We start from the raw sequence: 144,179 nt of genomic DNA, 5'->3' as shown, positions 1-144,179 counted from the left end.
AAGAAAATCATACAGTTGTGTGTAACCACGCACTCGATTAATTTCGGGTTTTATTTATTATTCAGCGCGTGCAATCAATAGAGTCGTTACTGTTTCCGGTTCTTTTGTCAGGCAGCCAGCGTACTGTTTTACGTCGGTTTGTAACCTTGCCTCTGTGGAAAGGGTGTTCAGTCTAATGAACAATCTTTGCACGAACAATCGGAACCGTCTATCACACGACACATTGACAGCACTAATGATGCTGTGCAGAGGGGGATGCCAGCAACTGATAGATGATCAAAGATTGTTTAAATTTTTAAAAAAATGAAAGACAGAAACATTGCTTTACAAGAGATTAAAACAACTTGTAATTGATTTTGTGTGTTCTTTATAATATTTTGTTATTTATTTCAACTTTATTACTTAATGGTCATTAAGGCATGCCTGCAAATGATTATTTTAATGGGTATGTTCAATTAATATGAACTGTATGATGTATTCAATAAGACCCAAACTTCACGACGCGATTTTCACAATTTAAGGATTTCACGACTCGATTTTTCCCAATTTTGAGGTTTTCACGACTCAATTTTTCCCAATTGGACCGGTACGGGTACTTTTCCCAATTGGACAAGGAAAATCACTGACTCTAAAGTGCATTCAATGCACGGAAATTCTGACATTATTTTGTAAGCTCTCTTGAACAGACAAATTCAATTATCAATATCAAGTGGTGAAGACATGTTAAAATATGGGTATATACATATATTGCGTACTCAATAGGGTCTGGCCCCATACTCAGGCACCGACCAGATGTGAACCTGTTGACACGTTTTTGCTGCAATAATTGGGGGAACTTGTGCGTTACACGCTGACACATTGTTTTTGCTGCAATCTGCGAGAAAAGGTCACCATAGCACGGCAACCATGTGCGTTTTTGTGGTGCCAGGTCCCATGTTGACACGTTTTTTTCATTGCATTAATACGGGGAGGATGGTCATACGAGAAGCAATGCTGACACGTTGTTTTTTGCAAAAATTAATTCAGGTGGGTTGGGGAGGGGAAATATACAGGTTTCACATTGACACGTTGTTTTTTCTGCACTTATTGGGGGAGTTATTGAATTTTAAGTGTACATGTTGATTTTTTGTATTTTCAATAATCCATTGTACTTGATTTAACGCACACACACATTTTAAAATTTGTGTTTGAGTTGTAAAATAATAGTCATAATTAAATGCATGTTAAGGTACCAGCGTACACTTGATGCTCGCGCAATAAATGGTTTTAATGGAACGATTAAAATCGCAATTATTAATACAAAGCAAATTAACTAAAAATCAGCCTGCAATTTCTATTTTAGAGTTTCAAGTCAATTAGAAATACTTTAAACATAATTACATATACATCAATATACGTATAAGATGATAAACACCATGAAGTGCTTTTCAGTTGGTTTATTGCCGATATATATTTATAACTAATTAAATCCGTTTACACACAATATAAACGCAATGTTTCATAGAGAGAGAGAGAGAGAGAGAGAGAGAGAGAGAGAGAGAGAGAGAGAGAGAGAGAGAGAGAGAGAGAGAGAGAGAGAGAGAGAGAGAGAGAGAGAGAGAGAGAGAGAGAGAGAAGAGAGAGAGAGCAGAGAGAGAGATCGCTTCCTCTCTCTATCTTCTCTTCTCTCCTCTCTCTCTCTCTCTCTCTCTGCTCTCTCTCTCTCTTCTCTCTCTCTCTCTCTCTCTCTCGCTCTTCTCTATCTCTCTATCTCTCCTCTCGAGCTAGAGACAGAGAAAGAGAACAATTGAGTGCTTTTCGGTCTTCACATGAAGTGCTTTTCGGTTGGTATATTGCCGATGGGCATTAATACCTCATAATAAACAAAAGGTAGTATAGATATGCATTAATTACTAATTAAATCCATTTACACACAATAGAAACGCAATGTTTCATTTATAGAAAGAGAAATTTAGTGCTTTTCGGTCTTCACATGAAGTGCTTTTTGGTTGGTATATTGCCGATATATATCCAATTTTGGGCATTAATACCTCATAATAAACAAAAGATAGTATAAATATGCATTAAATATAGCCATTTACAATTAATTAAATCCGTTTACACACAATAGAAACGTAATGATTCAGGGGGTTTTTTTTACTAAGAAAGTGACGCCGATATTCGGTGTCTTCCCCTACCAGAACTTTTCCCCTAAAAATACCATTTCCCCTCCAAAAATATAATTTTTCACCAAAATATAATATTTTACCCTCAAAGAAATGTTTTTTTTCTTTTGGGAAGTCGACAATTATCCAATTTGTACCATGTACAACGATCTTGCGCTCTCTCTCTCCCGACCAACACTCAAATCTGGGAATCCCAGTGAACTATATATAGCTCTTAAATTACGTCATGGAAACCGGGCAACTAATCGTATTAATCATGTGACTATTGTACTGGATTCCGGTCTTGCGCGATGGGTGTTTCGTCAATTAATTACCGGAAACCAGTCGAATTTTCATCCGGGTTATGTGAAAGCCAAGATATAAACGTTAAAACAGAAAAAAAGTCTCACAGTTGGCGTTCATACACGAACAAATTAAAACGTTCGGACTCGGAAAATATAAATTGCGTTGACGCATTTTTTAAGAATGAATCATCAAAAACCGTTGAAACCCAGCAGGATTCGGAGGTACATGTAATCAACATCGATTAATACTGTCGGATTATTGTGAAAGTGAAAGTAGACAATCGGCAGCTGCCACACCTTTCCCTTCCAATACTGTAGCAGATCTAGATCGTCAACCCATTCATCATGAAATTAAAATCATAATATTGACATCGTTCCCCGGCCCCAGTTGAAAACATTTCCCATTATTAGATCTACACCTGCAACTTTATTTAGGACTTTGACTTTAATATCATACTTGTTCATGTGTTTAAGAACAAAAAGGTCAGAGACATGCCTCTTTTTCTAAAAAAAAACCTGAAGTCTGTAGGTGAGTTATAGACATTGAAATGAACAGTTTTTATTTTTTCCCCAAATATGTCTCTTTCGCGCTCGATTTTCCCCTTTTACCCAGCGTCCAGCGTCTTCCCCTTTTTCTAAAAAAAACCCCTGTGATTCATATACAGTAGAATTGCAATAACTCGAGCTGGCGATTTATCGAAAACTGGCGATAACTCGAGCATTTAAGGAAGTCCCTAACATTTTCCTTTAATTTCTATATAAAAATACCCGCAATAACTCAAACATGCCATTTTCAATAACTCGATGATGTGTGCTGGTCGCTGAAAGGAATTTCACACCTAATTAACTGGCAATTATTCGAAGTAACTTTCTGGACTGGTCGGTGATAAAAATATTTGAGTTGTGAAAACAGCGCAATCAAGCAGACAAAAAAAGCTTGATTAGGTGTGAACATAGTCGCAGTTTGAGAAACACTGCAAATTGTCATACTTTGAGATGCAGATAAAAGCTACACAGTTTTAATGATAATTAAATAATTACCAGCAATTGCTTAATATGATAAAACGTATGGTATAAAAGACAGCGTAGCAAATAATATATCGGAATCTCTTAGCTGAATTCCTTGTCATTTGCGCTGCATCATGGAAACACAGAAAGAAAATAGTCTTACAAATTGTCCATCTCTTGAGCAATCTAGTGAAAGACCACATGTGGGCAGAAAGCTAGATCAGGAAAGCTCATGTATATTAAAAACAAACTGTGTAGTGATCATATTGTTTTTCGTGTTGTTTTTTTCATACGCATGTAAGTACCTTGTGTGCTATTTTAAATATGCTACATGTACATTGAATATTGTTTAAATATTTTTTATTATAAATGTGTTATAAGCAGGGATCATATTTTCCCGCAACATCAATCGGTCCTGATATAAATGGGGAAAAAGTATCCGAAAATTGATGTCCGAAAGCATGACAAATTACATTAAAATAAATAACATTGATTTTGCCATTCATGAAGGTGGTATAATAAATGTAAAAGTAAAATTCCGTTGAGCATTTTTTTTTAACGGAACAAGTTTTCTCAACTGGTTTTATCATTTGCAATTTCATTGTTGTTTCATGTGCTGTTTTATCAGACTTTTTCATCGTTGTCAGTATTATAAATCTGTGTCAGTCTATACCGATGTTTTAAATTGTTGTCGACTCGATAATAGCTTACAAACATGCACTGAACCAAACAAATGTCTGTGCGTAGGTTGGCTAATGACAATAGCACACCAAATAATTAAGAAAAAATTTGTGTACATTACTGTAAAGTTTGTTGTCAAATAACCCACGGCCGAAAGTTTAGATGCGTAGGGATTTAATCACGAGAGCGAAACATTTAAAACCACGCACATAATTTTCCGGTTGTGAGTTATTCAACAACAAAGTATAAAGTACATGAATTATTTCGATTCTAACACGGTTTTACTAAAGATTTATACAATGTATATTATTTTTATTGTGTACTATTTTATGTGCAGTTCCACCCATAAAAATATCTTTCGTCTTTTCTGTCGATCAGATCCGCGACTTTCATTCATAATTATATTACCGGATTATTACTCTGTAGGAAAATTTATCGGCATGTTTTTTTTAGTTACAGCGCGTGCTTTCAGATGCGTCTTTTCGAATGCGTCTTTAATCCGCTGTTCACAAGTTTTTTATTTGTTTGTCTGACGTGCAATTAACTGGTCCTGACCAGTTTAGAGACTGCAGCAAATGGTTTATCACACCAAATCGAGATAAGAATGTCATTTGGGTATGTTAGCATATACACTGTGTAATCGATTTCATGACATAGGAATTTTAGTTAACAGATTTTCAATCGGTTTTTCATGTCCCCAATCAGTCTAGGACGACAAAACCGAAAAAAATATGATCCCTGGTTATGTGTGTATGTATATTAAATTAAATGAATGAACTATCATTATTATTGTTTAGTTTAGCATACTGTAACCTTAAAAGATTTTTACAAAGCCTTTTCTTTTCCAAGCACCGTCTTGCATGTTAATAAAGCGTTTGCGGTCAGAACTTAAGCATCACCAACCGAAACAATGAAAACAAGGGCTGTTTGTAAAACATGCATGCCCCCCACATGGGCTGTCTGTTGTAGTGGCAGCAATTGTGTGAATACGATTTTTGTCACTGTGACCTTGACCTTTGACCTGAAAATCAATAGGGGTCATCTGCGGGTCACGATCAATGTACCAATGAAGTGTCATGATCCTAGGCAAAAGCGTTCTTGAGTTATCATCCGAAAATCATTTTACTATTTCGGGTCACCGTGACCTTGACCTTTGACCTTGTGACCTCAAAATCAATAGGGGTCATCTGCAAGTCATGATCAATCTACCTATGAAGTTTCATGATCCTAGGCGTATGCGTTCTTGAGTTATCATCCAAAAACCATTTTACTATTTCAGTTCACCTTGACCTTGACCTTTGACCTAGTGACCTCAAAATCAATAGGTGTCATCTGCAAGTCATGATCAATGTACCTATGAAGTTTCATGATCCTAGGCCCAAGCGTTCTTGAGTTATCGTCTGACAACCACCTGGTCGACGGACCGACAGACCGACCGACCGACATGAGCAAAGCAATATACCCCCTCTTCTTCGAAGGGGGGCATAACAAATAATACCATGGATTACTCAAAACCTGCGATTACTCGAGCATCGAGGTCAGTCCCGTGCTACCTCAAGTTATCGCAGTTTTACTGTATATAGAGAGAAATTAAGTGCTTTTGGGTCTTCACATGAAGTGCTTTTTGGTTGGTATATTGCCAATATATATCCAATTTAGGGCATTAATACCTCATAATATACAAAAGGTAGAATAGATATGCATGAAATATAACCATTTATAAATAATTAAATCCGTTTACACAAAATAGAAATGCAATGTTTCATATATCAGGGGGTTTTCAGCACTGTCTGCACCTCCGGAAAACGGAGGCAGTCCCAAAGCAAACAGACCCGATCCCAAACCGAAATTCTTTAAAAAAAAATCCCTATTTTCCACAAAAAAAAATATTTTTTTGTTAAAGAATTGTCTTATGACATGACTATTAGATTATTATTAACCTGATGTGCTCCTCATTACCACACAAACCAAACTTACTCATCTGATGCTTACACTTAATTTGTACCTGCATCGAAGGTCATAGACTTGAATGACAAAACACTGGAGGAGCTGTGTTGATGCTTTCAAAAACAGAAAGCAGAGAAAAAATATGCTGTACCTTGTGTGACTAACCAGTGTTTGAAAATTGTTTTGGTCAAGATTATCTGCTATAAGTTTTTGACTGTACAGTTCTTATCTCAGAGTGTAACTGAAACTGAAAGACAAAATTGCAGTCATACATGCCAGAATTTTTCAGACCTAAGATTGTATAATACACAGGATAATAGAATCGTTGGACTTGATTGGGCCATAAAATACAGGTGGCGTTAATTTCTGTATGAGACATGTGTCGATAGCCAGGGCCCTCAATCTATCAAATCTGCCGCCGAATTTCGGCGGCAGTCCCCCACCTGAAAAGTATACTTTTTTCCCCTTTTGGGGGGAAAAATTCCCCCTAAAAAAAAAAAAAAAAAATTTTTCATAGAAAGATGAGTCTCATGATTATTATATCTCAATTCTATTTCAATTTAATCTTTTCAAACATACTAAATTATGAAAAATGCAATGAATTTATTGCAAACATGTACAAATGAAATAATGAGAGAGTAAGTAAAAATTCCCCCAAAAAGGGAAACGCCGCGAAAATTCCCCCTCCTAAGGGCTGCGGACCCCTTCCCCCAAAGTAGTGTAAGGGCCCTGATAGCAATTAGCGACCCCTCTCATAAAAACACCATGGTGTGAATGCTGATTAAATCAATAAGTTGCCAATAAATCCTATGTTAGCGTTTCCGATCGCCAAAATCGCCAAAGGCGATTGAATCTTGCAGCTGGCGATTAAAGTTTAAAATATCAATGAAAATGGCGATTGCAAAAAACCCTGATATTTCTCTATAAGTATATAATATTCCCTACTTTTAAAGAGAACTCGGTACCGATTTCCAAATGTAATCGCCATAAAAGCTCCAGGTGGTCATAGATAGTCCATTGATAAGAGACAACCGGATGCCCGTATCGTATATTCAAGCCACATAACACAGTCATGTATGCTGACAGATGTATCACGGGAAATTTTCGGGTAACTTTCCAGTCGCCAAACTGTGATATTCACAATCCAACGTCCAATCGGTTACGAGAATGTTTATGGAGGCGGAGTTATATAGCGATTATTATTTTTGATTGACGTGTGTCACAGAGTAAGCGTTTATCGCAGGTTTATTAACAATGAATCACAGTTGTAGAATCAATACGTGATATAAAACCGGTAAATAAAGCTTTACATTAAAGGCGGTTTCGGGCATCATCATCACAATTATTTACCGTACTGTTTAAAACAATCATTAATTATGAGAAGTTAATTGCAATTGGTGAGCAGAGTAAAATTACTTACGACGAGTAAGTTGTGAAAAACAAAACCCGTTAATAATTTGATGCGGTAACAAATTAAATCCAGTTCATGTATATTTTATCATGTCGATTTGTAAAACTGATTTACACAGTTTTTCTACAGCCAAATGAAAATAACTGTTCACTATGCACTAATACCGGTATGCCATGTAAAACCCGTGTTATAAGAAAGAGCGCGAAATTATTGCTGTCGTCTGCAATGCCAAGTTCTACGCATGCAAAGCATGCTTTTTTAATAACAGACGATGTGTAACTAAATATAGCCTAGCCGCTCAGTACATGCAGTATTTAAGACTTACAAATTTACCGGTACGTTTGAATAAATTATATATTGCAACTTTGGAAAAATATGTCAATTCAACAATACATTGCAGTAAATGTATTTTTCAAGAATCAAGAAGCACCAGACTGTAACGGCAAAAATTATTGGGAGAAGGGGGGGGCGAATAGGAGTTACGCAAGACCCACGCAATCAAAGACCGGGGCATATCTGAAAGTTCTAACATTGTATACCGTTTATGCCAGTGCATGAAAATAAATATAAATGAAAAATAAAAAAAAAATGAAATTATTTGATTTCTGGTAACAAATGATTTATTTAAATGTGACTTCATTGATAATTTAAAACAGTCATTGTTGATACCTTTAGATTCATGATAATGATTATGTCGTTCATTGAGCAAATAAGGTTATAATGTGGGTCGTTATCGTAGTGATGAAATTTGGCTACTAATTTTTTTTCCTTAGCGCCAACCTAGAAATCGCTGATAAGGTGTCAAAAACAACACTGGTGCACTCGAGTAGTAGAAGTGGGTTGTTAATTCGGGGCAATAAAGGGATAAGCGATGATAAATTTTAGCCAGAAAGAGCTCAAAAAGCGAATTCCATTGGGAACTTAGACCTTAAATTGCTTTTAACGAATGTAGGGACAAATGGTCTCATATCAGGATGCCAGGACAAAGAGCCCGAAAGCTGGACTGTCCCACTGAGATCATGACGTCTGGCATGTATGTTGCAGTTCTTGAATTTTAAACGTTAAACATGTCCAATATTGCATATGTTTATATAAAAAGACAAAATAACAAATAAAAACAAATTTATTTGTTAAACCACTGACTTTTTTAAGCATGATAAATTCCCAATGTTTTTCCCAAAATGAGCTGTTTCATCGAAGCAAAAATTCCCAAAATGGACAATTTTGTCGATAAAAAATTCCGAATTTGGTCAGACTCCTTTTCCCAAAATAGGCAGATAAAACCTGTATCCCCCCTGTATATATAGGGAGAAATTGGGTGCTTTTCGGTTGGTATATTGCCGATATATATCCAATTTTGAGCATTAATACCTCATAATAAACAAAAGGTAGTATAAATATGCATGAAATATAACCATTAATAACCAATTAAACCTGTTTACACAAACTAGAAACGATTTATTATATATACATATATGTATTGAAATTGAGTGCTTTTCGGTGCTATTCAAAGTTTTTCTGTGATTCTATGGACCGCTCAAATGGCATGCATTTATATATTCCCTTTTTTGTCTGCAAAAATGTAAAAACAAGGTGACCTACGAGCATTCTTTCAAACGAGTGCAAAAAATGCTGAATAAGCCAAACAAGTGCAAGGTTCCTGTGGGACTGAAACAATGCCCCTTGCCACTAATATTTATCTTTATCTTTATGTGAAACATGCATATCTGCGAAGGTTACATCAAACCCATTTACAGATGGATGTTAGAATTTTCAAAATTCAACACTCATGAGACACCAAGAGTTGAAAGTTCTATACTACTAATATATCACAAAGTAATGTTGGGCACATATTGTGCTATATACATTAAAGATAGGACCCTAGTCGGTATAAATTGCCGCCATAATCTTTTGATGATTTTTGCTTTGGCAGACTCTTGACTCAGATTTATTCTGAACGCCAAATATTTCAACAGGACCCCTGAAAATTTATTAACTAGTCCTTGGGACCCCTAAAATTTGACATGATGATGAATGTAAAACCCTGGCAATATTTTAATAAGAACACAGGCGATGAGGCAAATTTTTGCAATTACTACACTGAACTGAACTGACTGACCTGAATCTGAAACCGTATGCTGTCTGCAAAGAAACCAAATGAATTGTCATTTTGAAAAGTTTGTCCGTTTTCATTCGTTTCGACTACATGCGTCCGTCCTCGTCGGATTTTGCCGCGAAAAAGTCACGTCTAGCACGTTTCGGTTATAATACACTAATTATTGGCAGTTGACGTCGCAGAGATTTTACTGGTTCCGCGCATTGTCATTTATTAAGATTCAACCACGAATTAACAGTTTTAATGTACCTATCAGTTTCGAGCCTTTGTGTCATATTGCGTATAAACATACCAAATGGAAAATTCAATTATCAATACGAGTGTGAGGGAAATAGTTTGAAACAAAACTGGTTATTCCTTTAAGTTTGTTTTAACTTATGATCATATCGAGGGAGCTATCAGACTTTTGTTGATTGCTATACTTGTCCAAATCCTCCGGGCCCGGGTGATACTCTTTCATTCAGGTGTTATCCTATCTAGAACAGGTGATTACTTCTTCTTCCATGGGTGATATTCCCATTCATTCATTCATATTTGACGAATTGCACATGGACAAGACGATGTATTACTACTCAGTAGACAAAAGTAGTTCGTCTAACTGCGATTTACCTAAATCTACGTTATGACTCACCAGACTTTTGTTGATTGCTGTGTTTAGGGACTGATTTCCAAACAAACTATGTGCACGTGATTTCTTCACAGTGTTTATTAGCAAATAATACCTATAAACATGAAAACTTGTTATAACAGTAAACTGGTAACTTGACATTTAATTCACAATTGCATTTGAACACTTTCTCTTGTACGACCCTATTTTAGAAGGCGAGCGCTATAATATTTTGACCCACTTTCTGGAGGATTTGACTTATAATTGTGTCTTTGTGTCGTATGCACAAATCTGCATGAAAACTACATTTAGACACACATCTTACATCAAATCATTTCTGTCGTCAGTTGTCAAAACACCTATATACTGTTTGATTCCAATAAAGTCGCTTTAATGGAATTACTATTTTTTATACATTTGATTCTTAAAATTAAATCACCTAAACTTGTTTTATTAGTAGTTTAATTTTGCAGTACCGCCCTATTCATATTTTTATTTTAACTTTACAGTACTGCCCCTTGGATTTTGTTCATGTCATTGAGTTTTCGCGCGTCAATTACTTCACTATAGTTATACATGACAGCGCAGCTGATATAGCATAGGGACAAATGTTCTCACCAAGTTGCTGGAAAATTGGAAAACACATTTTGACATAGCGTATGGCCTTACGTGTCCCAGTTTAAAACTCAATCTTGATTTTATTGGGTAAATTGTTTTTTGCCAAGTTGCAAAAGATTGGAAATAAATGTGGAAAATAGAGCATTAACATGTTTTCACTTTAGCAAAAAAGAAAAACCGCCTCGCTCCCTGGCGGCCATGTTTTTAAAGATTTGGCAAACATTGAATTCTAAAGTGTTTACAAGGTGTCCTTATAGCCGTTTAAGGAAAACTCTCCCGCTCAGAGGCAGCCATGTTTTTCGACGAACCACGACCATTTACAAACTCGTCCAGCTATCATTAAACAAATGTTCTGATCCAGTTTCATGACGTTGAGACAAAAATGTAACGTCTAGAGTGTTCACAAGGTTTCATTTTATCCGAGGCCCATATAAGAAAAGCTGCCCGCCCCCCTAACGATCATGCTTTTTGACGAACCACTACTATTTTCAAAGTTGAAAAAGAATATGGCCTGCAGAGTGTTTATAAGACGAGCGACGACGGACAAAATTCAATTAGAAAATCTCACCATGAGCACGATGAGTTAAGGTGAGCTCACAACACACACGGAACTTAAAATAAATTTCACTATGGACCACATTGCCACCCAAATAGGCATCATGAATGAACTATTTATTATTACAATGAAAATTATGTAATTACTTATTAATATAAGATGTAAACAATATCATTATGTATTAAAACTATGCCTAGTCTATAGTGATCATCTTCAAAAATGGATGATGGAAATACTTATGAATATAATCATCGTTTTGATATAAACGATGTTTGTTTATTTCGTTGGTAAAATGTTTAGTCCGAATTTTAGTCAGCTTGCGATTAGTCATGATGTTTTACATTATACTCCTTTTAGTGACTGTTTATCTTTTGTGTCATTTAAAAAAAGTTTTAATGAACCAGCTTTGTTACACATTTTTTGTGAGACCAGGGATAAAAAATTGAAACATACAGAAAGTGTGATTACAAGGAGTCGGGAAGTGTTCCAGAAAAGGTGGATTGATTGTCCTTCGTTTAACTACGATTCTGACTTGCATATAATCATTATACGGCAATACTTTCTGTGATCTGTGATAACCTGCTCAGACCTATAGCTTTCCTCGGGCTATTAGGTGCCATGGACATATGCTCTAAAAATATTATTTTGCCGACTGCTTCATAGAACTTCTAAGGCACAATTTTTTGTTTAAAAATGTATATGTCTTAACCATATATGGCTTTTAAACTAATTTTATTATGTATACTCGTGAAAACTTACGTTTTTCTTTCAGAAGGAAGAGACGTTCAAATTTATGTTTGAACAAGCTAACGGACAAGAAAAGGAGACTTTTCCTCCCGTTGCTGAAGATGATACCATCGCATTTCCAGGTGACCGTCAACCGGCATGTACCAGTTCGACGACTGTCATAGAGACACCAAATGATCAGTGCAGCCCAGCCTTTCATGACTATCTTGTAAATGCTCCACAGAAACGAAAAACCAAAAATGCAAGGTCATGAGGACAGAAATTGATATGAGTAGTCGAGAGCATCTTTGGTATATATCTTTGGTTTTGGGAACATATCCTAAATTCATATTTCAGTAAATTTAACCAATGCAACATCACTATACATAACTAAATTATTATTGCCTTCGGTTAGTTTTACACCAACATTTGCTTATACCTTTCCATAATCGTAACTGGACATCTTTCTTATAATATTGATACATATTATGAATCTGAAATCAATAAATAATAATTATCAATAATAATTATTAATAATTATTGTATTTTACCAGGGAGTATCGTAAATAAATTCAGCTCACGATGGCTCGTTCTAACACATCATTAAGAACCATGTGCAGAAGTTAGCGGTGCCACGAATTCCAGTGACACGGAATATAAATACGGTGTTTATAATCAGTGTTGCGCGATATTTATGTAAGTGATGTGTGTTTTCACCAAAAAATAAGGCTTTTAACAGCTATTGAAACAAACAGGTTCGTATGGCATGTTGTTTTCTTATATACAATGATTTAAGTTTGTCACATCAGGTCTTACACATCGACAATCATCTAATTATTACATTTTTGTCACAAGTTCGAATAGTGTCGAGCGCGACACGACTTTTTATAAACACTATTTCAAAGCCATGCTAAGTATTTCACGACTGGTAAACTTTTAAATAGAAAACATATTGGTTCAGAAATTCGATGGAGTGTTTCGCAAGTGGCACTCATTTTGCAGTGTCTTATAATAAAATATTTTGTCGCCCGGTTACCCGATATTGCTTTGTCCGCCATGTTGTTGTTTTTTTCGTCAGAAGGATACGGAGCTTTTGTCAGAAGTATAAAATTTCGACGGTGAGCGGTATGTTGTGGTAATCGCGCTATCTAGTCCAGTCAATCTACACTTTGACCTCAAACAAATTGCAACAGAATTTCTGAGTGCGTAAATATGTTGATTAAAGCATTTTATTGATCATATTAAAATTCTAGAAAAATCCAAGTGGGGGAAAGTTGTAAAATTGATGATTTTATTTTAATAATTTTAAAAGATATTTTGTGAACCGTCTCGACTACCGTAGATCTACACGCAAATAACATCGTCTGCATTTGATCGATACGCCGTGGGTTTCGATAATTTCTTAAAAGCCGGAAAATTGTATATAATGGACTTATTCGAATGAGAAAGGTAAGACAATCAATATATTTTATTAAATAATTTATATTTTAGCGCATACAGTTTTAAACGGTTCCGAATGTCCGTATTTTGTGGCGATAACTTTGCCAGTGTGCCAGACAATGTGATGCCGGCGTGGTGAATTATTCATTTGCAGCAAATAAAGCAACAAATATTGTTGAAAGCTTACTCTAATTGTATCCAACTAACATTAGTTTGCACCGTAATGGGTAAATGTGCCCAAAAAAACTTTTTGTTTTCTCAGATTACACGGAATTGAGCGACCGGGCCAGACTGACACTTTTCGAAGCCTGTACGAGACGGAACTCGAGCCGAGGAATCATAGGTCCAGGTGTGACAAAAGACTTAAAGCTCATGTCTGACAATGACTTTTTTATAAGTCAGGAAGTCAAGTGTGTTGATTTTTCATGCAAGCAAGCCCTTTTGTTTTAAAAGTTTGTTCGAATCAGGTTCAAATCCTGCTTTGATGCACAAATATTGCCATTGATGATTTTTTTCACTTATTTAGTCATATGTTACATCAGCTTTGCCTATTAGAATCAAAAGTGATGCCTTGTATGGAGGCTAAGTGCTGCATGTATGATATAACCAAGTTTGGCTTTTCTACCTTAATTCTTGACGCGAAACGCTGTTACGCATGGCGCTTTCAATGGCAACTTTTATGAATAAATCTGTGTGTAATTGTACCGAAACTTTGTGATCTTTCTCCAAACAGATACCACCTGTGGGAAAAGTGCCTTTAATTCAAATTTGAAAGGGTTGGGTTCTCTTAAAGGTCACATAACCCCAAACAGGAACTCCTGTTTTTAGGGTTACATGCAGTCAGTTTGATACTTAGCACACATTGTTGAGTGCATAATGCCTAGGAATTGTAAAATACATTGCAAATGGTTAGTTTTGGTATCAACTTGAAGGTATATTTGTAAGCAATAAGAAAAAAGGCCATTGTTTTGCTCTACTTTTTCTGTTGATGTTTCCCGGCTTTGAAAGTAGGTCATACTATTTGATCCCAAAATGGTCGCCTGCACAGCTGTCAAAACCGGTTTGCCTATTCTCAGGTGAATATTTTGAGTTACAACGTATTGAATTTAATGACATCCATTTTTTCAAAAGATTATGCATTTATCTTTCCAATGATGTATGATGATATAGTGGGTTATTGCTTGATCATGGTAAAAATTGATATCAAACTTCAACTATTTTATATGTAATATAGAAGAAAATTAATTGCGCATGCGTATCCTAAATGAAAAATATAATGTGTTTTCGAGTTTTCACAATGATGACAATCTAAACAAAATATTAAAAAGAATGTATCGTTTCAAAAAAGAAGCTTCAATCATTCATTTTGTGTCATATTTCTTCTTCACGTGTCATTATATTATGTTTTTGATTGATAAAGCTATTTTCCTCTATTGAAAAATCGATTTATAGCGGTGGCGAGAAAAACAAAAAAGTACGGGAGCCTAATAATGCCATAGAATCTTTTGTTATTTAACTTTCTTTAGAACAAAATTGACTAAACTGGCTCTAAATTATTATACTAAAAAGTTTGAAGGTTTTTGTATTATATGTATACACGTTTTGTCTCATTTCAGAATGTCCATTAACAAGGAACTGTGCATAATTTGCAAGATCTGTATAGGCGATGCAAAAAAGCAGCAAGCAGAGAAATGGTGCAGTTCGATAAACGGAGCAAGAAAAAAAACACAAAGTAATACCATGTTTAACAGATTCGGTCAGTTCGTTCATGTGCAATGTAGAAAATAGTATTGTGATCAAAGAATAATTTCACAGGAACCAAAAATCTGAATGTAGGGCATCAAGATCCAAACTTGATTGATTTAAATTTTTTTAAACACTGCTTGTTTTGTTAAGCCGGCAAAATGTATTAAGAAAAAAAGTGGTCATGCTGTTTTGGCTGTTCGGACTCTGGACTTTCAGAGGACATTTAAAATACACCGTGAAACAAACACAAATGATTGGTCTGCTGCCTTTCGTTAACGTTTGGAAATTGTCTCCGACTTGCCAGCAGCAGCTTTAGATGCCGTGTACCGTCAAACGTGCCATATCAATTTCAGAACCAATAAGGCAATTCCTATCTACTTCCAACAAGAACACCTGAAAAAAAAGCAAGACATCCTCAGGAAGACCAAGAGACGCTGATGCAGGAGACGCATGAAAACAGTTGACTTTTTACATGGAAACGGGGCTAAACAAATCACTATTTATGACTTTAAAGACAAAATTAAGAAAATGTGTGGTGATAAAGCTTATAGAGCTCAATACAATAACATAGATTGGACGAATATTTTGAGGAATCTGCGATTATAACAGAGATAAATGGCAAACATAAGATCGAAAAATACTGCAGCATTATACTTCATGATTTGTATTGTGCAAAGAGATATGACGATCTTTATAAAGAAAAAAAAAGAAACTTTTAAAGCAGCAGTTAAGCTTTTCAGTAATGATTTAAAGACTGTTTATACAGACAAAACTATTTTGTGTATCCAAATCCAGATGTGATTTAATCTGTTTGTATGAATACACAGTGTATGCCACAAAGAATTGTGCAATTTTTACAAGATTTATTTAGTGCAAAGGAGTGTTATATAAAAGTATGTTCAATTGGTCAAGCAGGCAGCCGTCAACGGTCGGTTCTTTGCCTTTTGCATTTAGGACTAAGTGTTCAGTTGCTCTATCACTATGCTTCAAAGAATAGTGTGTGCATCTGTTTTTCTTACTCAGAAGTCTTTTAACAAGTGCTGCAAATGCCTATAACACAGATATAAACAGTCTCCTAACGGACGTGTATATACAGTATGTAGCAGACAATGTATATCATAGTCTTAGAGCACTTGATGGTCATAATACCTTTCATGGTATGGGTCTGGTAGCATGCGTTACCCTGGGAAAACTTTGGTTATACACCTGTCAAACAGATTGCAGTCTCAGCTGAGGAACCTATTGCTGCCGGATAATTGATGTTTATTTTTACAGACAGCCAGAAGGTCAAAAATCACCTGTTACATTCGCAGATTTGACAATATTAAAGGTGACTGACACTGGTTCTAAGATTATGTTTCGTTCACAAATACCGCTACATGGCCGCTGTTAGTAGCAGGTTTAATGCAAATGGTGAGAAAGGGATATTTTCCTGAAAAATCCTCTGTTGTATTTTTACCTACGGTAGACATGGACTCAGGTGATATGTTATGTATTTACACTACATTATCCTTTGTCAGCAAGCATACATGCGATAATGAACAACCTGCTATCGTTACCTTTGATCAGCGATTGTATTGAAAAGCGGTCCAACTAATATGCAATACAAACGACACAAGTCTCCTCAAAGGTGTTCTCGTGTGATTTGGTGGTTTTTATTGTATTATGACTGACCTTGGTTGTATCGGTCAGCTTATGTCAGGTTCAGATTGAATTAGTTATTGGAGACAGTATTCTGCTTGTTATTAACTTGTTGATGTGTACGAGAAGCTTGTTTCTGGGCAATTTGACTTTATAATTCGAGTACAGCAATAGGTTTTTAGATGAAATGTACACATCCGTCCAAAAATATAAACTAGCAATTCCAAAAGAAACACACACTTAGCACAGCTGATGTAGGAGTGGATTCGTAAGGAATCAACACTTGACCCAGCATATTTGGGTTGGGCAAAAGTACAGGACAAACTCGTACCTATAAAGACCGACATCCAGGTTGCTCCTGAAAACTTTTCAACATAATCTGGTGTGAATGTGTGCAGAATTATGACTCGAAAAAATTGGGTCATTTTCTAGAATGACCCGAAAGGCATATACAATGTCTCCGACGACTATTAGTTTGGATCTATGGTGTTCAAAGTCTTATTTATACTGTTGATCAGATATTCTTGTTCTGAATCTCAATCTGAATGGATACGTTGCAGGGCCTTGTAAGGCGTAGGTCGCAACAAGAGAGAGACTAGTCCAACTGTGGATTAAGCAGCGCAGTCCTAAAACTGTTGAAGGAAGCCGCGCACACAACACTGTCACTAAGTTTGTTCCAGTCTAATACAGTTATGGGAAAGAAGGAGTTTTTTAAATTGTTCGGTTTTACACACAAAAGTTATAAAGCACTTTGTATTATGTGTTACTTGGTTTTCTTGAATGTTTGTAGCTTGATAGTCATTAAATGGTTTAGGTTTAACGTTTCGTTTATTTCTTGCTGGTGTTAATATGTCATGACGAGGTAAGGCTGGCACCTTCCCCCCGACAACTTTGTACAGGAAGGTAAGTCGATTGGTCTTTCGTCTGTCCTGTAGGCTTTGGAGTTCCAGTGTTTTCAACATTGACGATACACAGCCTTCGTCCCGCGAGCGGTAATCCCCTGTGATGAATCTAGCCGCTTATCTCTGGATGCGCTCGATCTTGTCAATATGCTTTGCTAGATGTGGATCCCATACCACAGAGCTGTACTCAAGTGTTGATCTGACTAACGCTAAGTAAGCTGTTTTTCTACAGGTGATCGGGCAGTGTTTGAGGTTTCTACGTATGGATCCTAGGGTACAGTTAGCTTTCTTGACTATTTTATTGATGTGGGTGTCCCAGTTTAAGTTTGAGGATATTGTGACGCATAGGTATGGATTTTCTTCGACCTGTTGAAGGATGTGTTTATCTAAGTCATATAAGTGAGATCATCTGTTGTTAATGCTCAGAATGTAACATTGTTTGGCATTGAAATGCATTCCCCATGAAGATGCCCAGATTTCCAACGCTTTCAGGTCGTCTTGAAGGGCTATGTGGTCTTGTATGGATCGTATGGGCCTGTACAAGAGGCAATCGTCTGCGAACAGTCGTACTTGTGACTTAACTGTGTCAGGAAGGTCATTTATGTGGCACAAAACAAGAGGGGGCCGAGGACGGTTCCTTGAGGTACTCTCGAGTCAACATGGGCGGTTGTGGATTTCTCCCCGTCTAGGACAACTTGCATGTTGCGATTGGTGAGGAAGTCTCTTAGCCATGTATTCAGTGGGCCATCGATGCCATAACCGGAAAGTTTATTCAGGAGCTTTTCGTGTGGGACGGTGTCAAACGCTTTCGAGAAATCGAGTATGGCCATGTCTATTTGGCTTCCCGTGTCGTAGTAAATTAGGAGGTCATGGATGGTTGTAATAAGTTGCGTTTCGCAGGAATAGCCAGATCTAAAGCCGTGGTTGAGTGAAGTAAGCATTTTGTTCTGTTCTAGGTGGTTAAGTATATGTTAGCAGATTATGTGTTCGAGAAGTTTACATGATATTGAAGTTAGAGATACAGGTCTATAATTCTCTGCCAGGTGAACATCTCCTTTCTTGAAGACAGGGGCGATGTTTGCATTCCGCCAGTCACTTGGTAGCGTCCCTGGGTCCAGTGATTTCTGGAAGATATATTGCATGGCTGGGCCTAGTTCAGCTGCACAGTTCTTGAGAACAATGGTTGTGATACTGTCTGGGCCTCTACCTTTGGAAATGTTCAAATCAGCAAGTATTTTCTTTACGCCTTCCTCTGTTTTGTGGGGGTATTGATCTTGTTGTCTTGTTAAGGTTGGGTAACACCCCATCTTTGATAAGGTTGGGAAACACCCCATCTTTGTTAAGGTTGGATAACACCCCATCTTTATCTTCTTTAGTGAAAACTGAGCTGAATTGGTCTAATAGTATCTGTGCCTTTGTTTTGCTATCATTCATAAGTTGACCCAATTTTTTAAGCGATGCTACGCCTGTGTTGTCTTGGCGGTGTGACTTAACATATCTGATAGTTCCTTTGTGGCTTCAGATATGGTATTTAGAGTATTGATATATTTTTCGAGGATGTTGCTTGATCACATGGGGAATAATATTAAATTCTGTGACAATCATAGCATGGTCACTTATACCTGGTACTGATGTGGATGGTTAAACCAGGGAGGGGTTATTTGTAAACACGAGGTCTAGGATGTTATCGTTTCGTGTTGGTTGATCGTGTATCTGTGAGAGACCATGTTCGATGGCGTAGTCAATGAGTGCTTGTTGGATTTCTCTGTCTGGTGCGCCTTTGGTTACAGTTTGGTGTGGCCAATTCGTGTCAGGGCAATTAAAGTCTCCGGCAAGTATGATGGTTTTGTCTTTTTGGTTATGGGATAGTCTATTAAATGAAATGTCTAGTTCTTTGATGTCATTCATGTTTCTATGGGGCATAAAGAAGGAGCATATAGGAGAATATCCCTGGTGTCTCTTACTTTGACCTTGGACCACACAATTTCACATTCACTTGTTAGGTCAGGGAGTGCGCCCAGTACAATGCCTTCACGCGATGCTGTAAATACACCTCCACCTGTTTGTATATTCCGGTCATTTCTGTGGACGGTTAAAGTTTCTGGAAATACCTCGCCGTTCTTGATAGCATTTGGCTCCGGATCTTTTCCTGGTTGTTTACGCTTTTGTGCTGTGTTCTTGTAAATAATGTATTATGTGCATGTTGCAATGTGTTCTTGTAGATATATTATGTTTGGTTATTTAATATTAAGAGTTGTACACTATAAAATAGTATGATACCTTTCAAACGGATAATACATCCAGGAATGTAACAATATTCCAAGTAAGATTGCATGAACTGCACTGACTTGTAAGTTAAACAGACTGAGGTTTTATTTTATGTAATTGGGTATCTCATTTCTATCCACCCCCATATGGGGTAAACTTGAAAACGAATGATCTTAAATTACAAAGTCTTGCTTTTATACATTTTTTACAAATATTTTTGTCACTGGATTTATCTTATACGTCCATGACAACAATAATGACTAAAAGCAGATAATTAAAGTATTGTTATCAAATGAGCAATTACTTATAATAAAGTCAATAATCCTTTTGTAACAATGTTTTCGGGTGCTATATGGACAATATACTTTAAGTTTATGCCCACAAAGGCAGATATTTGCTTTTTTAATTAAATAAAACGTCTGCCAAAATTTGCAGCAGGTAATAACGAGTTAAAGCAATGATTTAATATATATTTATACAAGTGTTCCGCGGCCGGAGACATATGCCCCCCAAAACGTGGCCTTGACCTTTGACCTAGTGACCTGAAAATCAATAGTGGTCATCTGATAGTCATGATCAATGTACCTATAAAGTTTCATGATCCTAGGACTAAGCTTTCTTGAGTTATCATCCGGAAACCATTTGGTGGACGGACCGACAGACCGACCAACATGTGCAAAACAATATACCCCCTTTTCTTCGAAGGGGTCATAATAAGCAAAATATATTAAAAGCAAACGATTACTTGTCCACACCATAGATATGCATTTGGATAAATAAAACTTATTTAATAAAAAAGACATTTCTGTTTACGTTCACCGGGCATTGTCTAATTTGTAGATACTGAAATACCCCCCCCCCCACTTTTTAACTTTTATTTGGTCAATAACTAATAATTTTACAAGTTTAAGTTTGCTTAATAAACTTAAAAATTAATAATTATTGTTTAGTTAATTAATTCAAAACATAGGACACCTACAATTGCAGATTGGAAAACAAATAAACAGACCAAGCACAATCATCAACTTTGTGATTGAGTATATTTTTTTTGTAATTTTCTCCCGACACTAAATACAACAGATCTTTTTTAAGTTTTCCCCTCATTAGATTTTTCTAGACTTTTGATATGTTTAAGAGTGAGGGTTGAAGTACCAAAATCAGTCATCATAATCAGTCATCATACTTTCTGTTGCAATTTGTTTAAGGTTAAGCCTATTTTTGGGCTAGATGACTTGACTAATCACCGTGTTGCCGTCAATATAGTTTAAGTGACGAAAATGACATTGATGTCCAAATGTGTGACGTCATAGACATAGCTGTCTGTATATTATTGTGTACACACTGGTCTTACTGACAATAACGTAGTGACGTCACCATCTATGTACAGAATGGTCTATATATATGAAGTAAGGGACATTGATCAATGTTTAGACTCTCAATGTGGTTAATTGACATTTTTGTTCAGATGTCTAATATATTTAGCATATGTGTATGTTCCGATGCGTAATTTGGCTGATATTACAGTTCAGGTGTTCTACATGTACATATGCGAAATATCTGTACGGATATATATGTGATTGACATTGTTGATAGATGTGATAAAAGTGGATTGAGAAGGTTTACAGTTGAGTTTTTTAACTCTTACACATTTTGCAACATTTTTACCAATTTTAATTGTTTTATATACATTGTAATTGCAATATAAACTTAATGAACCCATTTTTATCTGAGTTTAGAAAGCATTGATGGTGCTTATCGTTAAACGGTCCTTATCCACGGTGTAGAAGCATATCGGTCGCCTTTCTGTCAAAATGCTGCCTATCTGTTCATTCTTCGCTGCCTCTCTGTCATAAACAAGAAAAATGGATGCTCGTAATTCACAAAACAGGTAAGAAAATCTAAAATTAAAAACCGTAAATACACTTGTGCATAAAAAGAGGTGGTCCATGAGTTGAAGCATATATCCAGCTACAGGTTCACAGTATTCCGCAGGTCCAAACACTTATCACAAACTCTATCGAACATGGAAAGATTAATTATAAATAATGATCCATTCTAAATATGCGTCCAAATAACACCCAAAATGCACTCGTATGTATAAATCATTGACAACCACATGTCAGAATAATGCCAATTTATGTATACAGTAATTAAAAAAGATACGACCCCTCGAGTTACATAACAAGCATAAATTATATAACATAAGTTAAACTTCGTCAGTTGCATACGTACTAAATATGGTTTTGCGAAGTTCATGTAAAAAAGCAAATAGTGGCATTTAATAGCTCTTCGATACTGCATAGCGCTGCAATGCGTTTTGGGAAATGTGATATAATTCGCAAAAATGGCATAGGCCAAAGAGTCGGACGGGTTAACGGTATAAGTTTATAATACAAAGCTTTGTGGTCAAAGCCGGGGCTCAGCTTGTGCAGGCTTTAACTATAATATCATAGGAGTCTAGTATACAAAAATTATTTGATTCCCAGCTTATTTTCATTGAAAAATGGTTGAATAACAATGCCCACTGAATTCGCCCATGAGTCGGACACATTCGCCCTTAACACGGACACAGATTTGTATTAAGCATTTATTTGGTTATCCATTCCCTATAATTATTAAAATGTAAATTGCACAGTTACAGTCCTGTGTTAATTTTTTTTAAACTTTATTCTTTTGTCAACATGTTGACGAAAATAAGTCATAAAAAGAGGAAAAAATGTCATGGTCACTTGCAGAGTCGGTCCGACCTTTACAACAACGGAACCATTTGTAGCACTGGGGGTTACAAAGAAATGTACATAAATATAAAGATAAAACATTATGCGATCCTTGTTGTTTGTGAGCTATGGGATTCTTTATAGATTGAGTCATGTTAATTTTAATGAATTTGTTGTTAATCTCTCATCCGTATGCCTCTGCCAGTACATAAACGCATGTTCGCCATAAGGGCGAATTGCGTTCGCCCCAAGGACTAATTGAGTTGTAATTCATGGTTTACTATAAAACCTATACAACTGAGCGAACAACTGAAAAATACCTTTCATTTTTATAGAATAAGGTTATGTTTTCAATATACGGTCATTTTTGAATGATGCGAAGCGTATCTTACCAAAATGCCGATGGTATAAAGATAATCGATAATTGAAAATTCTGAATTTTCCATCACCAGAAGTTATTAATACTGTAACGAATCCAAATTCATCGTGAGATAATATTTGATAACATTTTATTTCGAAATTGTATTTATTTTTAGTATGAAGGGTGAAGTATTCGTTTTAAAGTCACAAATCATGCTAAACAAAACTGATCTTTGAAAATTACATAGATAAAAATGTCCGACTCAAGGGCGAAATGAACTTAAGGGCGAGTTACCCTATTTGAATTACTAGTAGTTAAGAACTTGCCAGTCACATCAATCTCCTCCACGACGGTTACATTAGTCTACATTCATGTGAGAGAATGGAACGACAACTCTGCATGGGGATTGGTAGTCTACATTCATGTGAGAGAATGGAACGACAACTCTGCATGGAGATTGGTAGTCTACATTCATGTGAGAGAATGGAACGACAACTCTGCATGGAGATTGGTAGTCTACATTCATGTGAGAGAATGGAAAGACAACTCTGCATGGAGATTGGTAGTCTACATTCATGTGAGAGAATGGAAAGACAACTATGCATGGAGATTGGTAGTCTACATTCTTGTGAGAGAAAGGAACGACAACTCTGCATGGAGATTGGTAGTCTACATTCATGTGAGAGAATGGAACGACAACTCTGCATGGAGATTGGTAGTCTACATTCATGTGAGAGAATGGAAAGACAACTATGCATGGAGATTGGTAGTCTACATTCATTTGAGAGAATGGAACGACAACTCTGCTCGGAGATTGGTGGTCTACATTCATGTTAGAGAATGGAACGACAACTCTGCATGGGGATTGCTCGTCAATCTACCGTAATAGGAGGTGTTTTGAATCCACCGAAGTTGAAAATCTTTAAACAGATTTGACTACAGAAGACCGCATTTCGTGTGGTTTTGCAATACTGTAATATAATGTTCTGTAAAGCAACGACCGGAAATATGCATTAGTCAGTGAAATCAAACAGTACACACCATTCATACATGAATCAGTTATAAAAAAAAGTCGACTTTACGGTCATTTATGTTAGTTATTTTTTCGGTACAAATCTTGTGTTACGCTCATGTTATAAAATATTACATTCTCTGGTTCGCAATTCAACAGACAAACATTAAAATATGATGATTGTAAAAATCCAATATTGTAGACCTACATGTGATGTATTTTTAATCTTAACATAGCTACAAAACGTTGACATTTGAGATGAATTATATTCCGAAATTTCCTGTAGAACCTTCTTGAGTTACATTAGTTATGTTATAGTTTATCAGCAGATTGCGTAATCCGCTTTAAAAGATTTTGAGCTAACCGGATAAGCCATTAGCTTATCGGGGATCGAACCAATAAATGCTGATGAAAATGACATTCTTATACAAAATATTTTATTACTTAGAAATCAAGCAACTTTTTTTATTTTTTAAACCAAGTTCTTTATTGTTTTTTTGGTTTTTGTTTTTTTAATATTTGGAATTAAATTTGGTTGAAGCAATAGTATAAAATTTAAAAAATTTGTATGAAGGGAAGTAATTCGCTATAAAAAAGACTTTAATTTAAAAGGGAGACGATATAACGTGCATTAGATTTTTAAAATATTGGGTGCCTATCGGATTTAAGAGTACACGGGCGATATTAATAAAACAAATCTTCACTTAGATCTACCATAGTTTCCTAAAAAAAAAAAGTTATATGAATTAAGCACTGCGTCTTGTTTGTTGTTCTGCATATTATCGGTGTATGAATTGTCGGAAAAATTTAGTCTATTTTAAATAACGCCGTCTGAGAGTAGATTTATCTTAACAATATTTGTAATGTCTCAGACATTTCATACACGGATGATATTCAAAGATACTATTACAACAGCAACAACAACATTTATTCAGCAGTAAAGCTTACACACGCTCATTGCATACATTATAATGTACAGTATATATGTATTATAGGATTTATAACTTAATGGTAGATCTACACGATAGATGTTTGACAATAGTGTTATGAACTGGTAGATCTAAACATGGTCAGTTTTTTTTTATAAACAACTGCCATTCCGGTATGTAGTGAGTTATGTAAGTGGGCGGGTCGGGGTTGTTGCGTGTACAACAATAACACTATCTTACTTGTTTTTTTAAGAACTTACATTACGCTAGTTCAAACTAATGCATTTTATTTAGTTGTTGACATTTCGTGTAAAAAGAAATTGTATACATATAATTGTTCCGACTTAGTCTTTTGAATCTGTAGCTTACGTGTGAAAGGAAACTAAATAAAATGGACCGTGCTCTGTAAAAGGGTGTTTAATGCACGTGCGTAAAGTGTCGTCCCAGATAAGCCTGTGCAGTCCGCACAGTGTAATCAAGGACAACACTTTCCGCCTTTACTTGATTTTTGCTAAGAAACGACTTTCTTGAAACGAAAAATATCATAAAAGCGGAAAGTGTTGTCCCTGATTGGCCTATGCGGACTGCATAGGCTAATCTGGGACGACACTTTATGCAAATGAATTAAACTCTCTTTTCACAAAGCATTGCTCAAAAATATAATTCAGGCCAAATTGTACTAACAGGTGGCGCAATAGTAACTCAACAGCATTTTCCTACCGCGATCCAGGACTCGAAAACGGCATTTTGTGTTCATTGTTTATCTTTTATAATAAGTTTTGTCTATTTAAAACAAAATAGGACTTTGTGAGTTAGTATATTACATTTTTTTTTATTCGAAAAGGTGTGAACAAGTCCCATTAAATAAGTACACTGCGTTCAAAATTTCATCCTAATATTTTGATCATGTAATACATGTAACTTGCAAGAAAATAATATTGGTTGTTAAGACTTTGATTATCTAGCTTACATTTCTTGCGAAAATAACCTAAATAAAATACATTAATGCCGACCAAGTGTTTTGATTATGTAGCCGGCATTTCGCGCGAAAAGAACCTAAGTAAAATACATTCATTCTTACCAAGGCCTTTTATTCGGTCAACAGGAAGTGCTTCTTAATGGTCAATATGAAGATCTATGTTTGCTGGCGCACGTGCAGAACTGTCCAACTAACGTTTTAAGGATGTGGAACATTCGTCGATATTTTACGGCCTTTTGATAAACTACCCACATTTTCTTTGGCAAGTTTAACCGACCTAAGCGCGAAGCGGTTAACCCGAATGAAATGTGCATACATAGGCCAGTGACTGAGCACAGACCTGTTTGAATCAAATGAAGGAGGCAGGAATCAGATTTGTATTATACCATACCCAATACAATGGGGCCTAGTTTTGATTAACCCATTTATGCCTAGCGTCCTGAAAAAAAGGACATTGCAAACAGCGTAGACCCTGATGAGACGCCGCATAATGCGGCGTCTCATCTGGGTCTGCGCTGTTTGCTTAAAGAAATTTCTGTAAGAAATATTCTAAATATAGAAATAAATATACCAGACACCCCTACTTTTGGAAATAAATTGATCCAATTTAGAAGGATGGGAGAGTCCACTGGGCATTAATGGGTTAAAATTTGCTGAATGCATTCGCGTTAAGTGTCGTCCCAGATAAGAATGTGCAGTGTGAAGATGATTCCTTTAAGAAGATATCTTAAAACGGAAAATTCAATACAAATATGCACATGCGTTAATCCCAGTGTTTCCCAGAATAAGAATGACGTGTTGTCGGTTTTTGATTCGAACTCGCTATCGAACTCGGGATGAGAGTCAATCGCTCAACCTTCGCACCTAACTGGCCGGACCGACAAGCCCTCGGGTGGTATTCACCAACCAATTCTACGCCATTAGTTTTGAGTGCTGGTGCACACTCTGGGTCCTAACTATGTTCCAAACAAACATAATCAACAACACTGTTATGCGATTTACGCGAGACGCATATAGAACTTAAGCCTTGATCCGAGCATGGTCGTAACATAAAGCAGCCTAAGTATCAACTACGTATTACAAATTTTTCAGAAATATGCCTTCTTAATTGGATAATTTTCCTACTACTGAAATGATTCTTATATTGATCTAACTTAGTAAAATTTGAATTAGATCTAACTTCGATAAACCTTAATTAAATTTGTTATTGACTTGATTACTATCAGAAAGATGCTACAATCGTAATGTATTAGATCTATCTTTGAGTAAACCGTATTTTAATTTTGATATTACTAGTATTATTTAATTTACAACTAAAATAGTCCTATGGAACTGGTTGTTATATTAAATTTTAAAATCAATGAAACCTCATAATATTATGTATGTTTAATAGTCATATATTATTTTGCTAAATTTTAAACTTTAAAAGTTTTATGTCAAGTTAAATTGTTTGCCTGTGTATACATGCTGATAATATTCTATTCAGTGATGCAATAATTATGATAATCGTGTACATATCATGTATGTTTGATGTATTTAAACTTCTGTATGATTGCCGTAGTTCTTTTGATGGCGCACAGAATCGCAGAGCTTTTAAAGGCCGCCGGACATGAATGGGCGTGTATGTAGGGATCGACCCAGTCAAATGAAGTTCGTGTTCCGGTGTGCCGTAATTGTTTTGTGGTTTTGTGCGAAATCAAAAGAACGTGTATCATAAGCTGTTATTTATTCGCAAAAAAGTACGGTCTGCATACGGTTTATTATTATTTTATAATTGAGTCATGTTCTGAAAAAACTGGGCATAATGCATGTGCGCAACGTGTCGTCCCAGATTAGCCTGTGCAGTCCGCAGTCCGCACAGGCTAATCAGAGACGACACTTTCCGCAGTAATTGTATTTTTTCCTAAAAAGAGACTTCATTTTAATTTAAAAATGTCATAAAAGCGGAAAGTGTCGTCCCTGATTAGCCTGTGCGGATGACACAGTCTAATCTTCCGGATTAGCCTGTGAGGACTGCACAGGCTTATCTTGGACGACACTTTAAGCACATGCATTATGCCCAGTTTTCTCAGAACAAGACTCGTATTGTATCCAACAACAACATAAATTTGATGTTGCCACGAAGACGATCCCGCTAGAATTGATTTCGAACGCCGGTTTTTATCATGTGCGTCAAGAGAAAAGTACTCCGCTATACGATGTGGCACGGATTACTAATGTGTCTTGTTCTGTGAAAATTGGGCAAAATGCATGTGCGTAAAGTGTCGTCCCAGATTAGCATGTGCAGTCCGCACAGGCTAATCAGGGACGACACTTTCGGCTGTAATGGTATTTTTCGTTCAAAGGAAGTCCCTTTAACCGAAAATCTAGTTTAAGCGGAAAGTGTCGTCCCTGATTAGCCTGTGCGGACTTCATAGGCTAATCTGGGACGACACTTTACGCACATGCATTAAGCCCAATTTTCTCAGAACGCAGCTGAAATAAGTCCTTACAGTCTCGGGTGCGGAAGGACCGTATAAAACACCCTTCAAAATACACCAACACACAAAATGCTATTCTTATAATCCTCTGCGTTGATGCGCAAATTTGGTGTAATTTAGAAGGCACTCAATAAAGAACCATGTAATGTTGTATTTTATGTAAGCTGGTTTATTGATAATGTGAAATACACGCATTTAACTAAACATTGTAAAGAATAAATAACAAATAAACAAATTTCAACTTTAACAGTTCAAGTTCATTTCTATTGATACAATCAACTATAACTGATGAGAATAGAGCCACAATGTATAATGCAACTAAACAATTCCCGTTCTAAAGCGGAAAGCATAACACACACATCTAGAATTAAGGTTAAGAAAGTATGGGTACATATTTGATTTGATTTGATTACGGTTCTAAGAAAAGAAAGTGTCTATAATATTGCAAAATCATTATGTTTTAATTGGTCTAAAAACAGATTATGCACCAATATCAGATCATTACTTCAGATGATGAGTTCCGATATATTTATTTTCAGATTAATATATTATATAGAATATTAAGTGCATTACATGTAATTAAGTACAGATCTACAGTTAATATGTGTGTGTTTACATTCATAGTGCATTTTACCCAGAATGGGCAGATACAATTTTACGTTACAATCTTCAAATATTTAGGTAACATACGAACCAATTTAACCGGACAACAATTTAAATTACATAGTCACTAAATATAGTTTAACGCCTTTTCGGTTTGACATGTAACATAACAAGTTATTTAACTATTTTATGATTAATATACAAATTCAAAGTTCATTGATGCTAAAATATTAGTAAGAAACAAAATAAAACATGCGATGTGTTTGTGAAACACTATGTCCCCATATATATGAGATACACATGCATGCCAAATATCAAATTGCTTGCTTCAATACTGCAAAAGTGAACATTAAATGAGCGATATTGACCCATATATTTGACCTTTGACCTTGAACGATGACCTTGACCTTTCACTACTCAAAATGTGCAGCTCCATGAGATACACATGCATGCCAAATATGAAGTTGCTATCTTCAATATTGCAAAAGTTATGGCAAATGTTCAAGTTTGACCAAACCAACAGACCAACTTACAGACCAACAGACAGGGCAAAAACAATACGTCCCCCACTATAGTGGTGGGGGACATAAAAAGGTGTTTCATACGTTCATTACCTAAGACCAGAACAGAATCAGTTCAATATTTCTAGATAATATATTCTAATTAAAGCGCTACAGTCGAGTAAATGTGCAAAAATAAAATAAAAACTCTCCCCGCTATATGTAACTAAATGATGGCAAAAAGTACATGTACTACACCATATATATACATGATTTTTACTCAAGTACCGGTAATGCATAGACGCAATAGGACTATAATTGCAACGCAAGCGCTACATTCATGACTGGCAATCAATCAACAGTCACAGGTTTCTAAAACACACATAAGCTGGTGATTACAACTGTGCAAAGCACATTTCAAGTTTTCTTCGAGGTATTGACAATTTTTGTTAAATATTGTAGTTTTTCACATTTTCAACTACTACAGTTCTGGCATTCTCATTACCCATACACTTTTTGCACAGAATCTATTGCACAGAATAAAGGTACATGCATAGTTATTCAATACAGTCAAACAATTTGAGTAGACTAATTAACACTGACATACCGTCTAAAAGTGAATACTTTTTTAAAATTATTGGTATTTATACAACATGAATAGCACTTTTTGTTTACTTCCGACCATTTTTTCCCAATTAAAATTATAATTTCGATCCGGAGGCATAAAAATATACACGAGTTCACTGTTTGTATCGGTGTACCGGATTAGATCTATTTTCGTTGTCATGTAACCAATACTGCCATTGTTAAGTACATAAAAAGTGTCATGTAGACATGTGCATAACATACGGACTACGACAATATATAACAAGTAAATAACATAACATATTACTATTACAACCTTATTTTAAACCCTGTTCTTGGAAACTGGACTTAATGCGTGTACGGAAAGTGTCGTCCCAATTTAGCCTGTGCAGTCCCCGAAGTCAAATCAGGATGACAATTTTTGATTGGATGTAATTTTTCTTTAAAAGAATATCTTTTTTAAAACAAAATCTCTAGCCGAAAAGTGTCGTCTATGCTTAAAATGTGCGGAAAGCAAGGGCAAATCTGGTACGTCACTCATGCATATGCATTTGATACAGTTTCTTGAACCCGATGCTCAAATTATGCAGTCAATAAACGGATTCCAAATCCGCTTTCAAAGATTTCATGCTAACCGGTTAAGCCATTGGCTTAAACGGGGATTGAACCGACTAAATAGTGCATCATGTTTGATTTATACAGTTTTTTTTATAAGATAATTTTCTGAAGATTCTTGTAAAAAATAATACCATACAAGGGATAAATAGTTATTCTTAAATAAAAAATATGCCAAAGAGCAGAATAGAAAGCGGAACTCTTAAAACGGTATACATTTATGAATTTAAGGGACGTAATAAATCTAATAAAGGGACACAATAAATAAGAGTAGCAGTTACTTCCCTTAAGTGCCGAAATAATGAGTTAAATTGCATTTTTTTCAACTTTTAAATATGATTTGACATCATTTACGTTGAATACAGGTGAGTAGTTGTCTTTCACTTAAAAACCCTACTGATTATAAGATTAAATAACCTGATTATAATTTTTAATAACCTCACTGATTATAATTTTCTTGCAAGGGAACCTGAAGTTCTTTTTGTTATTCTTTTTTTCATTTAATAATTGTATTCTTGTTTCCAAATGGTAAAGCCACATAAAAAACTGACAGAAAAATGGCAACATTAAATTTGCGAGTTTAGAATCTGAAAGCAAATATAAGAAAATATAAGAAAAAATATATAAACAAATATACCATTTATTTGTTTTGGTTAGACAATTATGGGATTTTCATGTTAATGTTTCCATTTTGAATCAATGAATGCCTAGTTTTAAATCACTGATATTCCACATTAAACAACGGAAATCATGAAATAAAATAATTCACACCACTTTTTGCAGGAATATTATCTAACATATTTAATCATTCAAACAGTACCATGGAGGAAAATGTAACCAAGAATAAACAAATAATTTTTGGGTAGTATCAAACATGAATAACAAAATAAACTATAATTCAAAGTAAATATAAATAACTTAGTAAAAATAAAACAAGAGGGCCATCATAGCCCTGAAACGCTCACCTGAGTTTGAGGATATTGACCTGGTCACTTAGTTTGAGCATGACCAATTGTCAATACTTGACCTGGTAACTTAGTTTGAGGATGACCAATTGTCAATACTCGACCTGGTCACTTAGTTTGAGGATGACCAATTGTCAATACTCGACCTGGTCACTTAGTTTGAGGATGACCAATTGTCAATACTCGACCTGGTCACTTAGTTTGAGGATGACCAATTGTCAATACTCGACCTGGTCACTTAGTTTGAGGATGACCAATTGTCAATACTTTACCTGGTCACTTAGTTATAGGATGCCCAATGGTCAATACTTGACCTGGTCACTTAGTTTGTGGATGACCAATGGTCAATACTTGACCTGGTCACTTAGTTTGAGGATGACCAAATATCAATACTTGATCTGGTCACTTAGCTTGTAGATGACCAAAGGTCAATACTTGACCTGGTCATTTAGTTTGAGGATGACCAATCGTCAATACTTGACATGGTCACTTAGTTTGAGGATGACCAATTGTCAATACTTGACCTGGTCACTTGGTTTAAGGATGACTAATTGTCAATACTTTATCTGGTCACTTAGTTTGAGGATGACCAATTGTCAATACTTGACCTGGTCACTTAGTTTGTGGATGACCAATCGTCAATACTTGACCTGGTCACTTAGTTTGAGGATGACCAAATGTCAATACTTGATCTGGTCACTTAGCTTGTAGATGACCAAAGGTCAATACTTGACCTGGTCACTTAGTTTGTGGATGACCAATGGTCAACACCTGACCTGGTCATTTAGTTTGTGGATGACTAAAGGTCAATACTTGACCTGGTCACTTAGTTTGAGGATGACCAATTGTCAATACATGACCTGGTCACTTAGTTTGAGGATGACCAATGGTGAATACTTGACCTGGTGTTTAGTTTGAGGATGACAAATTTGTCAATATTCGACCTGGTCACTTAGTTTCTTGATGCATGTGGCCAAGATTTATACCAGGTCAAAAAATGGTCAAGATAGACATTCTGACCAAGTTTCAATAAGAATGAGTCATACATCTAGCTTTTAAAGGGACAACAGTGTTTTTCTAATATTTGACCACATGACCTAAGTTTAGAATGCATGTCGTCCAGATTTGAACTTGATATTGTATAGATAAACATTTTGACCATGTTTCATCCAGATTGAATCATAAATGCAGTCTCTATGAAGTTATTACAGGTTTTTTGTATATGAAATATGACATGGTGACCTTGTTAATTGTCACACCTGACCAAGATTTGACCTCGTCCTTGATATTTTTAAGATAAACAGTCTGAGGAAGTTTTATCAAGACTGGATAAAAAATGTGGCCCCTTGTGCAATAACAAGTTAAAACTTGATAACGCGAACAACGCCGGACATAGGGCGATAATAATAGCTCAAATTAAGTAATTTGTGCTCAGGTTAGCAAAAATTAGTATGCAAATCACACATGCCTAAATCGGTTATTAGACTCCTGTAAGTTAAAGGGACTGTTATCAAATGAAATTCCGAAATTCCAATCAATCTTCAACATGTAATATTCACACATTGAGGAACAAACAACACAGACATTTCATGTAACACCATAGATAATGCCATTGTAAAAGCACATGTAATGTCAACATTGGTGATATGTTGAGCTTGCCATTGATGGTGACAAAATATAAACTTAACATTTGTGACAATACCTCTTGTAGTTAAACAAAAAAGACAATGAACACGCGAAACATTCATTGAAATAAACAAACACTTAAGAAATCTGTAAACATTACATGCATTTAATTATCACAACATTATATTATTTACGTTATAACTTGATTTTACATAATTTATAAATTATACATCAATAAAATTACTTATTTTAATTGTTGGAAATTTTATTATTTACATTCAAACTGTATTATTGCCATGTTCCTGAAAATCAAGATGTACAGGAAATGCCAAAGTAATGAATAAAGTTACTGAAACTACTGAAACAAGCAAATTCGTTGAGTTGATATCCCCAGCCAATATGCTTCTGGACACAAAAGTGTTATATTTGACACTCAAAAAAGCATTTTTTCAAGATACAAAGGGCAATAACTCTGTTATTAACGGATGGTGTACAATGCCATTTGGCTTGCATCTTCCTCTTATTGATATACATACCCATACCAAGTTTCAATGAAATACACCAAAGCACTTCCAAGATATGGCTCAGGACACAAACAAAAAGCATTTTTTCAAGATACAAAGGGCCATAACTCCTTTATTAACAGATGGTGTACAATGCCATTTGGCGTGCATCATTCTCTTATCCATATATACACTCATACCAAGTTTCAATGAAATCCGCCAGAGCACTTCCAAGATATGGCTCCGGACAGACTGACGGAAAGACGGATGGAAGGACGGACGGACAACGCCAAAACAATATCCCTCCGCCTATGGCGGGGGATAATTAGTTAGCACACATGTTTATGCTAACAATATATGCTTCATTAAAATTTATTCAAATATGCCTAATGACCTAACATCACCATGGTGAAGCCCAGACTTTTGTTAGATCAACAGTTTTCTTGTAACCTAATTACCGTAGGTTTTTCATGTATAGCGCACAGTGTTTTACCTCCAAAATTCAAATTAAAAAGCTGGTGCTCGCTATACATTGATACAACGCTATCCTGGCTGCTAAATTGGTAAAAAAATATGTTGTGTAATTGTAAATAATCAAAATGCATACATGCCATACGTCCCGATCTCGGCGGAACAGTCCCGCTTTTGGGCCCTTTGTCCCGCCGTCCCGCCATGAGACGATTTGTCCCGACATTCCTAAAAAACGATGTAAGGTGTATCGGTTCCCAATAAAATTCGCTATTCAAGCTCTGTTTCGCTAACACTTAACACCTCTAATCCCTTTATTGCCCTCCAATTAACAATTCGATTCTACTTATCGTGTGTACCAGTGTTGTTTATGACACCTTATCAGCGATTTATCGGCTAATTATTGATTTCATCAGGCATTCACACCATGGTGGTCTTCAAGATAGTGGTCGCTTATTGCTATCGATTGTTTTATTATAATGAAATAAATGTTGAAAATGTGTTTATTTTGTATTTGTTTGAAACGGTTTACAAAACAATTGTTTTGTAAAATTAACGCTACGTCATAAATGAGTCTTTTACATTCAATGTTTAGTTCCAATATAGCGGGATATTCCGAATGTGCAATATACCAAAATCGCAACAAACAGTCCAATAAGTGATACCCATCCTGTCTAGTGTAATTGTAATAAAAACAACGAGGTGCTATGCATGACAGTCTGACCCTACTCCAATTAAGCTAAAAACAACGAGGTGCTATGCATGACAGTTTGACCCTACTCCAATTAAGCCGCGGCAATTGACAAGTAACAAACTGCGCATGGACACATGCTTAAAAAAACATCGCAACAAACAGTAAAAGAGTTACCCATCTTGTCTTGTGTTATTGTAATAAAAACAACGTGTTGTTATTCATGACAGTTTGACACTACCCCAATACAGCGCCTGACAATTCACAATTCAGTTTAATCTGTGTATATAGGAAGAAAACAAAATACGGAAATGTGTACGGCCGCGCATTCCGTGTGTAACTGATGTAACTGTTCGGTAGATAGTGTACTGTAACCCGTACTTTCAGTCAACTGGATAGCCTCCCCTGCGTTAATGTTTGCCATTGAAATTAATATAATGAGTATTGTTGTCGTAATGTTCTAGATTTTGTACTCTTAAACAGATGAATATTATCTTCGTTGTTTGCTATTGTCTTATTTAATAAAACTGTTATTGTTATGTTTAAGATTTCATGCTTCATATCAGATGTTTTATGTCTTGAATAAAAGTATCAAGAGTTTTTGTTAGTACTATACTGACTATAGTAAACGTGGAATGATAGATCGTTTTAGGTGTCCTGCTTTTTGGTCAAATGTCCCGACAATTTTTTATGGAATGTCCCGCTTTGGACCTAAAAAATTATGGCATGTATGCAAAATGGCCCCCATGTTTTTTTCCAGAAAACTACCACCCTATAACCGTACAGAATGAGGGGCCATTTTCGAAACAACAAGTCGCTACTGGTAGATATGAACGCGGTAGAAGAAGTTTTGGTCAAAAATAAATTTGTTTGAATAAACTTGCGGACATTTCTTTGTTTGTGTTTTTACACTTCTTTATTGATGAATTCCGATGGGGATTGTTGTCGACATTCCGGAGAGCAAGCAAGGGTCGGTGCGAACGAGGTCTTTTTTGCGGGTAACAGTAGGTGTGAAAGGAGGTCATTTTGTACTTCGTAATTGGCAGATGTTATTGAGTAATATGTGCCACGACTTGTTAAGACGCTAATTGATATTTGAGACACTAATTGACACTTGTTAACGTGAAGATATGCAATTGCATTTTGTGTGTATAAATATCGAACGTTCAACAGTGGTGTACCTCAACAACTGTATCCCTGTCTACCATGCGACATTCAAATTTACCGGTAATGCCCATGCTTTCCCCCAGAAAAATCACACGATGTACACTTATTCTTATTTTCTCACGTTTTTCACAGTGCACGTGGACTGCAAGAAAATTACAAAATTGTCAGAAAAGTATAGTGCTGTGCAACCCCTGCTCCTAATCATAATTACGCTTCTTTATTTGAATGCTTAATTAAGCTTTCCAATGCCCCTGATTATTGGATTGTGCAATAGTAAAATGGCGGCCATTTTCGGTCCGATTTGGTGGTTTTATTGTCTTTAAATATTTTTTTCTCCATTTTTGCATTAAAAAAACAGCCTGCACGCTATACACGGGAGCGCGCTATACGTAGAAACCTACGGTAATCACAGTCCCAGCTGTTGCTACCAAAGTTTAGGAATGGCCATTTTCTCGAACGCGTGCTCTTTACGGGTCTCCCAGTATTTGTTGTCATAGTTGTATGCATCTTTACCACCGAGAACCTCGTGCCTGAAACATAAATCATGGCAGTACTGACTCAGTGCATATTGCAAGGATTCCCATCTCCAAAATACATAACCCTTTTCCTCTCAAAAGCAAAGTGAAAATGGATATGCGCAAACAGCATCAAACCAGAACAGCCTGCGAGTAAATTCGCAGTCTATTCCAGTATCTAAGGGTTGGAAATGAAGCCTTTAAAACTTGTTTCTAGTAAAAAGGTCTTTAATTAAATTTAACTTTCTAAGCGACCATCAAAGCGTCAAAATACCTAAGTGGTGAAGGGATAATGTTAATCATCGTTGTAGAAAATTGGTTCATCTGACGATAGCCCCTCCATGAAAACATGCAAAAGGGGAATTTAGCCTCTTACAGGGAGGTCGTTAACCACTTAGATGAATACAAACTAAGAATCAAGTAACATATTTCATAACAAGAAATACATTGTAAAAAAGATATACCGCATTTATTGTGGTTGGTGTTGATGAAAGATCAAAAGTTATATCAATGAGATCAAAGATAGCGAATGCATTTTTCTGCACAGTTCATAGCTGCATCATCAAATGCAAATCAATTCCTGGGGTGTTGCGCCAGATTTTATAGCTTATTTCGTATTATTAAATATTATTAATCATATATCTATAGAAAAATAATAAACAAACACAAGAACAATACAAATAAATGAAAATATATAAGTCAACCAGCCACACACAAATCATCTGTACAAATTCGAAATATTTATATGTGTGTTCTTCAAAAAGACCGACCTGTTTTAGTGGATTGTCCGGCATTGTTATTCGATTTGATTTTTAATAGTATCCTTAATCATCACGCCCATGATTAATTAATTGGTCTCTATGGTGGAATTTTTCTAATTAAATTAATCAAAACTGGTACTTATAAATCATGGATTGTTCAAAACACATAAAGAATTTATGATTGGTATACTATAATAATATCGCAGGTGAACTTGATTGTTATTCTATCAGAAATATCTTAAATGAAGATATTCTGTGATATTATTATGGTATGTCAATCATGGATTACGATCTTCATTGAACCACAATACAATCTATCTGCAGTGAACCAATTGCTAAGTGAAAAGAGTTTATTGCATACAAATTGGAGGTTACCAAGAGTTGCTAATTTGTTCTTCAATAAATCTACCTCTACCTGCCATAGAGATTGAGCTGTCGTAGTGGACCTGGTGTCTGCCTAGTGACAGGGAGTTCATGGGTTCGATCCCCACTGTGGGAGAGTTCTATACATCATTCCCTAAGACACCAAGAACTGGTTCTGCTGTGGAGAAGCACTCATTTCAATAAGCCTTATAGGCTTTCAATGCAATCCAGCTAAAATAAATAGCTTTCAAACTAACTCTACCTGAACCAGACTGGCCTGTACTCCAGTCTCTGAGATTCCCGCTGTTTCCTGCGATCTCTCTGCAGGCCCTCAATACGAGACTTCTCTTTCTCTGCCTCTGGAATGCATCCTTCCTCCAGTAACCTGAAATATACAGGTGAACATTTGAGACTTGTTCTGAGAAAACTGAGCTTAATGCATATGTGAAAAAAAATGTCCCAGATTAGCCTGTGAAGTCTGCCCAGGCTTATCACATATTGTACTTTTCGGTTCAATGGAATTTTGTTGGTTTAAATGATGTTTTTCCTTAACTGAATTTCAAGTTTAGGTGGAAAGTGTCATCCCTGATTAGCCTGTATGGACTGCACAGGCTATCTAGGGATGACACATTACGCACATGCATAAAGCTTAGTTTTTTTCCAGAATCAGGCTTATTTGATTAGATTAGTTTGGCTTTTTGTTCATGGTCTTATTGGGCTGTTTCAACGAACATCAGTCAAATCATGGCCGTATACAGTTAATAGTATGCTCAAACTTTTCCTGAATTAACACTTTTCCACTCAAAAGCAAAGTGAAAATGGCTATGTGTAAACAGCATAAAACCAGAACAGCCTGCAAGTAACTCGCAGTCTGTTCAGGTTTTATGCTGTTTGCTGCACATCAGCATCTTAGGGTTGGAAATGAAGCCTTAAAAAGTTTGATCTGGTAAGAAATGTCTTAAATTAAAGGTAACTTTCTCAGGGACTACAAATGTGTGAAAAACGTATGTATGTGGTAAAGGGTTAACTGCTTTACCCGTACTGTGTGCACAAATATTTGTCAGTAAGCGAAAACTGCCCTACTCGACTTAGAGGCTAGTGGAGAATAGCCCTTGAAAGAATATTACAGTATTATTGGTTTCAGTGCAATAAATACGGAATACTCAATGACCCTGGTGTTCCAGTTCATGGCAGAATTAGAGTCCCAGCATACGAATCTTATCATTAACAATTAAGAGTCATTCACCTCTGGTCCGGCCTGAAGCGGGAATCTGTATGAGGTAGAAACGACTCCTCGTCCGGTAGAATTTCGTTGAGCTCCATAGCAAACCGGGAGAAACCATAGTAAAGCTCATAATCTTCAGGCATCGTCCCTTTAACATGTAAGCATAAGCTTCAGGCATCGTATCTTTAACATGTAAGCATAAGCTTCAGGCATCGTATCTTTAACATGTAAACATAAGCTTCAGGCATTGTATCTTTAACATGTAAGCATAAGCTTCAGGCATCGTATCTTTAACATGTAAACATAAGCTTCAGGCAGCGTATCTTTAACATGTAAACATAAGCTTCAGGCATCGTATCTTTAACATGTAAACATAAGCTTCAGGCATTGTATCTTTAACATGTAAGCATAAGCTTCAGGCATCGTATCTTTAACATGTAAGCATAAGCTTCAGGCATCGTATCTTTAACATGTAAACATAAGCTTCAGGCATTGTATCTTTAACATGTAAGCATAAGCTTCAGGCATCGTATCTTTAACATGTAAACATAAGCTTCAGGCAGCGTATCTTTAACATGTAAACATAAGCTTCAGGTATCGTATCTTTAACATGTAAACATAAGCTTCAGGTATCGTATCTTTAACATGTAAACATAATCTTCAGGCATCGTCCCTTTAACATGTTAACATAAGCTTCAGGTATCGTAATGTTTGAAGAAATAAATATGCCTGTATCATAGGCAACACATTATCCATACTGTCTCCAGGCTTCTCCAAAACAGAACCTCCAAATCAAACAATTTTGAATGCATGAATTAAATATTGACCAGGTATCTTTAAAAATAAAATGAAAAAGAGTTCTCTAAAAAATAATTCAAGCAATCTTGAGTGTATGATTAACATATTAAACCTGGCAAATTAAGAGAAGAAAATAAGAAAAAGCACAGAGAAAATAACAACAACAGAGATGATACTAGAAACAATGTTTGCTTTTAAAACAATATACAAGTCTATCAAACTTGAATTCAAACACATACTTTACATAATTATAAAACCAGGCCAATTTGAGAATAAAAATGCCAAGAGCAAATAACCCTTTCCCCAATAAGAAGCAAAGTTAAAATGGCTTTTGCACCAGCAGAAAACAGAACAGCCTGCAAGTTAAACCCTGTTTGCTGCTCGTCAGTAACTAAGGGTTGGAAATGAAGCTTTTAAAACTTGAATTTAGTAAGAAAGGTATTTAATTGAGTGTAACTTTCTAAAGGACTAAAAATGCGTGAAAATACATATCTAAGCTCTAAAGGAGTAGATACGTATCTAAGTGGTAAAGGGTTAAATACGTATCTAAGTGGTAAAGGGTTAAATACGTATCTAAGTGGTAAAGAGTTAAATAGGTAACTTAGTCATTAGTCATAAAGAGTTTAATATGTATCTAAGTAGTAAAGAGTTAAATACATATCTAAAAGGTAAAGGATTAAATACGTATCTAAGTGGTAAAGGGTTAAATACATATCTAAGTGGTAAAGGGTTAAATACGTATCTAAGTGGTGAAGGGTTAAGCTGCTAACCTGGTCTCCATATGCAACGAGCAGAGGGGGCGTGTCCACAGTACAGAGCCTCGTTCCAGCGCCCAAACAGGTTGTGTACCACCTTGCCCTCGCCATTCTCTATCGTACCATACACCTCATGGCGCTTGTCTGACTGGTAGTAGTGGCTCGCCTATAAAGCACAAAGTATTTAACCCTTTCCCACTCAGAAGCAGAGTGAAAATTGCTTTTGCAACCAGCATAAAACCAGAAGAGCCTGTGAGTAACTCGCAGTCTGTTCAGGTTTTATGCTGTTCGCTGCTCATTAGTATCTTATTATTGGAAATGAAGCCTTTAAAGTTTGAAACTAGTAAGAAAGGTTTTTTATTAAATTTAACTTTCTGAGAGACTACAAATGCGTAAAAATACCTATCTCAGTGGTAAAGGTTTATTTGTGCCTTGTTCTGTAATGGGAAAACTGGGCTAAATGCTTGTGCGTAAAGTGTTAAAGTGACATCTCAGATTAGCCTGTGCAGTCAACACAGGCTAATCAGGGACACCAATATGGGCTTTGATGGTATTTTTTTATTACAGTCTCTCTCGGCTTAGCGGAAAATCTAGCTCCAGCAGAAAGTGTCCAAAAGAGAGCAGAGGATTAAAGAAATTAGACACAACTAACTGCCATATATCAGCCTTCTCCGTTTTTCAAAGTGCAGGCCTCTCAAGCTGTTGTATTCATGCCTGACACAGCGTTATGTATGAGACATTTTTTAATCATTTTTAATTGTACTGCACAATTTTTCATAACATAATTATACTTTCAAAAGTCTATTCTTTTTAACAAACTACACAAAATATACCAAATTGCCATGGAATTACTGTCATTCTACTTCCAAATCTTACCATACACATATAATACTGTGAAACCATTATTAATCGTCAGGCATTAATTTTCCTGTATATCGTCAATCGACCAATTGACGAATTCAAGATCCTAACGAACAATTATGTCCCATAATTGAACAACTTAAGACTAAATTACCAAAGGCATGAGGCACTTTAATCCAACGTAATCCATGCATACATACTCCGTCTGTTTCGTAATCAAGATAAATCCGTATTTGACACAAAAGGGAGTAGATTACACAGTGTACTTAACTGACACGTGACATTGCTCTAAAATGCGAGTGCAGTACAGCTGTATCGACTGCGTTGACTTCGTTTAGGTAGAATTGTAATGATTAGCGCTAATTGTTTACAACTTTATTACCCATTGTGTGTATTGTGTTTTTCAGTGTTGTTGCAGAAGATTATACAGCCTCCACGCAGCAGATTAGATCCGGATCAAAGACAAACAAATTTAAAATATGATGATGTATATACTTATATACATTCTTCGCATTGATTACAAATAAATACAGAACATTTTGACTTGTGTTTGGTTGTTTGCGTTTAACTACAATACAGGTGTTAAAATAGCTTGTGCTTCGTTTTATGAGATTTCGATCTTTTTAATCATTTACAGCTTTTATAAGTTTTATGATACATGTTTCAAATCATTGTTACTTGTAGCAATCGAAAACGTAACAGGTAAAGAGAAATCAGCAATCATGACGATTAGTTCCATCCAAACGTAGGGAAATTGTTTTCAGAAATTCACTTTTATTTTAGCGCGATTTTCAGGAAATCCCCGGAAAGCAAGTTTTTCGAATTTCTGAGTATGATGCAATAAAACATTGTCTTGTATCCTATTGCATTCAATCAAATTTAAACTCACCCGTCCATTGGTTGTTACAATTAAATCTGAACTGTGCTCTATGAAACCGCTTTCCCATAATGCACTGTTAAGTTTACACTTCCAAAAATCATTGCACTTAAAGTGATTAAATATTTACGATGCAAAACTCTTGAAACTTTATTGAAAACTGACAAATAGTTTGCTAACACTAATTTTAACCAATAATCTTCGCACCTTCTCTAATTTGTGCAGATAAAGGTAAGATTGTTATTAGTTTGGCCATGATAATAAATGAATAAGACCAATTGGCAACTGGCTTCACTGTTTCAAACCCGGGTTTCAAACACTTGTTAACGGTTGTTCGGTCACACTAATCCGCTAATCATAATAATGATACACTAATGGGGGCAAATTACTGATCACCTGATAACAAAAGACTAGTATATTGAAATGTGCAAACAGGCCCAACCTTCTGCAAGTGACTTTCAAATGTCCTCCATCTTTCTCCACTACGGACATGTTTTACGAACAAATCAGATATTGACTGAAGCATTTTTATTTTTTTTCAAAGTAAGGAATTGGCGAATTTATGTGCTGACGAAAAACGTCATTTTTGTACAAATGATGAAATTTCATGCTGGTGAAAAAAATGGTTTCACAGTAATTATTAAAAAGATTATTTCTTCACAAAGTTAAATTAGAGGGGGAGTTCTCTTACTTTAAAGAAATTAAAAGCCTATACTCGGGGAGGCTGTGTTATTTCTGCTGTAAAAATGACCCATTTTCCAGAACAATTCCAAGTATCTTTACAATAAGACATTACCCCAGAATGTTGGAGAACCTACATAGCCCTGACCTTGTTTGAGGTTAAATAATAGTAGAAAGGTATTTGATGTAATGAATTATATAAAGAGGCTTACAAGAAATTCACTGGAATGAATAATGGGAAACAAACATTACAATACAGTCGGGATTGCTTTATTTGTTAAAGGGTCAACTAATTTGAGGATTGTTGCAATATTAATTCAAAATAAATAACAAATGACAGTAAATTCAGTTAAAACAAGAGCTGTGTTTGTGAAACATAATGCCCCCTACTGCGCCGCTTTGAAGCCATACATTTGACCTTTGACATTGAAGGATGACCTTGACATTTCACCTTTCAAAATGGGCTGCTCCATGAGATACCCATGCATGCCAAACATTGAGTTGCTATCTTCAATATTGCAAAATTTGACCTTTGACCTTAACCTTTGACCTTGAAGGATGACCTTGATCTTTCACCACTCAAAATGTGCAGCTTTATGAGATATGCAAATTTAGTTGCTATCTTCAATATAATTGCAAAATTTGAACTTTGACCTTGACCTTGAAGGATGACCTTGACCTTCACCTTTCATCACTCAAAATGTGCAGCTCTAATAGATGCACATGCATGCCAAATATCAAGTTGCTATCTTAAATATTGAAAAAGTTATGGAAAATGTTAAAGTTTTCGGACGGACAGATGCCATTTATTTGACATTTGACCTTGAAGGATTACCTTGACCTTCACCTTTCACCATTCAAAATGTTCAGCTTCATGAGATACACTTGCATGTCAAATATCAAGTTGCTATCTTCAATATTGCAAAATTTGACCATTGACCTTGACCTTGAAGGATGACCTTCACCTTCACCTTTCACCACTCAAAAAGTGCAGCTAATGAGATGCACGTGCATGCCAAATATCAAGTTGTTATCTTCAATTTTGAAAAAGTTATGGCAAATGTTTAAGTTTTCGGACGGACAGACGCCATATATTTGACATTTGACCTTGAAGGATGACTTTGACCATCACCTTTCACCACTCAAAATGTTCAGCTCCATGAGATACACATGCATGCCAAATATCAAGTTGCTATCTTCAATAGTGAAAAAGTTATGGCCAATTTCAAAGTTTTTGGACGGACGGACAGACGCCATATATTAGACGTTTGACCTTGAAGGATGACCTTGACCTTCACCTTTCACCACTCAAAATGTGCAGCTCCGTGAGATGCACATGCATGCCAAATGTCAATTTGGTATCTTCAATATTGAACAAGTTATGGCCATTAAAGTTTTAGGACAGACTGACATACTGACAGACAGTTCGACTGCTATATGCCACCCTACCGGGGGCATAAAAATAACAACCCTGACCTTGGTGAAGGTCAATTTGCAGACAATTTTCCCGTTGGTGATGGTCATCTCCCCAAACTGGTCCACCCAGCGCTGACCACCCAGAATGTTGTGAACACATGTGGTGACCTTGTTCCAGCGGTAGTGATCCTTAGACCTGCAACATAGCAACAGCCAATCAGAACAAACGGATTGGATAATATGACTGCAACATAGCAACCAATCAAAACAGTCGGATTACATCATGCCAGCCGACAGGATGTTGTGACCTTGTTCGATCGGTAGTCATACTTGAACCTGCAACAATTTAGACACCAGTAAATAGTAAAATCTAATTAATTTAGCATGAAGGACATGCTATATGCCTCGCATTTCAAAATGTTGGTACATAAAACAGTTAAAATCAGTTAACCTGTTTTATCCTAGTTTGAAATAGCCAATCGGCTGTTGTAACCATTAGGTTGACAAAAAGAAGACACAGCAATGTCTTGCAAAATTATGAAGATTGTACTTACTTTGGCAAGGTTACATTCACAATGCCTATTGGTTGGATCTCCATTGATTTACCCCAGAATTTGGACTTGATCTGCACATCTGTAACAATGAAGCATGTGTAACTTCCCTCCATACTTAACCCTTTACGCCATAAGAAGCAAAGTGAAAATGGCTTTTGCAACCAGCATATAACCAGAACAGCCTGTGAGTATACTGATTGCTGCTCATTGGTAACTAAGGGTTGGAATTGAAACCTTTAAAACTTGAATTTAGTAAGAAAAGTACATGTATTTAATTAAATGTAACTTTCTAAGGAACTACAAATGCGTCAAAATACATATCTTAAAGAAAACGGGTTAAGCAAACAGTCAATATAAAAAAGAAAATACGGCTTAGACTAGAAAAAAAAGTTACAGGAAAACTTACACATTACACAAAATGTCAGGAGAGATATGACTTCTCTTCATCCCAAAGTGTATTATGGGTTTTAACACGGTTAAAGGCATGCAAAACATGAATCAGGAGCATTGGCCTTAACTGCTTTATTCAGCAGTGTTGAAATGAAGTCAAGTTCATCCAAATCATTGGTATTTTAGATCAGACACAAAATGTTACTTTAAGAATGTTTTCAAGGTTTTAATTAAGGCTTACAAGAACAAGAGATGTGTTTGTCAGAATTACAATGCCCCCTACTGCGCTGCTTTGATTTATTTATTTTTGTTTTTGATTATATCCCTTTACAAAATATTACTTCCCTTGTAAAAATGATCTGTACCTGCCAAATGATAAATAGAAATTATCTCCCTTTAAAGCTTGTTACTTCCCTTGGATTTGTTTTTTTGACCTTTGACCTTGAAGGATGACCTTGACCTTCACCTTTCACCATTCAAAATGTTCAGCTCCATGAGATACACATGCATGCCAAATATCAAGTTACTATCTTCAATATTGCAAAAGTTATGGCCAATGTTAAAGTTTTCGGAGGGACGGACTGACAGTTCAAATGGTATAAGCCACGCTACCAGGGGCATAAAAACATCCATGCCCCCCAACTCCCTGAAGTTCATGCTTTTTGAACTTGGCCAAAACATCATTAGAACAAATGTTCTGAGCTAGGTTCAAGAAGAGTTGTCATATAATGTGACTTCTACGAAGTTCACAATGTTTCACTATAGACATATAGAGAAATCTGCCTCACCCAATGGCCGTCATATTTACCAACTGGGGTACATTAAATGCACAGCACTAGTGGTTCAAACCAGTTTGGCGGTGTCAAAGAATAGTGAAGTTTATTCAATGCTGTGTTATTTTGTTAACCCTTTCCCACTCAGAGGCAAAGTGAAATGGCTATGTGCAAACAGTATAAAACCAGAACAGCCTGTTCAGGTTTTATGCTGTATACTGCTCATAAGTATCTAAGGGTTGGAAATCTAGCAAGAAAGGTCTTTATTAAAATTTAACTTTCTAAGGGACTACAAACGCGTCAAAATACGTATCTACAGTCCACTCTCGTTATCTCGACATCGGATATCTCGATATTCTCGATATGTCGAAGTAAGCTCAATGTCCCATTTTTTTCCTTCTTTATCTATATAAATAAACATCGCTTATCTTGATTTTCGTTAAGTCGAATAATTCGATATGTCGATATAAAATTGTGTCCCTAGTCCCGATTTTACATGTATTTACTGTGGTTTATCTCGAAATGCGAATAACTGTCCCAGTGTCGGCAAAAGGTGAGACATTTTTTCTTTGATACTTCGCCGTCCCGTTTCGCCCGGCTGCTCCCGATACTGTGCGGTAGGAAATTGATCCGTTGATTGCATCAATGATCACACGTGTGTAATGTCGTTAGCCATTAACACTTGAGTAAGGCCTGTCACTTTAACATCAATTAACTGCAATTAATACACAGCCTGCCGAAAGGCTGAAAGACTAATTGTTTTAACAAACAACATTCCAAAATGCATTGAGTTATATTTTTATGTTTATAAACCGTCGCAAATTTACAGAATGCTGTTCTATCATTGAAACAACAGTAATTGTCATGGGTAACTTGAAAGAATATGATTTACGCATGTTCAGATGGAAAACCCTCGTTTTGATTGGACGTCAGTTGCATCATAAATTTAAATAGCAATATTACCTGATGTTTACTCGACAGTTTAGAAAAATTATAACCGCATGTGTTCATGCAATACTGTAATACTTAAAACGTCATTTTAAGCATTTAAATAGCAAAATTAATCGTGCCTCGTAAAAACGCGTATATATCAGGTAGAGAGTATTATGCCACACGGTGACGGCTTTAGTTAGACCACTTAGCAGGTATTTAGATGTTAAAAACAAGGTAAATTTTCAGCTCATTTTTTTCTTTGAAAACGCCTAATTGGATATCTCGAACTCTCGTTATCTCGACATTTTTTCTTGTTCCCGCCGACTTCGAGATAACGAGAGTGGACTGTATATGGTTAAGGTTTAATGTATGCATGTGCTGGTGTAAAAGTCTATACCTTGCCATAGAGTGAAGTTCTTGGACTCACAGTAGCAGGCTGATATTGGCGGATGGTGGCTCACCTAACAAATCAATTTTCAAAGTTATATTAACAAAACTGCAAACAAATGGTTTTAACTATATGTTAAACAAGAGCATCGCATGGCGGGTGCTAACACTTGGCTGTGGGTGAAGTTTTGAATAAATGAAAGCTTGTCACATTGACCTTGACCTTTGAACTAATGACCCAAAAATGGGTGTGGCATGTAGAACTCATCAAGGTGCAGCTACATATGAAGTTTCAAAGTTGTAGGTGGAAGCACTTTGAATTTAGAGCCAATGTAAAGGTGTTAGCATGATGCGGACCGTGGACGGCAGACGCCGGACGACGAGCTGGCTATGACAATACCTTGGCTTTTCTCCGAAAACAGCCCAGCTAATAAAAAATGCAAACACTCAATTCAATTCCATCTAAAACTTTTTTTTAAATACTCTTAATAATTGTACTTCTTTTATATGAAAGAACTTTACTGATATTTAAGTTATGACCGATAACATGTACTTCTTAAGCATGGTATTACAGAGTAAATTATGGGTATTATTAACAAATGCCATTTATACATTTTGTATAAAAAAAACAACAAATTTGTATTATTTTGTGGAAGCATACAGAAAATACAAACAAATTACAAACATACCATGTGTTGCTATTTTTTTTTATCTATTGGCATTACATAATCCCTTGTCTACTCAAATCGATTTTTTCTTTGTTAATCCATGACCACCATTAAACAAAAATATTTAAAAAAAATTACTGATTAGATTTTATTTCTAAACTGAATTTCATAAATTATAACATCAGCATGTAAAATGGGTGTGACTCTTTGGAAACTCTTCCTATGAGGTAAAATAAAAAAAACTCTTCCATCTTACAGATTTTCTCAAAACTTTTTTAACTAGATACAGTAAAGTAAAAAAAATATTTGTTGAGCATTTTTGGCACTGAAAAGAACGTAATCATCTGAAAGAAGGAAAAACTCCCGCCATTCCCAAAGATGTTCCTAAGTCAAGTGGAAAAGACATGCACTGCACAAGGGGTTAGCTTTTATAGATTGTTTGTGTCTTATATAAATGTTGGTACAACAAGCATACAAACATAAATATAAACAAGAGCACCGCATAATGGGTGCCACACTCGGCTGCGGGTGCAGTTTTGAATAAATGAAAGCTTGTCAGATTATTTTTTTTAAGAGGTCACAGTGACCTTAACATTTGACCTAGTGACCCAAAAATGGGTGTGGCATGTAGAACTCATCAAGGTGCAGCTACATATGAAGTTTCTTAGTTGTAGGTGGAAGCACTTTGATTTTAGAGCCAATGTACAAAACCTTGACAAAATGTTAAGGTTTTAGCACGTTGTGGACGACACGACACAACGAGCTGGCTATGACAATACCTCGGGTTTTCTCAGAAAACAGCCGAGTTAAAAACAAACATTTAGGCCAAGAGCTTCCCACGTAATTTAGAAATTTAGGCACAAGGGTACCCTTGATCTTAGCTTAAAGGAAACAAACCCAACTATATCTCTTGTTCAGAACTGAACCTCCAGCCCATATCCTCTTGTATACTTTTGTAGGTTACCTGTTCAGAGATGAACTTCCAGCCCCTATCCTCCCGTATACTCTCGTAGGTTTCTCCCAGCAGGGGGTTGAAAGGTTTATGGCCCACACGGTAACATGAGCTGGCATAGCTGCTCACAGCAAAGGCTGCCACATACATCTGTAGTGTAAATGTAACAAGATGCTCGTATAAGCCCAAATAAGTTTTTTTAGTTAACACTATTCATTTAAGCTTGATTGCATCGAAAGCCTATGGCTAAAAAAAAGCATATTTGAGACCATTTCCTGGGAAGAACCAGTACTAAAAGTCTTTTTGGAAGATTAAAAGAACACTTAGGATCGAGTCCATGACCTCCCAGGCACTAGGATGAAACCATATCCACTTCACTTCTGCAACATTTCATGCCCAAATAAAACTGCAACAATCAAAGCTAAATTTGAGACCTTTCTTACCCAAATCAAGTAAAGCTGTCATTTCCAACCCTTAGATACTGATGAGCAGCAAACAGCATAAAACCTGAACAGACTGCAAGTCACTCGCAGACTGTTCTTGTTTCATGCTGGTTGCATATAGCCATTTTCAACTTTGCTTCTGACGGGGAAGAGGTGAATGGCAACACTCAAAGATCAAAACACATAGTGAGTTTACTGGTTCACACCAAAATATTGTACTCCATTTGCTGGTTAATCACTAATAATATATATTGGTTCCAACCACTATGTCTTCTTTGTTGAAATAGTTTTAACACTTATTAAAATACCATATGATGAAATTTATTCAAACAATAACCAAATAATTGTAATGATGCAAGAACCATTGAGACTTGGTTTGTTCGACAAGAATACATACAGACATAAATAAACGCAATTGATAGAGCACAAGACTGTTAATTCAAGGTCAGTGATTTCAATATTTGGCAGGGCAAATTAACTATTTACCAAACAAGTGGCAAAAACAAGTCCATAAAGTATAAGATTACAGCTTGGGTCGACTTAGATTAAGCTTAAGCTTAAAAGACTCACCTCCGTTAATTGACTGAAATTTCATTCAATAAATCTAGCTAGTTTTGATGAATACTATTTGATACCACAAGTCTATATATGATGCAGGTTGTAAATAAATGTTGAAAAGGGCATAAATGTAGTAAATTTAGCATTAAATAATACAATTTACACAAGTTCAACTTCATTACATAAACAAGAAAAACATGGAAGTTTAACATTAGTATACTGACAAGTTGAAGGAGTACTTTATCTGACAAAATCGTGTCTACAGACAGAATGACGTCCATGGTAAAACCAGTACACCCCCCTCTACTATATTGTGAGTGAGGGTTGTGGGTGGTTCTGGAGGGTAGTATCTATCTCCAAAAAACGTTCATGTACCTATCATTCCATGGAAGGAATGGTCACAAAGGTTTGTCTTGTCCAGTATAGCCATTGTGGATGGTGGTGTTTAGGGGATAGGTAGGTATGTTAAGCCAACACACTTGTTCATGTTTGTACCAATCCACACTATCCAATGGGATGATAAAAAACATTGGCATTATCCAGTAAAGCAATTGAGAATGATTGGGTGGGCCTGGATTTTTATATTTGAGGGGATTTCAGAATGGCAGGGTGGGTGGAGCACATAACAAGAGCACCGCATAACAGGTGCCACACTCGGCTGCAAAAGCTTGTCAGATTTTTTTTTTTTTTAGAAGTCACAGTGACCTTGACCTCTGACCTAGTGACCCAAAAATGGGTGTGGCATGTAGAACTCATCAAGGTACACCTACATGTGAAGTTTCAAAGTTGTAGGTGGAAGCACTTTGATTTTAGAGCCAATGTTAAGGTTTAAGCACGACACCGGCAGACGACACGACACGACGATCTGGCTATGACAACAGCTCGGGTTTTCTCCGAAAACAGCCTCGCTAAAAACAAACACATGTGTTCATGTACGTACCATTCTATCAAAGGAATCATAAAATGTTCATGTATGCACCATTCTATGGAAGGGGTCATCACAGGTTCACGTACATACCATTCTATCAAAGGGATCATCACATATTCATGTACGTACATTTCTATTGAAGGGATCATCAAATGTTCATGTACGTACATTTCTAGCAAAACAATCATCACAAAAGTCATGTTCATGTACTTACCATTCTATCAAAGAGTCATAACACAGGTTAGCCTTATCCAGCAGATATAAATACCATTCTATCAAAGGGATCATCACAAAGGTTAGCCTTATCCAGCAGATATACGTACCATTCTATCAAAGGGATCATCACACAGGTTAGCCTTATCCAGCAGATATACGTACCATTCTATCAAAGGGATCATCACACAGGTTAGCCTTATCCAGTAGATATACGTACCATTCTATCAAAGTGATCATCACACAGGTTAGCCTTATCCAGCAGATATACGTACCATTCTATCAAAGGGATCATCACACAGGTTAGCCTTATCCAGCAGATATACGTATCATTCTATCAAAGGGATCATCACACAGGTTAGCCTTATCCAGCAGATATACGTACCATTCTATCAAAGGTCTCATCACACAGGTTAGCCTTATCCAGCAGATATACTTACCATTCTATCAAAGGGATCTTCACACAGGTTAGCCTTATCAAGCAGATATACCTACCATTCTATCAAAGGGATCATCACACAGGTTAGCCTTATCCAGCAGATATACGTACCATTCTATCGAAGGTCTCATCACACAGGTTAGCCTTATCCAGCAGATATACGTACCATTCTATCAAAGGGATCATCACACAGGTTAGCCTTATCAAGCAGATATACGTACCATTCTATCAATGGATCATCACACAGGTAAGCCTTATCAAGCAGATATACGTACCATTCTATCGAAGGGATCATCACACAGGTTAGCCTTATCAAGCAGATATACGTATCATTCTATCAAAGGGATCATCACACAGGTAAGCCTTATCAAGCAGATATACGTACCATTCTATCAAAGGGATCATCACACAGGTTAGCCTTATCCAGCAGATATACGTACCATTCTATCAAAGGGATCATCACACAGGTTAGCCTTATCCAGCAGATATACGTACCATTCTATCAAAGGGATCATCACACAGGTTAGCCTTATCAAGCAGATATACGTACCATTCTATCGAAGGGATCATCACACAGGTTAGCCTTATCCAGCAGATATTTGTACCATTCTATCGAAGGGATCATCACACAGGTTAGCCTTATCCAGCAGATATACGTACCATTCTATCGAAGGGATCATCACACGTTAGCCTTATCCAGCAGATATACGTACCATTCTATCGAAGGTCTCATCACACAGGTTAGCCTTATCCAGCAGATATACGTACCATTCTATCGAAGGGATCATCACACAGGTTAGCCTTATCCAGCAGATATATGTACAATTCTATCAAAGGGATCATCACACAGGTTAGCCTTATCCAGCAGATATACGTACCATTCTATCGAAGGGATCATCACACAGGTTAGCCTTATCCAGCAGATATATGTACCATTCTATCAAAGGGATCATCACACAGGTTAGCCTTATCCAGCAGATATACGTACCATTCTATCGAAGGAATAATCACACATGTTAGCCTTATCAAGCAGATATACGTACCATTCTATCGAAGGTCTCATCACACAGGTTAGCCTTATCAAGCAGATATACGTACCATTCTATCAAAGGGATCATCACACAGGTTAGCCTTATCCAGCAGATATACGTACCATTCTATCGAAGGGATCATCACATGTTCACGTACTTACCATTCTATCGAAGGGATCATCACACGTTCACGTACGTACCATTCTATCGAAGGGATCATCACACGTTCACGTATGTACCATTCTATCGAAGGGATCATCACACAGGTTAGCCTTATCCAGCAGATATACGTACCATTCTATCAAAGTGATCTTCACACAGGTTAGCCTTATCCAGCAGATATACGTACCATTCTATCAAAGGGATCATCACACAGGTTAGCCTTATCCAGCAGATATACGTACCATTCTATCAAAGGGATCATCACACGTTAGCCTTATCCAGCAGATATACGTACCATTCTATCGAAGGTCTCATCACACAGGTTAGCCTTATCCAGCAGATATACATACCATTCTATCAAAGGGATCATCACACAGGTTAGCCTTATCCAGCAGATATACGTACCATTCTATCAAAGGGATCATCACACAGGTTAGCCTTATCAAGCAGATATACGTACCATTCTATCGAAGGGATCATCACACAGGTTAGCCTTATCCAGCAGATATACGTACCATTCTATCGAAGGGATCATCACACAGGTTAGCCTTATCCAGCAGATATACTTACCATTCTATCAAAGGGATCTTCACACAGGTTAGCCTTATCAAGCAGATATACGTACCATTCTATCAAAGGGATCATCACACAGGTTAGCCTTATCCAGCAGATATACGTACCATTCTATCAAAGTGATCATCACACAGGTAAGCCTTATCCAGCAGATATACGTATCATTCTATCAAAGGGATCTTCACACAGGTTAGCCTTATCCAGCAGATATACGTATCATTCTATCAAAGGGATCTTCACACAGGTTAGCCTTATCCAGCAGATATACGTACCATTCTATCGAAGGGATCATCACACAGGTTAGCCTTATCAAGCAGATATACCTACCATTCTATCAAAGGGATCATCACACAGGTTAGCCTTATCTAGCAGATATACTTACCATTCTATCAAAGGGATCATCACACAGGTTAGCCTTATCAAGCAGATATACGTACCATTCTATCGAAGGGATCATCACACAGGTTGGCCTTATCCAGCAGATATACGTACCATTCTATCAAAGGGATCATCACACAGGTTAGCCTTATCAAGCAGATATACGTACCATTCTATCGAAGGGATCATCACACAGGTTGGCCTTATCCAGCTGATATACGTACCATTCTATCAAAGGGATCATCACACAGGTTAGCCTTATCAAGCAGATATACGTACCATTCTATCAAAGGGATCATCACACAGGTTAGCCTTATCCAGCAGATATACGTACCATTCTATCAAAGGGATCATCACACAGGTTAGCCTTATCAAGCAGATATACGTACCATTCTATCAAAGGGATCATCACACAGGTTAGCCTTATCCAGCAGATATACGTACCATTCTATCAAAGGGATCATCACACAGGTTAGCCTTATCAAGCAGATATACGTACCATTCTATCGAAGGGATCATCACACAGGTTGGCCTTATCCAGCAGATATACGTACCATTCTATCAAAGGGATCATCACACAGGTTAGCCTTATCAAGCAGATATACGTACCATTCTATCGAAGGGATCATCACACAGGTTGGCCTTATCCAGCTGATATATGTACCATTCTATCAAAGGGATCATCACACAGGTTAGCCTTATCAAGCAGATATACGTACCATTCTATCAAAGGGATCATCACACAGGTTAGCCTTATCCAGCAGATATACGTACCATTCTATCAAAGGGATCATCACACAGGTTAGCCTTATCAAGCAGATATACGTACCATTCTATCAAAGGGATCATCACACAGGTTAGCCTTATCCAGCAGATATACGTACCATTCTATCAAAGGGATCATCACACAGGTTAGCCTTATCAAGCAGATATACGTACCATTCTATCAAAGGGATCTTCACACAGGTAAGCCTTATCCAGCAGATATACGTACCATTCTATCAAAGGGATCATCACACAGGTTAGCCTTATCCAGCAGATATACGTACCATTCTATCAAAGGGATCATCACACAGGTTAGCCTTATCCAGCAGATATACGTACCATTCTATCAAAGGGATCATCACACAGGTTAGCCTTATCAAGCAGATATACGTATCATTCTATCAAAGGGATCATCACACAGGTAAGCCTTATCCAGCAGATATACGTATCATTCTATCAAAGGGATCATCACACAGGTTAGCCTTATCAAGCTGATATACGTACCATTCTATCAAAGGGATCATCACACAGGTAAGCCTTATCAAGCAGATATACTTACCATTCTATCGAAGGGATCATCACATGTTCACGTACATACCATTCTATCGAAGGTCTCATCACACAGGTTAGCCTTATCCAGCAGAAATACATACCATTCTATCAAAGGGATCATAACACAGGTTAGCCTTATCAAGCAGATATACGTACCATTCTATCAAAGGGATCATCACACAGGTTAGCCTTATCCAGCAGATATACGTCCATTCTATCGAAGGGATCATCACACAGGTTAGCCTTATCTAGCAGATATACGTACCATTCTATCAAAGGGATCATCAAACAGGTTAGCCTTATCCAGCAGATATACGTACCATTCTATCAAAGGGATCATCACACAGGTTAGCCTTATCCAGCAGATATACGTACCATTCTATCAAAGGGATCATCACACAGGTAAGCCTTATCAAGCAGATATACTTACCATTCTATCAAAGGGATCATCACACAGGTTAGACTTATCCAGCAGATATACGTACCATTCTATCGAAGGTCTCATCACACAGGTTAGCCTTATCCAGCAGATATACGTACCATTCTATCAAAGTGATCATCACACAGGTTAGCCTTATCCAGCAGATATACTTACCATTCTATCAAAGTGATCATCACACAGGTTAGACTTATCCAGCAGATATACGTACCATTCTATCGAAGGTCTCATCACACAGGTTAGCCTTATCCAGCAGATATACGTACCATTCTATCAAAGGGATCATCACACAGGTTAGCCTTATCCAGCAGATATTTGTACCATTCTATCGAAGGGATCATCACACAGGTTAGCCTTATCCAGCAGATATACTTACCATTCTATCAAAGGGATCATCACACAGGTAAGCCTTATCAAGCAGATATACTTACCATTCTATCAAAGGGATCATCACACAGGTTAGACTTATCCAGCAGATATACGTACCATTCTATCGAAGGTCTCATCACACAGGTTAGCCTTATCCAGCAGATATACGTACCATTCTATCAAAGGGATCATCACACAGGTTAGCCTTATCCAGTAGATATACGTACCATTCTATCGAAGGGATCATCACACAGGTTAGCCTTATCCAGCAGATATACGTACCATTCTATCGAAGGGATCATCACACAGGTTAGCCTTATCAAGCAGATATACGTACCATTCTATCGAAGGGATCATCACACAGGTTAGCCTTATCCAGCAGATATACGTACCATTCTATCGAAGGGATCATCACACAGGTTAGCCTTATCAAGCAGATATACCTACCATTCTATCGAAGGTCTCATCACACAAGTTAGCCTTATCCAGCAGAAATACGTACCATTCTATCAAAGGGATCATCACACAGGTTAGCCTTATCAAGCAGATATACGTACCATTCTATCAAAGGGATCTTCACACAGGTAAGCCTTATCCAGCAGATATACGTACCATTCTATCAAAGGGATCATCACACAGGTTAGCCTTATCAAGCAGATATACGTACCATTCTATCAAAGGGATCATCACACAGGTTAGCCTTATCAAGCAGATATACGTACCATTCTATCGAAGGGATCATCACACAGGTTAGCCTTATCAAGCAGATATACGTACCATTCTATCGAAGGGATCATCACACGTTAGCCTTATCCAGCAGATATACAAACCATTCTATCAAAGGGATCATCACACAGGTTAGCCTTATCCAGCAGATATACGTACCATTCTATCAAAGGGATCATCACACAGGTTAGCCTTATCAAGCAGATATACGTACCATTCTATCAAAGGGATCTTCACACAGGTAAGCCTTATCCAGCAGATATACGTACCATTCTATCAAAGGGATCATCACACAGGTTAGCCTTATCAAGCAGATATACGTACCATTCTATCGAAGGGATCTTCACACAGGTTAGCCTTATCCAGCAGATATACGTACCATTCTATCAAAGGGATCATCACACAGGTTAGCCTTATCAAGCAGATATACGTACCATTCTATCAAAGGGATCTTCACACAGGTAAGCCTTATCAAGCAGATATACGTACCATTCTATCAAAGGGATCATCACACAGGTTAGCCTTATCCAGCAGATATACGTACCATTCTATCAAAGGGATCATCACACAGGTTAGCCTTATCCAGCAGATATACGTACCATTCTATCAAAGGGATCATCACACAGGTTAGCCTTATCAAGCAGATATATGTACCATTCTATCAAAGGGATCATCACACAGGTTAGCCTTATCCAGCAGATATACGTACCATTCTATCAAAGGGATCTTCACACAGGTAAGCCTTATCAAGCAGATATACGTACCATTCTATCAAAGGGATCTTCACACAGGTTAGCCTTATCCAGCAGATCACTGTATTCCAGCTCCTCACACAGTCTCTGAAGGAAATACGTTTGTTATACATTTGAGTCTCGCTCTTCGAAAAGGGAGCTTAAAGCATGTGCGTAAAGTGTCATCCCAGTCAGCACAGACTAATCACGATCAACACTTTCTGCCTAAACTTGATTTTTGTCATGTATTCTTCTTTTAAACAAGAGGGCCTGAAAGGCCCAAAGTGACTCCCCTGAGATAAGATATTATTGGGACAAATCTTCGGACTAAGTTTCACGAAGATTGGAAAATAAATGTTGCCTCTAGAGTGTTACCAAGGTTTTACTTCAGCCATATAAGGGAAAATGCCCCGCCCCCTGGCAGCCATGTTTTTCAACCAACCGGCATCATTTTCGAACTCGTCCAAGATATTATTGGGATAGCCATGTTTTTCAACCAACTGGCATCATTTTTTAACTCGTCCAAGATATTATCGGGATGAATCTTCTGACCAATTTTCATGAGGATCGGACAGTAAATGTGGCCTCTAGAGTGTTAACCAGATTTTATTATAGCAATATAAGGAAAAATGCCCAGCCTCTTGGAAGCCATATTTTTTCAAGCAAACAATTATTTTCGAACTCATCCAAGATATCATTGAGACCAATCTTCTGACCAAATTTCATGAAGATTGGACAATAAATGTGGCCTCTAGAGTGTTAACAAGGTTTTACTATAGCCATATATAGCCATATAAGGAAAAATGCCCCGCCCCTGGTGGCCATGGTTTTAAAGCAACCAAAACCATTTTCGAACTCATCCAAGATATCATTGGGACAAATCTTCTGACCAAGTTTCATGATGATCGGAAAATAAATGTGACCTCTAGAGTGTTAACAAGGTTTTACTATAGCCATATAAGGAAAATAGCCCCGCCCCCGTGGTGGCCATATTTTTCAACCAACCAGCATCATTTTTGAGCTCGTCCAAGATATTATTGGGATGATTCTTCTGACCGAGTTTCATGAAGATCGGACTATAAATGTGGGCTCTAGAGTGTAAACAAGATTTTGCTATAGCCTTATATAGCCATACAATAGCCATATAAGGAAAAATGCCCCGCCCCAATGCGGCCATGTTTTTCAAGCAAACGTAACCATTTTCGAACTCATCCAAGATATCATTAAGACAAATCTTCTGGCCATATTTCAACAAGATTGGACAATAAATGTGGCATCTAGAGTGTTAACAAGGTTTTACTATAGCCATATAAGGAAAAATTTCCCGCCCCCTGGCAGCCATGTTTTTCAACCAACCGGCATCATTTTCAAACTCGTCCAAGATATTATTGGGATGAATCTTCTGACTAAGTTTCATGAAGTTTGGACAATAAGTGTGGCCTCTGGAGTGTTAACAAGATTTTACTATAGCCATATATAGCCATAAAAGGAAAAATGTTCCGCCCGTTGGCAGCCATGTTTTTCAACCAAAGGTTACCAATTTTTAACTCATCTTAGATATCAGTGGGGCAAATCTTCTGAGCAAGTTTCATGAAGATCAGAAATAAATGTGGCCTCTAGAGTGTTAACAAGGTTTGACTAAAGCCATATAAGGCAAAATGCCCCACCCCTGGCGGCCATGTTTTTCAACCAACCGGCATCATTTTGGAACTTGTCCAAGATATTATTGGGATGAATTTTCTGACCAAGTTTCATGAAGATCAGACAATAAATGTGGCGTCTAGAGTGTTAAAAAGATTTTACTATAGCCTTATTATAGCCATATAAGGAAAAATGCCCCGCCCCTCGACAGCCATGTTTTTCGTAACCATTTTCAAACTCATCCAAGATATCATTGAAACCAATCTTTTGACCAAATTTCATGAAGATTGGACAATAAATGTGGTCTCTAGAGAGTTAACAAGGCAAATGTTGACGCCACACAACGGACGACGGATAAAAAGCGATCACAAAAGCTCACCGTGAGCACATTGTGCTCAGGTGAGCTAACAAACAATACAATAAAAGCAGAAAGTGTTAACCATAATAAGCCTGTGCAAACTGCAAAGGCTAAGAGGGGAGGAAACTTTACGTGCATGCATTAAGCCCCTTTTTTTCAAAGCGCATCTCATATAAATGCAATATAATGTATTTTTTGTTTTAAAAGTGTAACCAACAACAAGTCACTGATTTTCTTAATCTTAAGCCTTTTTCATCAGGATAAGCTAAAGCTACCATTTTCATTATGCAAAAGAAGTGTGCAAACATTCAATAAAAGAATAATAAAACCAGAATAAATTGAAAATTATAAGTAAATTTAACAACACAAGTCTATCAATGAAATAAGTGACTTTATTGCCAGGATATCAAATCAAACAAGTCAAATCAATTGAAATTAGGTTAAAACAAGCAAATTCGTTGAATTGATATCCCCCGCTAATATGCTTCTGGACCCAAAAGTGTTATATTTGACACTCAAAAAAGCATTTTTACACGGTACAAAGGGCCATAACTTTGTTATTAACAGATGGTGTACAATGCCATTTGGCGTGCATCATCCTCTTATCCATATACATACTCATACCAAGTTTCAATGAAATCCGCCAAAACACTTCCAAGATATGGCTCCGGACGGACGGAAAGACGGACGGACAACGCCAAAACAATATACTTCCGCCTATGGCGGGGGATAATAATGGACCAGTTCATTAAACTAAAGTTAGCTCTGGCTTTCTCTATGTCTAAAGTTGTATGTCCAAGAATTTGAAGACAATTTATTGGATCCTGCCATCATTTGCTATTATTTGCAACTGAAATTTTACCGCTGTTGACTTTTGTTTCGATGTCAACGCTTAACTTTGCAGAAAAAAAAGCCATTTATAATTTCTATTGTTAACTTAATAATTGATACTTTTTTTTTCACGTAATAACTTTAAAATAATGTTGTTTCTTTAAATTAAAAACAAGATGTGTTTGTGAAACACTATGTCCCCGTATATGACGTTTGACCTTGGAGGATGACCTTGACCTTGACCCTTCACCACTCAAAATGTGCAGCTCCATGAGATACACATGCATGTCAAATATAAAATTGCTAGCTTCAATATTACAGAAGTGACATTACATGAGCAATTTTGACCCATATATTTGACCTTGAAGGATGACCTTGACCTTTCACCACTCAAAATGTGCAGCTCCATGAGATACACATGCATGCCAAATATCAAGTTGCTATCGTCAATATTGCAAAAGTACTCATCAAATGAGCGATTTTTGCCACATATATTTGACCTCTGACCTTAAAGGATGACCTTGACCTTAACCTTTCACCACTCAAAATGTGCAGCTCCATGAGATACACATGCATGCCAAATATCAAGTTGCTATCTTGAATATTGAAATATTGCAAAAGTGTACATTAAATGAGCGATTTTGACCCAAATATTTGACCTTTAACCTTGGAGGATGACCTTGACCTTGACCCTTCACCACTCGAAATGTGCAGCTCTATGAGATACACATGCATGTCAAATATAAAATTGCTATCTTCAATATTGCAGAAGTGACATTACATGAGCAATTTTGACCCATATATTTGACCTTGAAGGATGACCTTGACCTTTCACCACTCAAAATGTGCAGCTCCATGAGATACACATGCATGCCAAATATCAAGTTGCTATCGTTAATATTGCAAAAGTACTCATCAAATGAGCGATTTTGGCCACATATATTTGACCTCTGACCTTGAAGGATGACCTTGACCTTAACCTTTCACCACTCAAAATGTGCAGCTCCATGAGATACACATGCATGCCAAATATCAAGTTGCTATCTTGAATATTGAAATATTGCAAAAGTGTACATTAAATGAGCGATTTTGACCCAAATATTTGACCTTTGACCTTGAAGGATAACCTTGACCTTGACATTTCACCACTCAAAATGTGCAGCTCCATGAGCATGCCAAATATCAAGTTGCTATCTTGAATATTGAAATATTGCAAAAGTGTACATTAAATGAGCGATTTTGACCCATATATTTGACCTTTGGCCTTGAAGGATGACCTTGACCATGACCTTTTATCACTCAAAATGTGCAGCTCCATGAGATACATATGCACGCCAAATATCAAGTTGCTATCTTCAATATTGCAAAAGTTATTGCAAATGTTAAAGTTGGCGCAAACCAACCAACAGACCAACCAACAGACCAACAGACAGGGTAAAAACAATATGTCCCCCACTACTATAGTGGGGGACATAATTATCATTTAATACAAAGTCATACTACAGATGATTTTTATTTTTTTAAATTTTTCAATACAAATGAAGTCACATATTAACCCTTTCCTGCTTAGAAACAAAGTGAAAATGGCTATATGCAAACAGAATAAAACCGAAACAGCCTGCAAATACATGTAACTTGCAGGCTGTTTAGGTATTATGCTGTTTACCGCTCACCCGTATCTTAGGGTTGGAAATGAAGCCTCCAAAACTTAAATTTATTACAATTAGCCTTAGGCTTTCCAATCCAGCTTAAATGAATATGTTTAACCCTTTACCACTTAGATACGTATTTTCCATGTGTAGGCCCTTAGAAAGATACATTCAATTAAATACCTTTCTTACTTAATTCAATTTTTAAAAAGCTTCATTTCCAACCCTAAGAAACTTATGAGCAACAAACAGCATAAAACCTGCAGGGCTTACTCTGCCATTCACCAAATTAGCCAATGGCTACAAATTGACCAATTTGGCTAAAGAAAATTCTATTTGGCTACAAGTTTTTCTTTATTAAAACTTAAAAATAGTAAAAAATAGCAGAATTTTGCCATAAATAGGCAAATTTGGCTAAAGAAACTTTTGATCCAGGGGAAGCACTGACCTGAACAGACTGCGAGTCACTCACAGGCTGTTCTGGTTTTATGCTGTTTGCATATATCCATTTTCACTTTGCTTCTGAGTGGGAAAGGGTTATACTCAACTTACCTGCAGCATACTCAGGGGCTCGTTCAGTGTGACGGGCATAGATATCTTGGTGAGGTCCTTGCCGATGTTCCTGAACAGCAGATTCCACAGGGACACGTCTCCCTTGTCTGACTTGGGAACCGGCAACTTAGACCGGCGCCCGGTCTGGAACGACAAGATGCGGTCCTCTGAAGCTGCAAAACAAGGAGAACTTCAGGCATCGTCCCTTTAACATGTAAACATAAGCTTCAGGCATCGTCCCTTTAACATGTAAACATAATCTTCAGGCATCGTCCCTTTAACATATGAACATAACTTCAGGCATCGTCCCTTTAACATATGAACATAACTTCAGGCATCGTCCCTTTAACATGTAAACATAAGCTTCAGGCATCGTCCCTTTGACATATGAACATAACTTCAGGCATCGTACCTTTAACATGTAAACATAAGCTTCAGGCATCGTCCCTTTAACATGTAAACATAAGCTTCAGGCATCGTCCCTTTAACATGTGATTGCTTAATGATTACAATTTTATGTTTTATACACATGTTATCAAAATAAACTATTTAAGTGTTAATATAACAAGCTATGATACTTTTGAAATTCAATTGACACTAAAAAAGTTTAATGTAATAACGAGTCATACTCCCAAAATGGGGAGAAAAGGCCATGTGTGGGTAAAAATCTATCACCATTCAATAAGAGTTGAATAATATGGGTGGACTAGGAATCCATACCAACTGTGTCAGTATTAGAAATCCATAACAACTGTGTCAGTATCCAGAGGTCAAAAATTCACTGATTTCAGCCTTGTTCAGAGAAAACTAGGCCTAATGCAACTGCCTAAACTGTGATCAAAGATTAGCCAGTGCAGTCGGCACATACCAATAAGGGACTACATTTTCTGCTTTTAATAAAAATTTCTGTTTGATGAAAGTCTTTTTAAAACAAACAAGATGTGTTTGTGAAACACAATGTCCCCCTATATGACGTTTGACCTTGAAGGATGACCTTGACCTTGAAGGATGACCTTGACCTTGAAGGATGACCTTGGCCTTGAACTTCCACCACTGAAAATGTGCAGCTTCATGATAATGCCACTTTGAAATTATTTATTTTTACCTTTGACCTTGAAGGATGACATTGACCTTGAAGAATGACCTTGGCCTTGAACTTACACAACGCAAAATGTGCAGCTCTATGAGAACGCCGCTTTGATTTTTTTTTACCTTTGACCTTAAAGGGTGACCTTGACCTTAAAGGATGACCTTGACCTTGAGCTTCCACCACTCCAAATGTGAACTTCCACAACTCAAAATGTGCAGCTTCATGATAACACTGCTTTATTTTTATTTTACCTTTGACCTTGAAGGATGACCTTGACCTTGAAGGATGACCTTGACCTTGAAATTTCACTATTAAAAATGTGTAGCTTCATCATAATACCGCTTTGAAATTATTTTTTTGACCTTTGACCTTGAAGGATGACCTTGACCTTGAAGAATGACGTTGACCTTGAACTTCCACCACTCAAAATGTGCAGCTTCATGAGAATGCCGCTGTGAAATAGTTTTATTCTTTTTTTACCTTGAAGGATGACCTTGACCTTTAACTTCTACCACTCAAAATGTCTAGCTTTATGATAACGCTGCTTTGAATTATTTATTTTTACCTTTGACCTTGAAGGATGACCTTGACATTGAAGGATGACCTTGACCTTGAACTTCCACCACTCAAAATGTGTAGCTTCATGATAACGCCGCTTTGATAAAAAAAAAATCCCTTGAACTTGAAGGATGACCTTGACCTTGAAGAATGACCTTGGCCTTGAATTTTCACCACTCAAAATGTGCAGCTTCATAAGAACCCCGCTTTGAATTATTTTATTTTTTACCTTTGACCTTGAAGGATGACCTTGACCTTGAAGGATAACCTTGACCTTGAACTTCCACCACTGAAAATGTGCCGCTTTAAAATATTTTTTAAATTTTTTTTTTACCTTGAAGGATGACCTTGACCTTTAACTTCCACCACTGAAAATGTGCAGCTTTATGATAAGGCTGCTTTGATTTTTTTTTTACCTTTGACCTTGAAGGATGACCTTGACCTTGAAGGATGACCTTGACCTTGAACTTCCACCACTCAAAATGTGTAGCTCCATGATAACGCCGCTTTGATGATTTTTTTTTACCTTTGACCTTGAAGAGTAACCATGACGAATGACCTTGACCTTGAACTTCTACCACTCAAAATGTGCAGCTTCATGAGAACGCCGCTTTAAATTAAAAAATAAAAATGACCTTTGACCTTCAAGGATGACCTTGACCTTGAAGGATGACCTTGACCTTAAAAGATGACCTTGACCTAGAACTTCCACCACTCAAAATGTGCCGCTTCATGAGAACACCGCTTTGAATTTTTATTTATTTTTTACCTTGAAGGATGACCTTGACCTTGAACTTCCACCACTCAAAATGTGCAGCTTTATGAGATACACATGCATGCCAAAGATCAAGTTGCTATCTTCAATATTGCAAAATATGGCCAATGTTAAAGTTTTCGGACGGACAGACGCCATATATTTGACATTTGACCTTGAAGGATGACCTTCACCTTTCACAACTCATAATGTTCAGCTCCATGAGATACACATGCATGCCAAATATCAAGTTGCTACCTTCAATATTGAAAAAGTTATGGCCAATGTTTAAGTTTTCGGACGGACAGACACCATAAATTTGACATTTGACCTTGAAGGATGACCTTGACCTTTCACCACTCAAAATGTGCAGCTCCATGAGATACACATGCATGCCAAATATCAAGTTGCTATCTTCAAAAGTTAAAAAGTAATGGCAAATGTCAAAGTTTATTTCAGACGGACGGACAGACTGACTGACATACTGACTGACAGTTCAACTGCTACATGCCACCCTACCGGGGGCATAAAAATTATTTTTTTGGTGTGGGGGGTGGAGGGGGGTCATTTATTTGATATTCTTTAATTAAAAAATAATAATGGGGGGGGGGGAAAGAGGGGATTCGGGGGGAGGCATGGGGGATGGTTTGGGTGGAGTCTATTGTGGTATGTCAGGTAAGAGTTGTTTTGTCAAAGTATCAATCAAATTAATCATAAATAAAGAAGTTATGGCAATTTTAGCAAAATTTAATAATTTTACCTTGATAGTCAAGGTCATTGAAAGGTCAAGGTAAAATTCAACTTGCCAGGTACAGTGCCCTCATGAAGAAATGTATTTGAAATTTAAAAGCAATAGCCTTGATACTTTTGAAGTAAAGTGGATCTAAACACAAAATGTAACCATATATTCAAAGTTACTAAGTCAAACAAGAGCACCGCCTTGCAGGTGCAGACCGCTCATCTATTTTCTTTTTAAAGATGAAGGGACTCTCATTTTCAATCACAAAGGAGGGAGGGGTGGAGTGAAGACATTTATTACATTATCTTTCAAAAATGCGGAAAAAAATGAAAAAAAAAAATCGGGGGGGGGGGGGGGGGGGGGGTGTTGGTGAGGGGGGAATTCTTGGGTGCGATGGTTGGATGGTATTTCAAACATAACATTTTTAACCGTTTCAAAAAAAACAAACTTGGGGGGATGGGGTGGGGGGGAGGTATAGTGTGAGGGTGTGGTGGTCATTTGTGAGATGATCTTAAAAAAATATAAAATTATGGGGGGGGGGGGGGTTGGGGGGAGGGTGGAGGGGGGTGGGGGGGGGGATTCTTGGGTGCGATGGTTGGACGGTATTTCAATCATAAAATAATAAAAATAAATATTTGTGTTTTTTGACCGTTTATAAAAAAAATTGGGGGGTGGGGCGGGGGGGTATAGTGTAAGGGTGTAGTGGTCAGTTGTGAGATGATCTTAAAAAAAAAAAAAAAAAATTATGGGGGGGGATTCGAGGGGGGGGGGGGAGGGCACGGGGGATGGTTTGGGTGGAGTCTATTGTGGTATGTCAGGTAAGAGTAGTTTTGTCAAAGTATCAATCAAATCTAATCATAAATAAAGAAGTTATGGCAATTTTAGCAAAATTTAATAATTTGACCTTGAGAGTCAAGGTCATTCAAAGGTCAAGGTAAAATTCAACTTCCCATGTACAGTAACCTCATGATAGCATGAAAGTATTTGAAGTTTGAAATCAATAAGCTTGATACTTAGGAGTAAAGTGGATCGAAACACAAAATTTAACCATATATTCAAAGTTACTAAGTCAAAAAAGGACCATAATTCCATAAAAATGACAACCAGAGTTATGCAACTTGTCCTTTTACTGTACCCTTATGATAGTTTGCGAGTGTTCCAAGTATGAAAGCAATATCTATGATACTTCAGGGGTAAAGTGGACCAAAACACAAAACTTAACCAAATTTTCAATTTTCTAAGTTTAAAGGGCCCATAATTCCGTCCAAATGCCAGTCAGAGTTACATAACTTTGCCTGCACAGTCCCCTTATGATAGTTAATAAGTGTTGCAAGTATGAAAGCAATACCTTTGATACTGTAGGAATAAAGTGGACCTAAACACAAAAGTTAACCAAATTTTCAATTTTGTAAGTATGAAAAGGGCACATAACTCTGTCAAAATCCCAGTCAGAGTTACATCACTTTGCCTTCACAGTCCCCTTATGATAGTTAGTAAGTATTGCAAGTATGAAAGCAATAGCTTTGATACTTACAAAATAAAATGGACCTAAACACAAAACTTAACCAAAATTTTCAATTTTCTAAGTATAAAAAGGGCACATAATTCAGTCAAAATGCACGCCAGAGTTATCTAACTTTGCCTGCCCAGTCCCCTCATGATAGTAAGTAAGTGTACCAAGTTTGAATGCAATAGCATTGATACTTTCTGAGAAAAGTGGACCTAAACGCAAAACTTAACCAAAATTTTCAATTTTTCGAGCATAAAAAGGGCACATAATTCTGTCAAAATGCACGCCAGAGTTATCTAACTTTGCCTGCCCAGTCCTCTCATGATAGTAAGTAAGTGTAGCAAGTTTGAATGCAATAGCATTGGTACTTTCTGAGAAAAGTGGACCTAAACGCACAACTTAACCGGACGCCAACGCCGACGCCGACGCAGACGCCGACGCAGACGCCAAGGTGATGACAATAGCTCATAATTTTTTTTCAAAAAATAGATGAGCTAAAAAGGGCCATAATTCCTTAAAAATGACAACCAGAGTTATGCAATTTGTCCTTTACTGTCCCCTTATGATAGTTTGCTAGTGTTACAACTATGAAAGCAATATATATGATACTTTAGGGGTAAAGTGGACCAAAACACAAAACTTAACCAAATTTTCAAGTATAAACATGGTTCAAACAGAAATCTCAAACCTAAATTCTAGCACTTTTCAAGGACTTTTCAAGGCAAAATTTTCATTTTCAAGGCCGAGAACCGTTTGTTAGTTTCCTTACAAAAAATGCATTTTCAAGCAAGTTTAACACAGTAAATATCATTTAATTGCTCAAACAAATTAAAATTATTCCACAATAACACATACATGTTATTTTTAGTTATTGCATACATGTTTTCCATCCTTAACTCAACGAGTCTCACATACAGTTTGTCAACCAGTTCCGGATTATCAGCAGTTGCGATTAATTTGAATTTAATTTTCCATAATGCCCCAATAAAAACAAAATGATAAGTGTCTAAGATATACATTAGGTAAAGGAATAAATTAACAAAGTTTTAGCAAGAAATCTTTTGTAAATAGCTTACAGAGTGGAAAAATGCAGCAAAAAGTTAACCAGAACTGATTGAAGGAGTTATGTTTTGAAATGTGCATATGGATATAGAAGGCTTTATTATTTTCATAAAAACTTTTTGCTGATTGAAAACAAATGCTATGACAATGTTTTGAAATACTAATTCTGTAAGTTGAATGATTTTTAATAATTTTCCGAAGGGTGAATTTAATTGGCTATTTTTGACAAAAAACTGCATATGCCGTCTGGCCTACCCTGTTATCATACAAAATAAATGTTACCCTTTATTTTTACATCTTCTCACATTGACACTAAATCCCGAAAGAAATTATTGTGGTCAAAAGAATAAAAGTTTTTGCCGGGTGATTCTTAACTGGTTAAATGACTGTATGTAATTACTTTTTAAAGTTATTACCAACCAAACACATTGCTTCTCAATTTCATGTTTTCTTTGTGGGTTTCCTCTTTCTCGTGGCTTTTCAAAGCACTTTCCCCCATCCCCCGACACTAATGGTCTTCATACAGACCCGACAATGTGCTTTTAGAATGTCCTTTGTTTTTCTGTACCTAGTAATATTCAGTTAACCACCCTGGTTTGAAACGACACTTCCCCATCGCTGCGTTTTCACTCGCGAAAATTGATCACAATGGAGAACCTCTGACATAGTACACATAATCTGTGACGTGTACGCATAACGTTTCGTACTCAATAGTGTACGAAACTTATGTTTCGGACTCAACTTTTTGCGCGAAGGAATTTATGATAAATTTTCGTGATATTTCCCTAAAGAACGATTTATAAGTTTATAATTAAAGCCATGATAAAAGTAATTTTGAGCAGAAATGAACATTTTCAAGGTTTTTTAACATGAAATAAGCACTTTTCAAGCACTTTTTCAAGGCCAACCTTAGTTTTCAAGCCTAGGACTCGTTTTCAAGCACTTTTCAAGCCCTGTGCAAACCCTGATAAAGGGCCCATAATTCTGTCAAAATGCCAGTCGGAGTTACATAACTTTGCCTGCACAGTCCCCTTACGATAGTTAGTAAGTGTTGCAAGTATGAAAGCAATAGCTTTGATACTTAAGGAATAAAATGGACTTAACACAAAACTTAACCACAATTTTCAATTTTCTAAGTATAAAAAGGGCACATAATTCTGTCAAAATGCAAGCCAGAGTTATCTTACTTTGCCTGCCCAGTCCCCTCATGATAGTAAGTTAGTTTACCAAGTTTGAATGCAATAGCATTGATACTTTATGAGAAAAGTGGACCTAAACGCAAAACTTAACCGGACGCCGACACCAAGGTGAAGACAATAGCTCTTTTTTTTTTTAAATAGATGAGCTAAAAATGGACACTCGATAAGAAAATTTACGTTAATTTTAGTTCGGTAACAAGATGTATGCAAAAGGAGCCAAGCATTCTGAATGCTGTCTGCAGACAGTACTCACCACTGTGTGCTATGCTCATCTCTGTGTCGTTGTCATCACTGATCTCTGAAGATATCTCCTCATCGGATCTCTGTAATTCAATTAGAGAACAACCATTGTTGTTTTTTATTACAATAATTGCTTATTATTATTATGACAATACAGTTGTGTAAAAGCTTTATACAAACATATCGAAATGTTAATGTGGAAGTTGTAAACAAATACTATAATATTTTTAAGCAAAGAATGCTGATAAAATTTGATGTTTTTCATACATAATCATTGCTTTATTCAATCATGAGCTAAATTTTTGCATTGCACCACTTGTGGTACTATAACTGATCACTACCAAAACCAAAAGAATTTCCTTCATCAATTGTAGGGTAAAAAATGAAAAATTGCAGTGAGACGAATAAAATGAATGCTTCATTTTGGGTTACCCAACAATCTTGACCTTCTGAGTTAGTCCAGGTCCAAAACAAGAGTCAATGTCAAGGTCAAAATGAGGTCAGACAGGTGTGTTGACAGTATTTACCCTTTACCACATAGATCAGTTTTTTGACGCATTTGTAGTCCCTGAGAAAGTTTCATTTAATTAAATACTTTTCTTACTAAATTCAAGTTTCAAAAGCTTCATTTCCAACCCGTACTTACTGATTAGCAGCAAACAGAATAAAACCTGAACAGGCTGCGAGTTACCAGTTCTCGCAGGCTATTCTGGTTTTATGCTGGTTGCAAAAGCCATTTTCACTTTTTACCTCTTATGGCGGAAAGGGTTAAAAATATCCTTTCATGTATCAACTCTTTGAAGCAAGCATTATTGATGTTACACCATGATTACTTCACATAATATCATTTTAGCCCCCTTCATTACTGACTCTAATATCATTTTTGCGCCCTTCATAACATACCATCAATAGCACTTTAGCCCCCTTCATTACATACCATCGTATCATTGTTGTGCCCTTCATTACCTACTCCCAATATTAATTTAGCCTATTTCATTTAATACCCTCAATATTATTTCAGCCCCCTTCATTACCAGTGCTCCAGCTAGGATTTGAAAAGGGCAGGGGGGCTTTTTTGTCAAAAGGGCACTTTCGACCCGCAGTATTTTGCCAAAAGGGCACTTTGGACGCCCAGTATTTTGCCAAAAGGGCACGTTGGACGCGCAGTATTTTGCCAAAAGGGCACTTTGGACGCACAGTATTTTGCCAAAAAGGCACTTTCAGCACGCAGGCATTTCTGGAATGCTTCTTCTTGCATGTTAATTTATATTTTATTAATAATTGTTAGAATATATTATTCCCATTATGATTAAACAATTCAAATATAATGTCTACAATGAGGTATACATTAATTACAATGTATTGTAATAAGAGATTTACTAATCATCATATTAAAAAAAAAAAAAAAAAAAAAAATATTCAATTATTTAGGCCTAGCCAGAGCACTGATTACATACCCTCATATCATTTTTGAGCCCTTTATGACATACCCACAATATCATTTTTGCCCCCTTCATTGCATACCCTCCATATTTTTGCATCCGTCATTACATACACTCCATATTTTTGCCCCCTTCATTGCATACCCTCCATATTTTGCACCCGTCATTACATACCCTCCATATTTTTTCGCCCTTCATAACAAACCCTCAATATCCCTTTAGCCCATTATATTACATACCCTCAATATCATTTTAGCCCCCTTCATTACATACCATCAAATCATTTTTGCACCCTTCATTACATACCTTCCATATTTTTTCGCCTTTCATTATTTACCATAATATCATTTTACCCACTCTAACATAATAATTAAGCCACCTAAGAGTGTGTTTTTTTTATAAAAAAATGCATACTTAAGTGACTCAAGTGACATCTGAAAATCTATTCCTTTGTTCCGATGAATGGATGGATGGCCAATAACTATATGCCTCCCGTTTCAGTAAATGCCAAGGGGATAGACATAACCAGGTATCTTTTCATATATATTGGGTCAGTCATTAATATATATTCCCACCTCTGATGATGAATCACTGAGTGACTCCAGGTTATTTTCCTCCACAGCGTCGTAGTACTCTGACATTGTGCAGCTCTCAGCAGAGAATGATTGAGTCAAACCAGCCAACTGAAAATGTAGCAGAGTAAATAACATCAGAGAACGACCGAGTAAGACAAGCCAACTGAAAATGTAGCAGAGTAAATAACAGCAGAGAATGACTGAGTCAGACCAACCAACTGAAAATGTAGACCAACCAACTGTAAATGTAGCAGAGTAAATAACAAGAGAAAATGACTGAGTCAGACCAACCAACTGTAAATGTAGACCAACCAACTGTAAATGTAGCAGAGTAAATAACAAGAGAGAATGACTGAGTCAGACCAACCAACTGTAAATGTAGACCAACCAACTGTAAATGTAGCATAGTAAATAACAGCAGAGAACAACTGAATCAGACCAGCCAACTGAAAATGTAGCAGAGAAAAAAGAAACAGGGAATGACTGAGTCAGACCAACAAACTGTAAATGTAGCAGAGTAAATAACAGAAGAGAATGACTGAATAAGACCAACCAACTGTAAATATAGCTGAGTAAATAACAGCAGAGAACGACTGAGTCAGACCAGCCAACTGAATAGCAGAGAAAATAACAACAGAGAATGACTGAGTCAGACCAGCCAACTGAAAATGTAGCAGAGAAAATAACAAACAACAGAAAATGACTGAGTCAGACCAACCAACTGTAAATGTAGCTGAGTAAATAACAGAAGAGAATGACTGAATAAGACCAACCAACTGTAAATATAGCTGAGTAAATAACAGCAGAGAACGACTGAGTCAGACCAGCCAACTGAATAACAGAGAAAATAACAACAGAGAATGACTGAGTCAGACCAGCCAACTGAAAATGTAGCAGAGAAAATAACAACAGAGAATGACTGAGCTAGACCAACCAACTGTAAATGTAGCTGAGTAAATAACAGAAGAGAATGACTGAATAAGACCAACCAACTGTAAATGTAGCTGAGTAAATAACAGCAGAGAACGACTGAGTCAGACCAGCCAACTGAAAAAGTAGCTGAGTAAATAACAGAAGAGAATGACAGAGTAAGACCAGCCAACTGAACATGTAGCAGAGTAAATAATAGAAGAGAAGAACTGAGTAAGACCAGCCAACTGAAAATGCAGCAGAGTAAATTACAGAAGAGAATAACTAAGTAAGACCAGCCAACTGTAAATGTAGCTGGCTGCGTAAATAACAGAAGAGAATAACTAAGACCAGCCTGCGGAAAAAGTAGCAGAGTAAATAACAGAAGAGAATAACTGAGTAAGACCAGCCAACTGAAAATGTAGCAGAGTAAATAACAGCAGAGAACATATAGATAGGGAAGCTACAAAAAGCTGGGTGCAAACATTTTTAGCATAACATGGACTGATTGAAATTGACATAATTGGCTTGATCGTTGGAAAACCAATATCTTTGAATTTCCATGCAATACTTGTCATATTGTACACAAACATAACATACCCTGCGCTCCATGGGGCTGCCTGGAGGGCTGGAAAGGTGAAGGTCAGCCAGTGCTGACTCGCTGTGAATGAGGGCGAGGCGGGCCTTCAACAGCTTGTTTTGTTGGCATACCTGAAAGAGCAATATGAGTCGCACCCTTGGAAAACGGGACTAAATGCATGTGCATAAAGTGTTATCCCAGAGCCCACACAGGCTAGTCAGGGACGACACTAGCCAACTAGAGCCCACACAGGCTAGTCAGGGACGACACTAGCCAACTAGACCCACACAGGCTAGTCAGAGACGACACTAGCCAACTAGAGCGTTATCCCAGAGCCCACACAGGCTAGTCATGGACGACACTAGCCACCTAGATTGTGTTGAGCCCACACAGGCTAGTCAGAGACGACACAAGCCAACAAGATTGTGTGAGCCCACACAGGCTAGTCAGGGATGACACAAGCCAACTAGATTGTGTTGAGCCCACACAGGCTAGTCAGGGATGACACTAGCCAACTAGATAGCCCACACAGGCTAGTCAGGGACAACACTAGCCAACTAGATTGTGAGAGCCCACATAGGCTAGTCAGGGACGAGACTAGCCAACTAGAGCCAACACAGGCTAGCCAGGGACGACACTAGCCCACACAGGCTAGTCAGGGACGACACTAGCCAAATAGAGCCCACACAGGCTAGTCAGGGACAACACTAGCCAACTAGAGCCCACACAGGCTAGTCAGGGACGACACTAGCCAACTAGATTGTGAGAGCCCACACAGGCTAGTTAGGGACGACACTAGCCAACTAGAGCCCACACAGGCTAGTCAGACTACACTAGCCAACTAGAGAGCCCACACAGGCTAGTCAGGGACGACACTAGCCAACTAGATTGTGAGAGCCCACACAGGCTAGTCAGGGATGCCCACACAGGCTAGTCAGGGAGGACACTAGCCAACTAGATTGTGAGAGCCCACACAGGCTAGTAAGGGACGCCCACACAGGCTAGTCAGGGACGCCCACACAGGCTAGTCAGGGACGACACTAGCCCACACAGGCTAGTCAGGGACGACACTAGCCAACTAGAGCCCACACAGGCAAGTCAGGGAGGACACACATGCTAGTCAGGGACGACACTAGCCCACACAGGCTAGTCAGGGACGACACTAGCACAGGCTAGTAGGGACGACACTAGCCAACTAGATTGTGTTTTTTGTTAAGAAGAGACTTCCTTCAAAAACCAAATTTCATAAATGCGGATAATCAGGGTTCAAACAATAATGATTTTACTTTAGTACAGAGCAACATACAATGCCTAACGATTTCAGTTGTACAGTGAAAGAGTTATACAAAGCAATTTCAGTGCTACATGAAAAAGTAAAAGCTAGCATACCTCTTACAGATTGATAGAATCATGGACTGATAGACAACATCACTATCAGCCTTTCATTTGAAGGCAGCTATTTCAAACTTAAAAAACATTTTATATTCAATCTTAAAGCCACATAAACACTCAAAATCATTGAATATTTAGTTAAATATTGCCAGAAGCAAATCTCGCGTTTGCTCGTAAATGATCCGATTTCGTCCTGGAAGTTCACATGAAATATCTTGTCACACATAAAACAAAAACAAGCATTTTGTATCTCGTCAAATCCTTTACAAGACCACATCTAGCGTTGAAATTTTGGCTATTGCTATAAGGAACACTGTCTGATTTTTTATGGTTTAATTTTACGAAATATTTTACAAAATATTCATTGATTCTGAGTATTTATGTGGCTTTAATTTTGTCCAAGGATCTTTAATCCTTTGCATGCTGGGAAATTTGTCTTCTGCTAAAACGTCGTCTGCTGAATTTCTAAAATTAGCATTTTCTTCGATTTTTTCAAAGAATACTATCAGAATATCAAACAGTTTGGATCCTGATGAGACGCCACGTTCTGTGGCGTCTCATCTGGATCCAAACTGTTTGCAAAGGCCTTCAAAACTCGGTTCCCGCACTGAAAGAGTTAATAAGAAAGCTTGCAGAGCCAATATTCACCTAACCAGTCTTAAACTTATGAATAAACAATAGGCTTAAACATCAAGGTTTGCATACAAACAGGTTACCACTGGTTTGTATGTCATTGAAAATATATTCTTAATTAAGAATGATGTAGGTAGGGGTGGTTAGTACAAAGTAAGACTCAAAATAATATACTTTTTTAATACATGTATAACAATGTATAGAACATTCATTATTCTTAGTCATAAGTCTATGCTTCGTTGGTGAACACTGGCCCTGGTTTGATTGGTCCCATTAATAAAGACAAGGGAGCACCCAAATCGTACCTCAGCAAGGGTCTGTTTGAGAGAAGCTACGGCCGCGTTGGAGGTTGAAGTGCTATTTGCTACAGTGGTTATGTTGTTCAAGTCCACCGTCTGTTTTAGCCTGTCCCTCTCAGTGGACATTGAATGGAAGAGATTGCGCAACGTTTCATAAACTGGAAATAAACAAGCTTATGTTGAGGCATTTTCTACTTCAAAGATGAGAACATTAAAGGTATGTAGTACAAAGCCAACAGCCAGACTTTACCTTTTCACATATACCTTTACACATATATGGCATACAATTACTGAATTTCGAAATGTTGACAAGTCACACCATGGTTGTAAATTATCACTTCAGTGAGAGAAAAAAGTCAAAGAAAATGTAAAGAATCAAACTGTTCACACAATATGTTTATCTCTCATATTGCATGCATTTTTTGTATGTAAAGTAAATTGATATTTTAAACATTTATTTGTAATGCATATGTGCCTAGCTATGTAAAAAAAGGAATTTAATGAATGTGCATAAAGTGTTCCCAGATTAGCCTGTGCAGTCCGATCAGATTAATCAGAGATGAAACATTCCATCTAAACTGGATTTTCGCTTAGAAGATATATCCTTGGACTGAAAAATATCATAAAAGCAGAATGAAGCAAACATGATTAACCTGTGCAAACTGCAAAGGCTAATCTGGGAAGACATTTTACACACATGCATTAATTTTGTTTTCTCAGACCATGGCTTGTATATTACCTAAAAACAAAACCCCACACCCTACCTTGATAACAAAACCTCACACCCTATATTACTAACAAAACCCCACACTCTACCTTGCTAACAACACCCTACCTTGCAAACAAAACCCCACACCCTATATTACTAACGAAACCCCACACTCTACCTTTCTAACAAAACCCCACACCCTACCTTGTTCAGCATTCGCCACAAATGTCTCCTTCAGCTTCATATCCTCGACACTCGCCTGCCGCTTAACACTTGTGTTCTTGATAGGCGCGCTGACTGGGCTGGGACAGTGCCGGTCATCTGAGTGGAGGTTTGGGTTGGATGAACTTGAGCGAAGCAGATCGTTGGGCACCCGGTGGAATGGGGACGGGGGGTCCACCTGTATCTGGGGCGTGGCCGGTTGGGATGCAAATGGCTGTAATGTGCAAAGTAAGAAGGGGTCAGTAGGTCAAAGGGTAGTGAGGGGTGTCAGTAGGTCAAAGGGTAGGGAGTAAGATTAGGTAAGTTAGTCACAAGGGGAAGAGATAGTTCAATGGGCTTTAGTGTTCATTTCTGTTCACAGATATTCATATTTGTTTAAGTAAGCTGCATTAAGTTGTGTTGACAATTAAAGTGAAGTTAAGTCAGCAGGTCAACATGCTTCCAGTGAAATAAGGTCAAAGGGCAACTTTTTACCAGTGAAATAAGTTCAGGTGGTTGTGCTTTTTTTTTTAATTTATTTAAAAAAACAAATAACAATCAGTATTCAAAGGTAAAATTATTTCAAAAAGGTTTTAAAGTTGGTTTTAAAGTTGGTTTATGGTTTGAGGCAGAGCATTAGATAAGAGGCGTATATGCGTATTTACGCATTGAAAAATAAAAAAACGCATTAAAATCGGCCCAGTATGTAACAAAAAGCTTTACAAATCTTGGTACGTATTTTAAATTGATTAAAGTGCGTAACCGGTTTAACCAATAATCCAGTTAAGTTTTTAGTATAAGTTAACCTTTGAATCAAAAGTAATTCAATCAAAATAAGCTTGTAATAAAAAAGGCTGCCCATCATGTTTGTGGATCAAAACGGGACATTTTAAGCAATTTGCGGGAATATTTTTAGAGAAAGTCTGTTCATATCGTCATTTTAAATATACTCTGTTTGCATTCAATAATATAAATAACAAATAATAAAAATATTTCAAGATTAAACACGCTTTTTACTTTTTCCGTTTTCTATGGAAATGGAAAATACCCCTAAATATTACAAACCCTTTATGGCTGAAACAAAGGAGTAAAATATGCATTGACAATAATATCAGGGGGTGAAATTGACCCTTTAGACTAAATCCTTATCTGGAGCTCTGGTTTGAGGGCAATAGAAAGAGAAACAAATGTTTGACCTTGACATATCAATAGAATAAGCAATAATGACAACTCAATACTTTTTTTAATTATTTATGCATTATGATGATTGTCAAAGCATTAAAATCAGTAGATTATGAATATTGAATATATTTTATGCACAAAAGGCTATAAAAAGCACATAAAATACATTAACTGTTTATGTGTGCAGGTTGGGTATACCACCACCATTAGCGCTGATTGTTACATAGATATATCGCCTAATAAACACCTAAATAAAATATAGTATGTACATGAATCGGATGTTAAAATATTCAATATAATGTGCGCTCAACTTTAATCTTAGCCTTAGGAATATAAATGTATGTACAATTCCATATATACTATAACAAATGGATTAAGTGAATAACCAATGGAGCAAAAAGAAAGACAACAATCATGACATGGTTGGAGACCAGACATCAAAATGAGCCGCGTTCTGAGAAAACTGGGCATAATACATGTGCGTAAAGTGTCATCTCAGATTAGCCTGTGCAGTCCACACAGGCTAATCAGGGACAACACTTTCTGTATAAATTGGATTTTTGCTAAGAAGAGAATTAATTTCAATGAAAAATGTCATAAAAGTGGAAAAAGCGCACAGGCTAATCTTGGGTGACACTTTACGCACATGCATTAAGCCCAGTTTTCTCAAAACAAGGCTCAAATGTATCTTACTAAGTACGAAAAACACATAATACTTAGTTCAGTACAGGGAACACAGATATTGTCACATACTAAGTTTTTCAAAATGTAACAAACAAACCAGATATTGAACACAAACCATCTCCTGGAAGCCACAAGGTGGGATCTACGAATGTGCCAAATTTGAAAAGCACAAAGTAGGATGTCAACATATCTAGTTCTTTTTTAATAGCATTTGTAACGAAAAATGCATCTTAAATCTAGTAACAGATGAATTCCAAATACGAATTTGCTAATTCAAACATCTAAGTGTGAAAAGAGCTAGCCAAAACCCTTTCCCACTCAGAAGCAAAGTGAAAATGGATATGTGCAAACAGCATAAAACCAGAACAGCCTGCGAGTAACTCCCAGTCTGTTCAGGTTTTATGCTGTTTGCTGCTCATCAGTAACTAAGGTTGGAATTGAAGCCTTTAAAACGTAAATTTAGTAAGAAAGGTATTTAATTAAATTTAACTTTCTAATGGACAACAAATGCGTAAAAATATGTATCTAAGTAGTACATGATTAACTGAGTGATATCTGTAGGGCTTTGATAAGAAACAAACTGAAACCTTAGCCATAGAGCAACACATTTATTCCAAATACTACTTTGATGCTGAGAATATCAAAGTGTAAATTAACCCAGTCAAAACACCTAAATGGAGAAAAATCTAATAAGGCTTTTTCAAAGAATTGATCAAACTGTAACAATCTAAACCAATGGGTAATAGATGAATTACAAACTTAGCTTTTAAGTATTTCTAAGTGTAGATTGACCTAGAAAAATCTTGAAAATAAGTATTACAAAGTGCAAAGCAAAAATAGCAAACCTTAGCTTATAAGCATATCAGAGTGTGATTTGACCTAGTATAATTAAATAATAAGCTTTTCAAAGTGTCAATTGACCTAGCCAAAACACCTAAATGGTGTGACATCTTATAAGCCAAAGAATAACAAATAAATGCCAAACATGACTTAGCTAATACTCATTTTTTAAGTGTAAATTGTCCAAGCCAAACTTAGCTAATAAGAATTTCGACATGTGCATTCGCCAAAACACAAAGATCAAAGCAAAGGTTTTTGTGGCCCGCTATAAAACAAAATCACGTCCCGCCATCACTAACAAACCTGAACCACAGTGGTGGGTATACGGTCGTCCTGGAGACTGGAGTTACGCTTATGGTCCTTCTTCTTGGGTTTCCACCCACTGAAACTCTTGTTCTTGCTTTTATCTTTTGAATCTTTCGAATCACTATCAAACGGCTAAAAGAGAACACACAGCAGAACATGGCATGTTAGCTTGTGTAAGCCGCAGGTTGGATTGGTGTTAGATACATTGATCACACCTATCAATGTGCTAGAGTTAATTTGAAAATTTATGAGTTACATTGTTTATGTTCGTTAACATTCCATCCAAAAACATAACTTTCTCTTTGATTTTTATAGAACGTTTTTTTCAAATAATTATTAAAGTAGTAAAGAGTATGTTGAAACATGTAACACATTTTAAATGTATAAATGTTTGGAACATTGAATAAGAACATAATTCATAGAATGTATTTCTTGTTCAAATTTTCTTTAAGAAAAAAAACACACACAGATGTCCAAAAGATAATAACTCTTTTCCAGAATGACATTTTTTTTCAAATGATTACTCTTTAACTTTAGGAAGATGAATATGTTACTTTACTCTAATAAGTGCTACATGTATAGGCAAGCATAATAAGTGCTACATGTATAGGCAAGCAGGATCACAATTTTTCAAAAATATTTAAACAAAAAGACAACTTTATTGTACTAAAATTGGTCTAATGCCATATTTGTCAGAGTAGCTCCAGAACAACATGCGCATAGGTACAATTGATATTTAACATTCATAGGTACAATTGATATTTACATTCTAAAACAAAGTAATAACCTTCTCCCACTCAAAGTCAAAGCGAAAATGGCAAATAGCATAAAACCAGAACAGCCTGAGAGTAACTTGCAGTCTGTTGTGGTTTTATGCTGTTTGCAGCTCATCTGTAACTAAGGGTTGAAAATGAAGCCTTTAAAACTTGAATCAAGTAAGAAAGGTCCTCAATTAAATATAACTTTCTAAGAGACTACAAATATGTCAAAATACGTATCTAAGTGGGAAAGGGATAACCAAGAATGCCTAATATTTACACGCATAAGCTAACTCTAAATGGGAAATAAAACATATGCATGGGTGTTAAGCAATAAGTAAAAACAAAGTACTTTGGGGTCAAAAGTGAAACAAACAATTCTTAAAATCCTGATACAAGGTGATATAGGAAATCTGCAGTGTATGAGGATTTTACGAAATAAATTGAATAAAAAGAACAGTGATAAAAGAAAGTTGTGTAGTTTAATATCTCTGACGTTATGTATGGATTAATTTAGTATATGTCCACAGTTAACAAATTAAAGACATGCAATAGGAAGCGCCCGCTTTGGCATCAACCCCTTAACAACATGCATTTTTTCCCAATTTCAAGTTTTTTTGCACTAATTTCTCCCAATTGGGCTGGTACTGGGACATTTCCCAATTAAGCAAAAAAAATGCTGCTAGACTATTCCTGCTGTAAGCCCTGCCCCTAGTGGTCACATGTAGCATGCGTGCAGACATGAACCCTATCTGAAAAAAGTCACAAGACTATTCCAGAGTTCGCCAAATCTTGAAAAATCTGTCAGTCATTCGGACTGACAGACTTGAAATTTTTGTCAGTCCGAATTAGTTCTGTCAGTCACACTGTCCGACTAAACTATAACAGCAAAACACAACACAAGAGAGTACCTTTTAGATGTGTATTGGTATGGATCACATTAAAATACAATAAAACATTTTGAAAGTCGATATTATTTTAACAATTGTTATAAAAAGTAATCAACCAAAAATAATCCAAAGGGGAAGAAGGGGAACGGAAAAGGAGCCGTGCAGCTTCCTCTGAAATGAAAACAAAAATATGCTCCAATTCTACTTGAAAGAGTCCATTTCGCTCTACATTTCACAAGTGTCAGACTCTTGCCAGCCAGTAGCATTGGAGCTTATTTTCGTTTTCTTTTTCAAATTCAATGTTGTCATTTGTGTTGTCAATATCATCATCATCATCTGAGTCCGTTTATCTAAATTACCAGAATTCTGTCACTTGTTGTTTTCTTCAAAAGGGAGTCATCTCGCGAAAACTTGTTGCTGTGACAATTAAGGGTATCACGTTTAAACATTTAAACGGTCGCGTTTCGTGTTTTGGTCAATTACGTTACGACGTTGCAAAGCTTAATAACAGCTGCTGAAAAAGACTCGTATTAACAACTATTTGTATCACCTGAACCACATGCCCCTTATTCACAATACCGTAAACATAACAATACACCATGTACTGACTAGACGTCTTGAATATTTAACGCGCAGCATCACGAACTTCCCGCCTTTTGTTGCATGAGCATGACCCGAATCGTCTTGACCATTCGATGCGCATCATCACAAAGTGCACGAGGAAATTTTTCCGATGTTTTTTCATCGGCATTCATTTCAAGAGATATGGCGAACAATCTCCGTATAGGAATATTTTGACATAAGTTGAAGTATGCATCTTTTGATGTACATCGTGTTAAGTAAAACATTGACAATTTAAAAACCGGTTTACTCATATTTAAGGAATGTTGGTTCGATATTAATACGTCTTTGTTTTAAAATATTACGGCATGTAAGTAGACAAAGTGTGACCCAATGGTTCGACAACGACGAGAACAGTTGGTTTTAAAATGACGTCATTGCGCGAATGGGATATGCACTAAATATAACTTCCGGAAATAATTGCTACTTTCAGTTTGGAGATGCGATGGCACTGATGCTTTTAAAACGGACATAGGGATACCGTTTAAATGCTAATGTTTCATTTATTTAATTTCGTTTAAACGTTTAGAAAACTTTGTTAACGTGATACTCTTAGTGACAATCCTCATATATGATTGGTTAAAGAGGATGTTAAATGCAGGAGTCACGTCCCAAACTAAAACGGTTCATTTCATATCAGTGTACTAACCATTCGAAGAAAATCTGAAAAAATCTCTTATTGTTCAGCCGAGCTTGAATTATTTGTGATTTATTATTATTATAATTATTGTATAATTATATGGACTTTCGATATGATTTATCGCATTTTAATTTGATCCAAACCTATATGTTACTTTAATAAGGTATTATTTATTCTCCCGAAACCGGTGTGGTAATTTGACCGCAATGAAAATGGGCTGAATTTTGTTTATTTACGTCACTTCTGAGTGGGTTTTTACGATTAAATATTGTGATCGGCTATTTTTTGTCTGTCCATCGGACCGCTTTACTTGAATTTATTGTCGGTCCTGAGTAAAATTTGCCTGTCAGGACCGGCGGACCGACAGTATTGGCGAACCCTGTTATTCATGCTGTAAGCCCTGCCCATTATAGTTGCATGTAGCATGCGTGCAGATATACAGTAAAGCAACATGAATCAGTGCAGCATGCATACAGGGGTGGATACGTACATCGCTGCTTACTTGGGAATCCCGTAGAGAGGTCAGGTTCTTGTTGAGCTCATACAGCAGACTCTGAGCTTGACCTAAGGCTGAAACCATGGCAACAAAAGACTTTATTGAAAAGCAAGTAATATGTGAATGCCATACCAGTGATAAAGCCCTTATAAACTTACGATTTCGCAAAACAAACATGTTTTAGAGGTACATAATATTTGATAACAAATTATCCACAATGGTGAACAGCTCATGTTTATTTAAAAAATTTCTTTCAGCATACATTGCTGATTACATGTATATGCTATTTAAGGATCAAATCCCATGTTCCTATTCACTGTTATAATATAAAACAAGGGACAAAATTGTCAAAAAACCAGGTTTTCATTGTGAAAAAAAAATCTGATAAAGGGAGAAAACTCAAACTGAACTTTTGAAATGAACAAACAAAATTAACCCCCTTTGTAAGTTTGTTTTTATTTTAATCTATTTTTAGTCATGGCGACCTTGACATTGGAGATATTGACGTGATTCTTTCTTGCGACACACCGTCCCATGATGGTGAACAAATGTGCCACATGATTTTAAAATCTCACAATGAATGACATAGTTATGGCCAGGACAAGCTCATTTATGGCCATTTTTGACCTTTGAACTCAAAGTGTGACCGTGACCTTGGAGATATCGACGTAATTATTTCGCGCGACACACCGTCCAATGATTGTGAACAAATGTGCAAAATGATTTTAAAATCTGACAATGAACGACATAGTTATGGCCCGGACAAGCTTGTTCCGCCCGCCCGCCAGCCCGCAAGCCAGCCAGCCAGCCAGCCAGCCAGCCCGCCCACATTCGCCAATCTAATAACCAGTTTTTTCCTTCGGAAAACCTGGTTAAAAACCTGGTTAACAAGAGATTGCCAAGTAATATGGTCCCCTACAGGTGGAAGAAACTCCATCGTTGTCAGTAAAAAATATATATAATTTTTTTTACATTTGTTGCCATAGCCACCACTATTTTTAACGTAAGAACAAAATGAATTGACGTGCATAATTTCCATATTGCCATCTGTTCATGTTTCAAGTTTCATGAAAAAATATGAAGAACTTTTTAAGTTATCACGGTATCCAGAAAAAAGTGTGACGGATTGACAGACTGACAGACAGACTGACACACAGAGCGCAAACCATAAGTCCCCTCCGGTTTCACCGGTAAGGGACAATAAAGCTTTTTCTTTTATATGTCCATTGACTAGACTTCTAGTGGGATCATATGGTGCTTGTATTCAGTGGAATTGTTCACTTTTTGATAAAAGCAACAAACTTGGCACAATTGTAGATAAAAGTATTTTATTCAATTTTAGCTATGGACCCATCTCCAATTTTCAAGATGGCCGCCATTTTCAAGATGGCCGCCAAAATGTAGGAAATTACATGTTGCTGCCATATTTGATTAAAATATTCTGTTTTTGGCATTAAAATTAGCTGTTTTATGTTATTGATTGATTCAAATATGTTTCTACATGAAAAAAATGAATTTAATATTGCATATAAGTCAAAATGGCTTCCAATATGGCCACCTAAAGTACAAGAGATAGGATTTTCCTACTCCAATCTATAATTTCAATACTTCATTTTTTCATTTTTAGCTCACCTGATTGCTCAGGTGCGCTTTTGTGACCGGTCTTTGTCCGTTGTATGTCCAACTGTAAACATTTGCTCGTAAACACTGTAGAGGCCACATTTCTTGTCCCATCTTCATGAAACTTGGTCAGAAGCTTTGTCCCAATGAAATCTCGGCCGAGTTAGAAACTGGGTTGTGCCGGGTCAAATACTAGGTCATTAGGTCAAAAAAAAAAAAAAAAACCTTGCAAACACTGTAGAAGTCACATTTCATGCCCAATCTTCATGTCACTTTGTCAAAATGTTTGTCTTAGTGATATCTTGGTTGAGTTCAAAAGTGGTTCCGATCCGTTGAAAAACATGGCCGCCAGTGGGCGGGGCAGTTTTCCTTATTTGGCTGAAGAGAAACCTTGTAAACACTCTAGAAGTCACAATTTTTGCTAAATCATCATGAAAGTTGGTCAAAACATTGGTTCAATTGATGTCTCGGACAAGTTCGAAAATGGTCGAGATCGGTGAAAAAACATGGAAAAAACATGGCCAGTGGGCGGGGCATTTTTCTCTATATGTATATAGTGGCAGTTTTCCCTATTTGGCTGTAGAGAAACCTTGTAAACACTCTAGAAGTCACAATTTTTGCCCAATCATCATGAAAGTTGGTCAAAACATTGGTTTTATTGATATCTCGGATGAGTTGGAAAATGGTCGAGATCGGTGAAAAAACATGGCCACCAGTGGGCGGGGCATTTTTCTCTATATGTATATAGTGAAAACATGAAAGTCACATTTTTGGCCCAATTTTCATGAAATTTGCTCAGAACATTTGTTTCCTTGATACGAGAGTTGAGTTTAAAAATGGTTCCAGTCAGTTGAATAACATGGCTGCTGGGAGGGGGCAGTTTTCTCATTATCCCCCCCCCCCCCTTTCGAAGAAGAGGGGGTATATTGTTTTGCTCATGTCGGTCCGTCTGTCCACCAGATGATTTCCGGATGATAACTCAAGAGCCCTTATGCCAAGGATTATGAAACTTGATAGATAGATTGATCATGACTCGCAGATGACCCCTATTGATTTTCAGGTCACTAGGTCAAAGGTCAAGGTCACGGTGACCCGAAATAGTAAAATAGTTTCCGGATGATAACTCAAGAACGCTTATGGCTATGATCATGAAACTTCATAGGTACATTGATCATGACTGGCAGATAACCCCTATTGATTTTCAGGTCACCAGGTCACGGTGACCCAAATTAGTAAAGTGGTGTCCGAATGATAACTCAAGAACACTTATGCCTAGGATCATGAAACTTCATAGGTACATTGATCATGACTCGCAGATGACCCCTATTGATTTTCAGGTCACTAGGTCAAAGGTCAAGGTCACGGTGACCTGAAATAGTAAAATGGTTTCCGGATAATAACTGAAGAACGCTTATGCCTAGGATCATGAAACTTGATAGGTAGATTGATCATGACTCGCAGATGTCCCCTATTGATTTTCAGGTCACTAGGTCAAAGGTCTAGGTCAGGGTGACCGGAAATAGTAAAATGGTTTCCGGATGATAACTCAAGAACACTTATGGCTAGTTAAATATTGAAGATAGCACCTTGATATTTGGCATGCATGTGTATCTCATGGAGCTGCACATTTTGAGTGGTAAAATTTCAAGGTGAACATCATCCTTCAAGGTCTAAGGTCGAAAAAACAAAGTCAAGCGAAATAATAAGCTTTAAATGGACATCTGACCTGCCCACGTATATATTTTTGTTAAATAAATCAAAGCGGCGCAGTAGGCGGCATTGTGTTTCTGACAAACACATTGTGGTAAAAGGTCAAGGTCAACCTTTACGGTCTACGGTAAAAAATACAAATTCAAGGGAAGTAATAAGCTTTAAAACGGGAGATTATTATTCAATAGTGAACATAGCCACTTTATATATTTGGCATGCATGGATATCTCATGGAGCTGCACATTTCGAGTGGTCAATCACAGTCACGGTAGTGGCTTTTAATACTTTGCTACTAAAAATAGAGATTTGTGAGAGACAATTATTTTCAAGGGAAGTAATTTATATAATTATAAATCTCATATTATATATTCCCTTACCAAGAATTGAAGTTTTTTTCACAGTTACTGTACAGATTTATTATTTTGATAATTTTTTTTCATGTAGAAACATATTTTAATTAATTAATAACATAAAACAGCTAATTTCAATGCCAAAAATCTTGAAAATTGGAGATGGGTCCATAGCTAAAATTGAATAAAATACTTTTATCTACAATTGTGCCAAGTTTGTGGCTTTTATCAAAAAGTGAACAATCATTTCACCATATGACCCTACTATTCTGAACTTTCATGAAAATATACCTTGTAAAATTAAAAAAAGAGATGTGTTTGTCAGAAACACAATGACCTCTACTGTGCCACTTTGAAGCAATATATTAGACCTTTGACCTTGAAGGATGATTTTGACCTTGAACTTTCACTCAAAATGAGCAGCTCCATGAGATACACATGCATGCCAAATATCAAGTTGCTATCTTCAATATTGCAAAATTTATGACCAAGGTCAAAGTTTTGGGACAGAATGACAGACAGACAGGCCAAAAACAATATAAAACCCGATCATTCGATCCGGGGGCATAAAAATAGAAACCAGTTTATGTTTGAACAAGAGGGCCATAATGGCCCTGTATCGCTCCACTGCTGAAAAAAGGCTGAAACAAATATTCTCTGCATGTGCAAATACTTAAATATAGGCCCTATTTAAGCACATGTACACTTTTGTGACCCCCTGGGCTTGGTCAAATTTAACCCCAGGGGCATAATTTGAGCAAACTTTGTAGAGGACTACTATATCCTCTACTATATCTCACTACATGTACATATAAAATATGGTAACCCAAGGTCCTAGAGTTAAGGACAAGAATATTTTTAAAGTTTTCACAAAATAAGCAAGATATAAGCGTATATAATGTTCAATTTTGTGACCAGCGGGTCAGTGTCAAATTTGACCCAAAGGGCATAATTTAAACAAACTTGGTAGAGGACTATAAGATGTTACTGCATACCGAATTTGGTAGCCATAGTCTGAATGGTTTTTAAAGATTTCACAAAATAGGCGCTTAAAAAGTGTTTATTCAATTTTGTGACCCCCCCAGGGCAGGGTCAAAGTTGACCCCAGAAACATTATTTGAACAAATTTGGTAGAGATTTATTAGATGTCACTACATACCAAATTTGGTAGCCCTAGGCCCAATGGTTATGGACAGAAAGATTAGAAAAGTTTTCACAAAATAGACCCTATATAAGCATATAATCGATTTTGTGACCCCCGGGCAGGTTCAAATTTGACCCAAGGGGCATAATTTGAAGAAATTTGGTAGAGGACTATAAGATGTCTCTACATACTAAATTTATTAGCCCTAGGCCCAATGGTTATGGACGAGAAGATTTTGAAAGTTTTCACAAAATCGGCCTTATAAGCATATGTTCAATTTTGTGACCCCCGGGGCAGGGTCAAATTTGACCCCATTGGCATAATTTGAAGAAATTTGGTAGAGGACTATTAGATGTCTTTACATACTAAATTTGATAGACCTAGGCCCAATGGTTATGGACCAGAAGATTTTGAAAGTTTTCACAAAATAGGCCTTATATAAGCATATGTTCAATTTTGTGACCCCCTGGGCAGGGTCAAATTTGACCCCAGGGGCATAATTTGAAAAAATTTGGTAGAGGACTATTAGATGTCTCTACATACCAAATTTGATAGCCCTATGCCCAATGGTTATGGACGAGAAGATTTTGAAAGTTTTCACAAAATAGGCCTTATATGAGCATTTGTTCAATTTTGTGACCCCCGGGGCAGGGTCAAATTTGACCCCAGGGGCATAATTTGAAGAAATTTGGCAGAGGAATATTAGATGTCTCTACATACCAAATTGGATAGCCCTAGGCCCATTGGTTGTGGACAAGAAGATTTAGAAAGTTTTCACAAAATAGGCCTAATATAAGCATATGTTCAATTTTGTGACCCCCGGGGCAGGGTCAAATTTGACCCCAGGGGCATAATTTGAAGAAATTTGGTAGAGGACTATTAGATGTATCTACATACCAAATTTGATAGACCTAGGCGCAATGGTTATGGACCAGAAGATTTTGAAAGTTTTCACAAAATAAGCCTTATATAAGCATATGTTCAATTTTGTGACCCCCGGGGCAGGGTCAAATTTGACCCCAGGGACTTAATTTGAAGAAATTTGGTAGAGGGCTATAAGATGTCTCTACATACCAATTTTGATAGCCCTAGGCCCAATGATTATGGAAGAGAAGATTTTGAAAGTTTTCACAAAATAGGCCTTATATAAGCAAATTTTCATTTTTGTGACCCCCGGGGCAGGGTCAAATTTGACCCCCTGGGCATAATTTGAACAAATTTGAAAGAGGTTCAACCCAGGGACATTCCTGTGAAATTTCATCAGAATTGGACCAGTAGTTTAGGAGAAGAAGATGTTTTAAGGAAAAGTTAATGCAAGGACGCACGCACGACTGACACAGGACCATGACATAAGCCCCGCTGGCCAGAGCCTGCTGGCCTCTGGCCAGTGGAGCTAAAAACAAAATTCATTCTGCAAAGAATATAACTAAAGAAAAGACATAAATCTGATACAGACACACGTGACGAGAGTCCTACTGCAAACAGACTGACCTCTTAGTTGAGTTTTGATATGCATAGAAAGTCTAAGGCTTATTGAGACACTTTCTAGTCTGTGTCCTAGGAAGAACCAGTACTTGGAAGTAATCTTGAGAATGCTCCTAGGGTGCAGATAGAACCCTGATAACTAAATCACTAGGTGGAAAACAATGAGAATCTTCCTGGGAAAACTGTGCTAAATATACAGTCCAACCTGACTTAGCGGCCACCTGAGAACAACAGTCACCTGTCTACAGTGGACAGTCTGAATTATCCACAATGAAAATCCTTGTATATTACACCTGAGAATAACAGTCACCTGTCTACAGTGGACAGTCTGGATTATCCATAATGAAAATCCTTGTATATTACACCTGAGAATAACGGTCACCTGTCTACAGTGGACAGACTGGATTATCCACAATGAAAATCCTTGTATATTACATCTGAGTACAACAGTCACCTGTCTACAGTCGACAGTCTGGATTATCCACAATGAAAATCCTTGTATATTACACCTGAGAATAACGGTCACCTGTCTACAGTGGACAGACTGGATTATCCACAATGAAAATCCTTGTATATTACACCTGAGAATAACGGTCACCTGTCTACAGTGGACAGACTGGATTATCCACAATGAAAATCCTTGTATATTACACCTGAGAATAACGGTCACCTGTCTACAGTGGACAGACTGGATTATCCACAATGAAAATCCTTGTATATTACACCTGAGAATAACGGTCACCTGTCTACAGTGGACAGACTGGATTATCCACAATGAAAATCCTTGTATATTACACCTGAGAATAACGGTCACCTGTCTACAGTGGACAGTCTGGATTATCCACAATGAAAATCCTTGTATATTACACCTGAGAATAACGGTCACCTGTCTACAGTGGACAGACTGGATTATCCACAATGAAAATCCTTGTATATTACACCTGAGAATAACGGTCACCTGTCTACAGTGGACAGACTGGATTATCCACAATGAAAATCCTTGTATATTACACCTGAGAATAACGGTCACCTGTCTACAGTGGACAGACTGGATTATCCACAATGAAAATCCTTGTATATTACACCTGAGAATAACGGTCACCTGTCTACAGTGGACAGACTGCATTATCCACAATGAAAATCCTTGTATATTACACCTGAGAGCAACAGTCACCTGTCTACAGTGGACAGACTGGATTATTCACAATGAAAATCCTTGTATATTACATCTGAGAACAACAGTCACCTGTCTACAATGGACAGACTGGATTATCCACAATGAAAATCCTTGTATATTACACCTGAGAATAACGGTCACCTGTCTACAATGGACAGACTGGATTATCCACAATGAAAATCCTTGTATATTACACCTGAGGATAACGGTCACCTGTCTACAGTGGACAGTCTGGATTATCCACAATGAAAATCCTTGTATATTACACCTGAGAATAACGGTCACCTGTCTATTATGGCCAATGGCCAGTATATTTCACTTCTCATGCCATTTTTCACATGTGTACAGCGGTCATGAGCCAGTTGTTTTCAATGTGCAAAAAGTAAACACTGAAATCAATGTTATCTTTAACGGGGCTGCAGTCATAATGCCACGTGCACATGGCAAACACAATAGATATTCATGGCTGATCAGTTTTCAACACTTACAATTAGCTTGCTTGTTGTTATTAGCAGGCAAAACAAAGATTGTCAAGTATGGCAAAACAGAAATTGAATGGCAACTTTTGTAACACACTTTCGGCATTTATGCATGTGGATTTTTTTTTAAATAAAACTCATGTTCAATTTCCAGGAAGGGGCTAACACCACATGTTGTAGGCAAGTCCTGAAAACCAAGATGCTTTTGTGGTTGTTTCCATGAAAATGATGTTTGCGTGATATTTTCGTGCAAGTACATTTGCATAAGCTTTTGGCGTCTGTTTCTTTGACTGACACTTTCGACCTAAACTAGATTTTTGCTAGAAATAGACATCCCTTAAATGAAAATTCCATAAAAGCAGAAAATGTTGTCCCTGATTAGGCTGTGCAGACTGCACAGGCTCATCGGGAGTGACTATTTAGGCACATACATTAACCCCAGTTTTCTCAGATCAAGGCTCATATAAAATGGGCCACCCCAACTTCTACTGACCTTTGTTGCAGTGTTCAAATCCCTGAGTGTCCAGGAGCCAGGCGGCCACCCTGTCCTGACCCTTCAAGCTTGGGTGCCTCGAGAGTTCACGGTGCAGGGAATTATCACGAGCTTTATCTGCCAGGTTGACATCTAGAACAATTTGATATAAAATGAGATTTGTAAATATAGCCTTTTTTTATTTTTTATTAGCTGTAATGAAACAAGAGGGCCTGAAAGGCCCAAAGTCGCTCACCTGAGATAACAAGATATTATTGGGACAAATCTTCTGACCAAGTTTCACGAAGATCAGAAAATAAATGTGGCCTCTAGAGTGTTAACAAGGTTTTACTATAGCCATATAAGGAAAATGCCCTGACCCTGGCAGCCATGTTTTTCAACCAACCGGCATCATTTTTGAACTCATCCAAGATATTATCGGGATGAATCTTCTGACCAAGTTTCATGAAGATCGGACATTAAATGTGGCCTCTAGAGTGTTAACAAGATTTTACTATAGCCTTGGAAGCAATTTTTTTTCAAGCAAACATAATTATTTTCTAACTCATCCAAGATATCATTGAGACCAATCTTCTGACCAAATTTCATGAATATTGGACAATAAATGTGGCCTCTAGAGTGTTAACAAGGTTTTACTAAAGCCATATATAGCCATATTAGGAAAAATGCCCCGCCCATGGTGGCCATGTTTTTAAAGCAACAAAAACCATTTTCGAACTCATCCAAGATATCATTGGGACAAATCTTCAGACCAAGTATCATGATGATCGAAAAATAAATGTGACCTCTAGAGTGTTAACAAGGTCATACATTTCAATATAATTTTAAATACAAGTTGAGAAGAACATGTGTCAAACAAGATGTGTTTGTGAAACACAATGTCCCCCTATATGATGTTTGACATTGTAGGATGACCTTGACCTTGTGAAGGATGACCTTGACCTTGACCTTCCTCCACTCAAAATGTGCAGCTCCATGAGATACACATGCATGCCAAATATCAAGTTGCTATCTTCAATATTGCAAAAGTATTCATAAAATAAGCGATTTGGGCCACATATATTTGACCTCTGACCTTGAAGGATGACCTTGACCTTGACCTTTCACCACTCAAAATGAGCAGCTCCATGAGATGCACATGCATGCCAAATATCAAGTTGCTATCTTCAATATTGCAAAAGTATTCATAAAATGAGCGATTTTGGCCACATATAATTGACCTCTGACCTTGAAGGATGACCTTGACCTTGACCTTTCACCACTCAAAATGTGCAGCTCCATGAGATACACATGCATGCCAAATATCAAGTTGCTATCTTCAATATTGCAAAAGTATTCATAAAATGAGCGATTTTGGCCACATACATTTGACCTCTGACCTTGAAGGATGACCTTGACCTTGACCTTTCACCACTCAAAATGTGCAGCTTCATGAGATACACATGCATGCCAAATATGAAGTTGCTATCTTCAATATAGCAAAAGTTATTGCAAAATGTTAAAGTTGGCGCAAACAGACAGACCAACAGACCAACAGACAGACCAACAGACAGACCAACAGACAGGGCAAAAACAATATGTCCCCCACTACTATAGTGGGGGACATAAAAATGCCAAATAAGCCAGATATTTAAATCTGAAATCGAAAATGTCTGTAAAGTCGAATTTGCCAGAATGTATATCATGCATGTACGATGTCAATCTTAATTTAGTTTAATGGTTGTTCTTCAATTTCTGCAGCGATGTCTATTCATACGACACACAAACACTAACTCCGATCCTAATAAAAAGATGAATTCTTCGGTTATTGTAGGAGAATATGTGTACAAAATATCTTCGTCACCATCGGCTCGGGGCGCTAATTTGTCTTTGCTGCATTCTATGAAATTCGTCTTCAATGCCTTGCCTATTTTGTGTTATTGTAACATGTATTTATCAATATATTACAATTTAACACATATAAAAATCGTATAGTCTCGCTTTAATCGTTTGAAAAAAGAATGCCATATTGTACAGAATCATCAAACAATAAAAAACATATTCAAAAGTTTGCTATCTTCCAGAATGTAAAACTATCATATATAATTAATTCCACTTAATCTTCTTGTGCTTAAAAAAAAAATTTAAAAAAGGGAGACAACTCTGTATTTCAACATAATTTTTCAAAAGCCATTTTGCAGTTACTTCCTTTGACATGCTAAACTAGAGTGTTCACAAGCTGCTTTTCTATATAAATATAAGGAAAATGACCCCCCCCCCCCCCCCCAGCGGCCATGCTTTTTTCCCGATCAGAACCATTTTCGAACTCAACCGTCATATCCAGAAAACACATGTTCTGACCAAATTTCATGAACATTGGACCAAAAATGTGACTTCTAGAGGGTTCACATGTTTTCACTATATATAGAGAGAGAAAACTGCCCCGCCCCCTAGCGGCCATGTTTTTTCACCGATCTGGACCATTTTCGAACTCGTCCAAGATATCAATGAAACCAGTGTTTTGACCAAGTTTCATGATGATTGGGCAAAAATTGTGACTTCTAGAGTGTTCACAATGTTTCTCTATAGCCATATAAGGAATACTGCCCTGCCCCCTGGCGGCCATGTTTTTCAATGAGCCAGAACCATTTTTGAAGTTAACCAACATATCATTAAGACAAACATTTTGACAAAGTTACATGTAGATTGGGCATCAAATGTGACTTCTACAGTGTTCACAAGGTTATTCTTTTTTTTTGACCTAGTGACCTAGTTTTTGACTCAGCATGACCCAGTTTCGAACTCAGTCAAGGTATCAATGGCACAAATGTTCTGACCAAGTTTCATGAAAATCAGACAATAAATGTGGCCTCTAGAGTGTTCACAAGGCCAAATGTTGACGACGCACAACGCACGATGCACGACGCAACACGTAAAAAAGGCGATCACAAAAGCTCACCATGAGCACGTTGTGCTCAGGTGAGCTAATAAACAACAGCAAATAAAAGTTATTATTGTTAAAACCATATTTGATTAGTTTTGAAAAACCAATTAGTGTTTGGTTGTATATTCTTAAAAGCAACATACATTTACTAGAGAGCTGTTGTAGTATTCACAAAACTAACAAACAATTCAAAAGTAGACTCTCATACTTATTGATTTTCTTGCACACATGATTAAAGGACCTCATGGCTGGCAATAAATTATACTTTTTAGGAAGGACCAGATATGTAAGATTGAGCATTTTCCCTTTTCAGCACATTCACAGTTAACAAATGCGTCACACTTACTGGAGGTAAGATTAGCCAGCTCATCAGCAGGCATTGTAGGATTCAGTTCGGTGAGTTTAGGCGATTCCTTAGTACCGTATGCAATCTCATGCTGCCTATAGAGGCGATGCAGACGTAGACGGGTCAGCCAATCATCAAACAGGGCCCTCTTCAACTGTTGGGTTGACAAAATTGCAAAATGAGTCTTCAACTTTTTGTGTCATTTTTCTGATATCTGGACAGGTTCTGAGAAACTGGGCTTAATGCATGTGCATAAAGTGTATCCCAGAATAGCCTGTGCAGTCCACACAGGCTTATCAGGGATGACACTTTTAGTCATAATGAAATTTTCTGTTTATAAGAGGAATCTCTAAACCAAAATCCACAGTAGGCGGAAAAAGTTTTCCTTGATTAGCCAGTTCTGACTGCACAGGCTAATCTGGGACAACACTTTAGGCACACACATTTAGCCCAGTTTTCCCAGAACCAGGCTTATAGTAAAAAACACAAAGTAATTAACATCCAATAGTATACTTATATCCATGCACTACACTTCAATACTTTAAACATGTATATATGACCACACTTTGTTCATACCTAGATATGATGGACCAACTAAGACCAATTTAGTCCAACTTATGTACTACACTTATATACCTCTACATGTAAATGTTGATATTTCACTACACTTCTTTTATACCTAGAAATGGAAGACCAACTTACAGAATACACTTTCTGGAGTCTGCCTAGGTCAAATATTAGTCACTTCTCCCTTGACTGGAATTTAGGAGCAGTCAGGAAAAATCAATGTAAGTGTTATGATAATATCATGAAATTATTTGCATTATTAAGCCATTTAATAATATAAAATACGCAATTTTAATTACATTTATGAGCGCATCTTATTCTTCAAATATCATAATTGTTATTTGAATTAACCAGAGAGTAAAAAGAAAACAACAAAACAAACATAGCACTCAAAGCATTCAAGTGTTCATTAAAGTACATAATAAAATTACATACGCACCCCAACCACAAACACTTTTTTGGGGGGGAGGGATAACATTTTATATAATAAATTTCCTATTGAATATATTTTTTTCTCAACAAAACATTACCTTGTTATCATATTTAAAAATGCAATGTACAAATAATAAATCCTATTTAATGTTTGATGATCACAACCGTATTACTGAAAAACAGAATGTGACAGAATCAATAAAGGTATGCCAGAGAAGACAAAATTGCAAGCTGTTATCTTTTCTTATGAATAGTGCATCATCAGACAACATTATTAACGGTTGTTCCTTTACATGCCAAGTGAAGGCACATTTCTAAGGAGTTTACGCTGTAAGGGTGAAACTGGTTTATCACAGGGGATATTTCAAAAGCAGCAATCATTTGAACTTATGTATCAATGTAATCACTCTTCATTAGCTTGATAGAGGTAAGATACGTTAAAAGTATCAGACAGTTTATTGAATTGGATTTAACAAAAAAATCATGTTGGTTAAAATTTAAAAGGGAGGGTGTATTACAGGTTTTATATGTTGATAAATTCACTTGATAATTAGGGAGTAATGAATTTTCCCTGGCTTTTAGAACAAAGCAAAATAGCATATCATGGGCCATATATTTGCCAAAGTTGCCCCCTTCACCTATCCCTGCACCTTTATACATTGCTACAGTGAACAACGTATGCACTATACATCTATGCATTGATACAATAAACAACTTATGCACAACACATCTACACCTTAATAGTATAAAATGTATGCACTTCACTCTTATACCTTGATATTATAAAATATATGCACACAACTTAAATACCTTGATATAATAAAAACATGTGCAATACACTTCTATACGATGACATATGGAACAACTAATGCACAACGCTCCTATACCTTAATATAGTAAACAACTTATTAAATACACTTCTGCACCTTGATATTGTAAAACATATGCACTTCACTTGTATACCTTGATATGGTAGACCAACTCTTCAGCATCAATATCTATTTGATGACACTACACTTGTATACCTTGATATGGTAGACCAACTCTTCATCATCAATATCTATTTGATGACACTACACTTGCAAACCTTGATATGGTAGACCAACTCTTCAGCATCAATATCTATTTGATGACACTACACTTGTATACCTTGATATGGTAGACCAACTCTTCAGCATCAATATCTATTTGATGACACTTCACTTGTATACCTTGATATGGTAGACCAACTCTTCAGCATCAATATCTATTTGATGACACTACACTTGTATACCTTGATATGGTAGACCAACTCTTCAGCATCAATATCTATTTGATGACACTTCACTTGTATACCTTGATATGGTAGACCAACTCTTCAGCATCAATATCTATTTGATGACACTACACTTGTATACCTTGATATGGTAGACCAACTCTTCAGCATCAATATCTATTTGATGACACTTCACTTGTATACCTTGATATGGTAGACCAACTCTTCAGCATCAATATCTATTTGATGACACTTCACTTGTATACCTTGATATGGTAGACCAACTCTTCAGCATCAATATCTATTTGATGACACTACACTTGTATACCTTGATATGGTAGACCAACTCTTCAGCATCAATATCTATTTGATGACACTACACTTGCATACCTTGATATGGTAGACCAACTCTTCATCATCAATATCTATTCGCTGACACTACACTTGCAAACCTTGATATGGTAGACCAACTCTTCAGCATCAATATCTATTTGATGACACTACACTTGTATACCTTGATATGGTAGACCAACTCTTCAGCATCAATATCTATTTGATGACACTTCACTTGTATACCTTGATATGGTAGACCAACTCTTCAGCATCAATATCTATTTGATGACACTTCACTTGTATAACTTGATATGGTAAACCAACTTTTCAGCATCAATATCTATTTGATGACACTACACTTGTATACCTTGATATGGTAGACCAACTCTTCAGCATCAATATCTATTGGATGACACTTCACTTGTATACCTTAATAGGGTAGACCAACTCTTCAGCATCAATATCTATTTGATGACACTACACTTGTATACCTTGATATGGTAGACCAACTCTTCAGCATCAATATCTATTTGATGACACTACACTTGTATACCTTGATATGGTAGACCAACTCTTCAGCATCAATATCTATTTGATGACACTTCACTTGTATACCTTGATATGGTAGACCAACTCTTCAGCATCAATATCTATTTGATGACACTTCACTTGTATACCTTGATATGGTAGACCAACTCTTCAGCATCAATATCTATTTGATGACACTACACTTGTATACCTTGATATGGTAGACCAACTCTTCAGCATCAATATCTATTTGATGACACTACACTTGCATACCTTGATATGGTAGACCAACTCTTCATCATCAATATCTATTCGCTGACACTACACTTGCAAACCTTGATATGGTAGACCAACTCTTCAGCATCAATATCTATTTGATGACACTACACTTGTATACCTTGATATGGTAGACCAACTCTTCAGCATCAATATCTATTTGATGACACTTCACTTGTATACCTTGATATGGTAGACCAACTCTTCAGCATCAATATCTATTTGATGACACTTCACTTGTATAACTTGATATGGTAAACCACCTTTTCAGCATCAATATCTATTTGATGACACTACACTTGTATACCTTGATATGGTAGACCAACTCTTCAGCATCAATATCTATTGGATGACACTTCACTTGTATACCTTAATACGGTAGACCAACTCTTCAGCATCAATATCTATTTGATGACACTACACTTGTATACCTTGATATGGTAGACCAACTCTTCAGCATCAATATCTATTTGATGACACTACACTTGTATACCTTGATATGGTAGACCAACTCTTCAGCATCAATATCTATTTGATGACACTACACTTGTATACCTTGATATGGTAGACCAACTTTTCAGCATCAATATCTATTTGATGACACTACACTTGTATACCTTGATATGGTAGACCAACTCTTCAGCATCAATATCTATTGGATGACACTACACTTGTATACCTTGATATGGTAGACCAAATCTTCAGCATCAATATCTATTGGATGACACTTCACTTGTATACCTTAATATGGTAGACCAACTCTTAAGCATCAATATCTATTTGATGACACTACACTTGTATACCTTGATATGGTAGACCAACTCTTCAGCATCAATATCTATTTGATGACACTACACTTGTATACCTTGATATGGTAGACCAACTCTTCAGCATCAATATCTATTTGATGACACTACACTTGTATACCTTGATATGGTAGACCAACTCTTCAGCATCAATATCTATTGGATGACACTACACTTGTATACCTTGATATGGTAGACCAACTCTTCAGCATCAATATCTATTTGATGACACTATACTTGTATACCTTGATATGGTAGACCAACTCTTCAGCAACAATATCTATTTGATGACACTACACTTGTATACCTTGATATGGTAGACCAACTCTTCAGCATCAATATCTATTTGATGACACTACACTTGTATACCTTTATATGGTAGACCAACTCTTCAGCATCAATATCTATTCGATGACGATTCCTCTTGAATGCAAGAACAGATAGGCCAATGTCAATGACTCCATGGTATTTCCCCTTCTGAATCTGCAAAAAAAAGTAACAAATTAGTATAACTTTGTAAAAGAAATTGGCCATGCACTGTGAAATTGGGTTTTAATGCATGTGCGTAAAGTGTTGCCCCAGATTAGACTGTGCAGTCTGTGCAGGCTTATCAGGTACGACACTTCCCGCCTAAACTGGATTTTTAAGATACTTCCTTTAAACGAAAAATATCATAAAAGCAAAGTTGTCCCTGATTGACCTGTGCAGACAGCACAGACTAATCTGGGACGACACTTTACGCACATGCATTAAGCCCCCTTGTCACACAGCACGGCTCAAATATTTTATTTTTATTAGGAACGGGAACAGTATCTGCAATTTGTACCCAGGTATCCGTATCAAATATCTTAATACTGCTACAAAAACATAACCTATAAGCAACATATACAATTTTTCTTTTAGTCATAATTTCATTTAACAAGAGGGTTCTGATAGCTCTTAAATCTATTGAAAAACACATTATTGTCAAATATAGACCTGCTGTGCTAGTCCAAATACACATTATTGTCAAATATAGACCTGCTGTGCTAGTCCAAATACACATTATTGTCAAATATAGACCTGCTGTGCTAGTCCAAATACACATTATTGTCAAATATAGACCTGCTGTGCTAGTCCAAATACACATTATTGTCAAATATAGACCTGCTGTGCTAGTCCAAATACACATTATTGTCAAATATAGACCTGCTGTGCTAGTCCAAATACACATTATTGTCAAATATAGGCCTGCTGTGCTAGTCCAAATACACATTATTGTCAAATATAGACCTGCTGTGCTAGTCCAAATACACATTATTGTCAAATATAGACCTGCTGTGCTGTCCGACTCATCTGACAAAAATTCAAGCATTATATATTGTTGTGATACAAATTCTGATCATTTTTCATAAAGATGGAGTCCTAAATGTAGCTTTTTGACACCTATTGAAACAAGATTTGCACTTGACCTTTTTATTATGTCAAAATAAATATTCTGACAAAGCTTCATGACGATTCAATCATAAATGTGGCTTTCAGAGAGGTAAAAGATTTTTCACAGACTTCACCATGTAGTCTAGTTTTTTGACACACATGACCCATGTTCAAAAATAAAGTACAAATTTCAAGATTAAAACAATTTTTTTTAATAAAATTCATTTTATTATTAAATACTTACCTGTTATTGTATGCTTATACTTTCCAAGGGGAAATAACTCATCCGGAATTTTAACTGGGAATCCGCCACCTCAATACCGTAATACAGGTCAGGTTAAACATAGTGCACTGCAACCTAGCCAAAAATCGGTAACCAACCCTCAATATTCTTTCAATATATATACAAAAATATTAATCGAATAGCGGGGTGGGAGGTGGGACTTACCGATAACAGGTAAGTATTTAATAATTAAAATGAATTTTATTTAAAAAATTTGTTTTAATGTCATAAATACTGACCTGTTATCGTATGCTGATTTTGCAGCTGCGGTGTGAAGGTTCGTATATATTTTCCCAACACAGTAGAACCCATAAACAGGGTTATCAGCTAATGATATCAAGTAATCTTCGTTAAAACGGTATTAATTATGACTTCTCGGACAGAGTAATATGTCTATGTCGTAAAGAAGACACTACCGTTAGTGAAACCACAACAAGTCCAAACATATACAAATTGTATTGTTGGCGCTTCAGAAAACGAAGATAAAAAGATGACAAAGGTGGTCAGATTCCTCCAGTAAACAGCTTAGAGCAGATCCTAAAAAGGAATGAATCCTTAGATAGGATAAGAGTAACTTTCCTTAGTCGAGGTCTGACCCCTGAGAAATAGAAGCTGCAGACACATCTCCCTCCCCTTTTTTGGAGAAATGAAGAGTGTCTTTTGAGAACCTCAAATGGACTTCCAACTAACACTGCTGAGATAGAACTTCAAAGCCCTGATTGCCCAAAGAAGTTTATCCTCATCTTCATGACTACCAGTTTAAGAAAAAAACTTGGAAACTTGAAGGTAGAAGCCACATAGAGGACTTGATATTAAGCAAGGAATCCTGGCTGACACAACAAAGTGAAAACGACAATAGATCCAACTGGAATTGGTTGTATTCAACAGAAAAAGCATGAATTTCACTTCTCCGTATGGTAAAAGCCATAATAAGAAGGAAAACCGTCTTAAAATTATAATGGAACTGTTAATAAGCCTGGTGAAAAAGGTTCATAGGGAGCTCATTAAGCATCCCAACATGTAACACAAGTCAAAACCGCTTAAGAAGGTAAAGGAACGAAAAACATAGTGTTGACGTTCCATAGTTTGGATCAGTTCCAAAATAGGTAAGACAGCACAGAGTTGCGATGACTTACACAAAACAAGGTATACGAAAGCATAATCTCTATCCTTTGATGAAGAAAAGAACAAATTTCTTATCATCAAGAAAAAGAAGAGAAAAACCTCTATGTATCTAGCAGAGTGATTAAGGTAATAACTATGCTCTCGAATACCCAGTAAAAAATGAATTTCCATAGAACCTTTATACAGTTCTGATGGAATTATCCTTGCACAAGTAACAAGGATTGAAACTCTAACAGAAAAACGTTCTTCTATAGAGATAACTAAAAGTTATTAATATCCAGACATGTAGTGGCACATGTTTGGATCAGTAAAAATATGTCTCTCTGAGATATGATATTTGACCTGTGAAGAAGTTTTTTGAAAATAATTGTTCAGGAGACTTAAAAGGTCGTAGAACCATAATCCCATGGTTCATTAAGTATATTGCATGAACGAATAAGTTCCTGATTTCCAGTTACAGGAGTGATAATATGATCACCTCCGTGTCTGTAAGTAAACCACGACCGATGAGTGATAGTTGAAACCATCACAAAGGAATCGTGAAAATGTGTTGTAAATGAAAAACAGCTCAAAAGAATTTTCGCTTTTCAAGATGTAGATGTGCTATTCATTAGGATACCACATAATTGAGAAAAATCAAGATACGTTGTTCTATGTGATCGTCCATAACCTTCTCTGCTCACATCTGTATAAGATGTAAGGAAGGTTGTGGTAGAATAAACTATATTCTTGCCAAGATAATCTTCTAGTCTAGACACCACTGAATAGTGGTAAATAATGACAAAAAGATGGAAATCTGTGTCATTGAATAATCCCGAGATTAATACAATTATCTTAAAAATAAAGCTGAAACGGACGTAAGAAAAGACGTCTCAGCAGAAGGACAGGTGACCGGACCGGTAAATACCGACCGGTGACCGGAACCATTTGTCAAGGATGGGTGGGCAAAGAAACCACGGCAAGCCGAACTTTTCCACTCCAAACACACTTGAAAATTGGTAGAAAAGGACAGTGTTTAACACTTACAAGTTTATGACCTATCTACAGAATATAGCCTCTTCTTGAACCAATAACAGGCGCCTTTAAAATCCTGGATAATACAGGTCGCGAAGTCATCGATTTGCGAAGTACGAAAATATGATTGACAGTGGTACCTCCGGAACCGGAGGTGTGATGGCAGAAAAAGGTGAAAACCCTAGGAGTAACCTTAAGCGGGTCCACGCTTGCCGGTAGAATGCATGGAAGTCTTAAATTCTGACTTGATTAATCCATTTACTTTAAGACTTCTAACCGGGACAAATTCCGAAAGGAATACGACCAGTTATAGGAAGACGGCCTGTTATGGCCAGAAGTGTAATAGAAGAATAACTTTAAGATGAGGTCCCTCCAGATCCTAGGATCTAAGATCTGAGTTCAATAGGTCCTAAGCAATCTACAAGACTGTAGCCGCTATGCGGTCAATCTGATAGGCAATCCTATGTATCAGAACTCTTGTTGATTCCAGTAGCTTGAAAATATGCACTGTCGTAGGAGCAATAGAAAAGCAGAAGTCGATACAAAATGTCGTCTTGCTAATCCTGCTAGCGTCATTAATGTGTCCCAACTGTTCCATGATACTGACTGCAAAGTCTGTAGCCGACTGGTAAAGGCGGTTAAAACAATTCATCCTTCGGGTCTCGAACATAAATTAATAGAGGTCAAATAGTAATTTTCGACCTCAATGCTAGTCTCCGAGCCCACTTCAGCCGATCTATCCGCAAGACCAGTAGTCTGCATGTAGCCAGTTGAGATAGAAGTACAAATAACAGATATGGCATGATTTGGTAACCGTCGCCAGTAGAACATCAGTATTGAAAAACACAAAAAGTCATGTAGATTGTTGAATCCATAAAATATAGTATTCAATACAATCATAGCCAGGGGTACACAACTAGGTAATGTAGACGATACCCGTGATACTAAAAATTGACCGATGAAAACACAGTGGAATACCGGTAATTGGTAACTGGTGACCGAACCGGACCGGTCAATGACCGGTTACTGTAGCCAGGTGAACGGACCAGTCATAATATGACCGGTGACGTTACCAGTTAAAGACCGAAAAATGGTGGAATCCATATGGTCTGATATCAATGTCAAGCACTGCTCGGAAAAGAAGATCGTGCCAAAAAAATCCAATCCGATGGCGATGAGACATCACTTATTCTGACCGGTGATCAGTGATCGGTGATATGACCGATGAATGGTGACAGATGAAATATCTGGTGCAGAAGAATGACCATCCACGAAGTCATCTGATAATGTTAACCGGAAAACAACGGTAGATTATCAGTATTAATAGGTATAAGTGTCCTTGTAGTCGTAGTGGAGAAAAGAACAGCTTATCCCGAAGCCTGAAAGTTAAACGAACTAGTGTTCGTATACAACTACGGCTTGGTGACTGCAACATGTGTGGATGCCATAAGAAAAACCATCACACGTGGAATGGAGACATGATATTCCTAAAGGAATAAAATGGAGAACGTTGATATGACCAGTAGGTTCATTAACGCCTACGTGAGAAGTGGCGACATCCATATAACTGCGATGCCGAAATATTATTCGGCTACGCTGGAAATATTGTCTTCTACAATATTGTCTCCGTGAGCATTGACGTGATCGCTTACGAGCGTATCAACGCCGAGAACTGCTCAATGAAGGAGAGGTATGTTCGATAACTATCCTGTTGTGCTCAATGAAGTCCGCTGATGTCTACGTGAAGGTTGACGACGTCCTCGTTTCCTGCGATGTCGAGATCTGGATCGGCCGAGATGTGGATCGGCTGCGATGAGACCGAGATCTTCTAGAATAACGTCTCCGTGAGTGACGACGTGATCGCTTACGAGAGCCGCGACGATGAGAACTGCTCGACGAGGAAGAGTGTGTCCGATGTCTAATCCTTGATGAAGACGATGTATTCGACGACGAATAGGAGAATAATTCAATGAAGAAGACCGAGTTCTTCTTCTTGACCGGTGACTGGTGTTATCGGTGGCAGGCCTAACTGATGACTGTTGACCGGTGACCAGACCGGTGATCAATGACCGTACCGGTGACCGGACCTGACATGACCGGACCGGTGACATGACCGGTGACCTGACCGGACCGGTGATCAATGACCGGACCGGACCGGTGACCAGACCGGTGACCAGACCGGACTGGTGACATGACCGGACCGGTGACATGACCGGTGACCGGACCGGAATGGTGATCAATGACCGGACTGGACCGGTGACATGACCGGTGACCGGACCGGAATGGTGACCGGACCGGTGACATGACCGGTGACCGGAGCGGACCGGTGACATGACCGGTGACCGGACCGGTGATCAATGACCGGACCGGACAGTCAGACGTCGATCAATGGTCCGTGATCAACGTCCCCGATGACGTACCGGTCATATCATGACCAGTGTTGTCACCCGATTAATGACCGTATGGCGGATGCCAAATGGTCCGGCATTGGTCGATGTCCTTGACCAATGCCATCGGGCAAAGACCGGCTGACGGGTGTCGCCATATGGTCTGATGTTGACCGACTGTCTAAGAGACTTAGCATAGTACGGTCGCGATCGTGCCCGATACCCGGTGACTGATACTGCAACTATCATCCATGATCTGCGAAGTCACCGGGTATTTATCCACTCTTGTTTCTGCGACCATCATGTAGTCGAATATATGAAAAACAAGAGCAAAGCATATTCAACCATAAACATGTCACAGACCAGATTATCATACGGCACATAAAATCATTATTTGACCATAATGAAAATTATAATAATACTGCCGTAGATCATAAATTAAACAAAAGTTTAATTCAAAACAGATGAAAAATAAAACGACAATCAATTAGATTGTCATACGGAACGATAAAATCATTATTGCACACAATGGCAAATGATAAACAATCTGTCAATAGAAGAACACGCTTTGCACGATCTCGTAACACATTAGAAGAACATGCTTTGCACGTTCTAGCAATGTATTAGAAGAGCACGTTTTGCATGTGGCTTGTTCGATAAAAACAAGCATGGCTTACCTTTTACAAATGAAACAAAATCCATTAAATCCACACAAATTAATCCGAATGAGAAATAAAAAGATAAATAACACAATTTATCTATTCAAAACCCCAATCAACCAAGTAAAAAACAATATTTTAATTCAGAGCCGTAAAAGACACGTATACACCTGGTTGATCCGGAAAGAATATTGAGGGTTGGTTACAGATTTTTGGCTAGGTTGCATTGCACTATGTTTAACCTGACCTGTATTACGGTATTGAGGTGGCGGATTCCCAGTTAAAATTCCGGATAAGTGATTTCCCCTTGGAAAGTATAAGCATACGATAACAGGACAGTATTTATGACATTAAAATTTTGACAAAGTTTCATCAAGTTGAATCATAAATGTGGCTCCTCAAGTTGTTATCTTAAAAAATAAATTATACATGGTTTGCAAAACTGGTCTTGATATAAAAAAAAGCATGCTGACAATTTGTCATCAATATTCAGCCATTAATGTTAGCTTTAGAAATGCTGACCTAGTCCTTTGACACTCGGGACCCAGATCCAAACTTGGCATAGATATTGTTAACCCTTTCAGTGCTGGAACCGAATTTGATGGGCCTTTGCAAACAGTTTGGATCCAGATGAGAAGCCACAGAACGTGGCGTCTCATCAGGATCCAAACTGTTTGCTATTTTGATAGTATTCTTTGAAAAAATATCGAAGAAAATGCTAATTTTAGAAATTCAGCACACAACATTTTAGCAGACGACAAATTTCCCAGCATGCAAAGGGATATACAATCTGACCAAGTTTTATCAAGAACGTGTTCTATATGTGGCTTCTACAGTCGTACAAAGTGGTATCAAGGTCCAAGGTTTTTCCTAAATTTAATCCTATGCATGCTGGGAAATTTTTCGTATGCTAAAATGTTGTCTGTTAAAGATGCAAAATTAGCATTTTCTTCTATTTTTTTCAAAGAATACTATCAGAATAGCAAACAGTTTGGATCCTGATGAGATGGGTCAATGAGACACTATGTTCTGTGGCATCTCATCTGCATCAAAACTGTTTGCAAAGGCCTTTGAAATTCGGTTCCAGCACTGAAAGAGTTAACCTATTTTGGAAACATGAACAAGATTCAACCTAGCCTAGATATTGACAGGGCCTAGAGACAAAACTTTCTGCCTTTATTGAACTTGTTTTCTCTGATAAGCCTGTGCTGACTCTCAGTTTAAACAGAATAAGGCTCAAGCGGTGAGCTGTATGTCTATGAAACTGGTGAATATTTCCACTGTACTTACATCACTTGGCGATTTGCTGTAGTAGAGAATTCCCTTTTCAAGGAGGAAGTATCGCTAAAATGAAACAAGGCAATAATTAATGTGGTATTCCAATTTCAGTAAATCCAAAATGCTGATACTTCGTTATCATGCTGAGAAATATCAATAAATATTAGGAATGTTGGAAAATTTGTGACTTTAGTATCACCAAAAGTAAGGTGAGTTTCTATAAATTTGATGAAAGGAGGAGAAATTACACCCCTACGTGCAGGTGAAAGTACGCCCCTAAAATGCATCACTTTTACCCTTTCCCACTGTTCAGGTTTTATGCGGTTTGCTTCTTATCAGAGTCTAAGGGTTGGAAATGAAGCCTTTAAAACTTGAATTTAGTAAGAAAGGTCTTAAATTAAATTTAACTTTATAAGGGACAACAAAGATGTAAAAATACGTATCTAAGTGGTAAAGGGTTATTTTTACCCATTGTACCTCACCTTGTGCCAGCCTTTCATGGGCCATCGTTTTCGCTTTGAAAGATAACCCTGGTGCTTGTCCGGCAGGGTGTCACACTTCTGACCATCCCTAAGTCCCTCCATTATCTCCCACTCATTTCTTCGGGACCGTGATTTACGGCCCTTGCCATCGCGCCGTTTTGTGGGAGTGGGGATCTTCTGGGAAGCAGTAAGGCCATCTGGGGGTCGCGCAGGGTCAGTGACCGCAGCTGTTGAACGATTGTCCTCACTTTCTCCATCCTGCAACAGCAGAACAGAATGGTTACATACCAATGATTATTATGATTATGTACCATTATTCATACATGTCTTATACCAATGTATACAATGATTACATATCAATTAATATAATGGTTACATACCCCTGTATCTAATGGTAACATAACACTCTTTCTAATTTTTACCTACCATTAACATTGTGGTTACATACCACTGTAGTATACAATTGTTGAATGCTTCGGACAATAATCATATTACCGGTACCCCTTATTATATTGTATGCATACTACTGTATGTAACGGCTAGCATAGATTTTAACAAGAGCTGCCCCCAGACAAAAAGCGATAGATAGTGTCATGTTCACTATTTGTCATTCATTAAAAAAAGACTGTGAAGACATATTTGGTGATGAATATCTGAAACACTACCATTTATTTGCAAAAAAATAACCTAAAAACTTAGATCAGTACAAAAAAAACTGACAATGCGACAAAACTATATTTTCAAAAATTTTTTTTTATATAAATTTTCATTTAAATAACTATGCATTCCCCGGCTATATATCAGCCTACTACAAATACATTTCAGCATAATTCTCCATCAAAACTCTAGTTAATAAGCAAAACTGTTATACTATTTTTAGTAACATTGTCAAACATGTCATAAATCCGAAGCCTACCTTGCCTCAAATGCAATACCATAACATTGACATAAATCCATAACCTAGCTTGCCCCAAATGTAATACCATAACATTAACATAAATCCATAACCTAGCCTGCCCAAAATGCAATACCATAACATTGACATAAATCCATAACCTAGCTTGCCCCAAATGCAATACCATAACATTGACATAAATCCATAACCTAGCTTGACCCAAATGCAATACCATAACATTGACATAAATCCATAACCTAGCTTGCCCCAAATGCAATACCATTACATTGACATAAATCCATAACCTAGCTTGCCCAAAATGCAATACCATAACATTGACAAAAATCCATAACCTAGCTTGCCCCAAATGTGATTCCATAAAATTGAACTAAATCCATAATCTAACTTGCCCAAAATGCAATACCATAACATTGACAAAAATCCATAACCTAACTTGCCCCAAATGTAATACCATAACATTGACATAAATCCATAACATCGCTTGCCCCAAATGCAATACCATAACATTGACATAAATCCATAACCTAGCTTGCCTCAAATGCAATACCATAACATTGACATAAATCCATAACATAGCTTGCCCCAAATGCAATACCATAACATTGACATAAATCCATAGCCTAACTAGCCCCAAATGCTATACCATAATATTGACATAAATCCATAACATAGCTTGCCCCAAATGCAATACCATAACATTGATATAAATCCATAACATAGCTTGCCCCAAATGCAATACCATAACATTGACATAAATCCATAACATAGCTTGCCCCAAATGCAATACCATAACATTGACATAAATCCATAACATAGCTTGCCCCAAATGCAATACCATAACATTGACATAAATCCATAACCTAGCTTGCCTCAAATGCAATACCATAACATCGACATAAATCCATAACATAGCTTGCCCAAAATGCAATACCATAACATTGACATAAATCCATAGCCTAACTAGCCCCAAATGCAATACCATAATATTGACATATATACATAGCCTAACTTACGTCAAATGCATTATTATAACCATGACATAAATCCATAGCCTAGCTTGCCCCAAATGCAATACCATAACATTGACATAAATCCATAACCTAGCTTTCCCCAAATGCGATTCCATAAAATTGGTATAAATCCATAACCTAACTTGCCCAAAATGCAATACCTTAACATTGACATAAATACATAACCTAACTTGCCCCAAATGTAATACCAGAACATTGATATAAATCCATAGCTTAACTTGCCCCAAATGCAATACCATAACATTTACATAAATCCATAGCCTAACTTGCCCCAAATGCAATACCATAACATTGACATAAATCCATAACATAGCTTGCCCCAAATGCAATACCATAAAATTGACATAAATCCATAGCATAGCTTGCCCCAAATGCAATACCACAACATTGACATAAATCCATAGCCTAACTAGCCCCAAATGCAATACCATAATATTGACATTAAAATACATAGCCTAACTTGCCCCGAATGCAAAACCATAATATTGACATAAATCCATAGCCTAACTTGCCCCTTATGCAATACCATAACATTGACATAAATCTATAACCTAGCTTGCCCCAAATGCAATACCATAACATTGACATAAATCCATAACATAGCTTGCCCCAAATGCAGTACCATAACATTGACATAAATCTGTACCCCAGCTTGCCCCGAATGCAATACCATAAAATTGATATAAATCCATAACCTAACTTGCCTCAAGGCAATAGTACAATAAGTCTGCATGTTTGCTAGCTTATACACGCCAAATGTGAGCACAATACAGCACAGAAAGGTCAGGTTATTTAGTGGAAACCATTTTTGTATAACCCCTTCCGACTCAGCCAAAGTGAAAATTGCTATGTGCAAACAGCATAAAACCAGAACAGCCTGCAAATAACTCACAATCTATTTAGGTTTTATGCTATTTGCTGCTCTGACATCAGAATCTAAGGGTTGGAAATGAAGCATTTAAAACTTGGATCTAGTCAAAAAAGGTCTACACTGAAATTTAACTTTTTAAGAGACTACAAACACATCAAAATATGTATCTAAGTGGGAAGGGATAATTGGATACAGTTGCTTTGATCTAATGGGCTCCAAACGCAACCCTTAGCTAGGTGCATGTACATAAAAATGACCTTCACACAAAATTACAGCAAAATAACTCCATGTAAACTAAAGTTATTGAAAGGAATCAACTTGTTTTATTTTAGTAACGATGACTTGACATTTACTGGCCCAGATGCAGATCTGCATGCAAGCTAGCTATTCCTCAAAATATCTCTATTCAAACTGAAGTTTTTAGAATGAAACACTACATTTATGTTAGCAACAAAAACATTTAGCCAACAGGCCCAACATGCTTGGGATCCATGCAGGTTTGCTACATGCAAAGTTTTAATTCAAAGTTGGTCTATGAAAACTTAAGTTATTTATAATGAGCAAACACAAATTTTACCTAAATTTATAACTGCAAAAAGGACATTATTCTGCTAAACTGCAAGTCAGAGTTATGGCTCATGCTTAGTGACCATATAAACTGACCACTGAGACATACATTGACAAGTCTTCTGGGGGGATGGTCATATTTGGAATTTCCCGCTGCACTTGATAAAAATCTACTGAGCACATATTTTGACATTTAATTGAATATCTATAGTAATTATCAAGATTTAACATCATATGCAGTTGTTGCACACCAACATTGTTCTGAAAATACAGAAAGAGGTATAATTCTGTAAATTTATATTGGAGTTATAAGCCTTGATTAGTGACCTCGCATGAAGATTTCTAAGACATGTGTGAAGTTTCAATTGAATATATCACCCCATTAGTGCAAAAAGGTACCATGTGCCTTCTATTTTCAATGTCACATGGTATCTTTTTGCATCAAGGGGGCAAATTATGTAGTCATGGTTTGGCAAACTCACCCAATCCAAAACCGAAATTGTTAAAAAAAATCCTATTTCAAAAACAATTTTTTTTTAGAAAGAAATGTCTAATGCTCATTATATCTCTTCTTTTTTCATAAACACCTAAAGAGCTATATAACTAGAATATATACAATTTTTTTCACAAAATGGCCAGGAATAGTCCTGATGTGTCAATATTTGTTCATAAAAAAAATCCCAATTTGGTTTATTTTGTTGATAACAAAATCCCAAATTTGCCATTTTATGGATTAAAACAAGATGTGTTTGAGAAACACAATGTCCCCTTATATGACGTTTGACCTTGTAGGATGACCTTGACCTTGACCCTTCACCACTCAAAATGTGCAGCTCCTTGAGATACACACGCATTTCAAATATAAAATTGCTAGCTTCAATATTGCAGAAGTGATATTACATGCGCAATTTTGACCCATATTCTTGACCTTGAAGGATAACCTTGACCTTGACCTTTCACCACTCAAAATGTGCAGCTCCATGAGATACACATGCATGCCAAATATCAAGTTGCTATCTTCAATATTGCAAAAGTATTCATAAAATAAGCGATTTGGGCCACATATATTTGACCTCTGACCTTGAAGGATGACCTTGACCTTTCACCACTCAAAATATGCAGCTCCATGAGATACACATGCATGCCAAATATCAAGTTGCTATCTTCAATATTGCAAAAGTATTCATAAAATAAGCGATTTGGGCCACATATATTTGACCTCTGACCTTGAAGGATGACCTTGACCTTTCACCACTCAAAATGTGCAGCTCCATGAGATACACATGCATGCCAAATATCAAGTTGCTATCTTCAATATTGCAAAAGTATTCATAAAATGAGCGATTTTGGCCACCTATTTTTGACCTCTGACCTTGAAGGATGACCTTGACCTTGACCTTTCACCACTCAAAATGTGCAGCTTCATGAGATACACATGCATGCCAAATATGAAGTTGCTATCTTCAATATAGCAAAAGTTATTGCAAAATGTTAAAGTTGGCGCAAACAGACCAACCAACAGACCAACCAACCAACCAACAGACAGGGCAAAAACAATATGTCCACCACTACTATAGTGGGGGACATTTTAATCCCAATTTGACCAGACTCCTTTTCCCAAAATGGCTAGAAGTTACAGAGATACATGCTTATCGCATGCAAAACAAATCCTTGATTCCATCTTGAAGGCAATCCTTAACCTGATTGTGTAAGTTCAACAATGGGAAAAATCCTGCTGGAAGACCCGTCTCAGTTATAGGATTGGTCTGGTCAGTTAGGGATTAAAATACCCTGAACACATAAGTAGTAAAGCTTTATTTCAATTTATGCAGTAGATATAGAGATCAGGAAATATTGCAAGCAAACGTTAACATGACTATAACTAAAAGGGGCATAATTCTGTTATATCGCAGGTCAGAGTTATGGGCCTTGGTCAGTGACCTCAAACCTAACCTTCATCTTACATGCAAACCCTAACCAGTCTTGCAAGTACAAAAAGGGGCATAATCAGGCCAAAGAGTTGGTCACACTTTTAGTTTAAGTTATAATTATTATCATTTCATGAATGGTCATATAAAATGTTATAACATATTGGCTGAGCCACCACTGAATATATATGTTTAATATGAATACAAATAAAAAGTTTATACAAAACTACACTACAAATTAACAAAATTTAATTTGTATTTCTTGCTCTTATACAAAGAATTAGTAAAATACGCAAAATGATTTCGTTCTTTAGCAGATGATATCTTGGTGTATGCACATGGGAAAGTTTGGTTACGGAAGCAGCATAGAAGACAGAAGAAGGGGATGAGTTCATATCTCTATTAATAGAACACCCACATATCACTTTATTAAATGGTCACATGTCACTAAAAATAAAGGTTACCTATCGACATCACTCCAATTAAGTCTTTTTAATTAACTTCTGTTGGTTTGCATTTCAATTTGAGGGTTACAAATTTTTCATCATAAATGTTATAATGTTATAAATGCTATACAAATCTTTCAGTAGGGCAATTTCATACATACTTGTCTCTGTGCGTGCTTTAAACTACAAACAATCTGATAATGAAAAAAACAAATCTGACAAACAGATAATACACTGGTACCTCATTTTCTATGATATATCCATATATGTACAATTGACCCAACATTTAACAATCTTTTATTTCCAAGGCCAAGGAATAGCAACACCAGACACACGTTCATGCAGATTAATAATATATTTACTTATGCACCACAAGTCATGAAAACAACATGATGCCTCGATATCCAATAGTTGTCTACTGCCCACATAGTGATAAATTATCACAGTGATAGTACAATTAAGTAATTAAGGAAGAAAAACCTGGACAAAAATACCTCATCAGAAATGTCAATAGTGATTCACTGATAAAATTGCTTATTAAATATTAATTGAAAAGTCAGATATACACTTTTTTGATATGGAAAAATATATCACCAGTCATGGCCATAGTAAAGGGGAAAACTAGAAATTATGACACATGCATAAAAAGAAAAACACAATTCACAACTCAATAGTCCTGTAACTTCGCTGAAAAACAATGGACAGGAATGAAACTCAAACTTGATCTGTAAGTCAAGTAGATAGATTCACAGCCCAAAAATCAGGAAAATATTTGGAAATGTTTAGGAAAAAACTCAGGAAACAGATACGGGACGGACAGACAATATAAGTGCTTTATGCCAACCTACTGGGGACATAAAAAAACATCCATAATAAGTCGACAAACAACTCTCTTACAAGTAACACAATGTATTCCAAATTGACCCAATCAATTAAGTGTCAAATTGCTGGTAGGACAACTTTAATTTGGCCTAGTCTGTAAAAATTAAACTATTTTGTGTAAATTCTAATACATGACCAAAAGCATCTTACAACGAAACTGTCACAGTTGTTTCACACATTATATGTGTATTGGTATAATTTCTCATCTACCCCTTTTATTATTTGTTTTCTCATCTACCCCTTTAATTATTTGTTTTCTCATCTACCCCTTTAATTATTTGTATTGCTTTTGCAGCATCAATAGACCATTCCCCACTAAATTTCTCCCTCCCAAAGGACCTTGCTGTAGGAGCAATCATTAGTTAACGTGCCAATTGTTTTCTTCAGCTATCATTCAATACAAATATTGGCCAAAGGTTTCCTGCCTTTACTTATTCATAGGCAGCACATGTGCTAATTTTCTACAGCAAAACACATGATAATCTAGACACTCTGTTACATTCTGCTATGGCCTTTCACCCCAAATCAATTGCATACCAGTTATTATTACTATCTCAGTTACAAGACACCAACATTTGAATCTGGCAATTCAAAATTATATATGAAGGAATGACATATAATAACAGATGTGTTTGTCAGAAACACAATGCCCCTTCTGAGCCACTTTGAAGCCATATATTTGACCTTTGACCATGAAGGATGACCTTGACATTGACCTTTCACCAGTCAAAATTTGCAGCTCCATCATCAGAGATACACATGCATGCCAAATATCAAGTTGCTATCTTCAATATTCAAAAGTAATGAACAATGTTAAAGTTTTCGGACGGACAAACTGACAGACAGTTCAACTGCTATATGCCACCCTACTGGGAGCATAAAAATCATTTACAATAATTTCAAGGCACTATCAATCAAATATTAATAACTTCACTGCAATTTATCATGAACACTGATACCAATATTAACACCTTTACTAGTATTTTACGCTGTACCAAAATATTTGTTGAATACTGCAAATCTGCACATACTAGTCAGGATATCCCATCAGTGTAGGTGTCTTTTGTACTTCAAGGAGCTCTGCTCTTGCTAAAACGGGTCTTTTGTCTTAGGAGTTCCGACAAGCCTGCCATTGGCCTTTTGAAATTTAAAATTACACAACTTTTGAAACTGTATAATTAATTATGATGTTATTGTGTTATATATCATGGGCACAACTCTTAAATTGTATTGCATTATGTCATTATGCTATGTATTATGGGCCGGAGGCCTTGATTTACTCAATAAACTGTTCTGTTCTGTTCTTCTGTACATGTAGTAGCATGAACCAATGGCAGGGCTTAACACTAAGGCACGTCCGAATGACATTCACTGCCTGTACCCTGGTCCGGGCTAGCCAATGTCCCAGGAACATGCCCGACCGGTCGTGTGTATTTTGGACGGGATTATGTGTTCGATATCAATAAACTGCGTTTTAAACAAGCTTTTCAAAGATGCAAAAATCTTAATGCAGTATGATCAGATGATAATTAAATCCCAGAGTGAAGTCGGAGACAACAAACAGATCGTAACTCGAAATAGATTTGGAACCCCCTGATTGCAATTAAAAAGAGGCCGACAATTCAGAAAATCCCCGGCGGTTTTCCTGGTAAGATCCCGCTAGATACGGTTTTTGATTGGTTTCCTCGAAGTGACGTGTTTTCCCGATAAAAATACGTTTTAAACTAAAAGCCGGGATTGCCCTGATCGTCCGGGATCAATGAAGGTATAAAACTCGACATTAACACAAAGATACTGTAAAATTATTAGTTATTGATCAATTTTAAATAATTTTAATTTGTTTGATCAATTAAAAGTGTTTTGACAACCTTTTTACACAATTTAATTAGCAAAACTAATATTAATGGTCGATCCCGGCTTTTAGTAGAGAGTTAACCCTGTCAATTGTTACGACTACCGTAACACGTTATTTTGCGTCACCTAAGATTCACTTACCGTTTGTTGTCAGACGGCAACTGCGGCAATCTATGTAAAAAAAGTTTTAACGTTTCATGCCGTTATTAAAATTTGGCTTTACGGGTGGGGATGGGGATTCCTCGGATAAGAAAAGAAAAGGGTAGGAGGAAAGTAAGAGAAAGTATAAGGGAAAACAAACAAGGAAATTTCTCCCGAAATGGCCTGAAGATTACAAATAGATGTCTTAAGTAGATGAATATTGAATTCATAAGCATAAGTAAGGCAAGCTTAGATAAGAATGATTGAATCATAATTGCACATCTCCACGCACAAGAAAATACAAGTTGAATGATAAATATAAAGGTTTTGATAATACTTGGGTCAGGGCACATGAAAGATTGGTCAGGGCTAGTAGGTTCTGCATTTACTAGACCGAATGGGCTAGTTGAAAAAAAAGTTAGTGTTAAGCCCTGAATGGTTTTTTTAAACATAAGTTATTGATGACAAATGATTGCAGGAATACTATTTAGGGTTTCAGAAAGTATGTTCTGTGTGCTTTCATGAATTACCCCGCAAATTATATTTTTATGATTTTTTTCGGAACAATGTGTTGCGAATATTAAAATAATGCTATTGGTTTTCTAACCAAACCTGGTACTATGAGATTACTGGATAAAATGCACAAATTTTACCAAACATTTATAATTCTGATGTTTATTCTTGAAAAGATATCTTCTTTATTAACTTTAAACACCACTTTTGATCAGAAAATGCATAGATAATGATGTTTAAGTTTGTTTTTTTTATTTCAATAAGCATATAGCCTATTTTCCAGTATATTCAGCCACTATTCAGATTCCATTGACTTTTTCTTTTGAATGAAAACATTTTCAAGAAAAGTTTGATATTTAATTAAACATATCATATGTCTTTACAACAAAATAAAGGCAAAGTAATTGAAATATCAGGTACTTCCTGAGTAACATGACAATTCTAGGATGGCACCATAACAATCCAGTGATTAGCTATTATCTTCCAATCAATCTGTTATGTCATCATTTTTCTAGGAAAACATTTTATGTTTGTAATATTTCTTTAATAAATCAATAGATTAATATTGTATTAGACTAATAAAGACAAACATCAGAGGGGGTAATCACATGATAGTCAAGATGGCGACGTCCATACCGAGAGATTTTTCGCCGTTTTATACCCTTTATTACTTCTGTTTATTTTTTTAATGAAGCTCACTTTCCAGCCATATCAGTAAAAAGGTGATAAGCGTTTATTTCGTATTTAAATTCGCTTTATATCTCGACTTTACTCCCCGCAAATTTTCTTTGTGGTGCCTAATTTGGTCATCCCGCTAAGAAATTTCGCACCAAGTAAAGTAAAGATATAGAGCGAATATTACTATGAAATAAAAGCCAGTAACTTACTTCCTGATATGGCTGGAAAGTGAGCGCAATAAAACATAAAAATGCAAGTAATACAGGGTTTAAAACGACAAAAAAATACCTGCCTCGACATGGACGTCGCCATCTTGTTTGTCACGTGATAACCCCCTCTGAACATTCTGATTTAAAGTGAATATTTTGCAAATGATTGGCATTTTATTTTACTTGTGTTGCAAATTTACATGTACCTAAATCTTTACCAATGGCTTTTTTCCAAACTATATATATTATTAACATTTTGTTTTCCAAAATAAATTTTGTGATAGATTTTCTTAAAATACAAAGAATTAACTTTATCGGATATGTGTCATAATTTCCAAAAAAAGTGGTTGGTGGAACTTTGACTCGAAATTATAGGAATTTATGAAACTATAGAAAAGAAGGATATGTGTTGCTTTTTTCAATATTTTATGTGCTAACTTTGAGGCGTTAGTTTTAGCAATGATATACCGGTAAGGAGTTCCTGACCAAAATCAAGGTTATATTACTTGTAAATCATTTATGTATTGGTATAAAACAAGAAAGTGGTAGAATATTTGCGGAAAACAAAATAATTTTCATGACAACTTGTCTGGTGAAACTTTCGTTATGTTTACGGAAATTATCGATCATAGGTTTCTGAAAAACAGCATGTCCCCGTTTTTGAAAAACAAAATGACTGCACCTTAAGATTTTAATGTTACTGACTACAATTTGTTGATAACTGTATGATTTAGCTTCTCATTTAATACAGTGACAATTTCAAGGCCGATACACTTGAAATATGAAGGCTATTATGTCCTTTGGCCTATGTATATCAATATATCTGAACAATCAGCAATTTCCGTAACCACTTGGAAAATGTTGGTCAACACAAAATTTTATTAAAATTCTTAAGTTTTCCGCAAATATTCAACCGCTTCCCTAGTGTATACAAATAAATAAATTATTTTCAAGTAATAGCACATAGATTTCAGTCAGCAAAACGCTAAACGTGAAAATGTCGAAAACAAATATTCCAAACTTTTTGCTTAACAATTTGTGTTATGTAAATAGCTTGCATGCCGCATGAAATTGAATGTTCTGTCAGATAAGTGTTTTGACTTTCTTGATTGGGTGATTTCTGACTCTTTAATCCAACCAGAAAAGAGCTCTTAAACATTATTTAGACCCAAGTAATAAAGAGCCACTTTTTGTTCACTACCCAAAATTCGACCTCATGAGTTGTCTCCCTTGTTGGTTCATGATACATGTAGCAGAAAATTATTTTAAATTGAATAAATTATGATAATTAACTTTATTTTTTTATATTTCATGATTTTAAAATAAATTTGAGTCACACTTTGGATTTCATGTCTTCATGTTCTGTCTGCATAGGAGCATTTCATTAAAAACTTTGTGATTAATTCCAAGGGAAGTGTGAGGATTGGCCAGACATAAAACCAGTTTCAACCCTATCCCTAATAAGAAGCAAAGTGAAAATGACTATGTGCAAACAGCATAAAACGAGAACAGCCTGGCTGTAACTCGCAGTCTGTTCAGGTTTTGTGCTGTCTTCTGATCATCAGTATCTCAGATCTGGAGATGAAGCTTTAAAAACTTGGATCTAGTAAGAAAGGCTTTTAATTAAATATAACTTTCTAAATGGGTGAAAATAACTATCTAAGTGGTAAAGGGTTTAACCCTAATTGCTTTGCATTGACCGTTCAAAGGCAGAAATAGAAACTTTAATCATGTTCTGATTTTTGTTAGAGTACTGTTATGAAAGAAGAAGATAGGAACAAGAACTCTGGGTAGAGTTTCTGGAGTTTAACCCTTTACGATTTAGATACGTATTTTTACTCTTTACCACTTAGATACATATGTTAACCCTTTACCACTTAGAAACGTATTTTTACCCTTTACCACTTAGATACGTATGTTTACCCTTTACCACTTACATGCGTATTATACCCTTTACGACTTAGATACATATTTTTACCCTTTACCACTTAGATACGTATTTTTACCCTTTACCACTTAGATACTTATATTTACCCTGTACCACTTAGATACGTATGTTAACCCTTTACCACTTAGATACATACTTTTACCCTGTACCACTTAGATATGTATTTATACCCTTTACCACTTAGATACATATTTTTACCCTTTACTACTTAGATACGTATCTTTATGCATTTGTAGTCACTCAGGAAGCTAAATTTTATAAAAGGCCTTTCTTACGAGATTCAAGATTTTAAGGCTTCATTTGCAAACCCTAGATACTGATGAGCAGCAAACAGCATAAAACCTGAAAGACTGCGAGTTACTCGCAGGCTGTTCTGGTTTTATGCTGTTTGCAAAAGCCATTTCCACTTTGCTTCTTATGGGGGAAATTTAGCCATAATCATTTGCTAAATTGTAAGTACTTTAGATTGGGATGCTGGGACACACTGTGGCTCCTTACATGTTGCAGCCTCAGACAATGAAGGACCTAATAAATGTCACAGCTGCAGTAACCCTTTATTGATATTGGTTTACAATCAGCGAATTCATCAGTGTGAACAGTCAATAAATGTTGCTTTATTTGAGTATACACTACACAATCAAATTGAATAGCTGGATGCAAAATAGACAAAAACTAAGTTCAGTTCTCAGTTTTTCTCACAATTTTATGAATGTGGCTGTTGCCTACTGTATTGGGAAATATGGTGTTGTTTTGACAAACACTGAAGAAACTTGCAATCTTTTTCTTTTGCTTACAAACACTTTCAAATTGAGATAAAACATATATAAAATTATCATTTAAAAATTCCATCGACAATGTAATTCCATAGATCCTGATCACCAGTGAAAATGTACAGTGACTACATGAAATGAAGCTTCAGTGACTGAAACAAGGACAGATACACATGGCAAATGGTTTGAGTATTTTACCTTTTAATTATATGGCCTCATTATGGTTCACACTTTAATCCTTGCCAGGCTTGGAATTTCCAATTTGTATGCACCACTCTATTAAAATAGGTCTCACTCTTTGTTTCCCCATTTTCATTTGTTGATGTTTTTGCAAATATAGAGATAATAAACTGATATTTGTATAGTTATCCCCACGCTTTTTGAAAAAAAGGTGGGAATATTGTGGTTATCTCCGCCGTCCGTCCGTCTGTCTGTCCGTCCGTCCTGGCCACTATCTTCCCTACACTAAAAGCACTAGAACCTTGAAACTTACACACATGGTAGCTATGAGCATATGTGCGACCCTGCACTATTTGGAATTTTGATCTGACCCCTGGGTCAAAAGTTATAGCGGTTGGGGTGGGGCCGCGTCAGAAATTATCACTCATTTTTTTAGGTTATTTTACATTTACTTCTTTATTTCTACACCGATTCACTTCAAATTGATACTGGACCTCTCTTATGACAATACGGTCAATCTCAACCATGCATGGCCCCATTCCCAACCCTGGGGCGCCCCGCCCACATAGGCCACACCCACCAAAAATTTCCATTTACTATAATTTTTTCATTTCTACACGGATTCACTTCAAATTGATACTGAACTTTTGTTATGACATTAGGGTCAATCTCAACTATGCATGGTCCCAATCCCAACCCTGGGGCGCCCGCCCACATAGGCCACACCCACCCAAAAATTCCATTTACTATAATTTTTTCATTTCTACAAGGATTCACTTCAAATTGATACTAAACTTCTCTTATGACATTAGGGTCAATCTCAACTATGCATGGCCCCATAACCAACCCTGGGGCCCCGCCCACATAGACCACACCCACCCAAATTTGCCTTTACTATAATTTCTTCATTTCTACACCGATTCACTTCAAATTGATATTGAACTTCTCTTATGACAATATAGTCAATCTCAACTATGCATGGCCCCATTACCAACCCTGGGGCGCCCCGCCCACATAGACCACACCCACCCAAAATTGCCTTTTACTATAATTTCTTCATTTCTACACCGATTCACTTCAAATTGATACTGAACCTCTCTTATGACAATACGGTCAATCTCAACTATGCATGGCCCCATTACCAACCCTGGGGCCCCGCCCACATAGACCACACCCGCCCAAAATTGCCTTTTACTATAATTTCTTCATTTCTACACCGATTCACTTCAAATTGATACTGAACTTCTCTTATGACAATACGGTCAATCTCAACTATGCATGGCACAATTGCCAACCCTGGGGCGCCCTGCCCACATATGTCACACCCATCCAAAATTGCCTTTTACTATAACTTCTTCATTTCTACACCAATTCACTTCTAATTGATGATGAACTTCTCTTATGACAATACGGTCAATCTCAGCTATGCATGGCCCCATTACCAACCCTGGGGCACACCAAGGTCAAACATTCGGCGTGGGGATACGCGTCGGCCTCTGCCGCGCCATTTCTAGTTTAACATGCAGTTTTACTTGTTTGTGTTTTTTTAAGCTACTGCTGCTTTACGTTAACTTCTATTAATGCAAATATAATTTAACACATTTATACGATCCATGTTATAAAATTTGCTAATGTCATACATGTAGAATCTATTTTTAATTCCATGACAGTAATTCTTCCTTAACTGCTCATAAACTGGTATTGCTTTTTAATATATTAATCCACTGTTGCCTCTTGCCACTGCAATTAGTTTTCATTAATTTGTCAATCAAAAAGATTTGATTAGCAGACATAGCAAAAGCTCGTCGGCCTGTCAAACATCGCCGATGAACATTTTAAAAAGACATATGGTGAAATGCCAGATTGTCCGACCTACTGTCTGGTATTTTTGCTTCCTTAGCTTGTTACCCACTTGCAGTTTTTACAACAACATTATTTCCTTCTTTGCGGTTCATGATATTTCCAGAAATAAAAGATCATTTTCAAAATACATACTGCAGCATCAATAAATCCAGAGAATGATATACCAAACATTAAAGAAGCATCTAGAGATGCCGCCAAAGCCAAGAGCAATTACTTTTGTTGTTGTGTAAAAGAAGATGAGTAAAAATTAAAGAATAACACAATGTTCATTTTCTCGTGTCATTAGCTTATTTTTGGTTGGGTCACTTACATTACGTTGGTGTATTATCGCTCACAAAAGGTGTGTTTCTTGATTTACTCTGTTTTAATTTTACCGTAAATCTACGAATATAATATGCACTTTTTTACCTGCCGATTTTTTCTTCAAGTAGGGGGTGCGTATAATATATGAGTTTAGAGCAGAACAAAAATTTCCTGTGCAAATTTTCAACTTAATCGCTGTTATTCGCTTCGCAGCAGCCATTTTGAACTACACCATTACATCAAAGGGGTGCAACAGGGCTCGCGCTGTTGTTCGCCATTTGACTTATTTGCGAAAATATTGAGAATTTTGGCTCAATAAAAATCTTATTTGTGAAAATGCGAAAATCTAGTAAAATTTCATTGAAAACATCCGCCATTTATATCGGACTGGTTTTCTATATTTGTCTCTTTGTTTTAATGAAAATGTAGGCAATTCGAACAGTAAACGAAACCCGGTCTGTACCCGATTATGAGACATAGCTTGACCTTATTGATATTGAAGTGCGCATGGTAGCTGGCAAATACATTGAGCTCGCTAACACATGAAATGACGTTGTCGAATGAAACGTGAGAACGGGAGGAGCTATCGGAGTATATTGGGTCATCCATGCGCAGACACTGTATACTTTGAATACACAGTTAATATCGTCGTCTGCCTACAAAATAGCGACTGGACGCTAAGTCGTATAAAGAGATTAGCAAATGAAAAAAACCAACTGACAATACCCGTAAATAAATATTTCTTAGCTGACCACTATTTATCTTTCTAGCGCATATTTACCATATCTGAAGTAAAGAGTGGTAATTAAATAATACGTTTTATAATGCTAATAGAGTCTATAACACCTGTCTGCCGATTGCCGAATTAAATTGAAATGTGATAATTAATTAATTTGTTTTTTACTCCCAAACTAGCCTTAACTAGAAATGGCGCGGCAGAGGCCGACGCGTATCCCCACGCCGAATGTTTGACCTAGGTGTGCCCCAGGGTTGGTAATGGGGCCATGCATAGCTGAGATTGACCGTATTGTCATAAGAGAAGTTCATCATCAATTAGAAGTGAATTGGTGTAGAAATGAAGAAGTTATAGTAAAAGGCAATTTTGGGTGGGTGTGACATATCTGGGCAGGGCGCCCCAGGGTTGGTAATTGTGCCATGCATAGTTGAGATTGAGCGTATTGTCATAAGAGAAGTTCAGTATCAATTTGAAGTGAATCGGTGTAGAAATAAAGAAATTATAGTAAAATGCAATTTTGGGCGTGTGTGGTCTATGTGGGCGGGGCCCCAGAGTTGGTAATGGGGCCATGCATAGTTGAGATTGACCGTATTGTCATAAGAGAGGTTCAGTATCAATTTGAAGTGAATCGGTGTAGAAATGAAGAAATTATAGTAAAAGGCAATTTTGGGTGGGTGTGGTCTATGTGGGCGGGGCGCCCCAGGGTTGGTAATGGGGCCATGCATAGTTGAGATTGACTGTATTGTCATAAGAGAAGTTCAATATCAATTTGAAGTGAATCGGTGTAGAAATGAAGAAATTATAGTAAAGGCAATTTTGGGTGGGTGTGGTCTATGTGGGCGGGGCCCCAGGGTTGGTTATGGGGCCATGCATAGTTGAGATTGACCCTAATGTCATAAGAGAAGTTCAGTATCAATTTGAAGTGAATCCGTGTAGAAATGAAAAAATTATAGTAAATGGGAATTTTTTGGTGGGTGTGGCCTATGTGGGCGGGCGCCCCAGGGTTGGGATTGGGGCCATGCATAGTTGAGATTGACCCTAATGTCATAACAAAAGTTCAGTATCAATTTGAAGTGAATCCGTGTAGAAATGAAAAAATTATAGTAAATGGAAATTTTTGGTGGGTGTGGCCTATGTGGGCGGGGCGCCCCAGGGTTGGGAATGGGGCCATGCATGGTTGAGATTGACCGTATTGTCATAAGAGAGGTCCAGTATCAATTTGAAGTGAATCCGTGTAGAAATGAAAAAATTATAGTAAATGGAAATTTTTGGTGGGTGTGGCCTATGTGGGCGGGGCGCCCCAGGGTTGGGAATGGGGCCATGCATGGTTGAGATTGACCGTATTGTCATAAGGGAGGTCCAGTATCAATTTGAAGTGAATCGGTGTAGAAATAAAGAAGTAAATGTAAAATAACCTAAAAAAATGAGTGATAATTTCTGACGCCGCCCCACCCCAACCGCTATAACTTTTGACCCAGGGGTCAGATCAAAATTCCAAATAGTGCAGGGTCGCACATATGCTCATAGCTACCATGTGTGTAAGTTTCAAGGTTCTAGTGCTTTTAGTGTAGGAGGAGATAGTGGCCAGGACGGACGGACAGACGGACGGACAGACGGACGGACGGACGGACGGACGGCGGAGATAACCACAATATCCCCACCTTTTTTTCAAAAAGCGTGGGGATAATGACAGCAGCGTATTTTATTTAACTAGATCATGAAAAACACGAGCGGTTTGATTGTATTTTAAGTTATATTAAAGTATCGAGTGTGTAACTCGAAAAAAAGAAAAAGTAATTCATCTAGACAACTATAAAAACAGAAGTAACCATTTTGTCTTCTTATTACTTTATTATTAATAATTATTATCGTTCCGAATATTGTCGAATTGAAATAAATGTGAAAACAAAAAACAGCGTCTCTGCTTAATTCTTTTGTAATTATGACTGCTTGACCCGGATGTCAGCAAGAGGCCCGTGTGTTATCGGTAACAATCAATGGTAATATAAACAATAGACAGAGATATTTATTATGCAACTGTCATAACAACAGCACTTTAACACATCCCTATCAAAATACCGGGGTAACAGATAGTTGACAACACCAAATTGATTTGCTATTTTCACAGCACAAAAAAATATTGACACATTTTTTCGGAAATGGCGGATTTCGGACAATGATTTTTTTTAGTGCGTATTTTACTCGGATTTTCAATTTTTACCGATAAATTTTGACCAAACTCGGGGGTGCGTATTATGCACGAGGGCGTATTATATTCGTGGATTTACGGTATTATTCAGTGATTCATTTTGAAATCTTCATCAATGAGTCCCTGGGACTCCCATATTTTGAAACAATTGGTCCAAACTGAAAACAATAGGTCCCAGTTTGTGTCTTTGTAAGTTCGTTACAAAAAATCTACTAAACCTGATGTGCCTTAGCCAGGGGCTCTTTTATGCAATTTTACAGCTAAAAACAGAAATAGGTTTATAGCAAGTAAAATCTTTATTTGTTTTACTTTAAATAACAAACAGTGAAACATGTGACATCTTAAACAGAGAACTTTCGACATCTTTAACAATTTGGACTGACTAGAGTTTTAATAAATTGGATGACTAGTGTTTATAATTTTTTGGTCAAAATAAGCCCTTTCAAACAGTTTGACAAAAGACAATTTCTGCTTTGGTCAAAAGGTTTACACCTTCAATAAAGATTTAGTGTAACAACACTCATACTGTATTTAAGATGTATAGCCTTCTCGCCTGTTTTTTTTCCTCCAAACAGGGAGAGCTTTTTCCATAAATTCATTCCTGGCAAGATTGCACAACTTAACTCTGATAATTAGTTTCTCTTGTTTCCCTACAGTTAACCTGTTCCTGAATTTGGTCAAGACCTTATTCTGTACAGAAAAAACCCTCTCACATCCTGCATTATGAACAGCAGATGTCTGTTTTGTTATATGTACTTACATTCTACGTTACATAGGACGGAATACTGTACGATCTGTATCACTATTATGTATGTACCATAAAAGATGTTATTTATTTCAGAACTTGCAAATTTTAAATTGTCACTTTAGAATAAACAACAATGATCAATTAATCCAGAAAAGTATAGTAACATCGCTTTACTCTATAACTGTCTGCGCTCACAACAGACTAACGCAAAATGTGTTTTCCGCCGTTTATTCTTCAAATTAAACCACATGGTTTACATCGAGGCTGCGTTATCGATAAATATCTACACAGCGAGTTTAAATTGTTGAGGATCAATTTTGAAAACCTTTCTGGGTGGCATTTTCTTCATTTACCATCCGGGACAGCCAATTAAACATCCAACAAACTTTTAATAAAACGCCGTAACTGATTGGATAATTGCTATATTTCAACCAATCAAAATACGCGTATTACTTTCCGAATGTAGTAATGTTACTTCCGTTCTACTTTTCAAAACGGTGTTTACATGTGTTTCGCTTATCTCCACGAACGAACTCTGTATCATGTTCAACTTTGACGATGTTGAAAATCGGAGTTTTTAAACAATGCGTCCTGAGTACGCACATGTTTGAGAGTGATGCGTCCCCAGAAAAAAACGTGCGTCTGGCACAGGGGACGCACAGCAAAATGAATCACTGATTATTAATGTTTATTTATTCAATTAGTTTAATTATTTGCTTTCTTAAATCAAACTTGCCTCAGACATTAGTGGTGGCATCATGGATGACGTAAATTACTAACAATGATATTAATGTCTGATAGAACAAATAAGACATTAACTCAACAAGATTTTAACTACGAATGCAATTCTTGATAAAACTGTTACTTATAAATACTTTATTTTCACGGGCAATCAGTGTTGAATATTAGTGAACAAAACATCAAAATAAGCCATCAAATGTATGAACTGAATTTTATCGCGAGTTCAATAAACTTGTCAATTGCGTCTTCGCTAATAGCCCCCACTTCCAGCAGTTTGCTAGTTACATTTTTGCGAGTTAAACAAAACAATAGTGCCAATTATCAAACATACCCCCTGTTTGTTACCACAAAGGTACTGATTTATTGCTTTGTTTGTTGACACGTTATTAACTACCGTCCATGGTGCGGCATGGTGTTTTTACTAGTAGCCAGCGCAAACTGGCAGTATGTCGCGCGCAAAACCTAAAATCCTCCAAATTGTATTATGAAAAAGAGAAAAAATTATTCCAAGAAAAAAGCATACTAAATTTTTTTCAGGTTAATATTTTCCTGAAAATGTAACTGGTTAACTGGTTGTTTCGATAGGTAAACCGGCAACCACATTCGAGAGGAACATTATTTTAGTTAAATAAAGAGTTTTCTCTTTTCTTTATTTGGATTTTGAATTGTTTTTGAAGAACAAGGGAACTAATAGCCATATTTGGCAAAAAGGGTAAGATATTCTGACAAATGATAGTTGGATTACTTTCTTGGATTGTTTGGAGTTAAACAGTATTTCAGTCATATCACAACAGTCAGTTTACCCACTCACACTTTCATATCACCACAGTCAGTTTACCCACTCACACTTTTTCAGTCATATCACCACAGTCAGTTTACCCACTCACACTTTCATATCACCACAGTCAGTTTACCCACTCACACTATTTCAGTCATATCACCACAGTCAGTTTACCCACTCACACTTTTTCAGTCATATCACCACAGTCAGTTTACCCACTCACACTTTTTCAGTCATATCACCACAGTCAATTTACCCACTCACACTTTTTCCTTAAATACCCGGTAGTTGGTTTGCCAGTTACTAACATGATAACTGCCCTATTTAAATCAGAGGAGGGGGGAATGTAGTTCTTCTTAGATGCTCTGATCTTTTATAAGTACATACGTACAGCTCAGAGTTCTTCTTGTTAACCGATTTTTTAATGTAAAAAAATATTTTATCACGTATGTCTATGAAATCGCGTTTAATCAACCTTATATATCGTAACAAACACGAATCTGTTATCACTGACATCAATTTGCAAGTGATTTGTGGAGAAATAATCATAACAAAAACTGTATACAAAAAACGTTATCAAACCGAAAGCCGAAGTTTTTAATTTATGATTCAATCTATCTTTCGGATGTACCGGAGATGGTCGTTATATTACGATTGTTGATTAGACACAAGATCTATCTCGCCGAAGATTCCGGTGATAGTCTATAGCATGTTTTCGAATTCAGAAATTGGTCAGAATACTCGGATTTGTCCATTGCAAAAACAGACACATTTAAATGAACCTGTGAAGTGTTTAAAACTTTGGATTAATATCAATATTATGCGAGCATTCCATATCAAGTAAGTCTGTGTTATACACTAACTCATCTGAGATTTCAAGGAGTCAAACAATTAAGACACTTTTTTGACGATGCTGGAACAGCAGCGTCCAAGGTTTGATAACCAGTAAAAAAAATCTTCACAATTGCGACCTATGTAAAAGACCGAGCCAGTCCGATTGAGATAACTCGATTTTTCAGTTACTTCCCTTGGCATTCGCCACTGCTCGTTGATTTTCATTGATAACATTCTCCTAGCAGAGTTGTCGTTCGTGTTGATAAAGGTAAATATTAATAGAACAGCATATCCTGGGGAAACAGATTCAATAAGTGTATCAGAACGTTAATTTCAAATTAGTCAATTTACATCCATTTTATTTTTATAGACCAATGAAACAACTATATATTTTCTCTATTTTGTTTGATATTTGTTCTCGATTTAGTAAATAAATTGCGAATAAAAACATGTAAAATTAACTTTTTACGTGATCACAAAACTAAAGAATGCGAACGATTTCGAACCTGCAAATTGTAATGATATGCACTGCTATGATATATATAGATAAAACAACATTTCTTTGCGTAATTGTCTGTCCCGCTAGCGCAGTGGTAAGGACGTTCGCTTTTTCACCTTTACGACACCGGTTCGATTCCCGCTCCCGGCGCAATGTTATATTTTGCTTGTTTTGTGGTCACCATTCCTGACAGTTGTTTTTTTCCGGAAATCTCATCCCCCCCCCTCGCAGCATTTGACCATATAACAAATTAAAAAGTATTTCAGTACAAAACAAATAGCTGGAAATTGCAGCTATCATTCAAAATTTGTCCCAACTGTCGTCAATCTAATCTTATTAGGTAGGAGTGCTGGACACACTTCGGGTCCCAACATTATGCAGCCTCAGCGCAGAGGTAACTCATTACCTTGGAAAAACACAAATACACACACTGGGTGCAGCCTAGGCGCGTATAGACTCAAACAAGGCTACAAACTCAAGTGCGGGCACAATCATTTAAAATTTACATATTGAATACGATATTCAAACAGAAATTACACAACCACCTATAATTTAGTGTTCATACCATGTTTGATATTTCGTTCGATTGTTAGATTTCAGCATATACATGTATAAGGTCATTTCGCTTTTAGTTAACTTATCCATATGTTCGTGGGCGAACTCGGATAGTCAAGTGCTCATACGATTGAGCTCACATGGTCCGGCTATGTGCTCATACCTACTTTCGAGAATCATCATGAATGTATTGCCATACCTAATGAACAAGAATGTGACCCGCCTCCCAGTTTCGCTCAATGGGTCAAGTTACCCACGGGTACTACTTCCCCGTACCCCTAAACTTTTTTTCGTACCAAAAATGTTTCGTACGCAAATTTTTTTCGTACCAAATTTTTTTTTTTCGTTCCCAAAATTTTCGTACCCAAATTTTTTATCGTACCCAAATGGTTGTATCAACATACACAATTGTGGTAATATAGATAAACTTAAATTGATGTTTTATATCCATCCTCTTCAAAAGCATCCTCACACCAGTACTGCCAGTACTTTGATTTATCGTATTGTTTGGTTATAACACATGTCAATGCATGAAATGTTACATTTTTATTTTATGATTGTTTTCAGATCAAAGTTCTAAGTGACTGCTGTTCAATATTTGTTATATCACATTGCAAAATATTCAACACATTCCAGTATTATTAAAATTAATAATAAGCTTAATATAATTAACGCAAAATAATGTTAAGTTTATTTTTATTTCATCATTTGATTTTTACACCATGATGGCATGAAAACATCCAATAAACAAGAAATGTGTTTGTCAGAAACACTATGTCCCCTTTTGTGCCGCTTTGAATCTATATATTTGACCTTTGACCTTGAAGGATGACCTTGACCGTGACCTTTCACCACTCAAAATGTGCAGCTCCATGAGATACACATGCATGCCAAATATCAAGTTGCTATCTTCAATATTGCAAAAGTTATTGCAAAGGTTAAAGTTGGGGCAAACAAACACACAAACAGACAGGGCAAAAACAATATGTCCCCCACTATAGTGGTGGGGGACATAAAAATGTGTAGACAATGTTATGCATGAAAAGCACAATTTCCATGAGGGTTACACCATGTTGCCATCGTGAGTCTTTTAAGTAACTTGCCACGAGTTTATCGTGGAGGAGTACACTCTAGGAACCAATTAGTGTGGTTGGTATGACAAATTCCTACTAACTGCAATAAACCACTGAAATCATCGATTGATAGTTACACGGGTTATTCACGCTCAAATGATTTACCACCGGTCCCATCTTCATTACATTGTGGTCATAAAAAGTTCATTGTGTAAACAATTTCGGGCATTGTGATGATTTTATAGTAATGAGAGACTGTTTGGCGAAGCAAGTTTACAGTAGCAAAAATATCAGAAGAAAACGGCCACGGACAGTGTTTCATAGTTTGTATGTTCCCTATTACTACACGCACAGACAGCAAAAGGGGAACCAAAATGAATAATTTTGGATTATTTCATTTTTGTCCATGTGTTCAGGCAGAATGATTGATGGCCCATTTTTCGGATGCACAAAAGTTCGGACATTCTGATCTTGCGAAACAAACAAGGAAATCAAAGGATTTTTTAAAATTCAAAGATGATTTTAAAGAAGTCCAACGGACTACCTCGATACAAAAACAAGGAGTCCGAGTCTCATTTTAAGGAAACTCGGACTCCTGAACTACCGCTGTAAATTGTTTTAACTTGCGCATTATGGATATATTTACGATCTATTTGTGTTTATTTAAGCCAGAAAATAGTTTATGTGACTAATATTTCATCAAAGCCCCGCCTCGATTCTGGGCGGCATCTTTACATGAATAAACGTGTAATCAGTTGCAACTCTCAGCAACCAGGAGGGTCAATAGCTGGGAGTTGTATTAATAATTATTGCAACTAAGGGATTGGTTTTATTAACAGACCCAACACTAGATATGATACAGTGCCAGGGATTGTACCCGCTATGCTTATTGTACTCTGCCCCTATCAACTGGGCTAGCCTGCCTGTTCTTCAGATCAATGAAAACCGCAGAAAAGGCCTTAGACCTATGGCTAACTTACCGATTCTGACCCAGAGTCGCTGTGTCTGAAGTGCTTGCTGAGCTTTTCAGGAGACCGCTTCAACTGACCAGGGATGCGACTAGCCGATGGATCGTTTGTTGACATTTTGCCGAGCAATTCAGATGGAAGAACAATGTCAGGATGCTGATTGAACTTGCAGAACCATTGTACTGGAATATAGCAGAGAAATGGTGTTGTAGGAACAATTAGTTAAAACAGTAACTGCTAAGATCTGAACGATAGCTTTTTTAAACTTGTTAAAACTTGAAGTTGGCATTTCCTTGCCTTAGATTTCGGAATATTTGATAATATTATTTGCCAGAGGCTCTATTATGGCTCACTTGGTCATTATTGACTAGGGTACTACTTAAATGTACCCCTGGTACTTTTAAGTATACTTAAATGTATCCCAGGTACAGAAAATATACTAAAATATACTTGGGAAGCTAAATTAGTCTTTGTTGGCTTTTTTTTCAAATTCATTATGTTGATACCCATATTTATGGCAATTTTCTGTAAAATGTCTTCTATATTATTGAAACTCCTGCTCAAAAAAACGTTTTAGGAAGTTTTTTATGGAAGAGAATTTTGTTTTGTATTCCATAGCACATTTTATGACATTGAATTTACGGGCTTAAAAATAAAACAGTCTATCTTCGGGCTTCATAAGTGGGATTGCCGACTGTAAATTTTGATAGGTGGTCTGTGGTCATTGTATATGTTGGTTCTGTTCCTGTATGGAGTAAAAGTGTAGGTAGCGACGTCGTTGATTGCGGCTATACTGGATTTACCTTCTGACGCAATGTAAATATGAGGTTTATAAAACAGTTTGTAAATAAATTAAAATGAAAGGAATTTTCTTGAAATTCGACACCGATGTAAAAGAAAGATTGAAATGTCAATTTTTCATACTTAAATGCTCTAATAAAGCGCACAGTTTCTGCAAACTGCTCTTAAAGTTGAGACCCTGCAAAATTTTATTTCTTCAGCAAATTTATGTGTTTATTTAACGCAGCGAGATTTTTATTTTATGATAAACCTATATACAGCCTGTATTACATATCTAACTCTAAGAAAGTGGCCTTTTGACAGATTATCTGTGAATTTACAGATTATCAATCTGTACATTTACAGATTATTGCAAGAAATATTTAACAAAACATGTTTAACATAACAAGGGCATTTTTATGTTGAAATTTTTCAAGTACATGATTCATAATGGCAGATTATGAACTTCTTTATTCAAAATGTTGACTTTAAAATTCAATAAAACACATATTATTGTATGTATCTTACTGTTACATTACATATGGGTAACATCCCCATAGCCATTAAGACATATCTATTAATATATAGTCAGTACAAAATATATTTATCAACTCTAAAAATTCTAAAATAAACGTATCATTAACAAATAAAAACTGTACATTTCTTCATATCAGCATATTCCAAGAATATATATAATCATTTCAATTAGTAAACTATATTTATCAATGCCATGGATTTTTGACTACCGAGCCTCTTTCGGATTAATTAAATGGACATGTTGGTATAATATACGTACAACAGCAGTTCCCCGGGACAATCGGCTAAGCAAATGCGTATTGGCAAGTAAACAATTATTGAACATAAATCGAGAAATTGTTCACAGCAATGGAATAAAATGATTCAACACTTAATCAATAAAACACGGGGATTGAACCTGCTAAAGGCCTTAATAAAAAACACGAATGCTTGGTGAAACTAAATTATCTGAAAATCATGTATACAATAGGTCGAAATAAACACACATTATTGTTGCATTAACTAATTTTGCTGCACAACTGACACTTCATGGAATACCTCTTTTCGCATGTATCACATAAATGCATACACATTCTAATATAAATTAGCATGGATTTAGATTGAAGTCACATATACGAGGACTTCTAAAGACACAGTTCTAACTAGGCACATGACAGTTCTATATTTTTTAAGGTTGAAAATAATTACACGTTTTGACATTTGGAGCAGAAATTTTTACTCTGAAAAACGTTTACATTAATAAATATTAGGTGATTATCTACGCAGATGTGATGGACCATTGCATGTTAACGATTATATGTGTCTTGTTCTGATAAAACTTGATATAATACACAGATTAGCTTGTGCAGTCCGCACAGGCTAATCAGGGACGACACACTTTCCGCCTAAACTTGATTTTTGGTAAGGAGGGACTTCCTTGAAACTAAAAAATACCATAAAAGCGGAAAGTGTCGTCCCTGATTAGCCTGTGCGGACTGCACATGAATTAAGCCCAGTTTTCTCAGAACAAGACACATATCATGACATTGCTCATTCGGTAAATCGATTTATGTCAGCCCAGGAAATCGTCGATGCATTTAATGTTGAATGACTAAAATCCAAAATAAGTATTGTGTACCGGAATGGATTTTTTTTTCATACCGCTGCATTGATATCTGCCTGATATAACACTGCCTATTATATTCTTTTATATCAGTTCAACCGAAAGTTCTTATATCAATCGATGATAGGAGACAGGTCATACTACTCAGAATCAACTATAAAGTAATCATTTTTAATAAATTCTAATCAGATTCAACAAAACAAACAATTTGATACCAAGATGTAATATATTTTAAACACAAAATGCAACACAAACAGCAAACAACATGTTTTATAAATATTAAGCGCAAGTGCTCATGATGTCATTATTAACACGTCGAACGACACCAATCACATTCTTTCCCGCTAAAATGCAGCTTTTTAGTGATTTTTTTAAGAAGTAATATTAAAAATGTAAGACAAGATCAAACAACGCTGGTTTAATGATGAATGCAAACAAAAGCGGGCGGACTATTTAAGAACAGTTTATGAATATAATTTACAAAAAAATGAAAATTCGAGGGCTGCAATGCTTGCTTCGAAGAAAGATTATAAGTATTTTTGTAGACAAACCAAATCAAGGTATAAACATGCACAAGGCAGGCAAATGAATGACTTGAGTCGTAAAGCGCCACGCGAATTTTGGAAATTATTTAAGCAGAAATCACCAGCTTCGAACGCGGAAAATGTATCGATTCACGAATTTTATGAATACTTTAGAACTTTATCTTCTGACACTGATGTCAATGCTAACAGTAATGAATATGACGAATTCTTACAAGAATTCGATCGTATTGAAAACAAGCCCAGCTCATATCCGGAACTTGATAAACCTTTTTCATTAGAAGAAATTAAAAAAGGGATAAAGCGTCTTAAGTCTAACAAAGCGGCCTCACATGACAATATTATTTACGAATATTTCAAAGAAACAATCGATTTTATAGCCAGACCTTTAGAAATATTATTTAACTACATTTTAGATACTAAACTATTCCCAAAAAGCTGGTCGTCCGGAGTGATTTTACCAATTTATAAACGCGGAAATGTTTCCGACCCTAACAATAACAGGGGCATCACGCTGATAAGCTGCTTTGCTAAATTGTTCACTGGAATAATAAATGAACGTTTAAAATCTTGGGCAGAATCATATGATATCATAACGGATGCACAATTTGGTTTTAAACCGAATTGTAGCACAGCCGACGCAATTTTTATTCTCAATGCCTTAATCGAAAAACAGCTGCATAATAAACATAAACTCTTTTGTTGCTATATCGATTACCGGAAAGCATATGACGTCATAAATAGGGGGCAGCTCTGGTACAAAATGATTCGATCAGGAGTTGATGGCAAGCTTATGGCTATTATTCGTTCGATGTACAATGAGGTGAAACTGCAAGTTAAACACATGAGTTCCCTTTCTGACTTATTTAGTAGCAACGTTGGACTATTGCAAGGGGAAATAACATCGCCGATCATGTTCTCACTTTTTGTGAATGATATAGAATTCAGTCTTCAAAACGGTTTAAACGCTGGTATAACACTTGATCAATTATCGGTTTATCTACTCCTATTTGCGGACGATGCAGTTATTTTCTCTGAAACCAAAGAAGGCTTACAGCAATCTTTAGACAACCTAGAAATTTATTGTAATAAGTGGAACTTAACTGTAAATATTGATAAAACAAAGATAATGGTTTTTCGAAAGGGTGGTGTCTTGAACAAAAATTATAAATGGACATTCAAAGGCAATGAAATTGAAATAGTTAGTAACTTTAACTATTTAGGTATCGTCTTATCTAGTGGCGGATCATATATACCAGCCACAAACACCTTGTATGGTAAAGCGTCAAGAGCAATGAATAGATTGTTTTCTATAACAAAAGAGATGGTAGTCCCAATAAATATCATGTTCAAGTTATTCGATTCATATGTTGCGTCAATTTTGAATTATAATTGTGAAGTATGGGGGTTTATAACTGCCGATAATATTGAACGTGTTCACAGAAAATTCTGTAAAAGATTATTAAATGTAAAGATGTCAACTAATTCATTGTCATTGTATGCGGAAGTCGGTCGTTTCCCTCTAATAATTGGACGCTATTTAAGAATTGTTAAATATTTTCTAAAACTATATCAAACAAAACAAAGTAACTGTATTTTACACACTGTTATAAATATGCAAAGATCGGAAATTGTTCAAAGAAATAATACAGTGAATTGGTCATCAAAAGTTCGCGATATACTTAACCATTCAGGATTTGGAGATGTATGGTTATTCCCAGAATCTATTAATATCGACAAATTCATCCCTTTATTAAAAATAAGATTGCGAGATCAGTATGTAGCTGAATGGAGGACTAACATTGATTCGTCAACATCGTTATATATATATAAAGAATTGAAACCTACATTCGAAAGGTCATCGTATTTAGATTTAATTGAAAACAAAAAACATAGAAGGATTATTGCCAAAATGCGTCTCTCATCTCATAAATTGTTAATTGAAACAGGCAGACATCATAATATTGACAGGAACGAAAGAATATGCCCCTTGTGTAGCTGTAACGATATCGAAGATGAGTACCATTTCATACTAATATGTCCGTTATACCTAGAAGAAAGAATCAAATATATCCCAGAATTCTATTACAAGCGACCTAGTATGTTCAAATTTATTAAACTCCTTAATAGTAGTAAGAAAACGACACTTAGAAAGTTAGCCATCTATTGTATATCATGTTTCAAAAAAAGAGATAACACTTTGTTTATTATCACATGATTGTTAAGAAGAACTATAGCTTATACTAACAATTGAGTGTACTTTGCTTGGTACATGTTGTTTGTTAACCATGGATGTATCAAATGTGGTTATGTTTTTATATGTATTCCATGTCACATTATAACTTGCAATTAGAGCACTCTCACTCTCCAGTGATGAGTGATTTATGAATTGATGAATGTAATTTATACAATGTTATTATTTATATTCATCACGCATGTCTGTAACATTATCATGTATTTGTATATGACGATAAGCTTGTTATGCTTAAGTCAAAATAAAAAATTCTGTTCTGTTCTGTTCTGTTCATTAAAAATGTATACATATATGACAAAAAGCTATCAGGTTAATCTGTAATAAGTGATATTTTGCCTAAAATGGTAAAGTATGGAATGCTGTCCGACTTTGTCAGAAATATGCGACTTAAAAAAAATTCAAAAGCTAATAACTCTCTTATACATGGTCCAATACATGGTCCAATCTGACTGAAATAAAAGCATTGTACTGCAAATTAAAATACCTTTAATATGATATATAATATGACATATCTGCTTAAACTTTTTTTTTAAAGTCCGATATCACTAGTGTAGGCGGCACATTTGTTTACACTACAGTCTAAATTGGCAGGGTATGTGTTAGTATATTTTCCATTCTCCATTTTTGATTCAATGAAGTTTGAAGGACTACCTTAAAATCATCTTTGTGTGCTCCCTGAATTATGTGAGGACTCCTTAATTTCAAAAGTAGAGAGTACGAAGTTAGAGTCAAACGTTACTGCTAAAAAGTAAAACATGGGGTTTGGGATCTTTCTGATAACTTGACATGTAATTCGGATTTTAATATATTGCACCATATAGAAAACAAAAGAACATAGTATTTACATAAAGCATATATGTTTTGATAAATATTTACCCTAAGAGCTGATGAAAGACACACAAATTACACAGAAATATGTATCTTCATATTTTTCATCACAATCATTGAGGCGTTTTGTGGTGCGCTTGGGCGATCTAAAATATAGGTAAGAATGCACTGATATTTTAGGTGGCACGCTACCATAAACTTTTGCAACTTCTACCAGTAGCCGGCCATACGTATCAAACCTGTCAGAGGTCGCCGTGGTGTTATGGATATGGTGTCCGCCTAACGACCGGGAGGTCACAGGTTCGATCCCCACCGAGGGTGCGTTCTTTAGATCTCCCCCATAGACACCAAGTACTGGTTCTAGGCCCAGGAAACGGACTCGAGAGCGTTTATATAAGCCTTAGGCTTTCGATGCAATCGAGCTAAAATAAATAGGTTTAAACTAATTAAACTAAACCTGTCAGAGAAAAAGGAAGAATCAAGCCCGTGGACCTTTTCTAAATTGACCGAATTTAAAAAAATTATTCATCTGTAGAAAAATCATCATAATTGTGAACACGTTTGTTTGTTGCTATATGACAATTCTTTGAGCTACTAGTATTCCGTGTGACGCTTGTCTGAATATTGTTGTTGATGTTCAACACGTATAATTATTCCGATGTCACGTTTTAAATGTCACGTCTGAATTCTATTTGAAACGTTTGCTTATTCTAGTAAGCGAGAAATAATATATGAGACATGTTCAAAGCGATGTCTTCCAAGTTTCTTGTCCTATAAAAATACACAAATAAAAACTTAAAATATTACGAAGCGATATTGTGACGTATCGATACTGTCGGGTTTAATTCCACTGTTCATTGAAATTTTGCAACGATAGCGGCGAAAGCTGCACAATTTACACAGAAAGTTTACATTTCTGAAATGCTTTCTTAGAATGCATGCTATAATGGTTTACAAACAATAACAACATAAACAGCAACAAATCAAGAACATCGACAAAGTGAATAATAGTTCATGCATATTAGATTTCTTTTGTGCAGGGCACTTATTTGCGAAACACTTTTTTATTTTAGAAATTATTTATTTTATAGCAACATTACAGAAGCTCGCGCGATTTCGTTAAAACATATTATCGTCGTTTCGTACTTTAATTGTTAAGTTTCTGTAAAGCCTACATAATATGAGAGTAAAGTTTGATATATTTCTTTGCTAATCACAGGAATCACATTGGAGTAAATGTTTTAAAAAATCTACGATATAAATGTCATTTTGTCAACTGACGTAAGGAGGTTATTTATTTTGTCGAGGAATTGTGCCGAGTTTGTCGCAATTAACGACGCCACACTTGTGGCACGGAACCGGTTCCCTGGGCTCGGTAGCGCACAAGACCCTTGATAAAAAAATAAAAAGGTGGCAGACTGTGGGACCTTGGCCCGTATTCACAAACAGATTATTAGAATAGTATATATGGGCCGTGCTCTGTGAAAAGGGGGTTGAATGCATGTGCGTTAAGTGTCGTCCCAGATTAGCCTGTGCAGTCCGCACAGGCTAATCAGGAACGACACTTTCCGCTTTTATGGTATTTTCCTTAATAAAAGTATCTTCTAAGCAAAATCCAGCTTAGGCGGAAAGTGTCGTCCCTGATTAGCCTGTGCGAACTGCACAGGCTAATCTGGGATGACACTTTACGCACATGCATTAAACCCCCTTTTTACAGAGCAGGGCCCATATATAAGAATAAAAAATAGACTCAGACCTACATATGATGCGTCACAGTTTGAATATATACAGGCTTAAAATTGTGCTTAAGTCATGAAACAAACTGTTCTATAATAAATAATGATGTAATTCTAGGTTTTAAGTTACAAGCTAGCCCTAACTTTTAATTACTTATAGAACATAACAGTTTTAAGAATAATCTTTAATTGTTTACTTCAGTCAAATAATCGGTTGGTGAATGTCGTGCAATATGTTACTCATATTAAGGCAAACATTTTCAGACCGGAGGCGGGATAAGTCATTCCAGGGGAAGTTCCCTGTACTTCTTCACATGTTGTTGCTTCCCGTACGATGCCTTTCCAGTGAGGATTTTTAGCAAAAGTGCCTCATTGTTATGTTGTTGTTTTTTAATGTGTTATTATGCAAGTAATTTATCGAGATTGCATTTGGCTCGAATGATCTGTATATAATCGATAAAGCAGATTGATTGTATTATGCCGATATTCATAATAGTCACAATTAGTCACAATAAATATGAGTGTAAAGCCCTAAAACAGACTGTTCCTATCTGACCCCAGTAATACGAGGTGATCGTTAGGTATTACAAATTTAACCTTTTTTCTAGTTTAAATAATTAAGAACGTCGTTCGTTGACTAGTTAATTATGCTCGATTGGTCATTTTCGGCTCGAGTACTACTTGAATGGATCCCGGGTACTCTTAAGTATACTATAATGTACATCGGGTACGGAAAATATACTACAACGTACCCGGCCAATTAAGACTGTAGCCGAGTTTATTCCCGCCCAAAATCCGATATCGTACAACGCGCTACGGAATATATAAGATAATTCTTTGTGATTAAAACCTGCCTAACATGCTTTTTTGAGTAGGAGTTTGATTTTATAGAGGCCATTGTACAAAATATTGACATACAATGAACACAATTAATAAAAAAAAACAGCCGCCAACGCCCAATTTCTCGTTAGAATTCATGGGTACGTTTCAGTATATTTTACGTACCAGGGTTACATTTAGCTATACCGCTATTTAAGAGGTACCGTTGTACATTTAAGTAGTACAAGAGCCGACAATGACCAATTGAGCGTAAGTTATATCGTAAAAACATGTTGCAGAGCATTTAACTAAATCATTGAAGTAAACCGCTGAATGGAATCAAGCATACTCTAAAAAGTTGAGAAACAAACTTCTTTAAAATGTTACATTTGGATCATAAGCGCCCAAACATATACCATGTAATAATCAAATGACGTCGTTTGTCAGAACGTATTACATCGTGATCTGGGAAAGTAATCCATAATACAATTAATTGCGACATTTTATCTGGTGTCGGCAGTTTAGTGCAGCTTTGACCCTTTGCCACTCAGAAGCAAATTGAAAATGGCTATGTGCAAACAGCATACAACCCGAACAGCCTGCGAGTAACTCACAGCCTGTTCAGGTTTCATGCTGGTTGCTGCTCATCAGTATCTAAGGGTTGGAAATTAAGCATTGAATCAAGTAAGAAAGGTCTTTTATTAAATTTAACTTTCTATGGGACTACAAATACGTCAAAATGCGTATCAAAGTGGTAAAGGGTTCAGTGACGGCTTACACCAACAACACTATCGCAAACTTTGTAACAACAAATTGTAGGAAATTATTTCCAGTTTGACGTGGTCTGTATATAAATGAACTGCGATTTTTGGCTCCGACACGCACGAATTAATAACGAGTTCGTATTTGGGTAACCATTAAACTATTGTTTAAAAGGAGGTTAACAACGATAAAGTTAACAAGAGGGCCTAAAAGGCCCAAGGTATCCCCCGCAACATATGCTTTGTTTGAGGATGGGTGCAAATTGGACGGATGAACATAATGAGAGATGGACGGACGGAGGACAATAACACAAAACTAAGACAAAGGAAGGTTCTTAAGCCTTCACAATTCATTTAGGTGGATTAATGCGGGGATATATTCATACCAAGTTTCAAAGAAATCCGCCAAAGCGCTTCCAAGATATGGCTCCGGACACAAAAATGCCTATAGTAAAAAGCATTTTTTAGAGATACAAAGGGCCATAAGTCTGTTTTTAACAGATGGTGTACAATGCCATTTGGCGTGCATCATCCTCTTATGCATATATATACTCATACCAAGTTTAAATGAAATCCGCCAAAGCACTTCCAAGATATGGCACCGGACACAAAAGTGCCTATAGTAAAAAGCATTTTTTCAAGATACAAAGGGCCATAAGTCTGTTTTTAACAGATGGTGTACAATGCTATTTGGCGTGCATCATCCTCTTATGCATATATATATACTCATACCAAGTTTCAATGAAATCCGCCAAAGAACTTCCAAGATATGGCTCCGGACACTAAAAAGCATTTTTTCAAGATACAAAGGGCCATAAGTCTGTTTTTTTCACAGATGGTGTACAATGCCATTTGGCGTGCATCATCCTCTTATGCATATATATACTCATACCAAGTTTAAATGAAATCCGCCAAAGAACTCCCAAGATATGGCTCCGGACACAAAAGTGCCGGACGGACGGACGGCCGGACGGACGGACGGACGGACAACGCCAAAACAATATCCCTCCGCCTCTGGCGGGGGATAATAATGCGAACACAACTTTCTTACAAAGGTCGCTGTGAAGTAGTGAATATGATGTCCGCCTAGCGACCGGGAGGTTACGGTTTGGATTCCCACTGCATGAGCGTTCTTTAGATCTACCCTATAAACACCAATTCATGCGACTACCCAGGAAACGGACTCGAGAACGTCGGCTTTCGATTCAATCGAGCCAAAATAAATAGATTGTGCCAGTGCGATGAAACACCTTCCAAAACAATACGCAAATATCGAACAAGTATTCTACTAAATAGTATTTCATTCTTGGAAAATTCTGTAGTTTGCTTTGTAAATGGGGTATTTATCCAACATGTGATCTCTATCGTGTTATAATAAATATTTTAATCGGAAATTAGTATGATTATAAGAATTCGATATGGAATTTCATCTTAAATAACCGAGTTTTGAAATGAATAATGTTAGTCCATCGTAAGATAAATACATTTTTATGTATACATTGAAGATTTCGGGGTTCTGCAAAAATTTGACTATATATATATATATATATATCACAACGAACACATACAAACTTATTCTGCAGGGGTTACCGCATTTGAACGGTCAACCCAAAGCATTTGGGCATTTACGGAGAGCCGCACACGTGGCCCATCATTCATAAAACATTGAAACGCAAATAAAAGTTAGCCGCATTGCATTCTTAATTAAATGAACATGTTAACCCTTATATTTTATTTATTTTTTATTTCTACAATTTAAATACTCAGTGAATGGATACAAACCAGATCAATATGTACGTATGTTTCAGGCATAATGCAATCAACTTAAAACAAGCATCAACACAATCTCGTTTTCGAAAAAAAAAATTATCGAGACATAGCATAACATAGTAAAATCTTCTTCGCAATTGTTAATAATGCATTAAATCAGAGTCTTTTCAGAATCAGAGGCAAACAATACAGTCAGAATTAAAAAAAAAATCATCGCATTATCGGTGTTTATACACAACATAAAAAACGCGAATAATAAAATAACAGACGGAAATATATCATCTCTACAAATTTTAGTGGCAGATATAGATTGTAATCTGGTATTGACTAGGTGTAATAATAGCAGAATATACGCGTTAATAAACAGAAGGGACGACACGCGCGAGTTTGACACCCGCACAGCGTGTGGGTAAAGTCTCATTTGCAGATACTTAGCGGCAGCGCTGCCACATGTGGTACAACAGATATGCAAATCAATCGTGATACATCGACTATCTCCGCAATCCTCCGCAAAAAGGCTGATTTAAGCAATAAATCGTCAGCTGATCCATAGTGCTATGCAAATAGACTGCATTATTATTCGCTGCATATTTTTAGTGAAAAAATTGTTTTTGTTGTTGTTGTTATTTTATGAGACGGGTCCCATCTTGTTTTGTTTTTTCAGTATAATATATCCTGTGCTTCATATAACATTTTTAAATGTGCATGCCGTCTAATATCACAAAAATCTTAAACTTATCACAGCAAGTTTCAGAAACACATATTCCATTTTTGAACAACTATAGTATGACATATGGTCCCAACTACACGCTAATCGATAAGCATATCTTAATGCATAAATTTTACCTTTAATAAGTACATTTCGATATACTACCGTATATGACAAAAATTGGAAGAATATTATATGTAAATATATCAACAACAGTTAGTTCGACGTTTTCTTTCGACTGTTTCCTTATTATCAAAACTCGTACACTGTTCATACTCGAAGTAAATTATTAATATCGCAAGATAGTACACTGATATTTTATTTATACAATTAATGTATATTAAAATATGATTTTCATTATATTTTTTACTAAAAGAATCATGCTAAATTCAAATAAAATTGCATCTAATAGATAGTATACTAGTGTATGCCTGCGGAAATACTGTACACGCTTATACAAAGATGCTGGTACATGTATTTATTCACAATAAACATTACCCCAGTTCATTACTATAATAACACTACCCAAAGATCGAAGCTTTCGACATTTCCATTGCCCGAAAGTAACAATTTTGCGTACAGAAGCTCTTGCAATAAATCCTGCAATAAATCGTGACAAGGTACCCACACACCTTCTTATTTTTTATTGGAACCCA

General features: G+C 36.6%; 1 protein-coding gene and 1 long non-coding RNA gene across 7 annotated transcripts; both read right to left on the bottom strand.

Annotated features, from left to right (window-relative positions):
• Nucleotides 1–28,740: 28,740 nt before the first annotated feature.
• LOC127848399 (uncharacterized) lies at nucleotides 28,741–34,934 on the bottom strand. 3 transcript variants are annotated; one of them, XR_008034479.1, is made up of 2 exons: nucleotides 32,597–34,934; nucleotides 28,741–32,512 (listed from the first exon to the last, which is right to left on the bottom strand). It is a non-coding gene; the product is annotated as an uncharacterized LOC127848399 (long non-coding RNA). The 3 variants fall into 3 exon arrangements; XR_008034480.1 differs by having other exon boundaries at nucleotides 32,681–34,934; XR_008034481.1 differs by having other exon boundaries at nucleotides 28,741–32,386; nucleotides 32,681–34,934.
• A 292-nt stretch (nucleotides 34,935–35,226) lies between these two features.
• LOC127848382 (oxysterol-binding protein-related protein 3-like) lies at nucleotides 35,227–137,824 on the bottom strand. 4 transcript variants are annotated; one of them, XM_052380815.1, is made up of 24 exons: nucleotides 137,777–137,824; nucleotides 131,698–131,867; nucleotides 107,442–107,699; nucleotides 106,972–107,025; nucleotides 99,167–99,280; nucleotides 94,601–94,754; nucleotides 91,332–91,463; nucleotides 82,868–82,947; nucleotides 79,466–79,600; nucleotides 76,460–76,691; nucleotides 75,553–75,704; nucleotides 73,243–73,353; nucleotides 71,734–71,841; nucleotides 69,730–69,799; nucleotides 62,565–62,737; nucleotides 57,567–57,641; nucleotides 49,239–49,376; nucleotides 47,617–47,680; nucleotides 45,124–45,202; nucleotides 44,630–44,765; nucleotides 40,750–40,900; nucleotides 39,203–39,329; nucleotides 38,219–38,341; nucleotides 35,227–36,847 (listed from the first exon to the last, which is right to left on the bottom strand). In XM_052380815.1, exons 2-24 carry the CDS (start codon nucleotides 131,800–131,802, stop codon nucleotides 36,742–36,744), a joined length of 2,877 nt encoding a protein of 958 aa, XP_052236775.1. In that variant the 5' UTR covers nucleotides 131,803–131,867; nucleotides 137,777–137,824; the 3' UTR covers nucleotides 35,227–36,741. The 4 variants fall into 4 exon arrangements, with proteins under 4 accessions (XP_052236775.1, XP_052236776.1, XP_052236777.1 ...); XM_052380816.1 differs by having other exon boundaries at nucleotides 82,880–82,947; XM_052380817.1 differs by lacking the exon at nucleotides 79,466–79,600.
• Between the last annotated feature and the right edge of the window lie 6,355 nt (nucleotides 137,825–144,179).

The sequence above is a fragment of the Dreissena polymorpha genome, chromosome 10 (assembly GCF_020536995.1).
Source record: "Dreissena polymorpha isolate Duluth1 chromosome 10, UMN_Dpol_1.0, whole genome shotgun sequence".
Classification (NCBI taxonomy): domain Eukaryota; kingdom Metazoa; phylum Mollusca; class Bivalvia; order Myida; family Dreissenidae; genus Dreissena; species Dreissena polymorpha.
Note: the sequence above shows the minus strand (reverse complement) of the source record. Positions and strands in the feature narration are given on the sequence as shown.

What these genes read in the sequence shown, in the direction of transcription:
- LOC127848382 (XM_052380815.1), bottom strand. Translation starts at nt 131,802, where the DNA reads ATGTCAACAAACGATCCATCGGCTAGTCGCATCCCTGGTCAGTTGAAG. An exon ending in ACAGCAAATCGCCAAGTGAT is followed by an intron (nt 99,281 to 106,971) that starts GTAAGTACAGTG and finishes TTTTTTTTGCAG; the next exon opens with ATTCAGAAGGGGAAATACCA. An exon ending in AGTTGGTCTACCATATAAAG is followed by an intron (nt 94,755 to 99,166) that starts GTATACAAGTGT and finishes TCAACCCAACAG; the next exon opens with TTGAAGAGGGCCCTGTTTGA.